Source organism: Gopherus flavomarginatus, chromosome 6, assembly GCF_025201925.1.
Source record: "Gopherus flavomarginatus isolate rGopFla2 chromosome 6, rGopFla2.mat.asm, whole genome shotgun sequence".
NCBI classification, from domain to species: Eukaryota; Metazoa; Chordata; order Testudines; family Testudinidae; genus Gopherus; species Gopherus flavomarginatus.
The window spans coordinates 106,185,741-106,313,863 of record NC_066622.1 but is presented as its reverse complement, the minus strand read 5'-3'; the positions used below and the strand labels follow the sequence as shown (position 1 = coordinate 106,313,863).

The window sequence follows — 128,123 nt, the reverse complement described above, 5'->3', positions numbered from 1 at the left end:
TGTCTCCCCAGGAGGGGATAACCTGGCTCTTAGCTACATTGTAGCTCAGTATATAAATATCTTGTGGCCCTAGAATCCTTTTCCGAAACAAAGTTGAAACAGAAGACCGGGTGTTTGGCTCCTTGTTTGCTGGAGAGAACAGCACTGTAGCCACTAGGTGGAGCAGCTATATTAAACTGAATGATTACACTGGTCTACAGTTTTTGAGAAGTCCTCTGCTTCAGAGATAAAATGTGATATTTATTATGTATTTTGATGTGCTGAATTCAAATATGACACTTAAAACTACTGATTGGCTACTGTTTCTAAGATATTTAAGTTTTTACATTTTATGTCTATGTATATTGTGTAGATAGTAGAGTTTTTATCATAAATTGTAAACCTAGGTCTTTTCATGTGTTTATGGTTGCTTTACATGATAATATTTCACCTGTCCTGTTTATGTAACACTTTAAAAATCAGCAAAAGGGTTATATAAATAAAATTTATTATGAAAGAAAAGGCAAAAAACTATTATGTACATAGTTTAGTCCTATTCAGTGTCTACTTGGCGCTTCTTGGCTTGTCTCTTGTATTCATTAAATGGAGCATCTCTTGTCACTGTCTAGCAATAATCTGCAAGCATTGATGGGCTCGGGCTCCATTTGCCCTGATATCCTGCCAGGAGATTCCACTGCTGTAGTCTGGAGCCCAACAGCTCTGCCTTACGCTTGGGTAGTTCCAAATCCCTGACAAGGTCATTCAGTTCACCTTGTGTTATGAGGTGTGGTTTAGAGGAGGACGATGGGAGAAAATGTGGGTCCTGTGACATTGATGGTTCAGGACCAGAAGTTTCATCCTCTTCCTCGTCTGACTCAAGTGAGAATGATTCTGGTGCATCAGGAACCGGCAGTCCTTCTCCGTGGGGTACTGGGCATGTAGCTGATGGAATGTTTGGATAATGCACAGTCCACTTTTTCTTCTTTGACACACCTTTCCCAACTGGAGGCACCATGCAGAAGTAACAATTGCTGGTATGATCTGTTGGCTCTCTCCAAATCATTGGCACTGCAAAAGGCATAGATTTCCTTTTCCTGTTCAACCACTGGCGAAGATTTGTTGCACAAGTGTTGCAGCATATGTGTGGGGCCCACCTCTTGTCCTGATCTCCAATTTTGCAGCCAAAAGAAAGGTGATAGGCTTTCTTAACCACAGTGGTTATACTGCGCTTTTGTGATGCAAAAGTCACTTCACCACAAACATAGCAGAAGTTATCTGCACTGTTCACACAAGTACGAGGCATCTCTGCTCACTTTGGCTAAACAGAAATGTGTCCCTTTGCAAAATCAAACACTGACAAATAAGAGAGCACGACACTGTATGATTTCTAGAGCTGATATAGGGCAATTTGTTCAGCAGAGTGATGTAAGCTTCGTTATGATTGCATCATCCATGACTTCTAGGAATAACATGATGCGATTCATATCATGTATGATGCAATACCAGCTTCAGATTGCATCATTCATTGTTTTGCCTAAAAAGCAAGTACTGTCCAAACCCAGTCACAGATTTATTCATAGATCCAGTCAAAGATGTATTTTAGTCATTTCTGGTTTAAATTGAGATCCCTTCTCTTTATAACATACTTATCCTCCGCCATTCCCAAGTCAAGGGTCGTATATACTGACCCAATGGCATATCTTGAAAACTAGAGCCAATCAACAATTTTAAGCATCATTTTCGTTCTCAGTGACCCAGAATTAGTAAAGTTGGACTACATTTATTTCAGACGCATTTTGGCTGTAGAGCAGTGTTACCAATGAAATTATTTAAGGCACCAATGGAGCACTGACAATGACAAGAAAAGGGGAAAATGGGGTTTTAAGACTCCTCATTTTCTGATAGATTACATTTGAAATGTAATCGGTGTTGTTTATAAATAACTATATATTTGGCTTACATACACTATTAATGCATTTTAATCACTGTTAGTGAACCTCACCTTCAAACTAGGATTCGCATTCAGTGAAAATATCAGAAAAGTTCTAGTGGTTGAACATTTAAAGAAAGTAGGGGGGACCTAGATGGTCATGTAGGTATCTAGATTAATAGGCAACTACTTAACTACATATTTTCAACACAAAAGAGTCAGGGTTGCATTTAGTTTTAAGTTTTGGGTGAAATAATTATTTTATTTGTACCAGTTATTGCATCCCTAATTATAACTGCCTAGATATACTGCTCTTTCTAACACCAATGCTTTAGTTCTCTTATTTCTTAATCTTAAAGGCTCCTTCCTGGGTTATCCTAAATGCATCTGTTGCAATTATCACTCATTCAGTAGAACCTATCACTATTGTAACTATGCACTCAACATCAATTATACAAACAATGGGAGAGAGTGAGTGAGCCAGCGACCTTAGAGTGAGCCAGCATTTCTTCTTCTCAGGGTCTTTGGGGGCTGCTATGGTGAAAATATGCATCTTACAGCTGGAATGGAAAACATCAATGCTGGGACTCTTTTTTTACTTCCTTTATGAGAAAATACCAGAGCCTAGGGATGGCTGTAGAGAAGTCTTTATTTCCTGCTCCCGCAGGCTTATATCTGGACTTAAGATGGATGGAATTTGGTATTTGGGTGTCACGAGTCAGTTATGAGTCTAGCATGACCCAAAAGCTGCAGTTTCTTAACTGCTAGGGGAAAATGATGGTGTCAATCAAGGAGAAGGTGAAGTGATCTCCAGCCCTTGAAGAATTAATTCCCTCAACTAGCACCTCTTAGGTCTTTCCTTGGTTCAGGTTGAGCCAGCTATCCTTTTTCCAGGTGCCAATCTCTTTGATACACTGGAATAAATAGCACTGTTGCACTGAATGAAAAAGAAACCGAGTTATGTGTCATTGGCAATATTTCTTGCACTGCAGCCTGTGTCAGTTTTACAATGTCCTGTAATTGTAATACACAGGTGTTAAATAGGAGCAGCAATAACAGAAGGAATTCATGCATCACAACTGTTGGAGAGGGGAAGCAGCTGCCCATCATGACTCTAAAAGTATAAGAATAGCCAGCTTAGTGCCATTTTGTTGACTCCTGCCACAAGAAATAACTGAATCAACATTACTTTGTGTCTGACAATTTTGAAGGTGGATGACAGATGAGAAAGTATCAATATCATAGTTTGCTTCTGTATATTGCCATTAGATGTCTGTCCAACAGTACAGCCAGTGCTATTGCGGTGACAGTCTGATGCAGTCCTGAAAGATGTTTTAAGGAATTTCCTTTGACATAGCTGAACATGGAAGAGCTGTAGGTATTATTTCAGGTTTTCTTGAGCTCAGTTTAGGGCTGAATTTAGTTTATTTTTTCTTCTTGCATTTTTGAAAAAATCAAGACTTGTTTTTTAATTATTGAGTATTTATATTGTGCTAAATCCCAGAGGCCCATCAGGATCTGGGCCCTATTGTGCTAGGTGTTATACCATGCATAAAGACAGTCCTTGCCCTGAGACACTTACATGCAATGTAAAGCCCATATCAGGTAAACTGATCAGTATTTTAGCCCCACTGACTTTAACGGGGCTCTGCTCTCTGGAGCAACTTGCAGGGTCAGGACTATAAACCATGGCCCAGATCTTCAGAGGTATTTAGGTGCCTAACTTCTATTGATTTTAACTGGCTCTGTGTGGGAAAACCTATGTCTCTGGATGGAGCCTCATTTTGTATGTTGCTTAGGCCTTGATCCTACAACTGCTTTTGTTTGGAAAAAGACCCCAGTCTCTATTAAGACACTTGTGTTCCAGCACTGTTAGCCAAAAACCTCTAATGCAGGGGTAGGCAACCTATGGCATGCATGCTGAAGGCGGCATGCGAGCTGATTTTCAGTGGCACTCACACTGCCCGAGTCCTGGCCGCTGGTCCGGGGGAGCTCTGCATTTTAATTTAAATGAAGCTTTTTAAACATTTAAAAAACCTTATTTACTTTACATATGTGATGCAGTAGGTACTGTCTGTGTGGGGAGTGGGAGAGCAGGGGAGGACTTCAGGAGATGGACGATGCCAGGGCCTGTAACCTGAGCTAGGTAAGGGAGGGAAAAGGTCAACACCTTTCCCCGTGAAGGGGACAAAGGAAGGGAGCGGCAGGAGGGAAGCAGTTTGAGTTTGGGCTTGGGTCTGTGTGGGCGGAATTCAGGGTATCCTAGCTAGGATCCAAGCACCCTGAAAGCCCAGAAGGACTCGGTGGAGGGGTCCTGACTGTGCCTGCAAGCTCTGCTGTAACCTGTGTTCCTGTTGTCCAATAAACCTTCTGTTTTACTGGCTGGCTAAGAGTCACTGTGGGTCCCAGGAAGAGGGAGGCAGGGCCGGACTCCCCCACCCTCCGTGACAACTGGTGGCAGCGGCGGGAGATACTGCACCCCGTGGACGGCGCTTCCTGCAGTAAGTGACTGGGGAGCAGTAAAACGAAGGGGTGGTTAACCCCTGGGAGTGTGTGCCCAATGAGAAGGACTTTGCAGTAACAGGGTCCCCCGGGGGATTGCAGCGAGCGGTCCCAGGGGCGGAGGAGTCTGCAGCTCGACCCTGGCAGAGAGGTGGTGACCTCAAGAAGGGCTGGTGAACTAGGGGTCCCCCTGGAAACCATAGGGAGCGGCGAGCACCCCGGCCTGTGAGTGGTCAGCACGCTGAGATCAGAGGGGTGCTGCATCTATACCGACAGCTTTTTTCCAACCAGCCTGGACGCACTAATTTGACTGTCCACCAGGTGGAGATCGGGTCACATCCCCCTATAAGATGCTCCCCTTTTCGGGTCACTGGTAAAACTGCCCAGGATCTTGAAAGAGAGGTCAGGGACATACTGGCTTTGGGGGTGATCCAGCCGTCTTCCAGCCCTTGGGCCTCGCCAGTGGTGCTGGTTCCCAAGAAGGATGGGTCAATATGGTTCTGTGTGGACTATCGAAAGCTCAATGCCATCACCGTATCTGATGCCTACCCTATGCCCAGGCCTGACGAGCTCCTAGACAAGCTGGGAGGTGCTCGGTACCTCACCACTATGGATCTTACCAAAGGCTACTGGCAAGTGCCGCTGGACGCAGATGCCAGGCTGAAATCGGCCTTTATCACCCCTCTGGGGCTCTATGAGTTTCTGACCCTGCCCTTCGGCCTCAAGGGAGCACCGGCCACATTCCAGCGCCTGGTGGATCAGCTACTGAGGGGGATGGAGAGTTTTGCCGTGGCGTATATTGACGACATCTGCGTCTTCAGCCAGACCTGGGAGGACCACATGTCCCAGGTTAAACAAGTCCTGGACTGACTCCGAAAGGCTGGGTTAACAGTAAAGGCTGAGAAGTGCAAGGTGGGGATGGCTGAAGTATCTTACCTGGGCCATCGGGTGGGGAGCGGCTGCCTGAAGCCGGAACCAGCCAAGGTGGAGGTAATCAGAGACTGGCCTGCCCCCCAAACCAAAAAGCAGGTCCAGGCCTTTATTGGGATGGCGGGGTACTATCGAAGGTTCGTGCCCCACTTCAGTGCCATAGCCGGCCCCATCACTGAACTGTGCAAAAAGGGGAAGCCAGACAAGGTGATCTGGACTGAGCAGTGCCAGGAGGCTTTCCGGGCGCTGAAGGAGGCTCTGGTTAGTGGCCCAGTTCTGGCAAACCCAGATTTTGACAAACCCTTTATGGTGTTCACCGATGCCTCAGACACGGGACTGGGGGCGGTGTTAATGCAGGAGGATGAAAAGGGGGAGAGACACCCCATCGTGTACCTGAGTAAGAAGCTGCTACCCCGGGAACAAAGCTACGCGGCCATCGAGAAGGAATGCCTGGCCATGGTGTGGGCCCTTAAGAAGCTAGAGCCATATCTCTTTGGGCGACACTTCACCGTGTATACCGACCACTCTCCCCTGACCTGGCTGCACCAGATGAAAGGAGCCAACGCCAAGCTCCTGAGGTGGAGCCTGCTCCTGCAGGACTATGACATGGACGTGGTCCATGTGAAGGGAAGTGCCAACCTGACAGCGGATGCGTTGTCCCGGAGAGGGGACCCTGAACTTCCCCAGGTCACTGGGCAGAGTGACCCCGCTCAGTTCAGTCTCGAAGGAGGGAGAGATGTGATGCAGTAGGTACTGTCTGTGTGGGGAGTGGGAGAGCAGGGGAGGACTTTAGGGGATGGACGATGCCAGGGCCTGTAACCTGAGCTAGGTAAGGGAGGGGAAAGGTCAACACCTTTGCCTGGGAAGGGGACAAAGGAAGGGAGCAGCAGGAGGGAAGCAGTTTGAGTTTGGGCTTGGGTCTGTGTGGGTGGAATTCAGGGTATCCTAGCTAGGATCCAAGCACCCTGAAAGCCCAGAAGGACTCGGTGGAGGGGTCCTGACTGTGCCTGCAAGCTCTGCTGTAACCTGTGTTCCTGTTGTCCAATAAACCTTCTGTTTTACTGGCTGGCTAAGAGTCACTGTGGGTCCCAGGAAGAGGGGTGCAGGGCCGGACTTCCCCACACTCCGTGACAACATACAACAATAGTTTAGTTATATATTACAGAAAGAGACCTGCTAAAAATGTTAAAATGTATTACTGGCACACGAAACCTTAAATTAGAGTGAATAAATGAAGACTCGGCACCCCACTTCTGAAAGGTTGCCGACCCCTGCTCTAGCGTGTCCTGCTTCCACCCTTACCAACTCTAAATCCCTCCTGGTGAAGCCACATTTCCCTTCAGCTAAATTAGTTTTTCTGATCTCAATATTGAGCATAGTTTGGGCCAGGTGGTGCATTTGGCTGGGACTCTCCATGCAGATTCCGAGGGTGCTCATATCCAGCCATGTACCCTGAATTGAGCTGGTGCACATTCAACAGACAGCTCATGGCAGCTAATGTGAGACTCTTTTGCCATAGCTCTGAGTTTAACCCTTCTGACAGATCATTTCTTATTAAGTACTCTTATCTCACTAATTCACTAATTTCATGCTCCTGTTCACCATAGCAGTGCCCTTGCTTGTTTTTGTTGGTGCAGGATGAATTTTTCGTGGTGGTAGAACTTGTCTCCCAGAGACATAGCACCTTCACCATAAGTTTTGCCTTCTCTTGTTTTCAGGTGAGATGCCTCCATGACAGTTTCCAGCTAACTGCACCTGTGTTCTCCCATCCTCACTCAGTAGTTTCCTTCAGGGGTTCCCAGTCAAGTCTCAGGTCTCCAGCTCTCATTTGTCCCTGAGCAGGAACCCTAGATCCACTGTCTTCTGACCAGATGGTTTTAAGGCTGCACTAATGGGGTTCCAGGGGCTTCTGAATAGATTATTTAGGTTAATATTTTCTATCTACCCAATGGAACTCAGTGCTCAGTCCAGAACAGACGTGCCAAAGGCAGCATGCAAGATGATTCTGAGTGGCACTCACACTACCCAGGTCCCAGCCACCAGTCCCGGGGGCTCTGCTGCCATTCTGGTGTCCTGGACACCGGCCTCCTGCCACCCAGGGTCCCATCTGTTGGCCCCACTCAGCCCGCTGCCAGCCCCAGGTCCTGGCCACCGGTCTCAGAAGCTCTGCTGATGGTCTGGGGTCCTACTGCTAGCCCTCTGCCACCCGGAGTCCTGTCCACTGGCCCCACTCAGCCTGCTGCCGGGCCTAGGTCCTGGCCACTGGTCCTGGGGGCTCTGCTGCCATCCTGGGGTCCCAGCCGCGGCCTGGGGCTCTGCTTCTGGCCTCAGCCTGGGGCTCTGCAGCTGCCCCCAGCTGCCTGGGGCAGTGAAGGGTGCAGACAGGGGCAAGAGGGGGCTCAGCTTAGCACCCTACCTTAAAAATTGTTCCAGTGCCACTGTACTGGGCTATTTTTAAGTCCTGATTTGCTACTTACATCACTACCACGTCACAGTGCACTGCATTTGACGTATGTGCAGTCTGTCACATTTTTTTCCACTGTAAGTTGAGAGGTACATTTGACAAAAGCAAAGTTAGATGTCTGTTCATTTCAGCCTTCTTGGACAGACACATTTGGATTTATTCAAAAAAGGACTGTGCTGTTTGTGCTTACTGTTGTGAAAATGTTGTTTGTCGCACATCAAGTGTTCGACATTTTCAAACGAAGCATGAGAAAACCTTTCCTGATGAAGCAGACAAGACTGAATCAATCAAAAAGGAAGTAGCAAGATAAGAGAAGCAAAGCAGTGATTTTAAATGCTTAAGTATAAGTAAAAATCAAGCCACAGAAGGAAGTCACAAGATTTCACAGTGCAGTGCAAAAAACTGAAAGCCGTTTACAGATGGGGAATATATAAAAGAAATTTTTCTCAAAAATTCAGAGGTTTTTTTCAATGATTTGCAAATAAAGATGCGTATCTAAAATAAAAGAACTTCCTGTAAATAAAAGTGCTTCCAATGAAATCCAAGAGGAACTTTGTTGCTTAAAACCCCTGGATGGCACAACAAAGGAGGAAGATATAGCGGAAACTTTTGTAAACCATTTTTAAAAATGAGGAGTTGACATCAGAAAAATATTTTGTATGACAACAGATGATGCTTCCGCCACGGTTGGAAAACAGAAAGGAGTATAAAATTACTTGAAGATCAGATTGGCCTCCCAACAGTCAAATTTCACTGTATCATCCATCAAGAAAACCTGTATGCTAAAATTCTAATTCAGAGCTTAATAATGTGATGAATACAGTGGTGCAAATTGTAAATGTCCTTGTTGCTTGATCTGCTTTGACTCACAGACAGTTTCAAGCACTGCTGGAAGAGATGGACAGTGCTTATAATTCCACTTCACAGCAATATTTGGTGGCTAAGTCGTGGCAAGGTTTTGGTGCGCTTTGTAAACTGTTTTGATACAATCAAGGCCTTTTTGTCGGAAAAAGGACAAAACTACCCCAAACTGGATGATGATAAATGGCTATGTAAGCTCATGTTTCTAACATGAAACAAACTCAACCTTCATCTCCAGGGTGCAGGACAATTGGTTCTGGAACCTTATGAAGCCTGGAAGGCATTTGTTGTAAAACTAGCAGTTTTTTCGAACTTCAACTTTCCGCTACTTCCAGCACGTAAAACAACTATCGACATGTCAATGTCGATGATTGGAATGTACATGCAAGAACTGGAATCAGAATTTTCTGACAGATTTCAAGATTTCCAGCGATTTGGCCCAATGCTTTCTTTTCTAATTAAACCTGAAAAGTTCAACGGAAATGACTTGGATTTGTCTGTATTTCAGTGGATGGGTGTTGAAGATTTCAAAATGCAGCTCATTCCGTTAAAAAGCTCAGAATCGTGGGCATCAAAGTTTGGAAACCTGCTGAGTGCACTTGAAGCTACCGAGAGAGATCATGGGCCCTCTGTTCTGACCCTCTGGACATCCCTGCCAGAGAAATTTAACTGCTTGAAGAAAATTGCATCTGCAATGCTTTCAGCATTTGGATCCACATACCTGTGTGAACAGGTATTTTCACACATGAAATCCATCCTCTGTCCTTCTTGGAGCCGGTTAACAATTGATCACTCAGAAATCTGTGTGCAGCTTAAAGTATCCAAATACTTGCCAGACATTGGAAAACTCAGCAAGGAAAAGCAAGGGCAAGGATCACACTAAACTGATAAGATCTGCATTTTAATTTAATTTTAAATGAAACTTCTTAAACATTTTAAAAACCTTATTTACTTTACATACAACAATAGTTTAATTATATATTATAGAGAAAGACCTTCTAAAAAGGTTAAAATGTATTACTGGCATGCAAAACCTTAAATTAGAGTGAAGAAATGAAGACTTGGCACACCACTTCTGAAAGGTTGCCAGCCCCTGGTCTGGAAGATACCATCACAGATGCTTAGTTTTGCAGTTCTCAAACTGTGGATTTGTCGCCAGAGATAACATGCTTGTTAACAGCAAAAATGTTTTAAAATAAATAAATAATATATAGAAGTGAGAAATAACGGACCTCAACCCTATTGTCCCTCTGCAAATTTGTGTACACAGAGTCAATCCCTTATCTCTAAAAGTTTAAAGTTTCAAAAAGTTCAATGAATAGAAGATTGTTGGGGGCAGAATTGATTGATCTGGACAAGGAGAAGAAGTCTGGAGATAAATGTGAGAAGGGAGGGACAGGCAGCAGAAACAAAAGTGAAACTGTTTGAGCAGCATATTTCAGAAATCTTGAGGTCTTTTTGAGTGTAGCCTTCACTGATTTGAGATCTACCATACCATTCTCTCACTAAAAGGGAAAACCTATAATGGCAGCAGGCCATAAAAGAGACCCAGTTTGAGAATATTTTAATGACGATCCTCTCTACCTGTGGGTTAGACAGGCATGTGTGCAAAATGCAAACAGTGCAATAGAGAAATGCAAAGCCTGGTTGCCCAAGTGAATCAACATAATGAGAAGTGTTCCTTCTCAGGAGGAAGCTGCATTGAAGATGATGAAAGGAACATGTTTGAACATGCAGGATCTTCAGGTTGGCAAACTTTTTTATTTCATATGTCTTTCTTAAGGACTGCCTGTCTTCCTTCTGGACTATTCATGAATTCTCATGTTTGAGCAAAAAATATAGTTGTTACTCTATGGTACGATCTTTTTAGATGCAGTTGTAATAAAAAATAAATAGCTGAAATAGGCAGATCTTTTTACAATTTCACCTTTAAAGTAGTACTGAGTGTCAGTGAATGCAATGAATAGTACTAAATGAGCAGTATGGAAATAATAATTAAATAACTGCACTGAATTATTTTGTTTAGGAGAATCCATCCTCAATATACAGGATTCTGAAGACTATTCACCTTTAAGATCACCATCATTTTCTACAGTTTGAGTTATCTGTCAATAATAGTTTCAGTCACATCATGTCTGTCACATAGCCATAATATATCACCTGTAGCAAAAAAAAAAAAAAAATCTCCATCATCCAGAAACAACTATAGATAAGTTTTTGATAAGAACCAGCAGATTACAAAAAGAGGTAATTGATGAAAAAATTGCCCAGCTTGTTTATGCAACGAACTCTCCTTTCCATATGTTTGAGAACCCACACTTAATTAACATGGTTCAGTCATTAAGACCAGGATACAGTCCACCCAACAGAGCAGATGTCGCAGGCAAATTGCTGGATAAAGTATATGAAAGAGAAATTGAGCCATGTGCAAAATGTCTAGAGGGTGAAATTGTTAACTTGAGTCTTGATGGGTGGAGTAATGTCCACAATGATCCCGTTGAATGTGCTCGTGTGACAACAGAAGAAGGGCATGTCTTCCTTACAGAAACAATTGATACCTCAGGAAATGCACACACAGCAGAATACTTACAAGCAGCAGCAGTAAAAGCAATAAAAAAACTGTGAAAAAAAATTCAAATGTCTAGTATGCAGCTTGGTCACAGACAATTCTGCAAATGTATGCAAGATGAGAAGAAATTTAGAAGAGTCCCATGTGGCTGAAGTGCTCATTTGATGCACCTCCTAGCCAAATACTTCAGAGTTCCAGAAATAAAGGCTAATGTTGTTGAAATTGCAAAATACTTCTGTAACAATCACTTTGCAGCAGCTGCTCTGAAAAAAGTGGGAGGAACCAAGCTAACTCTCCCACAAGACATGTGATGGAACCAGGGCCACCCAGAGGATTCAGGGGGCCTGGGGCAAAGCAATTTTGGGGGCCTCTTCCATAATAAAAATTGCAGTACTATACAATACTATATTCTCGTGGGGGCCCCTGCGGGGCCCGGCACAAATTGCCCCACTTGCTCCCTCCCCCCCAGGAAAAATAAACCTTCTACATCTTGGCACAAACCCAGTTTTGAGAAAACTTCTTTACAAGGTGTCACTGGTTCTCAGAATCAGCTAGTGTTAAAAGGCACTAAAGCTCATTAAAAGGGTTGGACAAATATTTTCCGTCAAAACTTTTTCTGGTTTGAAAACTAAGGGTTTTTAAAAAGCAGAAAAAAAATCACGGACAATGTCTGTGGGTTTGTCTTTAGTATAGCTTATGTACATAGTCCACAAACTGAGCATTTGAGCTTGTTCCAGAATCTGGGATGAGCCTATGTTATGAAAACTGAAATGCTCAAAATAGCACATGCATGTGAATGGACACAGGGTGCTAAAATTAAATTAACCCAGGGTTCTCAAACTGGAGGTCAGGACCCCTCAGGAGGTCACGACGTTATTACTGGAGGTCGCGAGCTGTCAGCCTCCACCTCAAACCCCGTTTTGCCTCCAGCATTTATAATAGTGATAAATATATTAAAAAGTTTTTTAATTTATAAGGGGGGGTTGCACTCAGAGGTTTGCTATGTGAAAGGGGTCACCAGTATAAAAGTTTGAGAACCACTGAATTAACCCCTCTGGAGCCTCAGGAAATGTAGGGGGGGATCTCCCTTGGTAGGGTTGGGAAGGAGGTAGGTGGTGTAGAATATTGCTCTTCTCATATGATCCCTCCCCCAGTGGCTATTTTTAAATGAAGCTACCCTCCCCTGACATGAATCTCCCTATGGCACTGACATTAAATATAGACTATAATTTGGCATTTGAGAAGTGAAAGGGATGGTAGCCCTAATGGAAAAGCTAACAGCTTGGCTCTTCTGCAAGCCTCAAACTGCTGAATGAGCTTTAGGGTAGGGAAGGCTATGCCTCCCAAACAGCCTGCCCCTGCCCCCTATCCGACTCCCACCCACTTCCTGCCCCCCAACTGCCCACCCCCCTCAGAAACTCTGACCCAGCCTGCTCCTTGTCCCCTCATCATCCCCCAGAGACCTCACCCTGAAACCCCACCCCTGCTCCCTGTCCCCTGACCTCTATCTACCCGCCCCCGCTGAGTCCTGACAGACACCCAGAACGCACACAATCCAAGCCCCCCAATTCCCTGTGCCCTGACTGCCTCCCCCAACCTCTGCCCCCTCCCTGTCCCCGGGACTCCCTGCCCCTTAGCCAACCCCCCTGGCCCTGGTCCCTTACCCCCAGCTCCTCCCTCACCCGGAGCCTCAGCCCATCCAGGAGCATCACTGGACAGCTGCAGTGTGGCTCCAGCAGGGCCTGAGCCCCTCCCTGCTCAGAGCCGCATGGTAAGGGGGTAGGACTGCGAGCTCCAATCTGAGCGGAGGGAACTCAGGCCCCACTGGAGCTCGCAGCTCTGCTCCCTTACCACGTGGCTCTGAGCGGGGAGGAGCTCAGGCCCCGCCGGAGCCACGCTGCAGCTGTCCGGGGACGCTGCTGGATGCGCTGAGGCTCCGGGAGAGGTGCGGAGACGAGGTCGGGTGGGGCCGGGGAGGGAGCCTCAGCCATTCTTGTGGGGGCCTGTGTGGAGCCCGAGGCAAATTGCCCCACTTCCTCCTTCCTGTGGGTGGCCCTGGATGGAACTCAGTAGTGGACTGTTTTGAGCACTATATCAAGAACTGACTTAACCTGATGACAGCAGCAAAGAGTCCTGTGGCACCTTATAGACTAACAGACGGAGCATGAGCTTTTGTGGGTGAATACCCACTTCATGCATCCGACGAAGTGGGTATTCACCCACGAAAGCTAATGCTCCAATACGTCTGTTAGTCTATAAGGTGCCACAGGACTCTTTGCTGCTTTTACAGATCCAGACTAACAGGGCTACCCCTCTGAAATCTGATGACAGTTTGTGAACAAAATCGTGAAAAAATAGATGGCACTGTCAAAGCCAAAGTTCTCAACATTGGGCTTAAGAGAAATGTTGAACACATGCTGAGTACCCTGAACCTTATTTCTGTAGCCTTAAACAAAATGCCTGGAAATAGCTGTTTTATTTGTGACACTGCTGAAATTTAGAAGGAACTGAGTGAGATGTTAAAAAGAGAAATATGCAATGACAGAGTTAAATTACAAGCATTAAAAAAAACAAATGGGACAAGCACTATCTCCAGCTCATTTTCTTGCAAATATTCTCAATACTCAGTACCAGGGTCAAACTTTAACTGTTGAAGAAGAGGAGTTGGCTATGACATGGACATCCAGCAATCATCCCTCAATAATGCCAACTATAATAAACTTCAGAGCTAAGTGTGAACCATTCAAGAAATATGTTTGCTGATGATGGTTTTAAAGAAAGTCACACGAGTGAACTGTGGAAGTCAGTTAAGCACTTGGCTTCAGAGACTGTTGAAGTGATAATCTCACTTTTAACAGCAGTAGCTTCTTCAGCCGGAATAGAAAGAATATTTTCTTCCTTTGGACGAATTCATTCTAAATTGAGAAATCGTTTGGGACCTGAAAAAGTAGGAAAGCTTGTTTTTCTTTTCCAGATTATGAACATACAGGAAAATGAAGGCAAAGACCACTGAGTTAGCTGCAGAATCCAATATTTTAAGTTTCTCATGTTGACCTGGCTGACACAGTCAATTTAATGTTTGTGGATTTTTTTAAAATTTCATTTAACTATTTTAACAACTTTAACAAAAACAAACCTGATTTTTAAAATCTTTAATGTTTAACTACATTCAAAAATTCATATGCTTGTTTTGTTAAAATATTATATGTCTGCTGTTGAAGAAAAAAATCCAGAATACATAACGTTGTTGTTTTAGTTGAATAAAACAATTTAAATGTCTGTCTGGTGATGTTCTCCTCCCAATACAGCAAAAGAAAATCCTCCAAATATTAATGATTAACCTGTTGAATTGGAGATAGTTCACCTCCCGCTGACTTCATAAATATCAGCTTCAGTTACCTTTCGTAAATGGAATAATCAAACAATCATTCATTTTCTGATATAGCTGTAAAACTAATCTGAAAAGTTTTCAAAATAAATCACAAAAAAAGTATACGTGTACCTTCTAAAAATGAAACCTACATCTATCTCTGAGTTGTGAAGAATATGTATTAATGTTATAACAACCAACAAGAATGGACTTTTATGTAGAAATCCATGATTAAATCGAGTCTTCCTGACTAGTGATTTAAATCAAATCCATCCTGAAGCAAGCCCGTTTATTCTTAAGGTAAAAGTATGACAGAGAAAACATCTGAAAACAATAAACAGATTTAAACATACATTAAAGATACCAGGAGTCACCTATCATTCTTAGTGGTTCCTAGTAGGCCAAAGACTTTCCAACCCTTCCACAATGGGTGGGGATCCTCTAGGACAGAAGGTCCTGTCCATTTGCTGGAGTAGAAAAGATATTGTGACAATTCATACTAATCCTTTTATGCCAAAAGACCTTTCTTTATCTCCTAGTCTCTAGAAAACCCAGTTTGAACCAACTGTTTAGTTTGTGATTGACTTTAATAACCTCCCTGCCCGACACACACATTATTTTTAGTTCCTGCAGGACCCGTGGTTACCCTCTTCCTGGAGAAAAACACAATCATACTCGTATATAAAACGTTCATAAATTAAATACAATGGCCTCCAAAAATACTGCATGGGGATGCAATATCTGTCACAGCTGCGCTGCCTGCTGCAGTCAGTATATGGAATGTAGTCATCAAAAAAGTGAAACATTCATTTCACATTTGTTTAAGTTGTGCAGATGCTAACGTTTATTTTAAGAAGAAAAGAAACACCAAAGAAATGAATGTTTACCACTCTGTTTTACTGCCACAAAGTGGTGATGATTTATTTTCACAAAGCGAAAGAAAGGCAGTAAAGAAAATTGCACTGCAACATCTCGGCTTCAAGTCAAACAGAAACATGATGTGCTAAATACCACATGCTGGGAATAGAAATCCAGGTTCAAATAATAGTTAGCTTCAGATGGTAGTAAAATATGTTCAACATGTTGACAACATATCCTCCACAGGCTGGAGGGACATTTACCTATATCTTACTTATTATTCCCAGCATGCAAATGCTCAGAGCAGCAATAACTTACCAGACCTTTATGGGCACCAATGAAAAGGAGCTGCTGATTTTGAAAGGAGAAAGAGTTGAAAGGAAAGAATAAAGAAAGAGAAAAGAACAGGTAAACAAGCATGATATGAAGATGGACAGAATGGATCAGACATGGAAGGGAAGGAAAAAAAGGATAAAGAAATAGAGAGGAAAAAGCAAGAAAAAATTTCTGTTAATTGTACTTCTTTATTTTTTTGTACATTCCTGACACTATCCTGTATTTAAGTTTAGGGGGAAAGGAGGGGATGGTGGTTATTTTGTGCATTTTTGTCAATTTGATTGCCCCTTTGCTTCAAGTGGTTAGCCAGTATTCAAGGCGTTATTGGGTTGTTTCCATTAGAAGGAGAAATTGATGATACGCATCAAATATTTCTTTGGTGCAAATCTGTTTATTTACAAAGAACATCTGTTAGGTTCCTTGCTCACTAATTTCAAACCTGCCTTTTCAGCCAGTCCTGTGCCCCAAGGACCTCTGCTCGCTGTCAGGGCCACTCATACCCTGTGTCTCTAGCTTTCTGCCTCTCAGATATCATCACTTGCAGCAGCAATTAGTCATTCCCTCAGCCTCTGCATTGCAATCATTCCCAGGAAACTTCTTGGATGATGTGGCTTCACTATGCTTAGGTTTTTCCACATGGCCCAGTGCCTTGGGTGATAGCATCCTATTGTTTCTAGTTATCTCACTCCGTAAAGGGGTTTAATTGCTTCTTCCACTTAGCCTGAAAAAAGGGTGGTTAGCCTACCCATCAACTTTAATTAGGTATGTGATTGTCTCTTGATTAAAGAGTCTCTTGTTGGCAGCCATTAACATCTTCCATCATAGCAATATTAATCCTGCCGGCTCCTCTGTATTCTTTAGTTGTCAAGTAAATGCAGAAAAAGACAACAGCTTTGATTTTCATTGGATGGAGTGGAGAGTAGGGGGCCACAGGGAGCCAGGGTTGGCTGCCTGATTCATAGATGCCCAGCCCTGGCACAAGACAGGGCAGCAACATACATTGTTGGTGTAAGATCCTCAGGGACCTTACACCAGTGGAGGATCAACTGTGGCAGAACTCTGTCCCACCATGCCCCTTTCCACCTATCTCCTGCACCTGACATACCCCTTCCTTCTCTTTACACTGGGAGTCAGGGCAGCTAGTGCAGAGGCAATGGAATCTCATCTAGTGACTTTCCACTGGCAGAGTGTTCCTGTTTCCTCCACATTTTATTGTCTTTAACTTCTTTTATTCCTTCAGATCTTGGTATCATAATCATCTAGTTGAGTCAGACCTGGCATTACTGAGGGGGAAAGAGGACATTGCCCTTCCCCCCCCCACATATGATCTTCAAGGGGCCCCACAGGTATTGTCAGAAAGGCCAAAATATGTGCAAAGGTATCCAGTGTTAAGCAGCAGAACAGCAGCAGATTGGAGAGGTTTCGTCCTTTACATATAAGCCCCTTTGTTTTCAGTTTAAACCAATTTTTACTGAAAAAATCCTGGTTTTTACAAAAAATATTCATTTTTTCTGATTTTCACCCTACCGTTGTATCAGTCAAATATATAAAAAATTACTTGTTTTGTTAGGAAAATACAATACATTGCATGAGGTAAATGTATTACAATAAAACATTAGTCTGTGTGTATATGCAAAGCTGCCCCTTGAAGTAAGGCTTAGCCTATTAGTCTAGTGTATTAGTCTAGAAGATACACACAAACGGGCACATATGCAAGCTCTGAAGTGCATGCACATCTGAATGTACAGATGAATCTCACGGCCATCACGTACACATTTCAAGTGGTTAGCAGATAATGGTTTAAAGATATGACACACTAAAATGGGAAGAAAACAAAAAGCTGTACCAGAATACATTTCAGAACACAAGGAAGTCTTCAAAAGTTCTAAAAAGACCCCAAAGTGGAAGAAAAGAATGAAGTTGAGTAAATGCGCTGCAAATGGTGTTGCCCAATTATTAAATGTAAATATTTATAGGCTAATAGTTCTAAGTCTACAACAGTAAATGTTTATTCAAATGAAAAGTTTTATTTGGGGATTAGAGAGAGATTGTTTTCTTAAACTCAGAAGTAGCATTGTGTTTGGAGTTGTTTTAATTCTGCAGTAAGCCACATTGAATTCCATTAATAAAAGCATTAATCTTCTGAATACTTCCCCTCATCCCATCTTTCTGCCCACCAAAATAAACACTGATATTTACCCAGAAAAATTATAAATACTTTTTCCCACTGATTTTCACTTGTTTTTGTTGTAGCAATAAATACCGATACATTTCTGGGAAAAATTAAATAAAATAAAAACCCCAAACCAAAGGCCCTATTTATATACTGCAAATCACACTAAAATACTGATACCATAGCCAAATTTTACTTTTTAAACCCAAGATTTTCCAGGTGTGAAACTAGTCCCTGGACTCCTGGAAGGTCAGTTGTTTTTTAAATAGTGACATCCAAGGCCTCGACATACCCAGTTGCACCTCCCAATAATGGGACCCTAGAACTGGCCCTGAGGTCAGTCAAAACAGTGAGAAACTTCCTTTTACAATGTAGAAACACACCATCGACTACTAAACTCTTGCTGGATAAGCAGCCTGCAAGAACTTAACTCTTCCTTGGGTGCAGTTGACCCCTGTACAGAGGGCCACCACAGCTGGGGTGCACAGAATCCCTGCTGCTGCCTTGTGTAAGCCAGGGAACGGTCCCGCTATTGTGGGGAACTTTCCTGGCTTCTGCGCTACCCCGATGAAGTGGGCTAGCGAAAGGATCTGAGTCCTCGCTCCCACTTCCTTTACTCAGAGGTCTTCCTGCCCTTGAGGACGCCCCTTCCACTTTCCTGTCTAGCAGAGTTCTCGTAACCCCAACAAGGCTGGGCCCAGGATTCCTGGGGGGCTCAACCCCCAACCCTGCTGTGGTCACCTAGGACAAGGGCTAGGGTGTCCACACTCCGGGGTACCCTCTCTGCACTGGGCACCTCTCTGACCCACTGATTATTCCATACAGTTTAAAGCAAATACAAGTTGTTTAATTAACAATTAATTTTAAAAAAGAATAAGAAGAAATGAGAAAGGTTACAGGAAAACACATCACCCCGCTCCGTGGCAGGGAACATTACAAAGAGTGTCTCTGGACATCAAGGCAGTTCACAGTCTGTTCCTTGTAGGTCCCAGGCCTCTGTCTCAGGCCCTGGCTGTGCTGCAGCGATGCTGTGGGTTGGACTCTTGCAATGGTGGTGGCCACACACCTCCGGGCTTTGGGTGGTGGGACGCTTCTTCCCAGCACCAGCCCCCCGTTGGGTTAAGAACCCCCTCCCAGTCTGGCCTGCGAGGACTGGCTGGGGGTGTCTTTCGGCACTGGGCCCTTTGCCTAAGGTCCCCTCCTTGGCTGGCCTCAGTTGCTCACCACACCTGGCTCTATGGCTGCATCTCTGCTCCCAACACAGGATCTGCTCTCCCTGGGCTGTGCCTCTGGGTCTATGGCTGCAGCTCCGTTCCCAGCACAGGAGCTGCGCTCCCTGGGCTGTGTCTCTGGCTCTGTTGCTGCAGCTCTGGCCCCTCTGGATCTGGCATGGCTCTGCTCTCCAGCTCAGCTTGGGCCCCTGCTTTCTCCTTAGCATGGCCCCACCCTGTCTGACCCAGGCAATTCCAGCTCACGCGGAGGATGGGACCCACCCTGGCCTTCTGTCTCCTTGATTAGCCTGCCTGCCCTGTCAATCAGGCTGACCTGGAGCATTGGCCTCTCACCATTATTCCTGGGGACTGTCAGTCTCCGGGTCCTGATTTGCCATTGACCCCTCCTCTTTTAGTGCTGAGAGCTAGCAACCAAAACACCCCCACTGAATGTTAGTAAGGGGGCAACAGTCCTCTTATACTTGCATTTGAATGGCTCCATCACTAGGCTGGGCCCATCCACAGCCCACATTTCAGGAGAGAAAGGAACAGCTCTGACAGTGGTTTTAACCCCTAGAGGGTCCACAGACTATGGCCTTGGCTACACTGGTGCTTTACAGCGCTGCAACTTTCTCACTCAGTGGTGTGAAAAAACACCCCCCTGAGCGCAGCAACTTACAGTGCTGTAAAGCGCCAGTGTAAACAGTGCTCCAGCACTGGCAGCGCAGCTCCCAGCTCTGTAAGCTAATCCCCATGGGGAGGTGGAGTACCTGCAGCGCTGGGAGAGCTCTCTCCCAGCACAGGGGGTCATTCAAAATTCTTAGGGGTCTGCAAATGCACTACTGCAGGAGGCCACCCCCAGCTGTTTAGTGAAGATGAATGGAACAGGAATTAATTCAGACTCTGGGTAAATGAATCAGCCTTCAAGCAAATTAGGAAAGAAAGGCTAGCAATGGACAGGATTCCTTATGAGGCTTACGCACTGGCAAGCTCAAAATCAGAGGTAAAACAGCAAGAGACGTTGCTAATGATATTTCTTGTTAGCTTCTCAGGAAAGCTTTGCTCTTCTTCACCCCCACAAGGCGCATCCCATAGGTATCTCAGCCCTCAGCGTGCAGGACATCTGCCTTGCCAACACGCCTGTGTCCTGCTCTTTCAAACAGATGAGCTCCTTAAAAGTCTTCTTCCTTCCGCGAAACTACGTGGGAGGGCAAAGCCTGGCTCCACATCCCCACGTCCTCCCGGGACTGTGATTTCAGAGGTCCCCTGGTCCCACACGGAGCATAGCAGAGTCTGCGGCCACAGCTAGGATGCTGCTGGCAGCTACTGATCCCAGCCTACAGTCCTAAGGGCCCCTCCTTCTTCTCCCACCCTCCCCTCCTACCCCCTTTCCTCGCCTTCCCCAAGCAAGGGTGGCGGGGGACGGCGCAGAGAGGGGCATGCCCAGGACGGGTCCGTAGCTGCCGGGGTGGCGGGCAGAGCTGTGAGCAGACCCCTGTGTGACTCTGCTCCCGCCCCCCGCAGCCTGGGCGCCCCCACTGCCGATCGGCTCCCCGCCCCCACAGCCCCAGTTCAGCGGGGCAGGCTACTGAAGCCCACAGGCAGCGGCGAGCGGCTGCAGGCGGGCGAGGGGCGGAGCAGCCGGGGAGACTCGAACTTCCCTCCCCGCCGCTCCCGCACCAGGTAGTCGGGGTGGGCGGGGTCGCGGGCCGGCGCGGCGGTGGAGGCGGCAGCTGCGGGGAAGAGCAGGCAGCCTCCCGGGTCAGGAGGGAGCAGCGGGCGCTGGGGGGCGCGGCCCCCCCCACGGGCAGCGCTCGGGCACGCTGACCCCATGGCGAGATGCCCACCCCCGCGGAGCGCGGCCAGTGGCGCGGAGCCGGCGAGCCCAGCGGGGCAGGGGGAAGCTGAGGCACCCGCCCCAGCTCTGGTGGCAATGATCAGCTAACCGGGCTGAGGCGCTTCTCCCGCGGACTGTCGAGCCCCGGAGAGCTGGGGGCTGAGCGGGCCCGGGGACCCTCCCCAGGACCCAGCGTGTTGGGAGCCGGCGGCTTCATGGGCAGCCCCCATCAAGATGGTTATGGACATCAACAGCAGTCACGTGTCCGGCCACCTCCGCGCCTTCGCCCTGGCGGCTCCGCGCGAGCTGAGCAGCAGTGGGATGGTGGCTGGCTCCCTGCCCCCCCGCTGGCTGAAGATCATCCAGGATGTCACCGCCAGCCCCAGCCCCGCTTCCAGCCTGGCGGCCGAAAATGACACTCGCTGCGGGGAGCAGATCCTCAGCTACGGCAACATGGAGAAAGTTGTTATCGGGGCCATTCTCTGCCTCATCACTCTGCTGACCATCGCGGGCAATTGCCTGGTGGTGATCTCCGTGTGCTTTGTCAAGAAACTCCGGCAGCCCTCCAACTATCTCATTGTCTCCCTGGCTTTGGCCGATCTCTCGGTAGCGGTGGCCGTCATGCCCTTTGTCAGCGTAACGGACCTCATTGGAGGAGAGTGGATCTTTGGCCACGTTTTCTGTAATGTCTTCATTGCTATGGATGTGATGTGTTGCACTGCTTCCATTATGACTTTGTGTGTGATAAGTATTGACAGGTGAGTGCAAAAGCGGAGATGCCAACGTCTCGTGTGTACTTGTGCCGTGTGTCTCTTTCTCTCTTTGACTGGAGCTGAGAAAAGCAAACCGAGTGAATGCCCCTGTTTGAACACTACAGTGGCTAGGAGAAAAATACAGAGTAGAAACAACCCAATCTTGCAAAATGACTCAAAGTTACAGTATTTAGTTTGATAAGTTAGCAGAGAAGAATCTTGGATGCTGACTGCAGCTGGCAAATATATTGTATTGCAATTCCACCAGGGGTCTCTTTTGCTTGCTTATTTTTCCTTGGGAAATAACAGATATTCTCAGAGGAAAAATTGATGGCATTTTAACAAAAGAAAAAATCAATTAGATCATAGACTAACCTATTTTACACCTGCAGCCTATTGTTGCTAATCTACACACAGGCAAATACATGTAAAAAATGTGGACACTAAAACGGGGAGAGGGTGTGTACTGACTGCAGGACAGCTTACTAGTAGTTTGTTTCCAATGTTTAAATCAAGTTTATGGGTTTGATTCACCCTGAAGCTGAGGGAGAGGAAGCTTCAGGGAGCCTGCTGTGACTCCCTGATTCTGCACTGGGCCAGCCCTGACATAAGTTACAGCAGCTATAGGCTGTTGAAATTTATGCCTCTGGAGGATGGCCACAGTAGGGCCAGTGCTCTGCCTCACCCCCACCAAACTCCCTCCCTCAGTACGCTGCCTATGTGGGGCAGCTGGCTCCATCAACTTTACACCAGCTGTGATTTTCTCTTCACCCAGTGGTTTTGCTAATGGCCATTACGGCCCGTGTGCTACCTGAGTAGTGCAAAGAGGTTAGAGCAAAGGAGAGGATCTGGCCCGAAGATATTTCATAATTTTATGTAAACTTTTGGGAATTTTGCTTCTATTGTCAACAAAAACATAGCAATCTGAAACCTTGAATTAAAAGCAAGTGGATTTTATTAATCAATATATATCAGTAATAATTGCTAGCGTGGATAGAGCCATAGGAACTGCCTTTTTGGAACAGAGAAGCGGTCCATTTATTTCTGTGTCCTGTCCAGGCCCACCGACGGGGTGGCAAAGGGGGCAATTGCCAAGAGACCTGAGTGATTTAAAAGGGCCCAGGAGCCCTTTTAAAATTGCCTTGGCGGGCCGCAGGACTCCTAGGTGCGCACGACCACTCTGGGGCCGGGCCCCGGTGTGGGGTCAGTTCCGGAGGTGACGAATTCATCACTTCCAGACCCTGCCGCCCCCAAGGACGGTCCTGGCCCTGGGGCCCAGAATTTCTGTCTGCGGGCTTGGTCCTGTCTGACAGTGTACCAGCTGTTTCAGAGGAAAGTGCAAGAATTCTGCAATAGATATGTATGGACAACCTGCCCTCGGGAAAGTTTTCCTCTTGACCTCCAGCAATCAGAGATTGTCTTATGACCTGAAGCATGAAGGTTTATATCCCATTCAAAACTCCTGTTTATTAATATTTGCTGTTACAATTGTGTATATTCTTGCTAACACTGTATTGACCAACCCTTAGTAGAATCCTCCTAAGCTCTTGAATTCAATTATATCTTGTAGAAATGAGTTCCACATACTAATTTAATGTTGAATTTCCTTTCATCATTTTTAAATTTGCCACCTTTAAATTTAATTCTTGTGTTATGAGAATCGATGAACAGCAGTGGCTGACTTCCCCCTCCCCCTTTTTTAAACTATTCATTGGTTTGTACACCCTTTTATCCATTTATGTGGCAAAGATTCTCAATTTTTAAGTTTTTTCATGACTCTAATAATTCTTGTTGCCCGTCTCTGAACCTCACATGCCAAGTAAGGCTGTACTACTGATGTACATAACTGCATTGCAATATATTCAGTAATATTCTTTATCCTGTTTCTTATACATCCTAACATTTTAGTTTGCTATTTTTGGCCAGTGCTGGGCATTGGGCAGAGGTCTTCATTGAGCTGTCCACAAAGATACTCAGGTCTTTGTCCTGAGTTGTTATCGTTACCCTAGTGATAGTGTTATAGTTAAACCAATGACAGAAGTTATACACATGTATCAAGGAGATAATATATCCTTTTAAGACAGAATCTGGAACTAGAATTACAAAGTGACTGATTTTTAATGGAGAAAAACAATGAAAATAGTCTCATTTTTACTTTGCTTATTCCTTGTTTTGTATATTACTGAACAAGTACTTGTATTAAAGCAGGATCTGTTGATTCTTAAAGAGTTCATACTCTCCTGCTGCTTATTTCAAACTTAAAATTATAATTCTCTGTGAAGACGGATGCCTTAACCTCTGTTTACTTCAAATCTGTTATACAACCATGAGTTGTGATGCTGTAAACTGAGGTTGATGTCAAGTAAGGAACAGCTGCAGATAAATCCTTAGTGAAATCTTACTAAATATTTAGTAACAACTGAAAAAAGAGAAATAAAGAGATGAGCTAGAACAGTAGTTATTTTTAATGGAGTTACACTGGCATAGAATTGGATTAACGATGGTGAATCAGGTAGAGGTTTTTTCAAGGTAATCATGAGATATTAGTGACTTTTTGGAGATGTGAAGATGCATAGAATATTTTCAGCAACTAGTAATGACCAAAATTTTAATTTGAACAGCAAACCATCCCCAGATAGCACTGATCTCATGTTGTCTCACTTACTACTTTTTGTAAGTAGAAAGCACTTCATTTTGGGGTGAGAGGTGCATATCACTGAGTAAAACTCTATGTGTAAGGTAGCAACTTGCAAATTACATGGTATGCATTATTTAAGTGAGACCTTTCACAAAGAACAATGGATTTGATGTAAGTGCCTGTATATTTGTTCTTGCTTCAGAGGAAAATAGCCTTCTATCCTACCCCAAAAATCTGCTCTGTGGAACAGTGTAGGGAGCATAATACACAGTAATCCAATTAGCACCCTCTTGTGGGAAAAGCAAGACGGGCTTGTAGACAAAACTAACGTTGGACATATCATTTTTCCTTTTCTTTGTTAGAACTCTAAGCAGAAATAGCTCTTCCTGCAGCAAGTCATCTTTCCAAGAGATGAGAATCACTATCAGTCCAAGGAAAATCTTGAAAGAACTTAAATATTTAATGAAACTAAAAATCACAGTTTCAAACAAGCCGTTCTTTTCAGTCAGACCCAGGGGACAAGGTGTGCAGTCTCTGTGTGAAATTCACTCCACACACAGAGTCAGCACAATCTTCTGTACCACTTAAATCTCACTGAAAGCCCTTGTGTGCTTGGGCCAAATTTTCAATCATGTTAAGCAAAAGCCATGTGAGATGCAGTCTAACACTTTTAAAGTCCTGTTGTACCCTAGTGTGGAGCCTACACCATGGCCAGCTAACATGGCTTCAAACTGGTTAGCCTGCATTGTAATGCTTCTTTTCAATCTGTTAAGCTAATTCAGTTGAAACACACACCCTTTTTGCCTATCAAGACATACCCTCTGCGTGTGGTGTTCCATAGCACCATTCAAAATCCTGAAGTGTTTATTCCACAGGACCACAATGCCTTTCAAGTGATGGCATTTTGTAATACATAAAATATGTGCAGTGTGTACCTGAGAGAGCGGAACAGCTCAATGTATTTGCATAATACTTTACTGACATTCAGAGACAGTTTGTGGAAGGAGAGTTTTGATGCATATCAAATGGAAGGCTAAAAGGAAATATAACTGAAAAGGTGATGGAATAATAGACCTATATACACTTCAGTGATAGGCAATTTGCCTGTCTTACTAAAGATATGCAAGGACTGTATCCAATACAAGATATAGTATGCAATTTGTTTTTTTCATCCTCTGGGCCCACTTTTCAAATATAAGTTTCTGAATAAGATGTCCATACTCACCTTGGCTACTCAGATTGACACATGAGCACATAAAATGGGTATTTATTTCCCTAAGTGCTGCTTTTAGAATTCAGATACAGGATTTAATGATGCGCCATGTGGTTATTGAGCATTTAAAATGAAACCCAGACTTTGTCTGAAGTACCTGAATAAAACAGTTGGTAAATGTTTGTGCTTTAGGTTGTATTAATGAATGCTATATTAAGACTGTGCAAAGCACTTATTAAAATGTTTGTATAGTGATCACTGACACTTTACAGGCTCCACAGGGACTCAGCCAGATTAGGAAAAGCACACTCCAGTGAGTATCTATACAGGACTGAACTTAATAGAGAATCTAAGGTAATATCCTTGACAATATCAAACATTGGAATTTTAGGCTTTTTGCAGGCCGTATCATCTCTTCTACCTTCACAGGGCGAAAACCCCACAGATCCTCATCAGGTAGTGCAAAAGTGGGCAGTGCCACCTCTGTGGCATCCACCCTATATCTTGTGGAAGCTCTTCTGTGGGAATAGGTATCTGCCTATAGGAGGGGTGGGCTGGGTCAGAGGTGGTGTAGGGTGGAACTGGGGAAGTCAAGCATCATTCTTCCACCACTAGCCCCATGGAGATTCCAGAGCTAACTTAATATACTCACAGAGTCAGTGTTAACTTTGCTAAGCACCACATCTGTGCTGTAGGAACCTGTCTGAGGAGGAGTTTTGGGGAAAGGTATAGGCTGCAGAGACTTGGCAGCATGGTTGTCCTGCAGTAAGAGGTAACCTTCCTTAAATAACACCTCTTATTAGTTGCTTTCCCCCTAAAGTCTTCTCTTCTGGATCTTTAGCATATAGATTACACAAATTTATATTCCCTTAGATTCAAAAGTGAGCAAAATTCAGATGTGATGTGTAAGAGGGTATAGGCTACACCTCATTAACTGGTATGCGTCTAAGGGGAGTGTAAATTGGTGTGGCTCATACTGAGGTGCCCAGTGAATTCTGCCCAAAATAGCTGCACAAACCTAATTTGGAAGACAGTTAACTAAATATCTACATAAGAAGCAGCAACTTTTAGTTCAATTGAAAACCCACTCGGTTCCTTTCTAGAACTACTCTGGCTTCATGATTCTTTAGATGTTAGTAGAATAAATACCGTAATACAAGAAGAATTGTAATATTTTAACCAAACCTGCTTGAGTCATGCATGCTCTCTGTAAAAGCAGCAAAGAGTCCTGTGGCACCTTATAGACTAATAGACGTATTGGAGCATGAGCTTTTGTGGGTGAATACCCACTTCGTCGGATGCATGCTTTCTGGAAGACCTTTCCAATCTTTATGCTTCATCCATCATGCCATGAGTATTCCAAACTTCCTTTAAGTCACTGGGAATTTGTGGTATGCCAGTAATGCAGAATTGGGTTTTATATTGTCACCACTATATTTATACTTGAATAGAAAAATCTCTCCTTTCTAAAAGAATTCTGTTCCTTCCTGATTCATTCATTAACACTATAAACAGATATATGTGATTTTGCAGTTACTAAGGCCAGGTCTATACTAAAAAATTAGATCGACTCAGCTACATCGCTCTGGGGTATGAAAAATCCACATCCTTGAGCGATGTAGTTAAGCCAACCTAAGACCCAGAAGAATGCTTCCATCAACCTCACTACTGCCTGTCCAGGAGATGGATTAACTACAGCAATGGGAGAACCCCTCCCGTCGTTGTACTAAGTGTCTACACTGAAGCACTACAGTGGCACAGATGCAGCTGTGCCGCTGTAGTGTTTTAAGTGTAGACATAATCTTAGGTCTCAGTCCTCCAAGGTGCTGAGTGTCCTCAGCTCCCACTGCAATCAAGTTGCCTCAGAGAAGAATGTGGATTTGAGGACACTCAGCATGTCCCAGGAACCCCATAATGCCTGGCAGGATCAGGCACAAGTATTGGAAGAGCAATATCTCTGAAGGCTTGATGAGGAAAGATGAAGCCTCCATTTACACCAAAATTCCTGAGAGATCAATAACAATGTGAATGGAATTATAGAAAAAGTATGTGATAGAGTAATTGCAATTATGGTATATATTTCAGCAGAATCAACTCAAAGAATTAGCTTAATCCTAAACATTACTACCATCATAAGGGCTATTCTTTCCATTTCTAAACGCTTTAAGGAACTTACTGTTTCTGAGTCTGTAAATAATTTATTATCTAGCTGATTAAATATACAGCAGTGATGCCATGCCTTAAATGGAAAAGCAGCTAGACATTTCCTCTTTACTTTTGCCTTGTAGTTTACTTTTTTTTTCTAATGTAGTCAATTTAAACAGAGCCACCATCATTCTTTCTCTTCCAAGTTGTTTTATTTCTTTTTAAGCAGAATTGGAAGGGTACTGTTTAGAAACAATCTTTGCCTGTTCCTATTGTTTCTGCTGAAAAGACAGAGCTCTCGTCATGTTCTGTGCAACACCTGGGAACTATTGAGATGAAGAAACTAAATTTGAGTCTGAGAGATGTGATTACTTAGACTGTAAGCTCTTTGTGGCAGCATCTGTCTTTTGTGGCAGCATCTGTTTGTACAGTGCCATTGTGATTCATGAGTTGGGTTCCTAGGTGCCACTGGACAACATATTAATAATAATGTGAAGTAGATAAACTGGTAAACAAATGCTCAGTTTCGTGAGTGATGCCTTTCATACTTCTGGGGTAACTGCACCACCTCACAGAATGGTGCCAGTATATGCAATTCACCCCAGTGGGTGGTACTTGTCTGGATTTGTTTACTGGTCCCAAGGTCTGCAATAAATTCTCCCACCTCACTGATTTGAGTTCCTGAATGGGGTTTAGTAACAATCCCATGCCAACCATCATACAGTCCCTCACAAATATGCAGATAGCCTTATTCTCAAAGATATGCCTGTGTTTGTCAGATATGTTACAATGACACTTCAGGAATGAGGCTGAAATCCTACTCCTCCTGAAGCTGCCGAAGTTTAGTCAATGACTCCATTGGGAGCAGCATTGGGCCCTAAAGCATAATCTGTGTTTTGTGATTGCACAGGGGAAGATGAGAAAAAAAGTTAGGGATTAGGGATGTTTGGATGTTTAGCTATTCTTGTCACCTGTCAGCTACATATAAGTACATTAGTTACTGTAAAGAAAACAGACTACTCAGAATGTGGAAAGCTGCAATTTTCCTGCAGTTAGAGTCAAAAGATAATTGGGAAGGCTTAAATGCTGCAAAGTAGGTAGGATTATTGGATCAATCGCTAATGGACATTTTCAACTACATATATTTTGCATCTCTGCTTTTCGTTGAAATCAGCTTGTTGCATTTCCCATCTGAAAGTAACTACTGATGCTTGCTCCAACATGGATATATATTGTGGCTCAAATTTTAACAAGTGATTAGTGATATAAGATGCCCAATTTTGGGGTGTCCACTTCAGAAAGGGCCTGGTGTTCAGCACTGTCGGCGCTGTGCATTTCTGACAATCAGGCTCCTTTTAAAGTGGCCGAAGCTGAGCCCACAAAATTACCTTGTCATTTTTTAAAATTTAAGCTTATGCATAAAAAAAAAAGTTTGTTCCCCAGGTCTTTTACCAGTCAGAGAAGGGAAGATTCCAACTGTTGCTCAGTGCCCAGAAATTACTTTGATGTTAAAAAGAATATATTTCCAAATAATAATAAAAAAAAGAAAATTGCACAATTTATTTCAAACTTGTCAGTCAATTTAAAGGATATGTGTAATTCCCGGAGACATTGGAAATGGACTCCCATCTTGGTGGTCATAGTAAAGGTTTCCATGAGGACAGACTGAACCTTTTCCAACTTGACCAAAAGGCTGTGACTCTATAGAAAACTTTTGGGTTTTATTCCTTTTAAAATATTTTAAAAGTGTAGCACAGACACTTCTTTTGGAGCCTAAGCATCAGATGGAGACTTCCATAAATACAGGCACTGAAAATGCAGGAAATATTCGGATGTGTATAATGAAATTAATCAGTACATTTGCATTGATCTGTATTTTCTTACAGTCCAGTAAGCGTTTCTTTAACTGAATCAAGCCATTTTGTACTCATTTCTGTATTTGTCAGCTTATGAATGGCAAAATGTTAACCTTCTATGAGGTTTGTCTAGGATGGGAAAAAATTGCTACAGTTACCAATGGTGAACTGCTCTATCACAGTGTCTTACACAGAAACAGAAGTATTTCCACAAGGAAATAGTTAAGCTTTTATTGAATAATTTTCTACAAAGATATGACTAGTATTCATGTGGAATTTGGAAGTTAGGTATGGTGATAAATGTTTTAGCCCTTTAAAGGAGTTCACTGGTATTGTTAGGATTATTCTTGCAGATGCCACATTGTACCATGGAACTTTGTTGTGGTAACTTCAGTGAGATCCAAGTAATAGAAAATCCAGTATAAATATCATCTTGGTATTGTATATGTGAATGTGTTCTTCAGATACAATTTGTTAAAATCCCAAATCTTGCATTCTTATGTACCTGCAAATTCTCAAACTGTGCAAGGAGTACAAGATCAGGGTGTTAATGATAATAGATATTATTGGGACTCCAGACATATTTAAAAAGGAACAGTTTCCTTATGCAGTGTACAGAGAGGTTTCTAACAGCAGTTACTGACAGTATCGTATTGCATGCTTGACGTTACTATGGGTCAGATTTTGCCACCTTAGTCCATGACTAATTGTAGTACTACTTATTAATTAATGCTCAACCTTATTACACAGGAGGGCCACATAAACCTAAGCACAACCTTTTGTAGGCCAAACAGATTCTGCATATTTTAGTAAGACTTAAAGTCACCTGTATTGATTTATATTTTAAGTTCATCTTGTTTCCTATGTATTTAGATAGACATGCTGTACATAGAAACAACCTGTTTACACATTGTGTAAACATGACAACAAAATGCTAATGAATCAGCCGTTAGAACAGTATATTGTGTTGAAGCAGGCCGTGGGTCTTATGAAATACTCTGGTGGGCCATGTACAGCCTGTGGGGCATAGGTTGAGCACCCCGATAATCTGTTAGCCTAAGGCTCCAGTGGGAGGAATTCTAGGAGTTCTACCTAGAGGCAGTAACTAGGTAGATGGAAGAATTCTTCCATCGACCTACCACTGGCTATATGGGGGTGTGTGTGGGGGCGGGGGGAGGGAAGGGTGGTTAGGTCAACTGAAAGTATGGATTTTTCACACCCCTGAGTTACACAGCTGGGTCAACCTAACTTTTTAGTGTAGTCCTGGCCTAAATACCACAAGCCGATTGGGTCCCACTGAGCTAAGCGTTGTACAAATACATAATAAATGACAATCCCTGCCACAGAGAGCAATTAAAAAATGCATGCAGTAAGATACTACCCATCGTAAATAAGGAGGCACATTCTGTCTCTGTATATTTGTTACATCACCTGTGACATCTTTTCTGATGGATGACATTTATTTTGTCATAAGCAGCTATTTGAACAGTTCTAAACTGATGGAAATCAGTAAGCAACAATGAGCCTGACTACATCTGCTTGGAGCTGCTGAGCAGTGGAAAGCTGCACGAAAGGGGCAACCAAAGATTCACAATTTGCACTTAAATACTGTTTTAGCTGATTACTAGCTCTACCCTTCTCGTAATGTGCTGGAGCTGATGAGCTGCAAACAGATTTCTGTTTCACATGTTACAGACATGGTCCTTTTAGAAATGCTTAGAGATTGATAGGTAACTGAACAGGCTGGTGCTTGAATAGGGCAAATAAGAATTCTGATATATATACCCCACAGTCACAATTAGCAGACCAATTAACCATCTCTCAGCGCAAAGATTAAACCTTCCCTATGATTTAAAGCTGACACACTAACTTTTGACCCACATTTGGACAGATTACAGAAACTAGACACAGCTACATTGGGGTAATAGTATCTTGACTCCATTTTGACGGGAGTGTGTGTATTTAGATATCATACCACATGTGGGAATTACTTATAATGAACTTGACTCACCAAAACTAAACACAATGAAAGTTCAGCCAGAGGAATGAGTGTACCCAAACCCATCTCTGTTTTGGAGCTGCTGAGATTTCACGGGAATATAGGCCACACCACGTATTTGAGGAGGGTGGCTGATGTAGACTGGTTCAATTCAACTCACCTTTCCCTTCAGTCCATTTTCTCCTTTGTCCTTTTGAGACAAAGATTTTGGAGCTGGCTGTCGAGGCCATAGGAACTGTCCATTTCATTGCATCTCCTCAGAGGAGGGAAAATGGGGACTTTTCTTCCCAGAAGAGAAAGAATTAAATCAAGATTCTTATTCACTCTCCTCTTCCATAAACGTCTCAGGCCACTAAGCAGTCAGCAGACTAAATAGTAATTCTGATCATTCTAGTTGCCAATCCACAGTTGGCACATCCAAGAGAATGGCTGCCTATTTGGCAAGTTCTCAGTGTCCCAGTCCAGGCCTGTGTGATCCCATGGTAATGTTCAATCCTTTATAGCAATGTTGCAAATCTGAATAGACAAGAGGCTGCTGGCTGTGCATTTAGCCCAGCACAAGTACAAATTGTGCTCATGGGAAGGAGGCAGAGAGGGAGTGGAGCCAGATTTGGACCAGAGACAGAGGGGGAAGGAAAAGTCTGACATATTTCTAATGGCGCTCAAACATCAGGTCAACAAGAAGTGCCAATAGGGCATGTTGGCTATACCAGTTTAATTCAATCCCTGAGACTTGGAGCTAGATCGCAAACCTCATGTGAATATTTGCTCTCCAGGACAACAACAGAGATAATGCAGAACATCTAATTTTCCTTCTGTGTGCTGCAGGGAAAGCTAGATTTTAGTAAAAGAAGAAAATTTCAGCCACCAGAGATGGGCAGAAAGGATTAGGCACCTATGTTTTACTTTGTCTCTGTAATTCTGAGGACTCCTGTGAAAGCAGTCTATAGGCTTTCTGATACATACTGCTAATAAGTCAACTTTTGAGTTTTGAAACTGAATAGTTTTTCATTTTCTACAACCATTTGAAATGATTTTGCCAAAATTAAGTCTCTCTTTGTACATAAAACTAGTATCATCATAAAGCCCTGAGTGAAAAATTAAATAGCTAGAGTGGTAAAGTTACAAAATCACTTACAGCTGATTATCACTAACAATTAAATAAGGAGTCAAATTTCACCTTAACACACACGACTCCTATTGACTTCAGTGGGAGCTGCAGGCACATATCGGAGGGAAGAATTTGGCTCTGTTCGGTTAAAATATGCTAATAGCTTTGGTTGTTTTGTCAGAAAATTTCACACAGGACATCAGTTGTCTGGTACCCTTTGTATCTGTACATGCAAAGATAATTAATCATGTCCACCACTAAAAAATTCCCTTTGTGAGGAATCCGTAGAGATAAAATTACAAGCAGTTGCAGAAATATTAAAATAGAAAGATAAACCAGAAAGTGAGTCATATCTTAGCAATAACCCACATTTCTTGGCTGGTGTACAAGCAAGATTGGAAGTGCTAATAGCTGCAATAGTGCTAATATACAGAACTGACATCTTAAGAGCATTTTAAGGAAAGATAAATCAGTGGATGTAATCACAAGGAACTGCTGCATGTAGACAATCAAACTGCCTTGCAGCAGAGGGATAAGATTCATGAAACTATTACAGTTATGCATTGATATATTGCAATTTAACTGAATACAACAGTTTTACTAACTGAAGAGATGAGTACTCAAACAATAATAGTTACTAGCATTTGACTTAGAAAAATTTGCAAATAACTATCTTTGGGCTGAATAATGAACTATAAGCCACAAGCAAGGGGTAGTGGGTCGTTCTGTTCTCTCTGGAGCAGACTGGGAGGCAGACTGTTCTTGAGCCACATTCTACCACTTCCTACTGATCTCCCCTGCTCCAAGGGGAGAATGCCCAGCCTAGGCCTAAACCTAGCACAGCCTACTTCCCCTAGAGCACTAGTGTAACTCTGCAAGCCGGCACATTGTGTGAGGCAACGCCAAGGCTCTGCCCTGTCCCTAACCACTCCCGCCCACGAGCTGGGGAATGTGGCAGGTCTGTAGAGCCTACTCTCCTCTTTTTGTACCTGTGGAATCACAAGGGAGTCAGGAGGTGACATACACCCAGTGCTTAATTTGTGCCAGGACTTGCCAGGGCTGAACCCCGGCACTTCAAGGCTTGGCAATTCACAGCCCCAGCATCTCTGGGCTTGCTGTGTCAGTTCTGAAAGTAGAAAATTGCTTGAGCTCTGGCCTCTCTTTTATTACAAATTAAGCACTGCTTTCACCCATTTACTCCATTGTATAAGCCAGGCCACAATTTAGCCCACTATGTCAAAAAAAAGACCGTGGCTAGAGCTATGACATGGAAGAAATCTGTACCCAAGCTTTCTTCATTACAACAGTTGGGTTAAGGCAAATTAAGCACTGGTCATGGCAGTAGTTAAAGTGGATCAAGAGAAGAAGGAGTGCTCACCTCCCACCGATGGGACATCATCTGAGAGCCCAAAAGCTCCCTAGGGAGGCCCCAGCTGCTCTCACTTCAGATTCTTCCATCTGCTTAATCCTCATTTCACCAGCCAGTGAAGACACAGAAGAGAGGTAACTGAACTTCAGAAGCCTGCTGTGATCTACATCAGCCTGGGCTTAAGGCGTACAACTGACCCAAGAACCAGGGAACCGCACTCAGCTCTGTAGCTGTCCCCTTTGTGAGCCACACCCAGCGATCACTGGGCATTGCTTTCAAGATAGGCCCCAGTGTTACATAGTCTGAGGAGAGAACAGTGTCCCAGCTTTTAATGGGATATTTTAAGATTAAAAACTTATCGTTAAAGCACAGGATATTTTGGTGAAACCTTTTGTTATTCTGTGCCATGAAAATGCTCATAAGAGTCAACCTGGGAGCTACACCATTGTTTTCTTGAGGTGATTTCTTTGCTGCCAGAAGCCTTAGCATTGAAGCTGTTTAAATATATGAAGCATAAGCTACGGTATAACTTTGAACCCAATTCTACCACTCTTCTTCCCACTGAGTAGTACTTGCATCTGGGGGCTTCTTGAGGCAAAGAATGGCAGGGCTTTGCAGAATGAGAAAATATTTTCTTTAACATGTTTTGTGAACGGCATCTATTTAAGTAGCTGCATTCTGTGGTATGGCTGTTTGAAAACTGCAAGACTGAGGATCAGTCCAAAAAGTGCAGCTTTCTTTAATGGAAAAACAGATCCTCAAAACTATTTACCTACAAAAGTTTTATTGGCCTTTTGATTTCCAGGGGATTTACTTTAGTAACTGCAGTTTACACAAAAAGGTGTTATGCATGACAATCATCTACACATCAATGGAAGAAACTCCCCCTAAAATAATCTTTGTCCTCATTTTTCAACTGATTTTAAAAGCTATTGAAAGTACACTATACGGTATATTCCTTTAAGATAGCTGAAATTCATATAATTAATTGTCTAATGCCATGTGCTTGAAAAAGATGTTTGCACAATGAACAGAAGTGCATGTGGTTATATTTCAGTTTATAATGAAACTTGCAACATGCTGTCACCACATTAAAAATGTAAACCTTCAAATCATGGTGTGACTGTTGCTAAATACTGTGTATCTGGCAGCAACATATGCCAGCAGGATTCTCCAAAAACAACAGTCCTCCTTTAATTGGGTTTCTAAGTAATTTTTAATGGCTTGTTTGTTTGTAGTAGAACTAGACAATTAAATGGGTTGAGAAATGGAGAATAGTGCAGAGAAAATAGATGATCCATGATCAGTTATTCATCTGTGCAGGGAATTACATGGGAATACATATGCCTGAACTAGGAACAGCTGATGGTGTTATTTTGATGCAAAGTGCTTCTTTAGTAGCCTATTAAGGTGTTGTTTTAATATTACAAACTATATGGCCCCTGCAGTTGTAAACATACACTTTTTGGGCCTTTAAAAAATGTCTTTGCAGTTGGAGAAATCCATTTTTAGCACAAGTTGCTTTAGCAACAAGACTAATTGCAAAAGGCCATTGTCCTGAGTAGAACAGCTTTATTATTTGCTACATTAATTTGGTCACTAGCACAAAACAAGCTTCATTTCTTCAGAGATTATGTAATTTTCTAAGCAAATTAAGATGACATCAGAATATTCATCTACAAATAAGAAAATGTAAGAACTAGGGTCAACATTTCCAAACTTGGGTACTTAATGTTAGGCTCCCAAGCTCATAGTTAGACACCTAAATAAAAGTGGCTTAGTTGTCAAAAGATGTTGAGCACCAGCAGCTCCCATTGAATGCATTTAGATTTGTGAGTGCTCAGCTGTTATGAATGTCAGGCCACATGAATGCCTAAATATGAATTTAGGAGCATAACTTGTGATACCCAGGTTTTGAACTTCTGTCCTAAAACTATGAGGGGAACTATTGAGAACTGAAAATACAGTTGCCTTTTACTTCTGCGAAGCCAGTACCATCAAGGACCAACAGCTCCTGAAGGCTGCCAGCCCAGAACAGGGAGAGGACCCACACCCACGGCTTATCAGTGTGATATGTAACCACCTGTGGTGGGGGGAAGATGGACAGCTTTCTGCTGATCCTCTATCCATCTCTATTGCACCCATGAAGGTTGCTGCAGCAGTAGCCCTCACAAGGCAGGTAAGAAAAGAGATGGGAGAACTGGGATTCTGGGTCCTTAAAATCCCAGCTATCTTTGAGGACATTGTAGGACAGGCTCTCTATCATCAGCTGTCCACACAACTACCTTGCAAGTATCATTGCCTCAAAAGGCCTTTCATCTTGCAACTGACAGCTCAATTTTAGAAAAGTTAGCTTGCTGTGTCACTTGTGCAACCCATCCTACCTTCTCTTCCTGGTGATCACTTAATTAGTGGAAACCTTTCCATAACCCTTCTCATATGGATGTCATTCCTCAGGGCCCTCAGCTAGGGTAGGGAAGATTCCAAGTGGCTATATAGCACTCCTGCTCACACTCAGGCTATGACTAGTGTTTGTGGGCACAGAGCATGGATGGCCTGGAGCCCAGCTATCTCTGTCCCATGGAGCTGGCCAACATACTGTTCAGTAGTAGTCTAAATTATCATTTTAGACAACTGGAGTCACAACATGGAGCCAAAACCTGTCCTCCCACGTGCAAGCCCCAGACCTAGCGAGCGAGGGGGAAGTCAGCTCTGGTAAGCTTCATGTACATACTATGATTTCACCTCTGTGCAGTTCTGTATAGTGCCATGTTGTATTATGGCATCTGGGAAGTGTAAATATATGTAGGAAAGGGAGGAGAAACAGCCTGGGGAAAGGAGTTCACCCTGAGCTGTCAGGTAGTGGACTCTAACTGTCCAAATTCAACAAGAGAAGCAGAGACTTTATCAGAGACCAGAGACTGCTGGAGAGAGCAGAGACCGTGGACCAGCGTTTTGCTTTTCCTTTGGGTTTCTTTCCCAGATTTGCAGCTTGTGTGGAGCTGACTTTGTAGAACTTGACCTGGCAGTGGCAGGCCTAGTGGTGCGTACTTCCCTTGCCTGCAGCAGACAGGCTAAGAAGAGCTGTCTCAAGGTGCTCACTTGGCCATTTTGAATCTAAATGGATTTGTGATGAGATGTAGGTGGGTAGGGGGATTGTTTTGTGAGTAAGCATTCTGGGCTGTAACAATCTGGGCAATTAATAACTGGAACTGTGGGGTTGGCTGTAACCCCAAACACAGTGCTTGGGGTTTGCTTGTGTCATTAGATGTTTATCTTGTTCCCTCAAATAAAAGGAGTTGTCTAAGGATTCCTGGAAAGAAACAGCTGTAAAGGTGACCAGGCAGGACCAAATGTGAAGTTCCTAAAAGCTGGGAGCAGAAAAGGTTTCACATGGGAACTTGATCCAGTCATTTCATTTATTTTAAATGGAACTCCTAGGGTATGTCTATATGTACAGTGTTGCAGTGGCACAGCTGTACTGATACAACTCATGTGGGGAAGCCGCTCTGTGCTGAGGGGAGAGAGCTCTCCTGTTGGCATAAAAAAATCAACCCCATGAGCAGCATAAGCTATATCAGTGGGAGAAGCTCTCCTGCCACCATAGCACTGTGCACACGAATGCATGTGCCAGTGTAACTTATGTCGCTCAGTGGGGTAGAATATTCACACCCCTGAGTGACATAAGTTTTGCCGACTGGCTGTAGTGATGGGCTTTGTCTACACGACAGCCTTAGACTACATTGAATGTGGCCCTTCCTACTATTAACAGTACCCAGGAGAAGGGCTACACACTGAAGTCATTTAGGTTATATAGGTGTAAGTGAAGGGAGAACTATGTGTAAGCATATTGCAAGTGAACAGCTGTGTAAAAGTAATAAGTGCTAGGGAAATAAAGTGAGGTTTGTTTCAGAGATGCCATGGAGGTGGTAGGTACATGCTTATATTGGTACTGAAAAATATCTGATTAAGTATGACCTTACCTTTGCAGCATTCTGCACCACATCTGTAGCATGAAAGAGGGCCTCCCTGCCTCCTCCCCTACCATCATCAGAATATCAGTGGGAGAATAAATAAAATAAGATCTGTAAATGGAAAAAAAAAGTTGCTTAACTGAGCTACAGAGGAGGAGGAGATGGCTTATAATCTTCTCATCAGTTCCCAGTAAAGGATTTTACAACTGAAAGTACTGTAGATAAATAGTGGTTGGAAGGTCTTAAAATTGCTGCTGCACAGGCAGCCTACCATCTTAAAACTGTCACTTTTCCTCCCTCAGTGCATCTCTTCCCTCCCCCGTATTGCTCTTTGTTATTTCTTCCTCGGATTAATACTCCCCCACTCCACTGGTTTATTATAACATGTAGGGATTTGTAATTGCTGTTGTAATTCAGTGATTGGCCCTGGTTGGGTTGGGAGCTGACTCACAGTTGTAACAGTCATAGAATCCCAGGGTTGGAAGGGACCTCAGGAGGTCATCTAGTCCAACCCCCTACTCAGAGGAGGACCAATCCCCAGACAGATTTTTGCTCCAGATCCCTAAATGGCCCCCTCAGGATTGAACTCAGAACCCTGGGTTTAGCAGGCCAATGCTCAAACCACTGAGCTATCCCACCCAAGAAAGCTTAGAGCTGATCAGAGAAACTTCAGCTGAACCACATTCCACTTGGACATGTTTTGACATTTTAAGAATGAAATATTTCAACTTCTTGTTTTGAAAAGACAATGTAATCTTTTTTGTTTTAATATAACAAGTCAAAATTGAAATGAAACATCTAAATCAACCTGAAGCAAAAGTTTGTTTGAATTTTCTATGGGAAATTTTCAGGTTTTGCTCATATTCGGAACAAAGCCAATTTTTAAAAATCCATCATGAACCAGAGATTCTGTCCTCTTCACTCTGACAAACCCAATCAGAATATGGCTTTGGTCAAAGTATACATCCACACTTCAAGCTGGAGGTGTAATTTCCAGCTCCAGGAGACATATAGAGCTAGTGCACTTTCTTGAATGGGGCCCACAGCTGTGGCTATGAGCTAGGCATATGATTCCCAGTTTGCATAGGCAAACTCTCCTTGAGCTAGCACACTAACAATAGTAGTGTAGCTGCAGTAGCATGGACACAGTGAGCACCAGCACAGGATAGCTGCCCCAAGTACATACCTGCCTGGACCTTATGGATATGTACTTGGGGCGACCAGCCTGTATTGCTGCTTGCTGCTGTCTCTGCTACCACAGCTGTATAGTGGGGCTTCAGGCTCGGTGCTTCTACCTGCTACAAACATTCAGTTAATAACAACACCTTTAAAACAAAGGTATGGAAACAGTTATACCCTATCACTGCTGCCGTCTTCCCCTCCTTCCCACAGCCGGGGAGGGGCCGTCGTTCACTTTTGAAAGAAGAGAGATTTTCTCATTTTGAAAGTGAGGCTGTGACTCATATCCCAGCTCCCCTCTCTGCAGCCCAGGAACAACTACTTCTTTTGTGTGCCAAGGGAGATGATTAGCAATGTTTGAAGAACCAAGTCCAGATTAGTGAGCCAGTGGGTAACTTCAGGAGTGATTTGGAGATGCCATTGGCAAAAGACTGAAGCGGACATGAATTTGTAACATGGTCCATAGTTTGCAACTAACGTCCACATTGACAAGATGCATTGTCTCATCTTCTAAAGGTGTAAGAAATGACAGCACCTGTCAGGCAGTGTTCTAAAATGATTCAGTGTGTATGCTGTTGTTTCTGGGGTAGGTTGAAGCCTGGAAGTTCATTGATCAGGTGTTTGTTTGGAATGTTTGCATTATCCCAGAGTATTTTTTCAGCTTGCCCCAAGATTGAATGAGGACAATTTAAGAGCCTTAGCCTGATCCCGAAGAGACTTGTGAGATTTCAGATATGTCTTTAGAACCTTCTGGAAGTCCTTATGAATTGGTAAGTTCAGGTTGGCCATGGTTTGGTTGTACGCATGAGCTGTGTGTCTCTCTGGATCGTGAGAGTGGGGCTGGGGGTGGGGAGAGTCTACGTACCAGAGTGGACAACCTTTGAACAAGAACCACCAGTGGGAATGAGGCTCTCAAAGGCTTTGTCTCTCTTATAGGGAAGGAGCCTCAACCATGCTCCTCCTGTTCAGGTGGACATTTTACAGTTGTAACTCTCACACACTACTCATTAGTAATACTATTGCCTGCCTCTCCCCCAGAGCAGGAGAGGGAACACACACACACAGAGCTGCCTGATGCCATTGATACCCCTGTTTTCTTGTACTCACCCTATTTAGTATTATTGTTACTATTATAATTATTTTCATTGTTATGCCACAATGCTTCCAGAACATCCATGACTACAGGAACAGACTAGTCCAGCTCTGTCCATTCCTGGGACTCAGCTAGGTCATATTATCAAAAGGGGTCCAACAGATACGTCTTGCTCATGGAATCTGGCGAACCAGATAACCTTTCCTCTATTCAGAGCATCCCATGACACAACACACTACTTCACCTATCACAGTTCAAATAGGGAGGAACTGTCCAAGAAGACAGCAGAGTAGACATAAGATACTGGCTACCAGACATCTACTACCTATCCACTACACAGGACCATTATCTAGGTAAGGACCCAAAAAAGGCACCACAAAGTTACCTGAACTAAAACAGATGCTGATCAAGAAAGACCTGCTGCCATCAAACAATACATGACGTTCTCAGTGATGAGTCTGATGCAGTTTGTATCACAGAAATCTACTTGATGACAGCACAAGTCCTGTGCCAGGCCCACCTTGTCCACCCAGGATACTCTGCTCATCCTAGACCTCGTTTTGTCCCCTAGATGACTGTTTTAGGCTGCCATGTGGCATAAAGCAGCTGCAGTGAAAAGGAGAATCAAGCCCCTTGTTTCTGTTTCTGTTTCTGAAACAGAAACTTTGCCTCTTTCTTCATGACTATGTAGTTTTCTGAATAGTCTCTTAGGAGGGACTTTGTCAACGTGGGCTTGCAAAAAGCCTTTGTCAGCTGGTTTCCCTGTATCTGCTGTTTTGATGACATGGCCAAATCTTTTTAATAGGTTAGTGAGGCGTCCCCCCCGCCCGCCCCCGCAACAGGGACACAGCAGCAGCAGGAACCAGCTCCAACCAGCTCTTCATACCACCAGCCCTACCAGAATTGACAGGGGACACTAAGCACCCTAGAAGGGGGCAGGTCTTTGCTCCTCAAGCTATCCTGTCCCTCCTCCCAACAGGGACAGAGCAGCAGCAGCAGGAGCCAGTTTCAACCAGCTGCATCAGCCTTTAGGAAATTCCAACTAGTCCAGACAGCTGCAGCTCATCTTAGCAACATCTCAGGAGCACATCAGACTTGTCCTCTGCTCCCTACACTGGCTTCCCATTGCATATCGAGTCAAGATCTTCATCCTTATCTTTAAGTTGCTCAGTGGCCTTGGCCTCACATATCTAAAAGATCACTAAAGCTCTGGGACAAAGACCATGGCTGACAACTGTGCATCTCAGGCATGATGGATCTCTACCATCAGGGTAAAGGTCATCTGTGCAGGAGACAGAATTTTTGTGGGGGTTCAGTCAAACTGTGCAATGAACTCCCCCAGGGTCCTGAAGTGTTGTGTCTGGAGGCTAAGAATTGAGCACGGAGGGGTGACAGGCAAATTGGGCTGACAGAAAAAGGGAAAATCAAGGCAAAAGTGAGCTGGACTGGGAAAGCACATCTGCCAAGATTGGGGTAAAAATGAATGAGATTTCAGAAATTATGTGTGAGATAAAATCAAATGGAAACTCACTGCAAGTACCTTTATTCCCAGGAGATTATAAATTGCCTTAGAATGAAAGCAGAATGAATGTCTCTAAAGGAAGTGGAACGGTAGGTCTGCAGACAGAAATGAAGAGGGAAACATACAGAGATAAAAAAAAGAAGAAATATCAATAGAAATACAGGACCAGCAAGACACTGAAATGAAAATGAAATGAAAGAGATAAAGGAAAAATGAAAAACGAGTTAAAGTGAAGTATATACAGAGCATACAATGCAAAAAATATATAGCAGTAACTGCTTTCAGAAAAGAGTAGAAGGAGGGCTAGAAAAAATGAATAGAAACAAAGAAAGAATAACACAGAAAAACTGGGAAATGGAAGAGAGGGAAAGAACCATAAGGAAGCTGTAAATAAGTGAAGAGAAATTTTATTTAGTATTAACATAAAACATTATTGATTTATTTAAAAAAGTTTCTATCAGTAAAGGTTTATATTTCTTTGGATTCTGTCAGAACTAACCAGAACCTCAAGATTGGATGTTGGGAATAAAGAGTAGGAACTTTGTTAGTCTTTCTTACTTTTGGTGTTTGCATATTAGTAACAAATCTACCCCACTTCTGGCACTGGAAGTGAGCAATTTTTCTGGGAATAAACTCCCCTTTCAAAAAGAAAGATGCTTAGGCTCCATTTGCAATCTAGAAGAATAAATGAAAATGTTCATCTTGGTGTACAGAGAATCACAGTTGTTCACAAATATTTAATTTTCTCCATGCTTCACAATGAAAAATTATCACTTAATATTTTAGCATGAGACTAGTAAAGACTTGTACATAAAGTGCACAATATATAAAGCCTAAACTGTTATACATGGTTAATAATGAGCTATAGCACTTTTTGTAGTAATACTAAGCACTTTCATGACACCTGACATTTAACAGGAAGAAAAATTAAAGGATTAGGTTAAGTAATGTAGTTAGGGTACAGAATTAGGCCTGTACTGTAGAGTTTGGGATTTTCACAGACTACCTCTAATTCACTACATAAAAAAGATTGTTTAACTACAGGGAATATGAAATCAGAAAGTTTTAGCTTTAGCAATGAGTACAGGACTCTGATTTTGGCTAAAGAACCAACCATACTAGCCTGACATTGCAAACCTTTACCAATATTTAGTCTGAGTTTTTAAAGTCATGCAGTACCTACAGCAGAGTCCTGTGGCACCTTATAGACTAACAGACGTATTGGAGCATGAGCTTTCATGGGTGAATACCCACTTCACATGCATCCGATGAAGTGGGTATTCACCCATGAAAGCTCATGCTCCAATACGTCTGTTAGTCTATAAGGTGCCACAGGACTCTTTGCTGCTTTTACAGATCCAGTCTAACACGGTTACCCCTCTGATTCACAGTACCTACTGTTTAACCAGCAAAATGGCCCCCTTCTAGGGAGGAGAGTAGAATTTCATTCTTTACTTCCTTTGGTTCCACATTATTCTCTTCCTCTTCCACCATGAGTGGATAGGGTAGTTATGTGGTTTGCTAGGCTACAGCCAGACTGGCCTCAAGATTCAGCCAGTGCGTGTTGCAAGGAGACTTATGAATCAATACTGTAATACTAGAAATCAGGGCAATTTCTTTCCACATCCCATCATCCTATTTATCCCCCTCCCTTAAGCTCATTCTAATTTATGTACATTGGTCAGCATTGAATGTGGTAAAAATGCCTGTGTAGTACATGGGTACTGCTATTACTGTTAATGAACCTATGTGGCTAATTGAATTCAAATCAAGGATGCAGTGTTATCCTGTGGTTTACGCATGGGTACAGAGATCTAAAGACCTAAGTTCATTACCAAGTTCTGTCACTGACTTCAAGAAGCTTCAGCAAGTAACACATCTGTGCCTCAGTTTCCTTTTCTGAAAAAAAATCGGTAAAGTAATGCTCACCCACCTTCTGTAAAGCTTTTGGGATCTCTGCATGAAAGGCACAATGAAAGTATACAATACTATTATTTTTTAAATAAGAAGTTTGAAGACACCAGCATTTAATAGATAAAGGGTGGTCTTGTAGGATACAGCAGATGTGGGTTCAGTTCTTGGTTTAGCTACAGACTTCCTGTGTGACCTTGAGTAAGTCATGTTTGCTCTCTTTCTGCCTCAGTTCCTCCTCTATAAAATGGGGGTAATACTTCCTTGCTCCCCTGCTTTCTCTCTCACATCTACCTAAACATAAGGTCTTTGGGGCAGGGCGTTCTCTGTTACTATGTGCATGTACAGCAACTAGTACAGGGATGGGCAAACAATGGCCCAGGGGCTGCATCCGGCTCTCCAGACATTTTAATCTGGCCCTCGAGCTCCCGATGGGGAGCAGGATTAGGGGCTTGCCCCACTTTGGCACTCCAGCCAGGGAGCGGGGTCAGGGCTTGCCCCACTCCACATGGCTCCCAGAAGCAGCTGCATGTCCCGCCTCTGGCTGTGCCTGCACATAGGAGCCAGAGGGGGGACATACTGCTGCTGCTTCTGGGAACTGCTTGAGGTAAGTGCCTGCATCCCTGACCCCCTCCCATGCCCCAACCCCCTGCCCTGTTCCCCCTCCCACCCTCCAAACCCCTCGGTCCCAGCCTGGAGCACCTTCCCGCACCCCCAACCCCGAATTCCCAGCCCAGAGCTCCCTCTTGCACCTTGAACTCCTCATTTCTGGCCCCAACCCAGATCCTACACCCCAACCCCCAATTTCGTGAGCATTCATGGCCTGCCATACAATTTCCATACCCAGCTGTGGCCCTCGGGCCCAAAGGTTTGCCCACCCCTGATCTAGTATAACAGGCCTCAGTTTTGATTGAGGCCCTTAGTTGCTACTGTAATAGAAATACTAAATACTAAATAGATTTTATGCATTATTAATTATGTGTTATTTAAGTAGTGGAGCATTACAATTAAATAAAATATATTAATGAAGAGGCAAAAATAGTTGTTCTAGACATCAAATATAGGTCATGTAGTAGGGAGAAGGTTTGTAAATGCTCGACAACTTCTAAGAATCTCTGTTAAGTTTTGTTATGTCCTAGGCCTATACTTGTCTTAATACTGCATTGAATTCAATAGAAAATTAATGATGGATTATTAAGAGATTATGGCAGCTCCGCAGATGGGGTGGACGAGCCGCAACACAACGTTAAAGACAACCAAGCCCTTAAGTTAGCATCATTCTTTAAAATAACTTATTCTGGTCTGTGAACAGATTTGAAAGGCCCAAATATGGTGAGAGAGATTTCTAAGTCCTGACACATTACAAAAGGGAGCATATCAGGTTTTGTTGTTCTTAGAGAAGATTAAAAATAAATAAAGGCAAACGTTTATATTAATCTTTTAAAATATAAAAAAAGCTGAGGTCTTGGAACTAAAAACAAGGGCAAGCAGGGCTGGCCTTACCATGAGGCGAACTGAGGTGCCAGACTGTGGGGGGCGCCACTAGGAGCCAGAGTGTAGAAAATTGTGTTTGCTGCTGGTGCATAGGTATTCTCTCCGCTCTAGATGCACAGAGATGGTGGAGTGCTGTGCTGGAGGAAGGAGGGCACAAGAAACATAACAGGCAGGCGGAAGAAAAGGTGAGAGGGAATAACAGAAAGCAGGAGTTGCAGGAGAGATAGGAGGAGGAGCCTCTTATGTACCTTTCTAGCACCCCCAGGAGCCTGGGCTGATTAACACCAGCTTCTCAGGGAGCTTCCTGTTTCCTGCTGCTTCCCTGAACCCACTTGAGGAGAACAGGCAGTCAATTGAAGTAGTAGGAGCCGGTTAGGTCCTTAAGACGCTGATATCTTCCCTCACTCAGGCCCTGCTACCAGCCTGCTTATTTGTCCCCTCCAACTGAGTGCTGAGAGCCGCTATAGCTAGAACAGAACAGCAGTCATGAGTGAAAGAAGAAAATGCCCCTTTGGGGCAGCATTCAGAAAAAGAAAGCAAAGGAAGCTTTTCTATCTAAGCAGGAAGGAGCTCTCCTGAGACACATAGACACAAATGTTCACCATGAGCTTTCTGGCCCCAGTGAGGATGTGAGTGATGAGGAGATGCCTGATCTTTCAGTTAGTCAGAGTGCAGGTGACCTGGCAGCTACTGCAGCATCCATATCTTCCTCTCAAATAGATGTAACATGCACATTCCTGAAGAAAAGTGTAGATCAGAGAAGAGTGTGGTGGAGGCGCAAGAAACAGCTGCTGCTGAGTTTAGTTCCTTAAGTCTAGATGATCCAGGACTGTGGACCCACTTGAGCAGTAACCTGAGGGACTTCCTTGTTCTGCATCGGCCACAGCAAGTGAAAAACTTCATGTTTCCCAAAGACAATGAAAATAGAAGTTTCCATCCAACACATTACTGGCATGAAATCCCCAATGGGGACAAAGTGGACAGGCCGTGGCTTATGTACTCAAAAACCCAGAATGCTACATACGGTTTTTGTTGCAAACTCTTCCAGTCTAATGTTCCAGTCACATTGGGTTGTACAGGAACAAAGGACTAGAAAAATCTGTCTAGAAATCTGGCATGCTGTGAGAAGGCAGCAAATCACCAGAGAGCATTCCATAGGTGGAAAGAGCTTGAGATAAGACTAAGGTTAAAGGCCACCATAGCTGATCAGCATCAAGAGAAGATTGCATCAGAGTGTCTTTATTGGCAAAATGTTCTGAAAAGGCTTATTGCTTTTGTGAGAATGCTTGCTACCCAAAACCTAGCACATGGTACTTCAGATCAGCTGTATGTGCCAAACAGTGGAAACGTCCTTAAAATTGTGGAGCTGATAACTGAGTTTGATGCTGTATTCCAAGAGCATCTAAGAAGAGTCACCACCCAAGAAATGTACACATACCACTACCTTGGAAAAACAATTCAAAATGAGATCATACAGTTACTGGCAACAAAAGTCAAACAGAAGATTGTGGCAGATCTGAAGTCAGCAAGATATTACTCTGTTATTCTGGACTGCACACCTGACATCAGCCATATGGAACAAATGACTTTAATGGTGCGTTTTGTAACAACAGAACCTAGTGAAAATGTCCCTGCAGTGGTGACTGTCAGAAAGCATTTTCTAGAATTTATTGACATTGATGATACTACAGGAGCTGGTATGACAAATGTGCTTCTTAAAAAGCTGGAAGATATGGGAATTGTGATAGCTGACTTGAGAGGTCAGGGCTACAATAATGGTGCAACATGAGAGGAAAGAACAGAGGAGTGCAGACACGGATGTGAGAGTTAAACCCTTGAGTTTTTTTGTCCCATGCAGTTCTCATTCATTGAACTTGATGGTCAGTGATGCAGCATCAGCTTCTAGTGAGGCTGTTGAATTTTTTAATGTAATTCAAAGCATCTATGTATTTTTCTCTGCATCAACTCATCGATAGCAAATTTTGAAGCAACATCTGGGAACATTCTCTCTGACACTGAAACCACTGAGTGCCACACAATGGGAAAGTCGAGTGGAGGCAATAATGCCTATCAAACACCAAATTGGGAAGATAGATGATGCCATAATTGCCATTATGGAGGATAATGCTATAACAGGAACTGTTCATGGGAGAACAGTGGCATAGGAAAATGGAATCACCAGAAACATACATAACTTCAAATTTCTGTGTGGCTTAGTGTTAGAAGTAAATGTTGTACTCCAAGGTGTTAACCTTGATATATCTAGAGCAATGGAACAACTGGACAAAGCAAAGTCATACCTACAGTCTTATTGGTCAGATGAGGGATTTCAAAATGTTCTGAAGAGTGCACAGAAGTTGCCAGAGACCCGAAACAACCATTCAAAGTTGAATTCTTTAACCAGGTGCTAGATTGTGCAATATAGTCAGTTGAAGAACGTTTCATGCAGCTCGAGGAACACAGCAGTATATTTGGGATGTTGTCTGATATTCCAAAACTCCTCACTATACCTGAAGAAGACTTACACCAGCAATGCAGAACACTAGAGACAGTGTTGACACATGATGACATGCACAATATTGATGTGAGTGATTTAGGTGATGAACTGTAAGCCCTTTCAAGATACATTTCAGCAGGCTCAACTCCAAAGGCTGTTCTGGAATATATGTGCACAAATAAGATGACCACCCTCTTTCCAAATGCTTTTGTTGCTGTGCACATACTTCTAACGCTTCCTGTAACAGTTGCTAGTGGAGAACGCAGCTTTTCCAAACTGAAGTTAATAAAAACACATCTACGCTCCATGATGAAACAGGAAAGGCTGGTCGGCCTTGCAAGATCTCAACAGAGCATGAGCTGGCACAGACTGTGGTCCTTCAGGAAGCAGTTCAAATCTTTGCAACCAAGAAGGCACGGAAAGCACCACTTTGATTATTCAAACTGATAAAAATGCCAGTGTTTACTATGCAGACAAGAAAAGTAACATTTGCTGTTCAGGCATTTGAAAGTTAAGTGTTACTTAAAATTTTTTAACAAGGCATTTTAAGTTGTTATTGGGGTAGGGAGCAGAGCAGTACCATGAGAGGAGTAAAACAGGAAGAAGGCAGAATTGAGACCTTTCAAAGTTTTGGCCCAAGCAAGGAGACATGGGGGCATCATTTGAGCTCCTTGCCTCAGGTGCCAAAATGTGAACCGGCCCTGATGGCAAGGCAAGCCAAGCCAAGCCAAACCCTATTCAAGATTTAAGTAGTAACTAAACAAAATATGTGGATTCCAAGTAGATTTGTCTTCTGCAGTTTTTCCATTTTTACTCCATACTTATCCAAGAAAAGCCTTGGCAACTGTGGTTGGAGGTTCAGTCAGCGGCTTCTGTTACACACATCGAACTGTCATATGCTTCAAGCACAAATGCAGGAACATTCAGAGAGATGTGATGAGAAAGTTCTGAATAGCCTGCCACATCTGTGATAGATGAGTATCTACAGGCACTCACTCCTGTACTGCTGGAGATGAAATAGCTTCCGCACCATTTTATGGTTTCAAGGACTCAAAGGTCTCCATACTGACCATAAATACTACATAGTTTATTATTTGTATTATAGAAGCACCTAGAGACCCCAATTGAAATCAAGGCCCTGTTGCACTAGTTGCTGAACAAGCACATAGTGAGAGAGACAGTCCTTGGCCCAAACAACTTGCAATGTAAATAGACAAAAACCAACAAAGGGTTGGAGGGGAAAAAGAGGCACAGAGAAGTAAAGTGGCTTGCCCAAGTTTACATTCCAGGTCAGGTCCAGAACTCTGCTTTTGGGAGTGCCTGTCCAGTGCCCTATCCTCTAGAGCATGCTGCTTTCTCTGTGCATGTTATAATCCAAAGCACTTGCTATAGCTTTCTGTATAGTTTAACACACTGTAGTAAGTGAGGTGATTGTGTGATCTGTAATTAATATGAAAGTGCAGGGAATATATTAGCACTGTTGGATATACACCATTTTCTATAGTCATTGTAGTGCATCAATAGTATATAAAAGAACCCAAAATGTAAAAAAGAATGTTCCCCAGGAGCTGTAACCCACAGTGAAAATAAAGATCCTTAACAATATGGTAAATATTACGAAAGAATATTAGGTCACACTGAGCTGGAGTTTTACTAATAGTATTGAGTAAAGTCTCTTTTCTTTGTAAGTATCTTCTCTATTATTGTTATTCAGTAGAGACCTGATGTTTATTAGTGGGAAATGTGAAAAGTGGTGACCGAATGTTCAAGTTCACTAGTTATATTTGCTGAAAGCAGTAACATTTGAAACAGTTTTACTGTCAGCTCCAAGTTTGTCATTTATTTGTAGGAGTAAAACATCCATAAATGGAAGAAACAGTGAATGTTTATAATATTGCTATAGAGAATCAGAGTCAGAAGGTACATTCTTCTGCTGCTGCTGGTATTGTGGCTTGACACTATGTGGTATTTAAATCTCTAGGTCAAGAGCCTTGGGAAAATAACTATCTAGAGCAGTCAGCTTCTACAATTGTGACTGTCACTCTTCTCCTCATGGAGAAGCAGGCCTGACAACAGGGCCGGGGCAAAGAGGGCAGTTGTTCAGGGGCCTAGGTGATTTAAAAGGGCCCGGGGGGCCCTGGCTGCTGCTGGCAATGCAGCAGGGCTAAGGCAGGCTTCCTGCCCGACCTCGCTCCATTTGAGTCCAGATTCCAGAAGTGGCTAATGTCCCTGCAGCCCCTGGGAGGGATGCAGGTGGTTTCCACGCGCTACCCCCACCCTGAGCATCTACTCCACAAATCTCATTGGCTGGGAACTGCGGCCAATGGGAACTGCAGGGGCGGTGCCTGTGGGCAGTGATGTGCGGAGTCCCTCTGGGCCCCCCACCTAGGAGCCACTGCCAAAGGGGTGTGCTGGTCACTTTTGGGAGCCACCCGAGGTAAGCACCAACCCCCTGGTGCCCTCCTGCACCCCAGCTCCCTCCCAGAGCCTGCACCCCTCACTTCCTCTTGCACCCAAAACCCTGCCCTAGCCCAGAGCCTGCACCCAGCACCCAAACTTCCTCCTAGAGCCCAACCCTGCACCCCCTCCCGCACTCAAATTCCCTCCTAGAGCCTTGCCCCGTACCCTGTCCTGCACCCCAACCCCCTGCTCTAGCCCAGAGCTCGCACCCAGCACCCAGACTTCCTCGAGCCCAACTCCACACCCCCTACTGAACCCAACTCCCTCCTAGAGCCCGAGCTGACAATGGCCAATGTCAAGTGCCCCAGAGGGAGTGAACCTAACAGGTAATGATCAAGTGATCTCTCCTCTGCCATCCATCTCCACCCTCTGACAAACAGAGGCTAGGGACACCATTTGTTACCCATGCATTTATCTGTTTCCTAGAGACTGGTTTCATGGGGTCCCTCACAAACTGGAGATGGTTACTGTGGGTTTGTCTTTAGAATAGCTCAGGGTTTGGCAACCTTTCAGAAGTGGTGTGCCAAATCTTCATTTATTCACTCTAATTTTAAGGTTTCGTGTGCCAGTAATAAGTTAACATTTTTAGATGGTCTCTTTCTATAAGTCTATAATATATAACTAAACTATTGTTGTACGTAAAGTAAATAAGGTTTTTAAAATGTTTAAGAAGCTTCATTTAAAATTAAATTAAAATGCAGAGCGCCCCGGACCGGTGGCCAGGACCCGGGCAGTGTGAGTGCCACTGAAAATCAGCTCGCGTGCCGCCTTCGGCACACGTGCCATAGGTTGCCTACCCCTGGTATAGATTATGTACATACTCCACAAACTGAGCATTTGAGCTTGTTCCAGAATCTGGGATGAGCCTATGTTGTGAAAACTGACATGCTCAAAATAGCACATGCATGTCAATGGAGACAGGGTGCTAAAATTAAATTAACCCAGGGGTTCTCAAACTGGGGGTCAGGACCCCTCAGGAGGTCACAAGGTTATTACTGGGGGTCGCAAACTGTCAGCCTCCACCTCAAACCCCGCTTTGCCTCCAGCATTTATGATAATGTTAAATATATAAAAAAGCATTTTCAATTTATAAGGGGGGGGCACACTCAGAGGTTTGCTATGTGAAAGGGGTTAGCATGACAAAAGTTTGAGAACCACTGAATTAACCCCTCTGGAGCCTCAGGGAATGCAGGGATTGGGGGTCTTCCTTGGTAGGGCTGGGAAGGAGGTAGGTGGTGTAGAATATTGCTCTTCTCATATGATCCCTCCCCCAGTGGCTAATTTTAAATGAAGCTACCCTCCCCTGACATGAATCGCCCTATGGCACCGAAATTAAATATAGACTATAATTTGGCATTTGAGAAGTGAAAGGGATGGTAGCCCTAATGGAAAAGCTAACAGCCTGGCTCTTCTGCAAGCCTCAAACTGCTGAATGAGCTTTAGGGTAGGGAAGGCTGTGCCTCCCAAACAGCCTGGACCTGCCCCCTAGCCGACCCGCACCCACTTCCTGCCCCCCAACTGCCTGCCTCTTTCAGAATCCCCGACCCATCCTGCTCCTTGCCCCCTCACCATCCCGCAGAGGCCCCACCATCACCACCACCCCAGGACCCCACCCCGGCTCTCTGTACCCTGACTGCCCCAACCCCTATCCATCCCCCACTGAGTCCTGACAGACCCCCAGAATCCAACCCCGCCGTTCCCTGTCCCATGACCCCTTCCCTGTCCCCTGACTGCTCTGACCCCTATCCACCCCCCTGCTGAGTCCTGACAGACCCCGGAATGCCCAGAATCCTACTCCCCCATTCCTCGTCCCCTGACCACCCCCCAACCTCTGCCCCCTCCCTGTCCCGACTGTCCCTGGGACTCCCTGCCCCTTAGCTAACCCCACCTGGCCCCAGCCTCTTACCCTCGGCTCCCCCCTCACCCGGAGCCTCAGTGCGTCGTATCCGGGACCGTCCCTGGACAGCGTGACTCCGTTGGGGCCTGAGCTCCTCCCCACTCAGAGCCATGTGGTAAGGGGGCGGGGCTGCGAGCACCAGTGGGGCCTGAGCTCCCTCTGCTTGGCATGGAGCTCACAGCCCCGCCCCCTTACCATGCGGCTCTGAGCAGGGTGGGGCTCAGGCCCCGCTGGAGCCATGCTGCAGCGCTGTCCAGGGATGGTCCTGGATGCGCTGAGGCTCTGGGAGAGGGGCGGGGCCGAGGCAGGAGCCTCACCAGTTCTCATGGGGGGTCCTGGGGAGCCCGGGGCCTGGGTCAAATTGCCCCACTTGCCCCCCCCGGGCAACCCTGCTCTGGGCACCAGAAGTACAGCCAGCAGCTTTCTGGGCACCAGCCAACACAGGCGCAGCACCGCCCAAATGTCAGGTGGATCGTGACGGTGGCTTGTGCGTGCGTGGGGGCCCATTGACTATTCTGCCCTGGGGCCCAGAATTGCTGTCGGCAGACCTGTGGAGAAGGGAACTGTCTTATTTAAAGTCTGGTGCCATATTGTAGGGTCTAGCTCACTACGGATTCTAATCCCCATCACACTTTTGGGGGCTGTATACATCATAATAAATTACTGGGATTATTTGTTTTCATAGCCACCCTGCAGGGTGGTTGTCAATTCCAGCCTGTCTCACTTTTCTATGTATCTCAAGAGCCCTTATCGGTTTTGGAAAAGAAAGAGAATACTGTTTATTTGATATGTTCCATTGCTAGTAGTGTGAATATATTCAACAGGGGGAGGGATAGCTCAGTGGTTTGAGCATTAGCCTGCTAAACCCAGGGTTTCAATCTTTGAGGAGGCCATTTAGGGATCTGGGGCAAAAATCTGTCTGGGGATTGGTCCTGCTTTGAGCAGGGGGTTGGACTAGATAACCTCCTGAGGTCCCTTCCAACCCTGATATTTTATGATTCTATGAACAGTATGTAAATAGGCCAAATTCAATGTGGGTTTATGCCTGCTGGGACTCTGTGATTAGTGGGCTTGCATAGGGTGTTAATTTCAAACTTGATCCACTGGGACCAGTAACTAAGATAATGGTATGAGCTCAATACTTTATATACATATAAGAACACAAAATCATAAGACACTGCTTAGAGGCCCCAGTTTAGGTTGAAACTCCATTGTGCTTGGCACTGCATGTATGCATAGCAACAGACAGATTGTAAGCCCCTTCCCTGAAGAGCTAAGTAGACAAGACAAAGAGTGTGGAAAAGGAAATATTATTAGTCTCATTTTTCAGGTTGGAACTCAGACTCAGAGATTTCCCCAAGATAACATAGGATGTCTTTGGTAGAGCCAAAAAGTGAATCACAATCTCCTGAGTCCCAGCCCAGTACCTTAAAGATCATCCTTCCTCTTCTTTGTAGTAAGGATTCTAAAAACCAATAACCAGACAGGAAGTTTTGGACAATGCAACCTCTTTCCTTCCATGTCAGCAAGGCCTGAATAGGTTACAGACTCCTTGGATGCTGCTTTTGTCAAACAGTATCTGAAAACAATTGCTTCCTACCAGGAGCACCATGTCAGACTGGGGAGGTACAACTCCTGACTGGTGAGGGAAGAGGAGCCAGCAACAGGGGGAGGGGTTGCTCCCAGCCTGTGGTACGAAACTCCGGGAGAGGCAGGGGGCTCGTGCCCCCGCCCTCTCTAAATAGCACTGCTGCTTCCTACTCAGTAACTTTTGGAAGGTAATAATAATAATACTGACAGTATTAAAAAACCTACTTTCTGCTACTCAATAGTGACACAATAGTTCAGAAAGGCATGAGTTTTTGTTAAACCATTCCGTAATCTCCAGTATATTATACAGTGGCAATGATTAATGTTATTTTAAGATTGTATCTAAATTTTCAAGGTTAATGCAATTTATGCACTAAGATAAGAGATGTGAAGGTTACTTGATTTATGCCTGTTTAGTTTTTCAGCCCATTACATTTAGCAGAAGTAGGTAGGGTAGAAAGGAAACCAGTATGTTTTTATGTAAATTAGTTCATTTTAATTTCTAATAGAAAATATACTGTGGGACTCAGCTTTACACTGACACCACATTTTACTAATGCATTTTAATTCGTATGGATATATATTTGCTTACATTAACTTTTTTGGTTACATTTGAATGCATTAAATTGCAGCACTGGGCATTCCTAAAACCAACATGTACAATGCACAAATTTGTCTTTCACTGAAACTTAATTTAATCCCTCAAGCTATATATCCTTGGCCCCCATCATCATAGCCTGATTGTTTTCCATGATAAAGTATGAAATAGTTGGACATATATAGTACTATGCATCCCAGTAACACGTGTCTGCAGCTATTGCTTATGCCCTCCAGGTACGAAGCTCTCAAAGGACCATATCCTGTGTTGATTTCTGTAAAGCTATGTCTGACTGACAATATACTGTAATGTCCTGAATGAACTTTATTGAATTAAGTTAAACCTTGCTGAAGTAGTTTTAATACCTTTGGGATCCATTATATTAAAAATGCAGTTCTGTGTATGTTATTGTGGAATTGCATATGTATATCTTCTACAAGAGATTAATACAATCGCTGGAAGGTATTAGGAACTTCAAAGGGCTTCTTCTTTTTTTTTTTTTTTTTAAACAATACCCATGAAGTGGATTTCCTAGGAAAGTGCCTGGGAGCAAGGGGAATGCAAATGACCCTATTTGAATCCACACTTTTGAAGCTAGGTCCTTCCTGGGGAAGAAAAACCCATTGTCTTCTAATTACTTGCTCCTGGAAACTCCATATCAAAGACCCCTGAACTGTATAAAGGGTGGACAATGTGTTCTGACCATGCTTGTTCTGAACTGAAACTGTTATGAGCTTGTCATCACGTTGTAAATATTTCTTAAATCATCACATTGAAGGGCTGCTCCTTCCAAAGCCCATGCTAGAGTTGGGTTAATCTCTGGCAAGCTTATTAGCATGCAGGCAGCTTCTTAATATGCTTTCTCTGTAATGGTTTTTAGTTTAAGAAAAAATAGGCCTGCCTAGAAAGAACTGTATGGGAACTTAAAACTGTAGACAATCACTCTGTTAACCATCTCTGAAGAGAAAGCAAGCAGGTATTCCCTATCTCTGCTGGGAATAAGATAGTGAAGGCAGGGAACTGTCCAGCCTGGAAATACCCTAGTCCTTGGGTCAGCAACCTTCCGGAAGTGGTGTGCCGAGTCTTCATTTATTCACTCTAATTTAAGGTTTAGCGTGCCAGTAATGTTAACGTTTTTAGAAGGTCTCTTTCTCTAAGCCCTTGCTTTTCCTTGCTGAGTTTTCCAACGTCTGGCAAGTATTTGGAGCTGCACACAGACTTCTGAGTGATCAGTTGTTAACAGGCTCCAAGAAGGACGGAGGACAGATTTCATGTGTGAAAATACCTGTTCACGTGGGTATGTGGGTCCAAATGCTGAAAGCATTGCAAACACAATTTTCTTCAAACAGTTAAATTTCACTAGCAGCGATGTCCAGTGGGTCAGAATAGAGGCCCCATGATCTCTCTCGGTAGCTTCAAGTGCACTCAGCAGATCTCCAAACTTTGATGCCCACAATTCTGAGCTTTTTAACGGAATGAGCTGCATTTTGAAATCTTCAACACCCATCCACTGAAATACAGACAAATCCAAGTCGCTTCCGTTGAACTTTTCAGGTTTAATTAGAACAGAAAGCATTGGACCAAATCGCTGGAAATCTTGAAATCTGTCAGAAAATTCTGATTCCAGTTCTTGCATGTACATTCCAATCAATCATCGACATTGACACTACAATGTGTCGATAGCTTTTTTATGTGCTGGAAGTAGCAGAAAGTCAAGGTTCGAATACCCTGAGAAAAAACTGCTGGTTTTACAACAAATACCTTCCAGGCTTCATAAAGATCCAGAATCATTTGCCCTGCACCCTGGAGACAGAGGTTGAGTTCGTTTAGGTGAGTGGTGATGTCTGTTAGAAACATGAGCTTACACAGCCATTTGTCATCCAGTTCGGGGTAGTTTTGTCCTTTTTCCAAAAAAAAGGCCTTGATTGCATCAAAACAGTTTACAAAGCGCACCAAAATGTTGCTACGACTTAGCCACCAAGTGTTGCTGTGAAGTGGAATGTCGTTATAAGCACTGTCCATCTCTTCTAGCAGTGCTTGAAACTGTCTGTGAGCCAAAGCAGATTGAGCGACAAGGAAGTTCACAAATCGCACCACTGTATTCATCACATTATTAAGCTCTGAATTAGAAATTTTTCTTGATGGATGATACAGTGAAATTTGACTGTCGGGCAGCCAATTTGATCTTCAAGTAACTTTAAAAATCCCTTCTGTTTTCTAACCATGGCAGAGAACCATCTGTTGTGTCACAAAATATTTTTCTGTTGTCAACTCCTCGTTCTTCAAAATGGTTTACAAAACTTTCCACTCTATCTTCCCCCTTTGTTGTGCCATCCAGGGGTTTTAGGCAACAAAATTCCTCTTGGATTTCACCGGAAGCAATATCTTGCAACAACTGCCAAACATGGAACGTCATTTATATCCATGCTCTCATCAACTGCAACACTAAACACTGCTGTGTCTTTTAATGCAGTTGTCTGCTTTTCATTAAGGTTTTCTGCTATTTTGCTTCTGTGCCTCTCAACTGTTCTGGCAGAGACAGGCAGTTCTTTTATTCTAGATATGATCATGTCTTTATTTGGCTAATCATTGAACAAAACCTCTGAATTTCTGAGAAAAACTTCTTTTATATATTCCCCACCTTAGGGTGACCAGATGTTAAGGGGAAAATATTGGGACCGCTGCAGGGGGGTCGTTTTTTTTACACTCACCCATCTGGGAATTCAGTGGCAATTTGGCAAAGAGCCCTTCAGTCATGGACAGTCTTCAGTGGTATTTCAGCGATGAGTAAAAACCTCGCCACCAAAGACAGAAGCACCCGCCACTGAAATACCGCCGAAGACCGTCTGCAACTGAAGGACTCTCCGCTGAATTGCCGCTGAAGACCAGGAAACAAAATATTGGGACAAATGGCGTCCCGACTGTACTCTGATCAGGATGCGGGACAAACTCCTCAAAATCGGGACAGTCCCGATTTTATCGGGACATTTGGTCACCCTACCCCACTTGTAAATGGCTTTCTGTTTTTTGCAATGCACTGTGCAGTCTTGTAACTTCCTTCTGTGGCTTGATTTTTACTTACACTTAAGGATTTAAAAATATTGCTTTGCTTCTCATAACCTGCTGCTGCAGGATATCTACTACAGCATGGTCGTTCTTTTGAATGAATCCAAATGTCTGTCCAAGAAGGCTGAAATGAATGGACATCTAACTTTGCTTTCTTAGGAGCTGACATTTTGTCAAATGTAGCCCTCAACTCACAGTGGAAAAAAAAATCATGACAGACGGGACTTGCAACATCAAATGCAGTGCACTGTTCCACGTGCCATGATAGTGATGTAAGCAGCAAATCAGGACTCAAAAATATCCTGGTGGTGCCGGAACAATTTTTAAGGTGGGGATGCTGAGCTGTGCCCCCTCTTGCCCCTGTCTGCACCCCTCACTGCCCCAGGCTGGGGTCAGTGGGTCACAGCTGGGGGTGGCTGCAGAGCACCGGGTCGAGACCAGGAGCAGAGTCCCAGGCCAGCAATGGAGCCACCTGGACTGGTGGCTGGGACCCGGGCCGGCAGAGGGAACCCTGGCTGGCAGGGGGCCAGCAGATGGAACCCCAAGCTGGCAGCAGAGCCCTGAAGCTGGTGGCCAGGACCTGGGCAGTGTGAGTGCCACTGAAAATCAACTCTCATGCCGCCTTTGGCACGTGTGCCATAGGATGCTGACTCTTGCCCTAGTCAGCTCTCCATCCAAGAAAGGTAACAGCTAGAAGCCTGAGTGTGGGTGCCACTGCTGAACCACTGAATGGAAATACAGGTTCAGTTGCCCTGAACTGTGAAGCTGCATTACAAGTGACTTTTGATTAATGTATCAGAGGGGTAGCTGTGTTAGTCTGGATCTGTAAAAGCAGCAAAGAGTCCTGTGGCACCTTATAGCCTAACAGACGTTTGGGAGCATGAGCTTTCATGGGTGAATACCCACTTGGTCAGATGCATGCATCTGACCAAGTGGGTATTCACCCATGAAAGCTCATGCTCCCAAACGTCTGTTAATCTATAAGGTGCCACAGGACTCTTTGCTGCTTTTTTGATTAATGCTCAGTCATGCTAGTAATTTAACTCAGTTGAGGCTAGCAGAATTTAAACCCCAAAAAGTAGTCCCATTGGCTTCATTGTGAGTGTGAGCTGTTGTACCTCACCCATTTATAGTGCCAACACAAACCTTAAATGTTTCAGCTAATAAATAGCCATTTTGAAAGTTCCTCGGTCAGGCACTTTCTGTCCCGTAACAATTGAACTCCAGACCCTTTCAGTATGAACTCTAATTTTTACATCTTGGAATGCCTTGGGGAACTTTCTGTTCATCATGGTGGCACAATCTCCAGCCAGTGATTTCACAGAATAGAATTCTCAATGACATCTACGGCTTGTCTATAGGACTCCAAGACCTAGCAGGAGATAATATTCTAATGCAAAAGGTGAGAGAGAACGAAAACAACAAAAATACTATAACTTTTACTAGTATCTATGTTACAATATGCGATCACTGATCATGGAGGTGCAATTCCAGCCAACCACAATAACCATTCTCAGCCCACTCCTGATCCAGACTTCAGAAGTACGGAATGATTTGACTAGAAGCTCACTGTAACTGGCCAGACCAGGGTGTGAAGGATATGATACAGTTACCAAAGTCTACCTTTCACACTCCTGTCATGCCAGTGATGCTTAACGTCAGTGATGTTGCTGAGTGACTGTTGCCACCGGATTCTTACTTAAAGAAGTAGCATTAGCCATAATTTGCTACCTTGCAATTACGGCACCAGTGTGGCACTTTACAGTAGTCTCACCATCTAAATGGAACTTGAGTCATAAAAGTTTCTTAGAATAAAATATTTGTATTCTAAGTTCAACAACTAACATTTAAGAAATATTTACAACATGGAAACCTGACAGTAGACTGCATTTTATTCATAAGCTCTGTGACAAACCCTACTGTTTCTATAGCATGTATGTAATTTCTTTTCTTAGTCTTTTATAATCCTAAATGTAATAACTTTTATCAGTTATAGGTAGATGCCTTTGTTCTCAAGCATTGTTGAATTGAAAGTTGTAATGTATTTTTATTTTGTTTAATTAATAAACAGTTGATGTGAGTGTTGAAGAAATGGCATTTCTTTCTAATTATATAATCATAAAATGTATTATTATGTACTACTAAAATGATCAAATCATGGAATACAATGGCAAAGTCTGTTGTTTCTCTTGGAAGCACAAAGGTAAGAGTAAAACAGTGTATCCTATCCAGTTTAGTGGCATGGATCTATACACTTTATTTAAAGAATACCTCTTGTAAAATCACTTATATTGCTCTAAGCACAGTTATAAGTCAAAATGTAAAAGAGTAATTGCTTCTTTGGGTGAATTGTAGACTATGTACCAAGGGTTAAATTCCAGAAGTTAAATAAGTAAAAACCCAACTTTCAGACTCTTTTATAAAAAAACTTTTGTAAGCAAAAAATGATTTCTGTCTTTACATAATTAGAAAGATTCTACATCTGGGGTGAAATCCTGGCCCCACTGAAGTGAACAGGAGTTTTGGCATTGACTTCAGTGGCACCAGGATTTTACCCTAGGAGAATAACTGTCTCTACAGGAAAGCAGGTTCCGCCTGTCCTAAAGGTGATTAAGTTGACATGAATTAACTGCAAGTTTGAAAAATTGCAGAAGATAGGAATAGAGAATGTAAAATAAAATCTAAAATATTTATTCAATCACTTTATGGCAGGCCACATGAAATAGTTTACCCATAAATCAATGAACCATGTAGTAACTCTACCTTATTGTTCTAGGTACCTTGGAATAACAAGACCACTTACATATCCTGTGAGGCAGAATGGAAAATGTATGGCTAAAATGATCCTGTGTGTATGGCTCCTCTCTGCCTCCATCACCATACCACCGCTTTTCGGTTGGGCCCAAAATGTGAATGATGAAAAAGTTTGTTTAATCAGTCAAGACTTTGGTTACACAATTTACTCCACTGCGGTTGCATTTTATATCCCGATGTCAGTGATGCTCTTCATGTACTATCAGATTTACAAGGCTGCTAAGAGGAGTGCTGCTAAACACAAGTTTGCTGGTTTCCCACGGCCAGAAGAAAATGAAGGCATGGTTTCTGTGAATGGAGTTATAAAGCTACACAAGGAATCAGAAGAATGTACAAATTTTTCACGACTCCTTAAACATGATAGGAAAAACATTTCCATCTTTAAGAGAGAACAAAAAGCTGCGACGACCCTGGGAATTATTGTTGGGGCCTTTACTGTGTGCTGGTTGCCATTTTTCATCCTTTCAACTGCTAGACCCTTTATCTGTGGTACAGCATGCAGCTGCATCCCATTTTGGGTTGAAAGAACATTTCTATGGTTGGGTTATGCAAACTCTCTCATTAACCCTTTTATATATGCCTTCTTCAATCGGGACCTGAGGACAACCTATCGCAATCTACTACAATGCAGATATAGGAATATCAACCGGAAACTATCAGCTGCAGGGATGCACGAGGCTCTGAAGCTTGCGGAAAAGCCAGAATTTGTGCTGTAAGGTCACTTATCCCTTTTTACAATAATTCACTGTTTTATACACATTTTCTTTTAATTATGAAGAGACAGCTAATCAGAGAAACTGCCCTGATGAAATCATTAACTATCTGTAAGACACAGCTACTAAACTTAGTCCTAAGCGCCACAGTTTTTTGCTGTAGAAAGGACTAGGCCCTAGAGTATTTGGGATTTTAGCATAAACCAACCCTTTCCACTTTATATTATTATAAAAGGAAACAATGTAAGACAAAATTGGACTGGGGAAACTGTATTATTTGGGATCATTATTATTTATATGTTTCAGATTGGTAGCCATGTTAGTCTGTATCAGCAAATACAATGAGTCGTCCTTGTGGCACCTTAGAGACTAACAAATTTATTTTGGCATAAGCGTCTGTGGGCTAAAATCCACTTCATCGGATTCATAGAGTGGACCGTACAGTAGGGAGGTATAAATATACATTGACTAAACCGGATAGTCTCTACGCAAAAGAATAAATGGACACAAATCTGACATCAGGAATTATAACATTCAAAAACCTGTAGAACACTTCAATCTCCCGGTCACTCAATAATGATTCAAAGTGGCAATTCTTCAACAAAAAACCTTAAAAACAGACTCCAATGAGAAACTGCAGAACTAAAATTAATTTGCAAACTGGACACCATCAAATTAGGCCTGAATAAAGACTAGGTATGGATAGGTCACTACAAAAACTAAATAAATTAGTTAGTCTCTAAGGTGCCACAAGTACTCCTTGTTGTTTTTATAAAAACTAATTTCCCCTTGCTAAATACTCACATGTTCTTGTCAACTGTTTGAAATGGGCCACCTTGTTTACACTGGCCTCACTAGCACTACAAAAGTGATTTCCACTCCTCCTTATCAACTGTTGAGAAATCCACTTCCAACTTAATTGAATTGGCTTGTTAGCACTGACCCCTCACTTGGTAAGGCAACTCCCATCTTTTCATATGTTGTGTATTTATACCTGTCTATTGTATGTTCCATTCTATGCATCAGATGAAGTGGGTTTTAGCCCACGAAAGCTTATGCCCAAATACATTTGTTAGTCTCTAAGGTGCGACAAGGACTCCTCGTTGTTTTTATTATTTATATATAATAATTTTATTCACTTGATTACCTGTGAATGAACATCAGTGAAGGTTACTATCACTTTTGTACACCTTCCAATGAAACAGTATTTATCACTGTGAAAAAATACACATTGATTATATGGATCAGATCATCTGCTGGTATAATTTGGTGAAGGTTCAATGATGTTATGTTGATTTATGCCAGCTGAGGATCTTGCCCCCACATCTCTAACTTAACATGTGAAACTGGTATATAACCTATTTTAAGACCAGGAAAAGGAAATCTGGCCCTTCCCTGACCCTGCTTAATCTAACTCTTCTGATTTTATCAGCTGAGTCCATCTTCTCTAATTTACACTTAAACTCAAATCTAGGCTTCTATTGGCCTGACAGTCTTTGCTCAACAACAGTAGTGAATTGTCTGAGTTTATCACAGTTTTCTACTTTCTAGAGCTCATCTGCTAGTTTGTGAACCACTCTTCTGTATCAAATATAAATCATATTTTGGTCACTACTCATATGATTACCTATTTTTTCCCTCAAAAATTATTAAGTTTTGTCAGAATCTCTTTTTCAGTAATGCATTCAACTTTGCCTAAAAACTTGGACATTTGTTCTATTTGTTGCCCTGTGCAGCAGCCTCTCGAAGGGCTTGATCCTGCTCTTATCAAAATCAATGGCAAAATTCCAACTGACCTGCATGGAGCAGGATCAAGCCTTTTATCAATAATATACTTTCTGTGGAATGATGATCAGTACTGTGCACAATATTCCAGGTAATACTCAACAAGTCACAGTACAGTAATGGTCTCAGGGTGTCAGATTGTTCATTTTGCTTTCTGTCCCTTGCTAACACACACATAGTTTGCTCTATTTATTAGAGCTGTGCACTTAGACTATAGATGTTCAGTTTTACCCAAGATAACTCCCAAATCCTTTCCTTATCATTGTGTTGGATGACGGTTCCATTTGGCACCTATTTCTTATCTTGATCTCTTCTTCCAGGTTAACTATTTTAAAGTTGTCTACAGTGGTCACGTTTGCCATCTGCTGACCCAGTCACCCAACACTGGAGTATTCTCTTCTTCTTACTGATCTCTTTGTGTTCACATGAATGAATATTAGAAACCACTACATCAACTGTGTGTTTCTACATTTTGCAAATTTTAAGCTTAAGAAAGGAAAACTTGGAGCTTTTGTAAAAGAAATCTCAGGAATAGCTAATATTGTATCATTGCCAATTAAACTCTTTCTATTATTTCACAGTTTTAATACTCCCAATATTTTTTAGAAAAAGAATTTCTGAGGAGAAAGCACACTCATTACAAAGTAGTTTCCATCACTACAAGTTAGCAATCAGGTCATCTCATACATTCTATTATCTTATAATGCCGAAATGTATTCTGGGCTAAATTCTGCTCTAACATTCACCACATTAAACTAACTTTAAATGAATTCAGTGGTGTTAATTGAGACATAAACCAATGCAGAATTTGTCCCAGTCTTTTTGTATAGAGTTTGTAAAGTCACTGGAAGTGCACAAGCTTGCAGGCAATAGCTGATGTTTACCAGATACATAGGTGTGCACCAATATTCCCTCACTACCTTGCTCACATGCATGGCTGTGCACCCTGCTGGCAGGCTTCATGCACAGTTACGTTTGAGCCATTCAAGAGACCTTTATTTGCCAGGAGGCATCCGCTTCCTGCTGGAAGAAGGGGCTTAAGGGCTCCCACTCCACCTGCTGTCTTCTGTCTGAAGTAAAGGCTTCCCCATCCTCCCCATCCTCCCATGGAAAGAGTGAAAGTAGTGAATGATAGTGGTATGTGTGTGAGTGAGAGAGAGAGAGATGTCTCTACTGTGGTGATAAGTATTGATACAAAACCCTAAAACAGATCACATCTCTCTCAGACAGACAGACAGAAAGTTCAGGGAGGTTATACAGATGGAGAGAGGAAAAGGAAATGAAAGGGGACAAGGAGCGTACAAGGAATGTAAGTTATAAGAGAAATAGATGAGGAAAGACAGCTAGTAAATGGACAGGAAGGAAGATGAAAAAAATATGTGAATAACAAATAAGATGGATAGAAAGGGAAGCAGCATAGCCTGGCGGAGAAAATGGGGGTGGGAGAGATTGGACTCCTGGGTTTTAAATTTAAGCTCTAGTAGTTTTTGTTCCGCGCAGAGGGAAAAAAAGTTAGAGGCAACCTGGGCACTCCCATGAATCTGAGGGCAGAGACATGAACTGATCTAATTTGCATCCCAGGTTAAATGACTGGAGCTGCACAGGTGCTGAGAACAGAATTTGACCCAGAATGTCGAGATGTTATGTACAAATGGTACTGGGGCTGATGTTGCCATAAATAAATTTTCATATATAACATTAAATGAATGATTTTGACCTCAGACGTCACCTATCTGCCTAGACATATGTTTTAACTAAGATTAACACAATTTAAGGCCAGTTTATTTTTAACTGGGGAGTGCCTAAAGGTAAGTACCTAAATCAATATACTGAAGTCAATGGGAGCTGCAGGTACCTTTAGTATCCAGCTTTATGTCCCCACATCTGAGAATTACGGCTTAAGTTTTTTCAGCAATCTGATCCTCAGGTGTGGGGATTCTTGCTGCATCTGGGAGGTGTTTAGAAAGCTCCTTGTTAAGCAGAAAGGCCGAAAGACTTCTGAAATACCAAGTAAAAAGCTAATTTTGTTGGTATTTTGGAATCTTTACAAAATATTTTTGTATTTGATACTAAAGGTTCAATCTGGTCCTCTGGACCACAGGGCAGCATAGGCTGGAGAGGAGAAAAGCACAGAAGGAGCCCTTTCACCCATGTAAACACTCCGTCAGTATCTCTACAGAGGGCTGTGGCCACTTTATAAAGCAGGCCTATGCATTCCATCTCAAAAGGGTTGAGGTCTGCCATTAGAAGTTGCATCTAGCCCTTGCTCCACAGCTGACTAGTATATATATTGTGTGATACAGCATGGCCAGAGGGCAGCAGGAGAGTGTTAGCAGGGAGCCTTATTCCCTGCAAGGGGAGGAAGGTTTGTTATAGATTAACTAGAGCACCTGAAGCCAATTAGAGCACCTGAAGCCAATTAGAGCACCAGCAGTCAGTCATGTGATAAAACCCCCTGCTTCAGCCAGACAGTGTGGGAGTTGGAGCAGGAAGGTTTGGTTGGAGCAGAGAGCAGTTTGAAGGAGTTGGAGAAGAGAACAGTATTGAAGAGAGACAAAAGAAATGTTTGGAGGAGTGCTGCGGTGGGCTGAGAAATCCAAAAGAAACTCTAGGTAAGGGGCACCTGGCTTGTGTAAAAGGAGGGCAAGAAGCCCCTTCCCAAGCTGAAGGGCAGGAGAGGGAAGTAGCCCAGGAGAGGGAAGTTCAAGTGGTTCACCACAAACCTCAGGGCCCCTGGGTTGGGACCTGGAGAAGAGGGTGGGCCCAGGTCCCTCCCTCTCCACTCCCCTCCTCAAGGACACTAGTGGGGTAATTAAAATACCGATTCAGAGGCAAGCAATGGCACCCTGAACCTTCCCCAAAGAAGAGAAAGCACGAGACCCAGCATAACAGTACTGGCAATTTGCCACACGTGGTGTCAGGAGTGGGATTTGCGTGTTGGGGACTTAGTCCAGGGTTAGGCAAAACCCTCCCATCCTTAAGATGGACAACGTGGTCAAGGCCCTTCTACAAGCCACCGTGGCCCAGCAGGAGGCTACCCAGGTCCAAGCAACAGCTCAACAGGAGGTGACTAGAATGCAGCAGGAGACCGATCATCTGTTGATGAGTCAGGCTGCTCAGGACCGAGCCCTGCTGAAAGACCTGGTGAACAGATGAAGGCCCTTATGGAGCAGAATCGCAACTGTGAAGGGACCTGGACCATACGGGCTAGCCATTGCTTACAGAAAATGACACGGGAGGATGATGTGGAGGCATACCTCCTGGCTTTTGAAAGCGCAGCCCTGCGGGAGGCCTGGCCCTGAGATCAATGGTCTGGTATCCTTGCCCCACTCCTGTGTGGGGAAACCCAGAAGGTCTACTACGATATGGCTGCAGCAGATTATTCCCAGCTAAAGGCAGAGATCCTGGCCAGGTTCGGAGTAACGACGGCACTGCGAGCCCAGAGGTTCCATGAGTGGAAATATACAGAGGACAAGACACCCCGATCACAATCGTTTGACCTGATCCACCTGACCCAGAAATGGCTGTGCCCTGAGGCCCTTAGCTCTGAGAAGATGATGGAGGTACTGGTATTGGACCGGTATATGAGGGGGCTACCACCAGGTCTCAGGTCTTGGGTTGGCCAGAATGATCCCTCTACCTATGATGAATTGGTCTCCCTCGTGGAAAGACAGCTGGCAGCCCGCGAACTGTTCCAGACCCCAGGCGGGGAGACATGGCAATCCAGGAAGCCAACCCCAAACCCAAGGCCCCGAGATGTCGAGAACTATAGGAGAACTGTAACCAGGAGGAAAGACACTGAGGAATGGCTCGAGGCCAGGAAGGGACCTGGGGGTTTGGGAAGAGAGGTGGGGGGCCAGCCAAATAGCCCCAGGCAGAGGGTGACAACTGGAATAAGGGGGCGGTGTTATGAGTGTGGGGAATTGGGGCATTTAGCAGCCCAATGCCCCAACAAGGAAGAACCTATGCAGTGCAATCTGGGGGATTACGGGGAGCAATGTGGCCTAATCGGCCTGTAGGGGTCACAATGACCTTACATGGATATACCACACCAGTAAAACTGAATGGTATAAAGACCATAGCATTAATAGATTCCGGGAGTGCTGTCACGCTGGTCTCGGGGAAATTGGTAGGAACAGACCAACTAACCCGGGCCAAAAACACAGGGGTAGCGTGCGTACATGGCACTGTGAACTTTTACCCTACAATTCCGGTACAGATTGAGATCCAGGGAAATACTACCAGGGTTTCTGCAGGGGTGGTCCCCAAGCTCCCCTACCCTGTTTTGATTGAGAGAGACTTCCCCGGGTTTGAAAGCTTACTTACCCCAGTAGATCCAGGGGAGGGTAGCAACCTCCAGGCTGAGATGGAGGCAACTACAGATAGCCTCACCCCAGTGTTTGCTGAATTTGCTCCAGAGTTATTCTCATCCCCTGGAAAACCCCGAAGATCTAGGCGAGAACGAAGGGCAGATAAAAGGTTAGGGACCAGGATTCTAGCAGCGAATCAAAAAACTTCCCTTGTGGGTAGGCGATCCCGCTCAGGAGACCAGGAGATAATTCAGGCCAAGGAAGACTCGGAGGCGGTTCCTAGCCCAAGTGGGAGCACCCCAAGGGGAAGAGTAGAAATAGGCCCCCTAGAATTAGGTCAGTTCGGTACTGCACGTGAGACTTTTGGGCAGGACCAGGCCGAAGATCCATTATATGCAAACGTGAGGGAGGAGGTAGTGGAAGTAAATGGTGTGCCTGTGGAAGGAAAAATCAAAGGCCCAAGGCCATATTATGTGCTCAAACGCGATCTTTTGTACAGGATAGAGCAAATACGAAGGGAAGAAGTAGAGCAACTCTTAGTCCCACGGAAACACATAAGGGCAGTACTAGAGTTAGCTCACAGTCATCTATTTGGGGGACATCTAGGGGTAGACAAGACACTGGATAGAATCCTAAGAAGGTTTTATTGGCCAGGGATACGCGCAGAAGTCCAGCATTATTGTGCCTCCTGCCCTGAATGCCAGTTGCATAGCCCCCGACCTCACTTGCGGGCCCCATTAGTACCTTTGCCTATTATTGATGTCCCTTTCGAGAGGATAGCCATGGACATAGTGGGCCCATTAGAAAAATCAGCACGAGGCCACCGAAACGTACTAGTCATCCTTGACTATGCCATGCGGTATCCAGAGGCCATTCCTTTAAGAAACCCCACATCCAAGGCAATAGCAAAAGAACTACTACAGGTTTTTGCCAGAGTGGGCTTCCCTAAGGAGATCCTGACAGACCAGGGAACCCCGTTCATGTCAAAACTAATGAAAGACTTATGTGCCCTGCTCCGCATCCAGGCCATACGGACCTCAGTCTACCATCCACAAACAGATGGACTGGTCGAGCGATTTAATCGTACCCTTAAAAGTATGATCCGGAAGGTGGTAGCGCAGGATGGAAAAGACTGGGATACCCTTCTACCGTATCTAATGTTTGCTATACGGGAAGTCCCCCAGGCATCCACGGGTTTTTCTCCCTTTGAACTATTATATGGACGCCACCCACGCGGGATATTAGATATCGCCAAGGAAGATTGGGAGGAACAACCCAACCCAGGAAAGAATGTCATTGAGCACGTGACACAGATGAGAGAGCGAATAACTCGAGTAACTCCGATAGTACGGGAACATTTGGAAAAAGCACAAGAGGCCCAGCGGACATATTACAACCGTCGGGCGAAAGTATGGAGATTTCAGCCGGGGGAACGGGTGATGGTGTTAGTACCGACAGCAGAAAGCAAACTTCTAGCCAGCTGGCACGGACCATATGAGATAGTGGAAGCCATTGGGGAAGTGAACTATAAGGTTAGACAACCAGACCACCGAAAGCCAGAGCAAATATATTTGGACTTCAACTATCCAGATATATGTTGGGAAAATAACACTGTGGGGCACAGACTATCCAATAACTTCCTGGACTGCATTGCAGACAACTTTTTATTTCAGAAAGTTGAAAAAGCTACTAGGGGGGAAGCTGTTCTAGACTTGATTTTAACAAATAGGGAGGTCCTCGTTGAGAATTTGAAAGTAGAAGGAAGCTTGGGTGAAAGTGATCATGAAATCAGAGAGTTTGCAATTCTAAGGAAGGGTAGAAGGGAGTACAGCAAAATAGAGACAATGGATTTCAGGAAGGCGGATTTTGGTAAGCTCAGAGAGCTGATAGGTAAGGTCCCATGGGAATCAAGACTGAGGGGAAAAACAACTGAGGAGAGTTGGCAGTTTTTCAAAGGGACGCTATTAAGGGCCCAAAAGCAAGCTATTCCTATGGTTAGGAAAGATAGAAAATGTGGCAAAAGACCACCTTGGCTTAACCACGAGATCTTGCGTGACCTACAAAATAAAAAGGCGTCATATAAAAAATGGAAACTAGGTCAGATTACAAAGGACGAATATAGGCAAATAACACAGGAATGCAGAAGCAAGATTAGAAAGGCAAAAGCACAAAATGAGCTCAAACTAGCTATGGGAATAAAGGGAAACAAGAAGACTTTTTATCAATACATTAGAAGCAAGAGGAAGACCAAGGACAGGGTAGGCCCACTGCTCAGTGAGGAGGGAGAAACAGTAACAGGAAACTTGGAAATGGCAGAGATGCTTAATGACTTCTTTGTTTCGGTCTTCACTGAGAAGTCTGAAGGAATGTCTAATATAGTGAATGCTTACGGGAAGAGGGTAGGTTTAGAAGATAAAATAAAAAAAGAGCAAGTAAAAAATCACTTAGAAAAGTTAGATGCCTGCAAGTCACCAGGGCCTGATGAAATGCATCCTAGAATACTCAAGGAGTTAATAGAGGAGGTATCTGAGCCTCTAGCTATTATCTTTGGGAAATCATGGGAGACGGGGGAGATTCCAGAAGACTGGAAGGGGGCAAATATAGTGCCCATCTATAAAAAGGGAAATAAAAACAACCCAGGAAACTACAGACCAGTTAGTTTATCTTCTGTGCCAGGGAAGATAATGGAGCAAGTAATTAAAAAAATCATCTGCAAACACTTGGAAGGTGGTAAGGTGATAGGGAATAGCCAGCATGGATTTGTAAAGAACAAATCATGTCAAACTAATCTGATAGCATTCTTTGATAGGATAATGAGCCTTGTGGATAAGGGAGAAGCGGTGGATGTGATATACCTAGACTTTAGTAAGGCATTAGATACGGTCTCACATGATATTCTTATAGATAAACTAGGAAAGTACAATTTAGATGGGGCTACTATAAGGTGGGTGCATAACTGGCTGGATAACCGTACTCAGAGAGTAGTTATTAATGGCTCCCAATCCTGCTGGAAAGGTATAACAAGTGGGGTTCCGCAGGGGTCTGTTTTGGGACCGGCTCTGTTCAATATCTTCATCAACGATTTAGATGTTGGCATAGAAAGTACACTTATTAAGTTTGCAGACGATACCAAACTGGGAGGGATTGCAACTGCTTTGGAGGACAGGGTCAAAATTCAAAATGATCTGGACAAATTGGAGAAATGGTCTGAGGTAAACAGGATGAAATTCAATAAAGATAAATGCAAAGTGCTCCACTTAGAAAGGAACAATCAGTTTCACACATACAGAATGGGAAGAGACTGTTTAGGAAGGAGTATGGCAGAAAGAGATCTAGGGGTCATAGTAGACCACAAGCTTAATATGAGTCAACAGTGTGATACTGTTGCAAAAAAAGCGAACGTGATTCTGGGATGCATTAACAGGTGTGTTGTAAACAAGACACAAGAAGTCATTCTTCCGCTTTACTCTGCACTGGTTAGGCCTCAACTGGAGTATTGTGTCCAGTTCTGGGCACCGCATTTCAAGAAAGATGTGGAGAAATTGGAGAGGGTCCAGAGAAGAGCAACAAGAATGATTGAAGGTCTTGGGAACATGACCTATGAAGGAAGGCTGAAGGAATTGGGTTTGTTTAGTTTGGAAAAGAGAAGACTGAGAGGGGACATGATAGCAGTTTTCAGGTATCTAAAAGGGTGTCATCAGGAGGAGGGAGAAAACTTGTTCACCTTAGCCTCCAATGATAGAACAAGAAGCAATGGGCTTAAACTGCAGCAAGGGAGATTTAGGTTGGACATTAGGAAAAAGTTCCTAACTGTCAGGGTAGTTAAACACTGGAATAGATTGCCTAGGGAAGTTGTGGAATCTCCATCTCTGGAGATATTTAAGAGTAGGTTAGATAAATGTCTATTAGGGATGGTCTAGACAGTATTTGGTCCTGCCATGAGGGGAGGGGACTGGACTCGATGACCTCTCGAGGTCCCTTCCAGTCCTAGAGTCTATGAGTCTAAATCTACCACATCAACTTACTGAAGCCCTGGCATGACATAGAGACGTATCTGGTCATTCGAGGAGCTCTATCTCAGACAGATGACCCACAGAGACAGGTAAAGATATCTCCTGAATTAACCCCAGAACAACGAACAGAGGTCATTGAAATGATCCACCGGAACCAGGACGTATTCTGTACACAACCGGGCCAAACAACACTAGCCCACATCATATTGTCACCAGCCCTGGAGTAAGGGTGACGATAAGACCATACTGAATACTGGAAGCTAAAAGGGAAGAAATTAGGATGGAAGTGAAGAAGATGCTGGGGGTCATTGAAGAATCCCACAGCCAGTGGTCCAGTCCGATCGTCCTAGTCCCCAGGCCTGATGGCACCCTGAGGTTTTGTAATGACTTCCGGAAATTGAATGAAGTGTCTCACTTTGATGCCTACCCGATACCACGCATTGACGAGCTAGTTGATCAGTTAGGCAAGGCCCGATACCTTACCACTCTGGATCTGACCAAAGGATATTGGCAAATTCCCCTGGCCAAGGATGCCAAAGAAAAAACTGCCTTCTCTACACCCGATGGCCTATTTCAATACACTGTCCTCCCTTTCGGACTCCATGGGGCCCCTGCAACATTCCAAAGACTTATGGATAAGTTATTATGACCCCATGCCAAGTATGCCGCCGCCTATTTAGACAACATAGTCATACATAGCCCTGACTGGGAAACGCACCTAGAAAAAGTAGAAGCAGTGCTGGACTCCCTGCGAAAGGCCGGTCTCACTGCTAACCCTCTCAAGTGCGCGATAGGACTAGCTGAGGCCAGATACCTTGGGCATGTAGTAGGGAGAGGTTTGGTAAAACCCCAGTGGAACAAAGTGGAGGCAATACAAGGTTGGCCTCGACCAAACCGCAAAAAGCAGGTCAGAGCATTTTTAGGAATAGTAGGATACTATCGGAGATTCATCCCTCATTTCCCCACAAGAGCAGGGCCATTGACAGATCTGATAAAAGCTCGGGGCCCCGAAATAGTGAAGTGGACTGATGCGACAGAAGAAGCATTTGCAGATTTACAGACAGTCCTATGCTGCCATCCAGTACTCATAGCCCCAGACTTCGAGAAGGAATTCATCCTAGAAACGGACGCCTCAGAGGTGGAGCTCGGTGCCGTCCTTTCCCAGATGGTAGGGGAGGAGGAGCACACCATCTTGTACCTCAGCCGGAAGCTCCTCCCCAGGGAACAAAAGTATGCGGTTGTCGAAAAGGAATGTCTGGCGATAAAATGGGCTATGGAGACTCTCCGCTACTATCTCCTGGGGCGGCGGTTTACCCTCTTGACAGACCACGCCCCGCTCCAGTGGATGCACAGGAACAAGGAGAAGAACGCCAGAGTGACGACGTGGTTCCTCTCTCTGCAGCCTTTCCATTTTTGGGTCCAGCATAGAGTTGGAAGCCAACATGGCAACGCTGATTGCCTATCGCGATGGCACTGCCTCTCGTCCCAAGTAGCCCAACCCTTTGGTGTTGAGCGGGGGTAGGGGGGGAAGTGTGATACAGCATGGCCAGAGGGCAGCAGGAGAGTGTTAGCAGGGAGCCTTATTCCCTGCAAGGGGAGGAAGGTTTGTTATAGATTAACTAGAGCACCTGAAGCCAATTAGAGCACCTGAAGCCAATTAGAGCACCAGCAGTCAGTCATGTGATAAAACCCCCTGCTTCAGCCAGACAGTGTGGGAGTTGGAGCAGGAAGGTTTGGTTGGAGCAGAGAGCAGTTTGAAGGAGTTGGAGAAGAGAACAGTATTGAAGAGAGATGAAAGTTTGGAGGAGTGCTGCGGTGGGCTGAGAAATCCAAAAGAAACCCTAGGTAAGGGGCACCTGGCTTGTGTAAAAGGAGGGCAAGAAGCCCCTTCCCAAGCTGAAGGGCAGGAGAGGGAAGTAGCCCAGGGGAGGGAACCGCTAGTTCAAGTGGTTCACCACAAACCTCAGGGCCCCTGGGTTGGGACCTGGAGAAAAGGGCGGGCCCAGGTCCCTCCCTCTCCACTCCCATCCTCAAGGACACTAGTGGGGTAATTAAAATACCGGTTCAGAGGCAAGCAATGGTGCCCTGAACCTTCCCCAAAGAAGAGAAAGCGCGAGACCCAGCATAACAGTACCAGCAATTTGCCACAATTGCCACTGACAGCATATTTTAGCTGAACAAATGGTAGATGTGTACATCTGCAACTTGGAAGACCAAAAGTATAACCTACAATGGGGGTGTTCCCATTAGGTAGGAAAGATTTTAAAATGTTCCTAATGTTAAACATTCCCACTATAGGATAGACTTGTCTCTTACCAATATGCATATTATTGAACCAGCTATGGAAAGTCCAAACAGCATCCATTTACTCCTTGTGGTACCAAGATCAAATACTTCTTCTTAGAAAGCTCATTCACTTTCCTGTATTTCCTGGAATATTCTCTTTCCCAAATTTATATTTACACTCCTAGGGCTCCAGAATTCCTTCCTAGTTAAAATTATATAATCTCTGACTGTAAGGAAAAGTGGGGCCAAATTCTGCCCTCTTTTAAACCAGAGGTATCTGGTGTAACAGAGCAGAATGTGGTCCATGGCTTTGGAATTTGGCTAAGATTATGGCTGAAACAAAGACATGCTTTCCTTCTCCCGAGAATGCTCTCTCACTATCTTTACTGCTTTTAACTAACTAGCTGTGTGAAAAAGCCAAAGATGTCTAGTAAAACACAAGGTTCCAAAAATCCCAGAGGAAATGATATCCTTAATTAACAACTTAGATATCTCTTCAGTGCCTGTTGAGGCAACATATTAGCCTAGTTTCTGTTTAGTTAACACTAAAGTTGTGTAAATAATGGGAATCATTATCCACAAATATTTACTTACATTTGAAAGTGAAAATGCTTTGTTTGTAAACCACTCTTGTGTTTACTTTCCATGTGCATTCCACCAAATGAGTTTTACTTGCAAGAATGTGTGCAGGAACTACATTTTAAGCTCAAAAGCTGGAGTATGTAGATACTTGATATGGAATTCTGTTTGAGGTTCAGGTTTTCCAGGTCCCATTACCAGAGCCCAGGTACATAGGCAATTAATGTATTCTTGTATCCAGCAACAAATTCTGAATTGCTTGCTCCCAGAACTGTTCAGTCTCCTTCATTCTCCATGGCTCCTGCCTACTGGACAGGGGCTTGTACATCCTGATTTGAAAAGCAGGGGAGTCACTGTAGGTTGCATCTCTATGATTAGGGCTGCTCTGTGCAGGATCTCTATGGTTAGACTTTCTCAGGACTCACAGGGTATGTCTACACTGCAATATAAGCCCAAGGTTCAAACTCAGGCTCAAGCCTAACCCCCCTTCCATCTACACACAAATTGCGCTAACTCTGGCTTGGGCCCAGGATCCCATGGGGTGGAGGGTCTGAGCCTCAGTCAAGCCAGGTACCAGGGATCAAGCACTATGGCTTTGTTCTGTGGATGCAGCCCCACTGGATTCGTGCTCTGGGAGTCTCCACATGTGCCCTACACGTCTGCAGGCTGATTTTCTCTGTCTTCTGGACAAGCAAGTTTGGTGGACCATCAAGTTTTCCCACACTGCACTGCAAACAGGGCTACAGCAGCCACATTTTGGGAGGGTGCTAGGAAGTCTGGGATATGGCTGGTTGGAGTCGGGCCCACATAATGCAGTGTAGACAATGGAGCTCAGGATGGGACCCAGGATTCAACAATTCCTAACCCAGGGTTACAAGTGTGCATAGACACTCAAGCCCTAGGTTTACAAACGCAGACTCTGCTAACTCAAGTTTTACTAACCCTGGGCTTACATTGCAGTGTAGCTCTAGCCCCAGAAACCCAGCCAGACATTGAGCCTAGGGCACAGTCCCTTGTAGCCAAAGACTTGGAACAACAACTAGAGTGCTCTAGCAATAACTAGGGATCATTAAGTAGCCAGGACCACCCCCACCTGAGCCAGGGCCAATTGGGAAGCACCAAGATCCTACTTGTTTGGATTTTCTCCCACCTCCAGCAGCCCACCAGAACCTGGGTTTGGTGAGTGTCAGAGCACAATATAAGACCTATTTGTTTAACCACTCTTCTGGTTAACTGATAGATTCAATAAATAGCAGAAAGTGGAGATCTGTTGTTGAACCTTTGAAACAGGGGTAGGCAACCTGTGGCTGGCATGCATGCCAAAGGCAGCACGCAAGCTGATTTTCAATGGCACTCACACTGCCCGGGTCCTGGCCACCAGTCCAGGGGGCTCTGCATTTTAATTTAATTTTAAATGAAGCTTCTTAAACATTTTAAAAACCTTATTTACTTTACATACAACAATAGTTTAGTTATATATTATAGACTTATAGGAAGAGATCTTCAAAAATGTTAAAATGTATTACTGGCACACGAAACCTTAAATGAGAGTGAATAAATGAAGACTCGGCACACCAGTTCTGAAAAGTTGCCAACCCCTGCTTTGAAATGAAATAATTATAATCTGTTTTTTTCCAAGTTATTTTTAAAAGTTTAAAGCCAGATATCTATCATTTTATAGTCATTTGATCAAAATAAAAATAATTTCTCACTTTCTCTTCCTATCCAGATATTATTTTATTATCCAATACCACACAGAAGCATAGATGTGCCAAATAATCTGAAATAAATGTACTGCAGTTATTGAGTTAAGGGTGTTTATGAGTAAATTTATACTGCAAAGTTTTATCATTTTTCTCCCTTTTCATGTTCTAGCTTTGTGGTATATAACAAGCATCCAGTATATATAAAAGAACATTGTACTATTTTTACTATTCAACATAGCATCTCTAGAGTACTGTTGAGGTAAATTTAGGGATAGTTCAACTAAGACTCTAAAATGCAGGACACAAGAATACCAAGGAATCTTGAAAATGATGCCAATTATTTTGTGCATAGCTACTACCTTAACTTTCTATTTGATTTTTCTTGTCTTTCAGGAAAAACTGCTCAAGAGATAAACTTCTCTCAGGGAAAGCACAGAAAAAAATTATCAGCAGATCCTGTTCATAGCTCACCATAGATCTTAGGTTCTTTTCTTGTTCTTTAAAAAGAAAATCTTTCTTTGTCTATTGGTCTTTGTACAAGAAGTACATGCTAATAGTATCATTATTGCTGTTATCTTGATTTTTTTCTCTAAATAATCATTGCCACACATGAGTTTGGTACAAACACAGTATTGAATCTTATATTTTTTTTCAGTGTTCATTTTCTATATATCTTAATAATGGTAGACCAGTAGCTGTTAACCTTTTTCAAACCAGCACCTCCTTCAGCCACTCTCCCAAATAACCAGGACCTTTTCACATTGAGCAGTATGGGAAGTACAGAGTGTTTGCAATCCCATGACACATGTTCACAAACCCTAGACTGACATCCCTTGCTGTAGACAAAAGGCAGTCTGATCATTTGCTTTCTTGTGGATGCTGATGTGTGTATATATATATATATATATATATATATATATATATATATATATATATATATATATATATATATATATATATATAGACAATGTAGGAAACATTTTAAGACTTAGTGAAGCTCTGACTTTTTTCATTAGTATTATCTTTGTCTATCATTTATGATAGTTTTATATATAGTTCTAATTGAATGAATAGTCCCAGAATCAGAAATACATATTGAAATACCCAAGTTTCGAGAAGAAAGAAAGCCCACTGAGAGGAAACCTGCTACACCTCTACCCCGATATAACGCAACCTGATATAACACGAATTCGGATATAATGCGGTAAAGCAGTGCTCCGGGGGGTTGGGGCTGCGTACTCCAGTGGATCAAAGCAAGTTCAATATAATGCGGTTTCACCTATGAGATTTTTTGGCTCCCGAGGACAGCGTTATATCGAGGTAGAGGTGTATATTGTTATAAACTATTGACATACCAGACTGGATAAATATTTTGCTCTTAGTTTTAGATCTACTCAGTCAATAAAAGATAAACAATTCTCTCTTTTTAATACAGCAGATGTGTGGACTTTCCTTATGTGTGGTCTTGTTCGTTCCAGAAAATTGTGTTTTACAGTATGTTTAACTTTTTCTTTCTACATAAGAGAGAGCTACTCTAACAAACTTGTTCTCTTATTTCTAAGAGTGCAAGTATTAAAGTCTATCATGAATTAACAGAATGCAAATGACTAGACTCAGTAACTTAAAACACACAATAATTTAACCTCGTCTGTAAAATGGGGATAATGGTACTGATCCCCTTTGTAAAGAGCTTTGGGATCTGCAGATGAAAAGTGCTCTTTAAGAGCTAGGTATCAGTAGTAGTATAATGGAGCCAAGCAGCATTTTAAAAGAGGACACTCATACAGTAATAGGGATCATTCAGTCACAAGAAAAATACATACAAAAGGAGAACAAACATATGCTTCATACACATACTATGGAAAAAAGTTATTTTCAGCCTTATAGAACATGGCAAGGAAATAGAGATCATAGGGACCTCGATAGATCATCTAGTCCTGCACTGAGGCAGGACTAAGTATTATCTAGACCACTCCTGACAAGTATTTGTCTAAAAATCTCTAATGATGGAGATTCCACAACCTCCCTAACTAACTTATTCCACTGTTTAACTACCCTTGTTGTTAGGAAGTTTTTCCTAATATCTAATCTAAGTCTCCTTTGTTGCAATTTAAGCCCATTATAACTTGTCCTGTCCTCAGTGGTTAATAACAATTTATCACCCTCCTGTTTATGTCCCCCAATTAGTCTTCTCTTCTCCAAACTAAAATCACCCATTTTTTCAGTCTTTCCTCTTAGGTCAGGTGTTCTAGACCTTTAATTAGGGTGACCAGACAGCAAATGTGAAAAATCGGGATAGAGGATGGAGGCTAATAGGAACCTATGTAAGAAAAAGACCCAAAAATTGGGACTGTCCCTATAGAATCGGGACATCTGGTCACCCTACCTTTAATCATTTTTATTGCTGTCCTCTGGACTTTCTCCAATTTGTCCATATCTTTCCTGACATGTGGTACCAATACTCCAGTGGTGCCCTTATCAGTGCTGAGAAGAGTGGAAGAATTACTTCTTGTGTCTTGCTTACTATACTCCGAATACACCCCAGAATGAGGTTTGGGTTTTTTGCAACAGTATTACATTGCTGACTCTTATTTAGTTTGTGATCCACTAGCACTCCTAGATCCTTTTCTGCAGTAATGCTTCCTAGGCAGTTATTTCCCATTCGTGCAACTGATGATTCCTTCCTAAGTGCAGTAATTTGTATTTGTCCTTATTGAATTTCAAACTATTTCATAGAATTTCTCCAGACAATTTCTCCAGTTTGTCAAAATAATTTTGAATTCTAATCCTGTCCTTCAACTGCTCCCAGCATGATATTGTCCAAGAACTGTATTAGTGTACTCTCTAAGCCATTATCTAATAATTTACAAAGACATTAAATACACCCAGGACAGATCTTTGCAGGACCCCAGTCAATATGCCCTTCCAACTTGACTGTGAACCACAGTTTTCCAACCAGTTGTGCACCCACTTTAGAGTAGGTATGTTTAGACCAGTGCTTCTCAAAAACTAGTCTGTGGGCCAGCACCATTCCCTGAGATCTCCCTAACACAATTTAGAAAGGCAGCAAGCTAGTCCCTGGTATCAAAAAGGTTGAGAAACACTGGTCTAGGCTATATTTCCCTAGTTTGTTTATGAGAAGGTCACATGAGACATTATCCAAAGCCTTACTAAAGTCAATATATCACACCTGCTTCCCCCTTAACCACAAGGCTTGTTACCCTGTAAAGAAGGATATTCATTTGGTTTGACATGATTTGTTCTTGACTAATCCATGTTCACTGTTACTTGTCACCTTATTATCTTCTAGGTGCTTACAAATTGATTGAATATTTGCTCCATTATCTTTCTGGGTATCAAAGTTAATTATACTGATCTGTAAGTCCCTGCGTTATCCTATTCCCCTTTTTTTGATAGGCCCTTTTCCAGTCCACTGGGATCTCTCATGTCCTCCATGACTTCTCAAAGATAATTGCTAATAGCTCAGAGAGCTCTTCAGCCAATTCCTTAAGTATTCTAGGATATATTTTGTCAGGCCCTGTTGACTTGAAGACATCTAACTTGTCTAAGTAATTCTTACCTTGTTCTTTTCCTATTTTAGCCTCAGATCCTACCCCATTTACACTTATGTTCCCTATGTTAGTTATCTGATCACTACTAACCTTTTTGGCAAAAAATGAAACAAAAAAAGGCATTTAAAACCTCTGACATTGCAGCATTTTCTGTTATTGTCTTTCCCACATCATTGAGTAATGGGCCTACCTTGTCCTTGGTCTTCCTCTTGCATCTAATGTATTTGTCAAATGTTTTCTTGTTACCTTTATGCCTCTAGCTAGTTTAATCTCATGTTGTTCCTTGGCCTAATTTTGTCCCTATATGCTTATGTTTGTTGTTTTAAAATATATTCATCCTTCCTAATTTGACCTAGTTTCCACTTTTTGTAGAACTTTTTTTGTTTCACATCATTGAAGATCTCCTGGATAAGCCATGGCAGTCTCTAACCATTCTTCCTATCTTTCCTCTGCACTGGGGTAGTTTGCTCTTGTGTCCTTAATAATGTCTCTTTAAAAAACTGCCAACTCTCCTGACCTCTTTTTTCCCTTAAACTTGCTTCCCGAAGATCTTCCCTACCAGTTCTCTGAGTTTTTTAAAGTTTACCTTCTTGAAGTCCATTGTCTTTTTTCTGCTGTTTTCCCTCCTACCATTCCTTAGAATTATGAACTCTTATCTTTCATGATCACTTTCATGTAAGCTGCCTTCCATTTTCAAATTCTCAACCAGGTCCTCCCTATCTGTCAGAATCAAATGTAGAACAGCCTTTCCTCTTGGTTCTTTCTCCACCTTCTTCAATAAAAAGTTATCTTGAATGCATTCCAAGAACTTGTTGGATAATCTCTTCTCTGCTGTATTATCTTTTCAACAGATGTCTGGGTAGTGGAAATCCCCCATCACCACCAAGTCCTGTGCTTTGGATGGGTACGTCTACACTATAGTATTATTCTGATTTTACAAAAACCGATTTTTGGAAACAGATTGTATAAAGTCGAGTGCATGCGGCCACACTAAGCACATTAATTCGGTGGTCTGCGTCCTTGTTCCGAGGCTAGCATTGATTTCCGGAGTGTTGCACTGTGGGTAGCTATACCATAGCTATCTCATAGTCCCCGCAGTCTCCCCTGCCTATTGGAATTCTGGGTTGAGATACCAATGCATGGTGGGGCAAAAACAGTGTCGCGGGTGATTCTGGGTAAATGTCGTCAGACAATCCTCCCTCTGTGAAAGCAATGGCAGTCAATCATTTTGTGCCCTTTTCCCTGGATTTCCTGGGCAGACACCATAGCATGGCAATCATGGAGCCCGTTCAGCCTTTTTTCACTGTCACCGTATGTCTGCTGGATGTTGCTAACAGACGTGGTACTGCAGTGCTACACAGCAGCATCCCCTTGCCTTTGCAAGTTAGCAAAGACGGTTACTCTTTGCTCTGCTGAACCATCTACTGCTTTGCAAGTTGACAATGATGGTTGCCAGTCGTGCTGTACCGTCTGCTGCTGTCATGGGTGCTCCTGGCCAGCCTCAGTGAGGTCAGCTGGGGGCATGTGGACAAAAATGGGAATGACTCCCCAGGTCATTCTCTTCTTTAAGTTCTGTCTAAAGGGAGAGTCAGTCCTGCCTAGAATATCAGGCAAGCCTACTAAAGAACCAGAGAGGCAAACGGCCTTTCCGGGTCAGAGCCCCAGACATCCCGCAGAAATGATGAGCTGCATGCTATTCTAGGGGGTGCCCCTGCAACAACGCCACCCATTGCTTCCCTCCTCCCCCACCCCTCCTGGGCTACCATGGCAGTTATCCCCCAATTTGTGTGATGAAGTAATAAAGAATGCATGAATAAGAAACAGTGTTGCCTTTATTGCCTCTGCAAGCAGAGATCAAAGAGGGGAGGGGAGGGCAGCCTCCAGCTGCTATGATATTCCAGGCAGGAGTGAATCTCTAGGAGACAAAACTTAAAGAAGAGAATGACCGGGAGTCATTCCCATTTTTGCCCAGGCACCCCCGGCTGACCTCACCAAGGCCAGCCAGGAGCACTCACGGGACGACGATGACGAATATCAGTCAAACTGCACCGTCTGCCATCTGCAAGGCAAGGGAAGGAAAGAGGATGCTGCTGTGTAGCGCTGCAGCACCGCATCTGCCAGCAGCATCCAGTAGACATATGGTGACATTGAAAAAAGGCGAGAAACAATTTTTTCCCCTTTGTTTTCAATGGGGGGGCTGATGACATATACCCTGAACCACCTGCGACAATGTTTTTGACCCTTCAGGCTTTGGGAGCTCAGCCAAGAATTCAAATGGTTTTCAGAGAGTGCAGGAACTGTGGGATAGCTACAGTCGTCAGTTGCCCCTCCCTCTGTGAGCGTCCATTTCATTCTTTGGCTTTATGGTACTCTTGTCTCAGCTTCTTAAGGTTCATGCAGCACTGTGTTGAGTCCCTGTTGTGGCTTCTGTCCCTCATAGCCTTGGAGATTTTTTCAAATGTTTTGGCATTTCATCTGTTGGAACAGAGTTCTGATAGAACAGATTCATCTCCCTATACAGAGATCAGATTCAGTATCTCCCGTACGGTCCATGCTGGAGCTCTTTTTTTGATTCTGGGACTGCATGGCCACCCGTGCTGATCAGAGCTCCATGCTGGGCAAACAGAAAATAAAATTCAAAAGTTCGTGGGGCTTTTCCTGTCTACCTGGCGAGTGCATCTGAGTTCAGATTGCTGTCCGGAGTGGTCACAATGGTGCACTGTGGGATAGCTCCTGGAGGCCAATACCATCGAATTGCGGCCACACTAACCCTAATCCGAAATGGCAATACCGATTTCAGCATTACTCCCCTCATCGGGGAGGAGTACAGATATTGGTATTGAGAGGCCTTTATATTGAAATAAAGGGCTTCGTTGTGTGGACGGGTGCAGCATTAATTTGGTTTAACGCTGCTAAATGTGAAATAAAGTTGTAGTGTAGACCAGGCCAATGATTTTGTTTTAGTTGTTAAAAAAAATAAAAGCCTTATCCACCTCTTCTTCCTGGCTAGATGATCTATAGTAGACCCCTACCTTGGCTTCAATCTTGTTTTTATGCGTTTTATCCTTACCCAGACACTTTCAAAAGGTCTGCCTCCCACTTTTGTTTCAGTGCAGGTTTCTATGTCTTTGATATACAAGCCAACACTTCCTCCTTTTTTTTCCTGCCTGTCCTTCCTGAACAAGCAGAACCCTTCTATAACAATATTCCAATCATGTGAATTATTCCAAATCTCTACAGTGATTGGACACTATGTAGAAATATAGAGCTGGATACATACAAGCGAACAATTGTTCTTTCCTAGAAAACATGTAAATACTACAGTGATAATAACTACACATCTCCCTATGATAAATAGATTGATTTGCCTCCACTAGAGACAAGATTTTGTTAGTGAAGACTGATTAGTTAAAGCATGCTTAATGGAAGCCTGGCAGAGTCACTATGGTTTAGTAGTCTATTAAGAGATTTGAGAATTTTCTGTAGAATCTTACCTTAGCATGAATTTACCCTGATGATTTGATTTGTCTTGTATGGTTGGGATTGATTCTCTAAGGTCTACACAAGCTCTTTGTGGCCCCTCTTAAGGAATGTACCTGGGAGGCCCTGATATCTGCACTGATAGTTTAGGATTTTAAACATGTCGTGGAAGTCAAACAGCATGAGAGAGAACTTAAGGATCACTGATTGTATACATAGAACTGACAGATCCTATTATTCAATAACCATTGGAGTTCTTTTCAGCAATGCATGGATTGCAGGAATGTTTCATATGCAGACTTTGATTTAGATTTCTCTTTGCTATATTAAATGCTATAAACAGTCATTTAATATAGCAAACGCTATGAAAGTACCGATAAGGGTGTCTAACTTTTAACTATAAAATCAAATTTAGAATTAGGAGAGTTAATCTACAGTATCTGTTATTCCAGATTTTCTGTTTCACACAGAGTATATATAACTTGCTCCAAATTTTTTCTCTCTCTCTCCCTCACTCTTACCCACCACATCCACAAATAAAGATCAACAGAACCAGCAATGTCTGAAGTCACTCTTATTGACTTCAGTGAGTGTGCATCTCTGAGGGCAAATATTTGGTCCTACAAGTTGAATTCATTTCAGATGTATGCAATATATAAGCAGAAAACAAACAGAAAACTTCCTTAGGCATGTGAATTCAACTAAAGCAGACCCTGAATATTATTTTTATTTAAATATATATATATAGATATATAAATAAATGAAACAACCTATTTTTGATTATTTCATTCCTCCATATCTAGTTTTGACCTTGGATATGATTATCTGGTTAGTTTTTACAATTAATTGCTTATGTCTTCTCATTTTAACTAACAATGGAAATAAACTTGTTTGAAATCTATTTCTGCATTATATCCCACTGTAAAATTGCTTTTCTTGTGTTATCCTTTGTTGGTCTTCAGGAATTGCCTCCTTTTGTTCAATTTATTTCCTGTTTGCTAGGATGGGTTCATGTGCTGAAATACTTGAGAGTTAATGAAATGATTGACTGTTAAAGGCCTGCTCCTGCAGCCTGTGCTGATGTGAATAATCCCATTGATTTCAGTAGGAGTAGTCACATGAAAAAGGGCTGTGCTCAAGCCCAAAGGTACCACTATGCCTATGGCATGCTGAGAGAGTTGAGTTTAGGCTGTTATGCAAACCAAACTCAGAAATACTCAGCTGTTTCAGTTTTTAATTTTCAGCCTTACTGTTGCACTCATGTTTTTTATTTATTTTTTTATTTTATTTTATTTTTTATTAGTGCCAAATCCTGGATCTCAACACAATGTCCAAGTGGCTGAGGAAAGACACTTCCTGTGGGACAGAATGATTGGTGGATCTATGTAGTCACAGATCCTCTACCATTCTCCAAAAAGCACTTGATTCTGAATTCAGTGAAATTACTTATCTGATTAAGTGCTTTCCTGGATCAAGGCCAGAGAGCTCAGCATCTTGCAGGGTCAAGCCCCCAAATCCCTGCTGGCTGGGGTGCAGGAAGCCCCCATGGAACAGAACTCTGATATGTGCAGAGACTGATGACCCCCTGCTTCCTTTTCCATAGCAGAACATTACTAGTTCCACTGGGTTGAGTTTCTCTACATCATCAGAGGAGGGAGCAGGATTTGGCTCCATTGATCATTAATGGGACAATGTTGCAGCTAAGATAAAATGTGACATTATTTTGTCGACAAATATTGGGTGTGAAGTTATTTTTGCAGAAGTTATGTAGATAAAGGTCACTTTGCAAAATCAAGAAAAGGATTCTCCATCTTGCTATGGCCCCTTTACTCAGCTTTTGTGCCCAGGAAATTCTCCTGTCATAAGAACTGAGCGGGACAACCACAGGTTGTCTTATGAGGCCCCCTCCAGAAGTCCTGACATAGGCTGTGTATGGCCAGAGAGTAGAAGGGCAGGCCAGGGGAGGGCTTTAGCAGATGCTGCTTCATTAGTTTTTGGACTGCTGTACCTTAGGGTTGTCCAAATTATGCTAAGGGCCTTTTTAGCCCTCATAGAAGCCCGGAATTGGGCAAGCACAAAGGTGACCTTAGCCACCCACTTCCTTGGGCCTCAAGTTTTGTGCTGAACTTCTGGGAAAGAGCTCTAATTCTTTAAAAGCCTAATCCAGTTCCCATCAAGGTCAACAGGAGGCTTTCAGTTTATTTAAATAGGAGTTAGATCAAGCCCTGTAGGGGATGCTGTTACATTTTCCGATCTAATTCATTGTGGGTTGTGTATTTTTTTCTTAAAACAGGAGAAACTCTGATTACTCAAGAAAAAAGAGTCATGACTTATGACCAAATGCACAGCGAAGTAATCAGATATGGCCAAGGCACGACTGGGGAAGCAAAAGTAATGAAGATTTAGCCTGAGAAGAAATGGAGGGGTTATGAAATGCACTTAATCTTCTTTGAATGGGAATGCTTAAAAAATAAAATAAAAATCAATGAGCTTGATGCATTGTATTAAATGTATTTCTCATGAAAGTGGTGACATCTCTCATTTATTAGTGGGACAATTGCTATTGTGTACAAATGAAAATAGTTTTCTGTTTGAGAAAGCCAAATCATTTTAGCAATAAGCAGTTTGACGCTTGAGGGAGAGAAATTAACTGAAATCCAGAAAGACAAGACATTGTACAGATCTGCACCTTTATCAATGAATGTAAACAGAAGAGAGCATTCATTTATGTTTCTCATGTTTGTGGGTTACAACATTGCTATTAATATTCAGGGATCACCGGTGATACAGAATGTATTTTGTTTTACTACAAAATGACATTTTTCAAGCAAACGGTGGCAATGTAGATGCTTTCAAGCCTTGTGTTGAAAATGTTCTGTGTGTCTGAGCTAAAATCCAGAAAGGCAACAATAAAAGGCTGATTTTTTTAAAAAGTGGCCCTTTGGTACTAAATGGCAAAAGCCTTGTCTAGTTATATACCATTGACACAGGTGGTTGGTCTTTAAGATAAAAGTGGAGCATAATTTGTTGGTTATCTCAGACCTTTCAGTAAAAATGCTTCTCATGGATTTTATTATGATTAAGTCCAAGAGACAAGAGCAGGATGTATATATTTTACACAACAAAAGGTTAATTTATGTCCTTTCTAAGTGGTGATTTTTGATGTATCACAATATATAGAGAAACTAGGATGTCTCTTTGTTCAAGTAACTGCATAAAAGATGGGAGGATTTCAACAGTCCCTGCTTGCTGTTTCCGAATAATATCTATAAAAGCACCCTTTTTACTTTGAATCGCATCTGTTCAGTTGAATTTCATGAGGGTATATGCTGTTGTACTGATGATAATTAAGTACTAGAGTAGCCATTGTCACTGTATTAAAAGTCACCAGGACTCCATTCAGTACCTCATCAATAGGATTAGTCACTGTGAACCCCACATTTTAAATAAAATAAGTGCCTTTGGTAATTCACTTGGATTTCCCAAGAGGTACATAGTGAGAACAAATAGATCTGTACAAAATTCAAGCATGTCAGTGATAAAAGTTTTGTTAATCCTTAAATATTTAATGTGAGAAAGTTTATTGTAAGTATTCAGTGGACCAAATTCTGATCAGTTACAATGGTATCGATTTCAGTGAAATTACTCTGAATAAAGTCAGATCAGAACAAGGTGCAACAGATAAAACTAAGGATAGAAGATTTAAGGGAGAAGAGGGACTCACATAAGTGACAGTAAAAGCAAATGCCTGAAGATTATTTCTTCTTCCGTAAATGCAAAACAGAATGAAAAAGGATATCTGTAATATTCTAAAGCTTAGCTACTTCACAGACACTGAAGCACCTGTATTCAGAACAAAGTGGAATGTCACGCTTTCCTTTTAGATAAAGTTGTACCAAAACCTTAACTTCAGATTTAATAGAGTAATTGTACATTATTAGATTCATTATTTAAATGAATTTTTGTAATATGTACTAGTATTACAATTTTCTGTGAAATTCACTGTAAATATTGTGACATTAAATTTAATCAAAATATATTCTATTTGTAAATGTTGTAAGAGAAATGTTATCTGAGGGGTAAGAAGCAAGGAATGCTTCAACAAACTGGTGGATGGGGAGCTACAATGAGGAAATAGGTGCTAAATGCTTTTGGACCAACATTGCTTGTGAAAACACAAGCAGTAGCAAATCTGTAATATAATTGTGTTGCTTCAGCCAATGATTTTGTTTTCATTTTGTCTAACAGATTTTAAGAGACTGAAATGGCACCTGCCTAACAGCCATTAGTGCCTTTAAAAATCCAGCCTGAATTTCCATCTCTTTGTTAAATTAGAACAATGATCCCTTAGAATAAACACCAGTAGCATGACCTGCATTATTTTTCTAAGAAGAAGAATATCAAATAGAGTATGTACTGTGAGCCAAGTTTGGTATTTCCCTATCCCCAGCATGGGAGAGCTGGTGGAGAGTATTGCTTCATAGTAGGTTACAATTCCACACCTTATTATCACTGCCATCCGACAACAGTCAATCAACTAAACAATACATCTGGGTTACAAAGAATACTGGAAATCATAATATACTGATATTTTATCATGCAATGCAGAGCTCATTATTCCAGGTGTGGCCTTCCTACAATCTCATCTCCTGCCATACTGAGCAGTAGATGGCAGAGCTTACTTTGCTAATGAGCGATCAAGGCTTCCCTTAAATACCTACACACCTAGAATACATTAATTAAATCATGTGCCCAACATACCACAGGGTAAGAAAAGGAGTGTACAAAAAATGCCAATGGGTAACTTAACATCTGCATAAAATGACACTTGGCACTTCTCTGATGCCTTCCATCTGCAGATCTCCAAGTGCTTTACAAACATTAAATCAAGCCTCACGTAAGGTGGGCTGGTATTATCCTCATTTGCCCCAGGAGTAGAGTAAGGGTTTAAGTGATCTGTCCAAGGCTGTAGCAAAGCCAGAAACAGAACTCAGGGTTTCTGGCTCCAACATCTGTGCCTTAACAAAAAAGAAGACTTCGCTGCTTTTCCTTTCTCATATTAGTATTTCACCAGCTCTAGATAGGGTGACCAGACAGAAAATGTGAAAAACCGGGATGGGGGTGGGGGGTAATAGGAGCCTATATAAGAAAAAGACCCCAAAATCAGGACATCTGGTCACCCTAGCTCTACATAACTTGTAAAATGGCTGAAATTTATTGTAGAGTATAATTATTCTGTTAGTTTTTGTGGAGTAATGGTCTGAATTTGAATTCTGAGGGGTTACACTGATATGTGGGTGAATTTAAGACACCTTAAAGGGGCCTGATTTTCAAAAATGCTGAGCACTTGTGCTATGAAAATTAGGTTCCTTTCAGATGTCTGAAGTTGGCTGCAGACACAAAAATGGGAGGGACTCATGGTCAGTAGTCACTTTTAGATATGCCAAAAATACAAATGAACCAACAAATAAGGTTGGAGTTTTCAAAGGCATCTAGGGGAGTTAGGTAACCAAATCCCCTTAAATATTAATTTGATTAGAGTGCCTAACTTCCTTAGGTTCCTGGGAGAACCCAGTTTAAGTACATACAGAAGATTCATCTGATGAAGTGGGTATTCCCCCATGAAAGCTTATGCTCCAATACATCTGTTAGTCTATAAGGTGCCACAGGACTCTGTCACTTTTTACAAAAAATATAAGATGTTAAGATGCAATGTTAGGCTCATGCCTCTTTCAATTTCTTTCCCATCTTAAAAAAAAAACCCTTTATACTTTCACTCACAACTATTTCACATTTGGGGACAATGTATACCTTCAAGTCAGCAGCACTGCTATGGGTACCCGCATGGCCCCACAGTATGCCAACATCTTTATGGCTGACCTAGAACAACGCTCCCTCAGCTCTCGTCCCCTAACGCTCCTACTCTACTTGTGCTACATTGATGACATCTTCATCATCTGGACCCATGGAAAAGAAGCCCTTGAGGAATTCCACCATGATTTCAACAATTTCCATCCCACCATCAACCTCAGCCTGGACCAGTCCACACAAGTGATCCACTTCCTGGACACTACAGTGCTAATAAGCAATGGTCACATAAACGCCATCCTATACCAGAAACCTGCACATCTACCAATGTGATATATGCCATCATGTGCCAGCAATGCCCCTCTACCATGTACATTGTTTAAAACCAGACAGTCTACGCAAAAGAATAAATGGACACAAATCAGACATCAAGAATTATAACATTCAAAAACCAGTTGGAGAACACTTCAACCTCCCTGGTCACTCAATTACAGATCTCAAAGTCGCAATACTCCAACAAAAAAACTTCAAAAACAGACTCCAACGAGAAACTGCAGAATTGGAATTAATTTGCAAATTAGACACCATTAAATTAGGCTTGAATAAAGACTGGGAGTGGATGGGTGATTACCCAAACTAAAAACTGTTTCCCCATGCTAATTTTTTTCCCTACTGTTACTCACACCTTGCCAACTGTTGGAAATGGGCCATCCTGATTATCAATACAAAAGTTTTTTTCTCCTGCTGATAATAGCTCACCTAATAGCTCACCTTAATTAATTACTTTCATTACAGTTAGTATGGCAACACCCATTTTTCATGTTCTCTGTGTATATATATATATCTTCCAACTGTATTTTCCACTGCATGCATCTGATGAAGTGGGTTTTAGCCCACAAAAGCTTATGCTCAAATAAATTTGTTAATCTCTAAGGTGCCACAAGTACTCCTCATTCCCTTTACACTTATATCTGTTCTCCATTTTGCTTGAATAAGTGATATACTGAACCCATATTTCCTCAGACTACAATTTGTGCTATACTTTCTTTTCTGTTGCTAAATTAGATGAGCATCATGTCCATTTTGCAGTAGAGAATTCCAGATTTTTAAACACCTTTGGTTTTTTACAAGTCTACGGAGACCGACCAACATCATGCTTCCTGAACCTCCACACCTGTGTTTGAGTTTACAGGATATTTTTCACCATGCTATTTTACATTTAACTTCCTTTTCCCCCCCGTCCCCCAGACAAGAGAGTATGACTTTCTTTCATCTTTCTACCTAGATAATTATATTGCACTCTTCACTGATGCATCTAAGCACTTTTCAAAATTACATAAATCCAGACAAGTGGTGTACAAACAGACCTAGTAGTACTCACTCTCATTTTCTTCTGTCAAAAAAAAAGGGAAAAAAAAGGTTTTTAATATTTAGTAATATAATTATCATGTTTTTAATATTAGGATGGAAAATCTATGGCAAAGAGGAGAGTCTTGCATTTTGTCTTGAAAACCGTCAGGTTTGTGGTCATTCTTGTGGAAGGCACTGGTGGAAAGGAGTTTAACAGAAGTTGGCTAGCTACTAAGACGTATCTGTCACGAAGTGCCTTCTAGTTACCGTTGCCATTAAGGGTTCCATTGTTCCTGAAGATCACTGCTGCCCAGGATGCTGCCCAGTGATCTTCAGGAACAATATATATACAGTTCATCAGATGCATGCAGTGGAAAATAGAGGGAGAGGTAACCTTTGAGATGTCCCAGGACCAGCCCATTGAGCACACCGAAGATCAAAGCCAGGGCTTTAATCTTGAGCCAGCATTCAATAGATAGCATTCAAAGTGATTGGAATGAATAAACCAGTACTGTTATTGACCTGAATGTGTCAGAAGGCAGGATGCTGCATCCCCCACTAGTTGAGGTTTCTGTAATGAATGCAGAGCATTGCAGTAATCTAATCTAGTTTGAAGGTTATAAATGCATAGATTACAGTGGCCAGGACTGTAACTGATAGGATGTGGCATGATCTGCTGGCCAGTCAAATGTGGAAGGCATCATTTGTTCCCTGTTCTATTTGGGTAGCAGCTGTGAATAAGCAATCTGATTTTTAAGATCCATTTGAAGGCCCTTTTACTCTATCAGAGGGGTATATGGGAGTGTGATGGGGCTTAACCACATCACCTCCAATTAGTCATGCTCTGCACCTGGAGAGGTGAGTAGCTCACTGGCTCCCAGCCAGAGGGGGCAGATCTAGGCCATACTAAATAGACTAAAGGAGCTTAGTTGAGGGAGATGCTGTAAAGGAGACAGGCCTCTCTGGCTGAGAGAAGCCCAGGGTTATGGGGTTAGCATATGCTCCTGTGAGGGAATTGCTGAGATAGGGTTTGTGCCAGTAGAAGGGAAGGATTTTAGTAGCCCCAGGGGCTAGGAATTATCCAGGTTCATTAGGTCTTGTTTGGGATACTCTGAAGGTAGTTTGAACGTTGTGACTTGGCCGAATGGCTGAGCCACAGAAGATTGGGAGCCAGAGGCTGAGCCAACAGGAGGCACTGAAGTCAAAGACAGCAGCAACATCTCACACTGATGCAAGAGCATGCTCCAAGGATGGGTGAGAACTATCACAGGGTGGCTTAGTGTAACTCGGTATCAGGCCCAAAGTGTTCAGGAGGACATGCAAGCTGCTTTGGTGATGGTGCTTACTGGCTGGATCACGTTGCTGCTGACACCAGCTGTAAATATAAGAATACTCTTCACCGAAGCACCCCGATACTAATACATCACTAAAGTTCTGCTGAAGTCAATGCGGTTTGCCAAATGAAAAGTAACTGATAGTAATGACACATTCTGATCTCCAGAAATAGAGAGGAAGTTTGATAGTTTCTTTTTGTTTTCAATCATCCAATAAAACCATTAGAAGGAAGGAAATAAATAGAAATACTGTTTGAATTGATAAATACATCTTGGTGGCTATTTTTTCTAGAAATCTAATTAATTTATTCTACACACGACTGAGCCAAAGAAGTGGTGTTCCACTGAGTTAATCCTACCTTTTGAGTAACATTTTGTCCTGTTAATCTGTGACATGTCAAGTGATTAACCCTAGTTGTACTGACACACAGACCAAGGGAGAATTCAGAAGTGGTGTTTAGAATTTAATGATAGGAGAAAAACAGGATGCATGTGTCAGAAATGAAGACAAATATCAAGCAGATATAAAGCAATAAGACAGCTGTGAAAATATTTAAGATGAAATGGGATAGTATTGATTGGAAAGCAAATTCTAGATGAAACTAAGCTCATAAGCAAAAAAGACATGACAGTTTGGAAACCAAAATCTTGCTTATAATTACTCTGGCCACATTTTATTTAGAGAATTATGAGGAGAACTGTCTTTCCTGTATAAGAGAGAATGGAAAGAATAGGAGGAATACCTAAAAATATGAAATTATCTTGGCAAAAACAGGGAGTTCTGGCCGGCTTCTTAGTTGCAGGAGGCAACCAAACCAAGGAGTTCTTTCTCATGGCCTTGTTTGTGTACATGATCTGGGTTATCACAATCATTTCAAATAGTTATTCATTCCCAGTGTCAGCCCAGCAATACCATCTAACTGAACGAAGATTATGGCCTATGATAAATCAAAGTTAGTTAATTATATTGGCACGCACCTCTGAAGTGGTCCAAGAGTTTCAAATGGATCAGATGTGAAAGGGTAAAGAAAATCTATCCCTGTCCAAAGAGAAGTTTAGCTCAGCTAGAATGTAAATTGGCTTACGTATGAGATGAAATCCTACCCTTACTAAAAACAGTGAGAGATTTGTTATTAACGGCAGTGGAACTAGGATTTTTCCTATGAATTTTGCTAATCCTGAGTTCTAGTCTTCCTCCCTATATTAATGTACTTTCATTTGTTAAAACCATGTTGAAATAAAAAATATTTAAAGGCAATTTATAAAAATATTTAAAAACCAAAGTATACTGAACTAGAAAAGCAGCAATGTCTGAAACACACTATATTTTTTAAAAAGGTTATTTATAAGTATGTAGCTGCTTGTGGGAGAAGAAGACAGGCAATTGAGCTGGCATCCCTGGCAGAGAAGGCAAGGGTTGATGGCTTGATAAGCTCGTAGATCTGATAAGTAGGGGAGGGATAAATAATGAAGGGCCTTAAAAGTAAAGACAAAGAGTTTGTATTTGAATGGGGAAGCCGGGCAGGGAAGAGAGATGCAAAGAAAGAGAGATGATGTGATTGGAGTGACAAACCAGGAAAATGTTTCCAGCAGCAGCATTTTGAATGAACTTGAGGGAGGCCATATGGCAGGCATTGAGGCCGGAGAGAAGGAGATTACAGTAGTCAAGGCATAAGATGATGAGGGCCTCAACAACAGTCTTGGTAGTTAGGGCAGAAGGGGAGACAAGAATTTTAAAATTTTCTTTTGATAGAGCAGTAAGACTTTGACACTGTATGACATAACTAACTGAAACTGCATAACACTAAACTAGCTGCCATGCACCACTATAATTTAGTGCTGTCAAATCCACAATTAGTTATCAAAATTAGACATTTTTCAGTATTGTAGCATTAGAAAGAAGTGATCCTTGCAATGCTTTAATACTACAGAGGAAGACATCAGATGAGGACTAAGATGTAATGTCCAGCCATGTTTTTAACAAATCTTGGAATACTGGGGAACATAAGAATGGCCTGCTGGGTTAGACTAATGGTCCATGTAGCCCTGTATCCTGTCTTCTGACAGTGGTTGCTGCCAGATGCTTCAGGACAATTATTGAGTGATCCATCCCCTATCATCCAGTCCCAGCTTCTGGTAGTTTGAAGTTCCAAAAGACTGGTACAACATTAGCTTTTCCCCCAGTATTTAAAAGGGTTAAATAGGATGGCCTGGTTGATTATATGTTGGTTAGTCTGACATTGAGATCCAGGGTAAAATCATGGGATGGAATCAGTAAAGAATTAAAGGCTGGTTCCAAAATTAATGCCAGTCACATAATGACATGGAAGATAGGTCCTGTCAAACAAACTTGATATATATCTCGGAGATTGTGAGTTTGACTGATGAAGATAACTGTGTTGACATAATACACTTAGGCTGCTACAAGGCATTTGACTTAGTCCTGCATGAACTTCTCATAAAATAGTCAGCACTATGCAAAAATCAGTGTAGCTCATATTAAATTAATTTAAAAATTAACTGATCTCAAAGTCCTCATCCTCTTAAGGGGTGCTTTTAGTGGGGTCCTGCGGCGGTCTGTTCTTGGCCCAATGCTATTGAATATTTTTATCGATTTATGTAGGAGAAAATATAAAATTGCTTGTAAAACTTGCAGATGACACATAAAATGATGGAGAAGTAAATAATGGTGACAGGTCAGTTATATAGACCTATCTGGATTACTTGGTAAGGTGGGATCATTTGAATAATTTATATTTTAATACAGTCAAATGCAGGGTCATATATCTAGGAACAAAGGTCACTGCAGCAGGGTATTTCTGGATCTGGCATGAGAACTTCATATTCCCTTTCTTGGGAACTGCACCAAAGTTCTCATGTTTGTCAAATAATATCCCTTCTCGTGATGTGGTTTATTAAAACAGCATCACAGTTCAAACGTCAGCTTAAATCAGAATAGGGGTGTGTGTGTGTATGGATATATGTAGTGAATTATATATACTTTATATAATTATAAAGGTTCCTTCCCCAAAAAAACAGTTGCTGCTGCTCTGTATTTCCTCTGGCCAATTTTTCTTAAGGATTCTACTCCTGCCCTTCCTTGAAGGTAACTCCAGCCTGGCCTTTGCATCTGCATAGGGTGGAGAACTGCCACCCCAGTCCTCTCTGAGTCTACATCTCAAGCTGGTCTCCCTTCACTGATGAAGAAGGTTCCCTCTTATAAGTCTCACACCAGGTTAACTGGTTACATTGATCCTCTGGCTCAAGTGAAATGCTGGCTCAGGCCCATCACCTGGGGACAGATAACTAGACACAGACAAGGCTGAGCTCAACTCCCTAAAAGAGTCAGGCCACCCTGTGACAATCACATTAACAAGATGGGGGACTGTATCCTGCAATGTAGTGACACTGAAAAAGACTTAGCTGCTGATCCATCACAGACCCCTGAGCATGACCTTCAGTATAATACTGTAGATAAGAGGTTGAATGTGATCCTTAGATGTATAACCAGAGGAACAGTAAGTAGGAGGAGAGGGGTGGTTTTGCCTCTGCATATGGCATTGGTGAGACCATTATTGGAATATTGTGTCCAGTTCTGATCTACACACTTTTAAAAGGATATTGAAAATTTGGAAAGGATTCAGACAAGAGCTATGAAAATGATTTAAGGTCTGGAAAACCCGCATTAGTGAGCCACTTAAGAAACTCAATCTATTTAGTTTATCCAAGAGAAGGTTAAGACATGACTTGATCATGGTCTAAAAGGATTTCTTTCAGTACACACCTCTTAAATCTTGCAGAAGGCAAGTTGGAAGCTGATGCTGAACAAATTTGGACTACAAATAAGTCACAATTTTTTAAACAGTAAGCATAATTAATCACAGGAACAACTTACCTCAGGCAATGATGGATTCTTTATCACCCAAACTTTTTAAGTTGAAAAGAACATTACGGGCTTTATGCAGAAATTAAGGGGGGAAGTTCTATGGCAGGAGATCAGACTAGATGATAACGATCCCTTCTGCCCTTGAAAAAAATCTATCAACCAACATCAAATGACATGCTGAATAAATCTCCTGTGGAGTATAATCCTGTTAAAGTTTGCTATTTTTCTGAAAGAACAGAATCTAATCTTTGATGTTTGAGTGTGTGTATGTATATAAATAAATGATGTGCATACTTGATAGTATAGAGGTTTATTCCTAGGAATGTGGGATTGCTTCATAATTCAGAGAAGTGAAAGCCACGTTCAAGGTAACCTCTATGCCAATAAAACCTGTTCCAGAAAATATTAAAGCACTGTCATGTTTGTTAAGCCATTTTATAGTGTAAGGTTTATGGCTTTTTTTATTGGGATTATTTTTGTATCTATCCTCTGTAATGCTGGCTTCTCTTAGTACTATGGATCATACTGTAGAAGTTGTGGGAGAGAGAGAACAATCAATTCTATTTTTAAAACTTCGAATATACTTTTTCTATTAAATAGGTGGCCACAATATAAAGGCACACACATTTTGCAGTGCTCTAAAACTACAGCCAAATGCTTTATACCACTGAGAAGGGGAGAGTCCCAATTCTTTAATGGGATAAAGGATCTGTTGCTAGTTGAGATGTTTCTATACTGAATCATAGAAATATAGAGCAGGCAGGAACCTCGAGAAGTCATCGAGTCCAGCCCCCTGCACTGTGACAAGACCAAGTAAACCTAGACCATCCCTGACTTGTTTTTAAAACACTTCCAATGATGGGGACTCAATGACCTCCCATAGAATTTCAAAGCTTAACTACCCTTATAGTTAGAAAGCTTTTCCTAATATTTAATGTAAATCTCCCTTGCTGCAGCCTAAGCTCATTACTGCAGTGGACATGGAGAAAAATTGATCACCATCCTCTTTATAACAGCTTTTAACATACTGGAAGACTGTTATAAGTCACCCCTCAATCTTCTTTTCAAAGGACTAAACATGCCCAATTTTTTCAACCTTTCCTTATAGGGTTGGCACACATAGTGACTTAGAAAACAGCCTGGAGTAACACAAGAAATACATATTGATGCTGTTTAGAATAACAGTCTAACTGATAAAGTGTGCCAAAACACAGGCCGGAGGAACTAGCTGTTATGTGTGATGTGGGGATGGCTATGGGACGCAGGCAGAGAGAGATTTATCCCATAAGCACTTTAAGGGAGGCTTTTTTCCTGTTCTTTCTGCCTCTTCCACCTCCCTTTCCCCAAACCTAATAACAAGATGTCATCTCACTGTGCTCCTAATTTCATAAGGAGTCAGACCAGCTGTGAGGAAAGTAAAAGAGGAAAGTTGCAGAAAGTGTAAGACAGCACAGCTGGTCTTCTCACACATTCCACAGCAACTCACTCAGCAGTCACCACAGCACCTATGGTAGCCATCTAATGTGTACGCTTCATTTTAATGAGAACTAGTGACATATGTGAGCTGCATTGTGCCACATACTCAACATACCTGGAGATACTATATCAACATCTACCCATAGGACATTCTGATTGATTTACTTCAGATCTGAGCATGAAAAAAAAACTATACTGCTAAAGTAAAAAAGAAGTCTCTTTTGATTTTCACAAGACACATTGATTCAAGTTGCACAAAATAGTTGCATCAAAGCATGAAAAGCCATATCCATGTGTGATGTAACACAAGTCAATCAGATATAATGTGACAAGAATAAGATACTCTGGATTGTTTTAATAGATGAGATATTTTATTCATCATTTCAGTGAACTGAGTGTTCAATATGCAAATAATTCAAATAGAATTCAACTGGCACTCTGTATATTTTTGAAATTCATAAAACATTTTCCTTGATGAGACCAAAACAAACCTTTAGACTGTTAACATAATTAGAGAACCTATTTGTCAAAAATAGCTTAAAGAAAAACAGGTATGCAAGGAAATTAATTCCCAAACCCTTCCAATTTTGAATGCCTGTGACAAAAATGTTAAATACCTGTGGCTATAAAATATGAATCTTCATTATAACCAAAAATGATGATTGCCACATCTGTAACAAATGATACACATTGTGGAGGAAACAAGATTAGTAGGAAGGAGAAATGGATTTCTGATGTACTTGGTACTAAGTTGTATTCTGCCCTTACTTACAATATTCAGACTTATAGAGAGATTAAATGTTAATGTAGGTAGCATTTAAAAGAAAATTACTTTTATACAATGCACTACAAAACTCCCTGAATGGAAACCTCTTTGCCATGTGGCCTCTTTGAACTTACATACTTTAAAGAATAGTGAATACATTGGCTGAGGCGATTTTAATTTAGATTAATAAAAGACAAGTAACTCTGATTTGGTTAAACTTCACTCATTTGATTAAAATTCTCACTATAGTAAAACCCAAGATACAGAAAGCTATTTAAATTGACTGGATAGTGTTGAATAACTCTGAAAGAATAAGAATTAGGAAGTTTTAATGAATTCCTTGAAGGATAGCTCCTACGTTCCTTTGGCACACAAAAGTAGTACTGACTCTGTGTGGATACAAAGAAATGCAGATTCAGGGCCCAAGGGCTCAGTATAGTGCTTATCATGAAGAGTGCTGACAATATGATTCACACTCCAAAGCTGCAGGTACTCGGAACCTCTAATCATCAGGCCTTAAATGAGGAAGACTAAGGAAGTGAAATTCTTTCCTGTCCTACTTACCAGTTCCCTTCCCTGCCACATTCCCGCTAGTTCACACCCTGCTTCCACTTTGGAGCAATTTTTTCCAACTCTAACCCATCCTTCACCACCAACCACATAATATAAAAGTATTGTATATCTCCATGATTTTACACATTGATCTGAAAACTGTCTGACAATCTGGATGCATAATCCCACTTGTAAGTCATGAGTTTTCTTGTTATAACATTGGATACTCTATGCATGTTGGTCACTAGTTTTATAGTATTGCATCAAGCACTACAAATGAAGAACCCTAGTGGTACAATTTTCTTTCTTGGTCCTATAGCTATGTAAACATTGTTATTAATTGGGCACTACGTTTAATAGAGAATCAAGGATAACGAAAAGTAAGGAAATAAAAATAAAGACAAATTAATGACCATGGCAAATCCCACAGTTCCTCCTGCAATCATTTGTAGATGTTTAGTGACATCAATCAAAGCTCAGTTAGTGACAGAAGACATTGGCTACGTCTTCACTACTGGCCATATCGGCGGGTAGCAATCGATTTCTCGGGGATCAATATATCGCGTCTCATCTAGATGTGATATATAGATCCCCGAACGAGCTCCTGTCAACTCCGGAACTTCACCAATGTGAACGGCAGTAGCGGAATTGACGGGGAGCCACGGACATCAATCCCACACAGTGAGGACGGTAGGTAACTCGATCTAAGATACTTCGACTTCAGCTATGCTATTCACGTAGCTGAAGTTGCGTATCTTAGATCGATTTCCCCCTCTAGTGTAGACCAGCCCATTGTTACTACTTCCTTTTGCTGGTTCCATTTCTATGGATCTGTCCAGCAAACAACTCCTCCTGAAGCACATGGTATCAGTGCTAAATGCCTGCCCATGAAAATTAGTAACATTACAGAACAGAAAGGCTACTGTCCTCCCTTTTCTGCCCTTCATCAGCTTGGCGGTAAGTGAAGAGTTTTCGGCTGATATTACAAAAGTTCAAGAGTTCTACAGTAGTATTTACCCATCTAATTCCAGACATAAAACTTTTTTAAATCTTCTTGCCAAGTTATAGCAAAGAAGAATTTGATAGTGACCTTGAGAAGCGTGTGTATGTGGGCTGGGAATGAAAGGAGGAGCTAGTCTGGCTGAAACTCAAAACTTTTTATTTCTTCCAACTGTTTGTATCATCTAGATTATTGGTACCCAAATCTGGCTGTTGATGCCACCTAATAAAATAAAATAAAATAAAATAAAATAAAATAAAATAAAATAAAAACAACGCCCCCTACTGGATGTGGTAAAAACATTTGGTATATTATCTTAGATGACCCATTTGATTTATATCAGTCACTTGACTTTAGGAGAGATGAAGTGGGGAATTCATTAGAGTAAAAGCCTCTAATACACAATTAAAAATTGACAGTATTTTTATACTCACTGCCCCACTCTTATTTTTCTTCTTCTAGATTCCTATTTTTCTTGCTGCCGTTACATATTTTTACCTTTAATTCCCAACAAAAGTATAAGGGATCTTTTAGGGCACAACCAAATAGAAAAGGACACATTTATATGCCACTTCACATACTGACAGGTTTCAGAGTGGTAGCCATGTTAGTCTGTATCAGCAAAAAGAACAGGAGGAGAACAAAATTTATTTGAGCATAAGCTTTCGTGGATGCATGCAGTGGAAAATACAGTAGAAAGATATATATATATATATATACACAGAGAACATGAAAAAATGGGTGTTGCCATACACACTGTGCCATACACACTCATGTATAATATAATTTAAATTATTAAATATAATATAATTTAAAGGAAGGAGACAAAAAGCTTAGATTGCAAATTTTTCCATTTGTATCTTTGAAGGCATAATCTGTATTATAGTGCTAGTTAATCTCTTGTGATATATTTTGGAGATACACTTAAGGACAAAAATTCCCAAAGCTAAAGATATGTGCATATAGATAGCAAACTTCTTTAAGGTGGTAAATAAGAACAGCAGATTCTTGTTCTTGTTTTATTCATTTGCCTTAAAGTAATTAAATCTATGTTCATCTCTTATATTTCAATATTTCCTTCATCTCTAAGCTTCCTAGAAATGCTACAATTCTATTAGGTACACATATATAGAGTAGAACCTGTTGGACCCAAGAGTTGTAATTCATTAGACATATTGAATATATAAAGCTGAAAACTGAGAAAGCAAACGTACCTTTCTATGCAACTGCAGTTACTGCAGCGATGAGATTACGTTTACTTGGTATATTTCTTACCCACTACTCTCTTCCAGGCCACATAGCATCACTGTTTGCCTATGCCACTTTCAAGGCATTGGCGCCTATGAACTGTGACCTCTCCCACTGTCACTGCAGTTCCACTACTATTTGTCCTACTTCTCTTTGGTCAACAGTTTATGTTTGTCAGGCTATATAGGGGCAACACGGAAAAAGTCACACAAATGTTCTTCTCTCTGTCAATCTGAAATGGAGAACATTAGGTTACATATATTATATCAGGATCAGCACCTGGTCAAGGAAAGTGTGGGCCCCTTACTGAATGAGGGAGGCAACCTAGTGACAGAGGATGTGGAAAAAGCTAATGGACTCAATGCTTTTTTTGCCTCTGTCTTCACAAACAAGGTCAGCTTCCCAGGCTACTGCACTGGGCAGCACCGCATGGGGAGGAGGTAACCAGCCCTCCGTGGAGAAAGTAGTAGTTCAGGACTATTTAGAAAAGCTGGATGACCACAAGTCCATGGGACCAGCTGTGCTGCATCCGAGGGTGCTAAAGGAGTTGGCGGATGTGATTGCAGAGCCATTGGCCATTATCTTTGAAAACTCATGGCAATCGAGGGAGGTCCCAGATGACTGAAAAAAGGCTAATGTAGTGCTCATCTTTAAAAAAGGGAAGGAGGAAGATCCGGAGAACTACAGGCCAGTCAGTCTCACCTCAGTCCCTTGAAAAATCATGGAGCATGTCCTCAAGGAATCAATTCTGAAGCACTTAGAGGAGAGGAAAGTGATCAGGAACAGTCAGCATGGATTCACCAAGGGAAAGTCATGCCTGACTAACGTAATTGCCTTCTATGATGAGATAACTGGCTCTGTGGATGAGGGGAAAGCAGTGGACGTGTTATTCCTTGACTTTAGCAAAGTTTGATACGGTCTCCCACAGCATTCTTGCCGGCAAGTTAAAGAAGTATGGGCTGGATGAATAGACTATAAGGTGGATAGAAAGCTGGCTAGATTGTTGGGCTCAACAGATAGTGATCAATGGCTCCATGTCTAGTTGGCAACTGGTATCAAGCGGAGTGCCCCGAGGGTTGGTCCTGGGGCTGGTTTTGCTCAATATCTTCATTAATGATCTGGAGAATGGTGTGGACTGCACCCTCAGCAAGTTTGCAGATGACACTAAACTGGGAGGAGTGATAGATATGCTGGAGGGTAGGGATAGGATACAGAAGGACCTAGACAAATTAGAGGATTGGGCCAAGAGAAATCTGATGAGGTTCAACAAGGACAAGTGCAGAGTCATGCACTTAGGACGGAAGAATCCCATGCACTGCTACAGAATAGGGAATGAATGACTAGGCAGCAGTTCTGCAGAAAAGGACCTAGGGGTTACAGTGGATGAGAAGCTGGATATGAGGGGACAGTGTGCCCGTGTTGCCAAGAAGGCTAATGGCATTTTGGGCTGTATAAGTAGGATCATTGCCAGCAGATCGAGGGAAGTGATCGTTCCCCTCTATTTGACATTGGTGAGGCCTCACCTGGAGTACTTTGTCCAGTTTTGGGCCCCACATTACAAGAAGGATGTGGAAAAATTGGAAAGAGTCCAGCAGAGGGCAACAAAAATGATTATGGGGCTGGAGCGCATGACTTATGAGGAGATGCTGAGGGAACTGGGATTGTTTAGTCTGCAGAAGAGGAGAATGAGGAGGGATTTGACAGCTGCTTTCAACTACCTGAACAGGGGTTCCAAAAAGGATGGATCTAGACTGTTCTCAGTGGTACCAGATGACAGAACAAGAAATAATGGTCTCAAGTTGCAGTCGGGGAGGTTTAGGTTGGATATTGGGAAAAACTTTTTCACTAGGAGGATGGTGAAGCACTGGAATGGGTTATCTAGGGAGATGATGGAATCTCCTTCCTTAGAGGTTTTTAAGGTCAGGCTTGACAAAGCCCTGGCTGGGATGATTTAGTTGGGGACTGGTCCTGTTTTGAGCAGGGGGTTGGACTAGATGACCTCCTGAGGTCCCTTCCAACTCTGATATTCTATGATTCTATAAGCTGTGCACTGTACTAAAATACAGGAACACCTATTCCATACTCACAGAGAAGGAAGCAGTGAACATAGGTGTTGGAACTAGGAGTGCTAGGGGTGCTGGGCTTTGTTTCCATTATATCCAGGGTTTGCGGTTTGGTGGAATGGCTCTCAGCATCCCCACTATACAAATTGTTCCAGCACTCCTGCCAGTGAATTTGCACCAAAAGTGTGGTCAGCAAGGAAGAAGAAGAACCAGATAAACACTAACAGGAAACTCAGAAAAAAGATGATCTAGATCTAGACCGGGGGGGGGGGGGTAATATTCTGAGCAACATAGAATACAAAGTCATTTTCTAGTATACAAATGCTGCCTGCAAACACAAAAATGAGTAGAATTGACCAGAAGATGACAATTCCATTTTGTGGCAACTTTGAGATTTTGAAATTTGCTTTTCCTTTCTCATTGGAATGAAAATAAAATCTTTCAAACTTTTTTGTGAAAATGGAATTGTGTTGGGGAGTGTACATGTTCATCCATCACACTCTGCATCCTGCTGGTTAGGGATATGGGAGACTCAGGGTGTAGGGTGGGAGGTAGCTCAGGGTGCAGGGAGGGGGTAGCTGGGGACTGTGTGCAGGTAGGGGGTTGCTCAGGGTGCAGGGTGGGCATAGCTGGGGGCTGTGTGGGCAGGGGGTAGCTCAGGGTGCAGGGAGAGGGTAGCTAGCGGCTCTGTGCAGGCATGAGGTAGTTCAGGGTGCAGGGAGAAGTCTCTGTTCCCTGAGGGCTCTGACAGCCCGACCCCTAGGGCTCTTACACTCTGTGTGAGAAAAGGGGGCTGGGAGCTGAGGAGCAGCCAGCAGGAGAGGAGGGAACACCCTGGCTGCCTGCTCCATGGCTCCAGCTAAGGGGGAGCAGTTGCTTCGCACTGCCCAGCTCCATTTTCCTGCTTCCAAAGTGGCCAGAGGGCAGAGAGAGAAGGAGGTGTGGGGGGTGTGGAACTGCTATCGGGATACCCATTCACGTGCACTGCACTTTGGGATGCCAACATTCCCAGTGCCCCCCAACTCTGCTCATGGGCTCAGGGGGCTTCTGCTCCATGGAGAGCACCAGGAATCCAAGATTCAGCCCTGCGGCTCCTGCCTTCAGCCTCACAGTGGTTGCCAGGGCTCAGGCATTCAGCCACACGGCTCCGGCTTCAGCCCTGCGGCGGGCGCTGGGAATCAGGGCTTCAGCCCCCCCACAGCTCTGACAGTGAACAAAAAGGGGCATGAACATGATTGAGCCAAATACAAGCAAACAATTGCAACAGATATTCAAAAACACTCCCCAACTACAGCTAACCAGCTTCAGAAATCACATCTAATTTCTCCATTGAGGTGTGTTATCCTTCTGTATATTTCCTGCCTATAACTTTCCTTAGAGTACATAGCTGTTTACTATGATACGTTTTCCTATACTGAGATAACTTGTTTTCTGATTTGCTAGTCATTGGAATCACTCATGTGAGTAAATATTGGAGAATTGGCTATGAAGGGCCCAATCCTGGATTTTTGGTCACCCAAGTCTCCCATTAACTTTAAATCTCAACAAGAGCTTTAGATGAATGAGTGAGGCAGAATCTGACCCAGATTCTCAGATAGCAATCCTAACACTCATGTATTTTAATAAGAGTTGTGCTTGTAAGCTTGGGTTCATTTTACAGAATACCAGAATGTGGTATCAAAAACTTGGCAGTTATCGGTTAGTAGCAGGGATTTTGACTCAGGGTCATCGTTGTACAAGTGTTCTACAAGACTGGAGTTTTTGATTTTCCACATCCAAAAGACTGTGAACTTATATCACAAGAGCTTTTATATAAAAGCAGATTTGCTAATATCTCTTCAAAATTGTTATATTACCATTAAGTAACACTATGCCCTTTAAAAGAGAGACAGTCGATCCATGGTTCCCTCTGGAACTCTATCAGGTCATTGGCAGGATGCACAAATATTGTTTAGCTGCTTAAATTATCATAACAAAGAGACAGTAAAGAGATTGAATTGTCTCTTGCTACCATGACTCAGCCTATTTAATCAGCTGATTAATATTTACATAGCAGATTGCCTATCTGGAGGAACTGCCTAAATAAGCCCACAGAACAGATTTTTCTTTATGGACTTTTGTTACATAAATTGCATAACACAGATATATCTTTTCCTGTTAAACGTCAAGCTCTTATCTGCAACTTACAGCATGTAGTGCCTGAATTCTATGGTATTGAACAAAATGCCAGAGAAGACTGACTAGTTTTGATAAAATACAGAAAAAGATTAAACCTTTATTGAGAAAATGGTCGTAGGATCATTTGGGAGACAAATTCCCATGGGCGTCTCCTTGTTCCTGCTGAAATATGTTCAACGTGCAGTTCTTTTTAATTTGCAATACAGAGTGTTGCTACTCAGTTGGGAACTGCTCTGAAAGAAATTGGAGTTCATCAACCCTCTGTGGATACAGAAACAAAGTGCAGTGCCACTGTAACTATCTCCCTACAAACACTGCTGATGCTAATTAATTTTAATTGAGAAGGGGTTAGTCTTATCCAAGGCCCTTGAAGGACTCAGATTCCATTTGTAATTATATGGAGAAGAATCCACTTCTGCCTCTTATTGGTATACATGAAATGCTTATTTTATTATGGATGTTTTTCATTGGAAAAAATGGCTTGATATAATGGGCCTGATCCATAGAGTGCATGGCAGGCTGCATGCATGAAAGAGTGGTTTAAAATTCATCTTCATACTCACTTGATCCTGGCCCAGCCTCTGTACCACATTAGAGCGGCCACATTAGTCTGCTCCAATTTATACTGGCTGCAAAGGGCCACAAGGGACTAAAACTACAGCCAAGAATAGGTTTGCATAGGGGGATTCCCAGCTATGCTTCTTTTTACCTCTTGTACTGGCAATTGGGATGAATAAAGGTGTAAGGAACTTTATGCTTCCAGTGGTTCATCCTTACACTGGGGTGATCCTGCCTAGGCCAATCAAACCAGTTTCTACTGGTGGTGCAACACAAGGTAGCTACCCTACACAGGTGATTCTGCCCTAATACTTTGGATTTCATACAATAGGCTTAATAACCACTCTTTTTCCTTTCCCTCTAGCATTGTCTATAATTTAGCATAATTAGTTTAATCTCTCTAAACACAAACTGGCAGCGGAATGGATTTAATGATCTAATGGATTTCTTCCATATCGCTAATATAATCCAACATTTCTGTGTGTCCATCTCATATGTTGTATTACTCAGTAAGGCAGTGCTCTGTAAAAGAGAACTATATTTTAAAACTAAACAGATTTTCCATAAAAAATTCTCCAAAGAAAATGGAATAGAAAAAACTCTAGAAAGTACATGGAATTCACACCGTACCGTGTTTAAATCAACAAAACCCAGAAACTCCCTCACTACTACGCCCCATTATGCAAAACAGAGAACAGTACAATATGTAACACATACAATAATACACTTCTCAGAAGACTTTCCAACACTGGAACAAAACAAAGTTGAATATGGCTGGATTTGGGGCTTCATCTTTGAGTTTCTCAACATTTGTTGGTATAAGCCAAAAATATTTAATTTTTTGAAAAAATCAACAACGTATTCTAGTTCTGATGTTGAAGACACCACCTGAGATATTTCTAAGGGCTTCTTTAACTATTTCCTATGGGCAAATTAGCGATATTTGGGAAAAATGACTTTTTAAATACCCAGCTAATTTGCTAATACATATTTTCATTTTTCTGCCTTAAATCCAGTGTGTTTTGTGTTGCATTATGGACCTGTATTTTTCATTAAAAAAGTAATTATGTGAGATTTGCTACCATGTGTACAGGAAATAACATTGCTAATAGGCACTTCAGTTCCCTGTCATTATAGATAATTTAACATTTGAGCACAATTATTGATGTGTTTGGGTCTTCTAGCATATTTGTTAAGTCTTTTTTCTTACAGTCATAATCTTTTTTTTTAATGACTCTCTTGTATCAAAATGGTGATATCTCCAAATACTTTTATGGCACAGTGCTTCTGCCAAAAAAATTCCTACTCAGTCCCTTCTGCATTCAACTGGCTTTGGCTCCATTCCTTAGTCCTTTAGTTTAAGTTGTAGGCTCCTGCTTGTAGTGGTGGAGGTAGATTCAGACCCAGTAGTGAACCCAAATGAGATGGGTTACACCTGGCTAAATGGGTACAAATAAACAGGAAAGGGAATACAGATAAAACTACCAGTACATGTATAAAGTGTGTGCAGTGAACGAGAGTGAAAGGTGTTTGTTTCTTCCTTTGGATAGCTAGCAGACTGGTTTTATGTTTTAGGTATATTTTGGACCCTTTCTAAAGCAAATGACTGGGAATACTGCCTTGATTCATCAAAGCATTAAAACATCTGCTTAAATCTGTCATTATTCATCGAAACTCCTAAGCATGTATTTAACCTCAGTCATGTGTTTCAGTCCCATTGAAGCTAATAATATTTAAGAGATATGCACTAGGAATTATTCTGGGGAAGTTCTGTGGCCTGTGTTATACAGGGGGTCAGATTAAATGAGCACAATGGTCCCTTCTGGCCTTGAAATTATGAATCTATGTGCTTAAGTGCTTTGCTGAAGCAGGGCCTCCATTAGGTAAAATGGAGGAAGGAATTGCTCTGTATCTGAGGCTTTGTCTACACTACTGGGGTAAGGTGACCTACGTAACTGGAGTTGATATAGCTTAGGTCAACTTACTGTAATGTCTACACCATGCTGCGTCAATGGGATACTGTCTCGCATCGGTTCACCTTAATTTTCTCATTCTGGTGGAATACTGGAGTTGATGGGAGAGTGATCTGTGATTGATTTAGTGGGTCTGCACTAGATCTGCTAAATTGACACCCGGTGCATCGATTGCAGCAGCATTGATCCCCAGTAAGTGTAGATGTGCCCTAAGATAACTTTTGTGAGCTTAGAAGGAGTACATATGGTTTTAAGAAGAGTAAATAAGTTATGAGAATGTTTGTGTGTGTCCAAAACAAAGGACTTATTTTGCAATACGGCTAATGTAGTAGGAAGCTAATTCTTACCCTGGGAATGTTTTCATTACAGCTTAAAGATACAGGTAATGGAGGCATGTGTGTGCAGGGGGGGCAGTCTTATACTTGGGAGGGTACTATGAACGTTGACCCATGGACAATAGATTTTGGGGAAATAGTTTAGAAACTGGGTGGTAATGGTTTAGAAACTTTGCAGGTATTGTTGGTTGTGATTAGTTTAATTAAATATTTGTATAATGGAAATTTTGTATTAAAAGGTGGTAAAAGGTCTTTGCAGCATGTGGGAGTTAACTGGGGCAGGGATTTTCCCTGTGCAGTTTGAACTAGATATGAACTAAAGAACCTATCTTAAACTACTGTGTAACATTTCTGTGCATTGTTTAACAGCTAATCAATTTTTTTTCCTAAAAATTATTTTGGCTGTTAATAAAAACAAAACAAAACAAACATTAAAGCAAAGAGACAAATGTCAGCAGTAACCAAGTAACTATATCGAGAACTCGAGCAGCATGATAATGTTGAGCTAGTTGTCTTAACTTTTGGTTTCACAGGTCACAGAATTAAAAAAATATCCTAGAGGAGAACAATAAACAGCAAAAATATAAACAAATAATTAAATTAAGAAAAGGCAGAATGAATTGGTTTTGAAAATAGGAAGGACTAAATCACAAACCGGATATATCCCATCATTTCACAATGTACTGCATATGCAAAGTTTCTACAAATTCTTCACTATTAATCTGTATACTCTCTTACAAAACAGAAATGAAAAGATCTCACTTTCCTGTGTTTAGAAAATGTCACATTCATTGTATGTGAGCTCTTCAAAAGTGAGAAAAAACAAACTAAAAACTGTCTTTCGAGGTTAGTGGCAATCGATATTTTGTCACATCCAAAAAGCTGAACACATCTTGTAATACTACTGAGGGGGCTGAGAAAAGGAGGTATAATGCAGGAGTTGACAAAATGATTCTTATGCACAGTTTGAAGATCAGGTTCAGTTTGTAAAGTGATGGAAGATCATTTGGGATGAACGGCAATAAAAAAGTGTAAGTGCTTTTATTGTTTTGTTATGGAAGCTGCATATTAGCATTTGCACACATACAAGTTATGCCATTATAAGTGTAAATCTTCAGTTTTCTATGAGGGTCAAGCTATTGGGACTGATTCCAATGTTATATCAAATTTAATTTACTTGAATGGAGTTATACGAAAATTACACTGGTGCAAGTGAGAGCAGGATCAGTTCCACTGTGTCTGTTATGATTCATATCTTTGTGATAACCTACAGTAGCATGCCTCTCATTTACCATGCATTGCTAATAACGGATAAAGTATTGTGATTTAACTTCTTTTGTGGCGATAGAACTAGCTGCCAGGATGAGATAATAGGGTTTCATACCAAGTATGACTGAGAAACTGACTTTTATGTTATATTACATAAGCACTCCACTGGTTTGTTTTTGGAAAAGCACTTTTAGGACAAGGTGACAGTGATATAAATTTCTGTAAGATCAAAAATGTATTTTATGATTGCTTACTTTTAAAGATAACTTGCTTGTCCCATAACTGAATATAAATTGGCTCAAAACCCTTTAATATCCTTCAATAAAAATTATATTTCAGAAAAGTCTGTTTGAAAAATACAGCTATAGTCTCCTCTTCTCCAAACAGTCTGACTACTGACCCACTGATGATCTGTACAACTAAAATAGCCCTTATGACCACTGTAGTAAATGCATCTGCAGATGTCACAGATGAAGATCTATATAAAATTCTTCTGAAAATGAGATTATGTTTAGTGAATAATAAACTATGAGGATTTCATGAGCCAGCTCAACCAATTTAGACTAGCAAAAACATGTTAGCCATAAAGATTTTATTAGAACATTTGTTTTAGAAGAGACACTATTCCTGGAAGATTCTAAATTATTTTCCATTTAATTCATAATTTATGTCCATCCACATTATGTTCCAAGTTACTCAACCCCATAATCTCTGTGCCATCGTTCATTCAGTCCTCTCACTGGACCCTGCTATCCAGGCCATTTCTAAATACCACTGCTTTTTTCTTGACACAACTCATCTAAATGCTGGCCTTTCCTCTCTGTTCACACAGCCAGAACTCTTGTGCAAGCCCTTGACATTTCATTTTAACCTCCTTTCTTTTGCCCTTGACTACATCAACTTTGCTCTCTTCAAGTCTGTTCAGAATGCTGCTGCTAAAAATCATTTTTGGATCACTGCTCTGAGCCCACTAGTTTTGCACTAGTGCCTCTTTTACCTCCCCATCAAATATAAGTGTCTTCTCTTTACTTTTAAGGCCCTTCATAATCTTGCCTCAGCCAATTGAGCTAATAACCTATTGTGACATTGACCTCTGCCTATATTTTCAGCCTTTACTGCCCACCAGTTAACTTCCCTGAACATATCCATGCCTTCTCCCACGCAGCCCTATCTGCATGAGGAAAACTCCCTGATAAAATCCAAATGCCACTACTTTCTCTTCCTTTGAATCCGCTTCACTGGTATAAAGCCTGAACATTTGGGCTTTCTGTGGATGAAATGTAGAGCATTTGGGAAGGTAAAATCCACTTAAAAATTATGAGAATTTTAAAAAATGACGGGTTCTTTCTCTTCTTGTTTCTGTGCCATCAGGGTACACACATTTTCAAGCTTCGCAGCCATGATGGTTATAAAGGTACTTTAAAAAAAATGAAAGTTGAGATTCTCATGTTAGCACTTGTCTTCAGGAGGTGAGGCTTTCGGAAAACCATGCGAATTGGAAACACTGGGAGTATTCCAGGAGGGTAGGTCTGGTGCATGCTTAGGACTTAGATTTTCAGAACTGCTCAGAAACCCTTCTCTTGTGAGTCAGATGCTTCTGATTAGTCATGTGTTAGCCGCATGATTAAGGCAGCAGGTGCAGCTCAGTCTGCTCACGGTTGCTCTGCACACCGCATAGGAACCCCACTTCTAGTTGATTAAGAAGACCCCAAGGACATACGAGACCATGGGTGAGAGAGTTTGCACATGTGATTCTGATTGTCTAAGAGAAAGTAGTTACTAAGGGCTTTGGAATAAGGGTAGGGCCAGTGGAGAGGCGAGAGATACAACAGGTAGGAATAAGGGAGGTGCATCATAGTGGGTGCCACATCAGCCATTGACTAAACACCCAACCATCTTAGGGTGAAGTATCTAGAGAGAAAGGAGGAGTGGGGGAAGAATTCCTTTGGCTCAGACATGTGGGAGGCACCAATACTCTGGAAAGAGCCTTTCTGGGCCCAGGAGGACAGTCCTTGACATATGAGGCACAGGTGGTCTGGCAGTACCAGCTCACTTTAGAGACCTTATTGTACCCACATGAGGAGCTCAGGGATGACCTTGGTAGGATGAGAACTATAGTCACTACCAACTGGTGTCTACTTGCCTGAGTCTCTCAGGCACTAGGCAAACTGCTATCTCCCATTGTTTGGAAGAATTTCTACATTCCATGGTTACAAGGGTAACCAATCAAATATGCTTTCCTCTGGACAAAAACAAACAGGCAATTGCCACATTCCATCAGTGCTAGCCATTATGAATGGGACTCAAACCCGTAAGAGCTCCAGGGTAGACAAAGGTACCTGTGGAAACAGAAACATATGTAGACCATAAATGTGATGTGGGTTTGTGACCACCAATTGCTGTTACAGTTGTGGCTACATTTCCTGGATCCTGACATGACCATTATGTACTGACAGTATGGGCTTCGGACACCAGACAGACAGTGGAGTTGTCAATGGAGATAGAAACAGGAGAGAAAGGGGAGAGATTAGGGAGAGAAAGGACAAATTTGGTTTTGGAAAGAGAGTTAGAGAGGACAGCAGGACATACAAGAAAAAGGGTCAGAAAAGGAGTTACAGTCCTGAGACTGGGTGGAAAGAGAAAGTTTAGGAATAGTGAGGATAGAGATTTTGGAAACACTGGGTGAGCGGATGGTAGTTGAAGCCAAGGAATAGAAAGGAAGATGGGGCTGGGAAAAGTATTTAAGTTGGGAACTGAAGAAATAGAAGAGGCAATAGGGGCTGGCACTCTGGATTTTCCATCAGAATACAGGATACACTTCATAATTACTTGGATGAAAAAAATACCAATTTATATCCAACACTTGAAATAGAGAAATGTTATTAAACACAGCTAAGCTCTCTTCTGCTGTGTATGCTTCTACATAATACCATTAAGGGCAACGCGCATTACATGTATCAAGAAAAGAAAATACAAGTCGGAAAGAATTACTGAAGGATTGCCTTGAAATACTTACTGTTTTTAGAAAACCTTGATTTTTCTATTGTTAGTGCTACTACTGGTAATAAATAGCTTCATTTTCATGTTCAGTGACACTTGAGATCAGATGAGAGAGTGGCACATTATGTACAACTGTAAGATGAAGGACATTACTGTAGCTGAGAAGGATATTTAGGTAGGAGTGGAGGAAGATTCTTCACTGCATACCCATTGTCAGGGAGTATCATGGTGAGAACCGTAGTAATCAAGTTGATTGTGAGGTCAAACTACACTTTTTTTTTGGACTACTTATGTCTTTGTTCTTGTTTGTCTGAAAGTGTGCTGTGTAATGAAGACAAACACCCTGTTGTCTTCCCTTCATGGCTAAAATTCACCCTACAAGGTTACTTACGTAATAGCAAGTGCTTCTAAAAGGAACTTTAAATAACTTGACAAATAGTCACTTGGAGAAAGGCTTCTCTTTCTTCCATATTGTTCATCTTGGACCACACCGCTAGAGGAGAATAACTGGCTTCAGTTACAGATCGTTCTCTGTATGCAAGCCTACTACAAGAAGAAAATCACTGAAGTCTAATACAATTTAGCATTTACAGAAGTTAGTATAAAAATCCACATCTCTAGTTTTAATTAACATTAAACCAACAACGGCAAATTAATTAAAACTGAAGAACACAAGGAAAAAGAGAGACACAAAACAAAGTTTTAATATAGTATGAAGACCCATGTTGCAGACAGGGGTGGCTCCAGGCCCCAGCACGCCAAGAGTGTGCTTGGGGCGGCATGCTGTGGGGGGCACTCTGCCAGTCGCCGGGAGGGAGGCAGGCAGGCCACCTTTGGCAGCCTGCCTGCGGAGGGTCCGCTGGTCCTACGGCTCCGGTCCCTATGGGAGGTCCACCGAAGCTGTGGGACCAGTGGACCCTCTGCAGGCCCACCGGAGCCGCAGGACTGGCGACTGGCAGAGCGCCCCCTGCGGCATGCCACCGTGCTTGGGGCGGCGAAATGTCTAAAGCCGCCCCTGGTTGCAGATAATATCCTGTATTTATGCAAGAAGCAACAGTTCTGTCCATCCTTCCCTGCAATACTGGGAAAGATTTTTTTCTTTTAATAAGCTTACTTGAAGCCATGTTTGGAAACAGTCATAAATTAAGCAGCTATCAAATTTTACTCCCTGTCTAAATTGGCAATTTTAAGCTGGCTCTTGAGTCAGTGCATTGAGGCATCTGTAATACCTCTAATTGAGAGTTTTAATTTGTAGGTCTTTTGCACCTGTTCAGATATTTTGTTCCTTACCCTCTCATTTGTGAGAATTTCTTAATGATTTATAAATATAGTCTAGTTCATGTCCTTAAACAATCCCTGCTACAAAAAGACTCCATTTTCTTAGGAATGTATTGTTGCAGCCTTAAGCATCTGAGTGTTTTAGCTCTAAGTATTGGACCAGATTCAGATACCCTTACTCATAATTTGAAATCAGAGAGTCATTGAACAAAACTGTAAACCTGGTATATAATGGAAGTACCCCTAGCAACCTTAGTTCCAGCACCTAGTCCTTACTCCCACACTCCCCTGCCCTATTCCACCCTCTCCCCTCTGCCCCCCTTTCCATCATTTCCGCCATCCCTCCTTACCCAGCCCCACCAAGGGCACTCACTCTCTCGCAGAAAACAGGAAGGCTCCCAGAACACAGAAGCTTGACTGGCACTGGGATCCAAGAGGCAGCATTCAGTTGCAGAGTCAGGGGAACCCAGAAGCAGCCTCCTTCAGCTGGTCAGCTCTGCACTTGCAGAAATAGGGGGCAGGGACACCTAACTAGAGTGACTAGACAGCAAGTGTGAAAAATTGGGACGGGGCTGGGGGGTAATAGAAGCCTATATAAGAAAAAGACCCCCAAATCGGGACTGTCTCTATAAAATCGGGACATCTTGTCACCCTACACATAACCCTGTGTGCCTCCCCATGCCTCGCCTGTTTGGGGGGGCAATCCCCCTCACAAATTGTGTCCATGGTCATCCCCACTGCCCCCCATGAGTCTTCCCATTGCTTCCCTGTCATTTTCTGCAGGGGAGCACAGGCATTCTATGGGGTTGGGGCATTTTCTGTGGGTGCTGAATCCCGAAGAATTACCCTAGGAGTAATATATATCTGTCTACATACATACAAAATGTGAATTGTTTGTTAAAGAAGAAAAGACATAGGAAAAAAGGCAGAAAAACAAAAGTGAGCAAAATCTTTTGAGAATTAAGCAACTGGCAAAATTTAGATTAGCCCTTGATGCACATTGCTGTAAAGTAAGTCTCTCTCTTATAACACGTGTGACTTAAGTACAAACGGACTGATCTTGGCATCATATTAATACAGTCTACAGATTTGTAGGGAATGCTAATATCCCAAGGCTCTTCTTTTGAGCTAAACATTTAGCCTAGGAGGCAAAATTAATACATTCAAATAAACTAGCACATTGCTAATTAGTGCCTCTTTTGGCAAGACACTCCAATCCCAGAGGTGCAGAGTCCCATTTCGACCTGTTTAGAAATATATTTGAATAAGAATTTGAAATTAAACATATTTAACTTTATAGAACTGCATCAGAAACTTGACATCACATTAAAGGGGAAAAAAAAAGGAATATTTGTCAGTGAAGTTCCTGTTTACTCCATAGGGTTTTTCATAGGCAGGTGCAGCTCTACTTCAGGGTAATTGTGTAGAAGATTTTGTTGTGAGATATTAAAGAAACAGCATTTTCATAATAAAGAAGAGTTCACTTTGCAGAGTACCAGATCTCAGGTGGTTTAATGTCCTATCTTGGCAAATTGATCCCTGTGCTGGTTCTATTCCAGCTGGCACCTCAGTCTCCAAGCTGAAGTCAGGAAAAAAATAATTTTCTGCATGAAAATTCGCCTTCTTACATTCCTCTACCTGAACATTCTAAAAATTAAGGCTACAGGCATATTTTTTCCTTAAGATTTGGTTTGGGGGAGGTGGATGGGATCCTAGCAAGCTAGTTGTCTGTTCTAATGGTAGGTGTGTCATGTTCTTTACCAAATTGATGGTTAAATAAGTTCTGACATATAAAATAGGATTCTTATCATCTTCCTTCTCAGGGACACCAGTGATCCTGATATTAGAACAATGCTTATTATCAAGGTCTTACTTATACAAAGTATCAGCATTGTCCTTCGAGATCAATGGATTCCTTCTCAAACACAGTCTCTCCGAGTTCTAGGTTGCTCGTCATTTGCTCAGCTTCTTTCTTTCTTTCCTTTAATGAGTCCACCTTGATGTTCATGATTCTTGGTGTCCATTCTCATGAGAGTCTTCTGAAGGTGATCTGTGAGAATCTAGGTTTCTTGTTGACAGGCCCAGCCTTCAGGAGTTCCCTTTTTGAAGTCAGGTTCCTCCACATTGCTAGGAGCTGCCACAATGCTACAATTAAAGGCCTCTGATCTATCAGAGCCACTACTCAGGTAAAGTACTTAAGAGTTCTGAGCTTTGCTATGGTGTGGAACTTAAGTTACCCACAAGTTAGATGTCTTTGGTGGAAAGTATATGTTCAAAGAAGGTTGTTTAAATCAGTTAATAAAATCAGTTAAATGATGTGCTGAGACAAAGTATCTCTCCATCACGCAAATTAGTTATTTCTAAGGTACTCATCACAGAAGTATCTAAACTTAGCAAAAAGTGTTTTTCTTAATTAATTCCTTCATCATTCGTCCATCACTTTGCACTATTATGATGTTGTTCTCTAACATTACCATTAAATCAGTGACCAGTGGCTAGGCAGACAGGAAATATTTGGTACATTCAACAGCATAGCAGCTGACACACTGTCTACATTGGGGTCGGCAACCTTTCAGAAGTGGTGTGCCGAGTCTTCATTTATTCACTCTAATTTAAGGTTTCGCGTGCCAGTAATACATTTTAATGTTTTTAGAAGGTCTCTTTCTATAAGTCTATAATATATAACTAAACTATTGTTGTATGTAAAGTAAACAAGGTTTCTGAAATGTTTAAGAAGCTTTATTTAAAATTAAATTAATATGCAGAGCCCCCCCAGACCGGTGGCCAGGACCTGGGCAGTGTGAGTGCCACTGAAAATCAGCTCACATGCTGCCTTCGGCACGTGTGCCATAGGTTGCCTACCCCAGCATTAGAGTAACTTTAGGTAAATCCCAGTCATTTCTGGTACGTAGAAAACTGACTGTCACATCCAACATCTGGTAAGCATCGTTACTAAGTAAGTTTTAGTTCTTTGGGTCACCACTTGTTGTTGATAAACAATTGTAGGGAAAGAAACAGTGAGGTAGGCAACAGAAAAGTGTATTATAGCTGCAGCATACTACTGAGAGTGTTAGGGTGAAATCCTGGGCCCATTAATGTCAATGGCCCAATATCTGACAGATCAATGATGACACTGTTGCACCAATTCAGCATCTTCATTCACAAAAGCAGCTGCTTGCATCCACATGAAGCCAAGTTACAGGATCAGAGCCTTGCTTTGTACCCCGCATAAATAAAATCTGCATTCTGACACATCCTTCAAAAAGAGAGAAAATATGATAAATAAAAACTGAAGCAAACACTAGTTGCATCTCATTACTTCTTCATGTCTGTCTCTGACACAGTGCTGTTTAGAACAGATCTTCCATTTAATGTGTTTCTTCCTCTAAAGCATATATGAATGCCATCGTATCACCTGCAGTTATACCTTAGATGCATTAATTGGCAGGATTGAAAATTGAGGGAAAAGCTCTTTACTCTTTCTCTCTTCTCATTGTTATTCAGCTTGGTGCACTGTTATCTCACAAAGGGGGCCTTAAGTTCCTTTCTGAACTGTTTAATTAGAATTTCAATTTGAAATACGGAGATGAGTGAGCAATCTGCACAGAATGTTGCACTGTATGTTAAATTTAGCTCTTGCTTATACTTTTTATATGCGACATTGAAGACCATGAAGGCATTGGCGAAGTGCAGACCTTGGCCATCTGCTATGTGATGGCTTAAATGGTAGAGCAAGTGGTGCAATTCCCATCGAACCCCTCTATATTGCAGTTTATCTAACTGAAAATGGGCTTATTATTTACCTGTCTTTCAAAGGCTTTATCAAGCTTACTTAATGTTTGTAAAGCCCCTTGAAACCTTCAGATGCAAGGTGCTATAGATGCACAAGTATGATTGCAGTGACTCTATTCTCTGGTAGTGTCATACAAGAATCTATATCCCCTTCCACATGGGAATGAGATAGAGGATCCCCTCTTTGCATAGATCCGGTCCCCTACATAAAGTTAAATTGTACCATATATTAAAATTTCAATGTATTCTCTTAGAAAGTGATATTTGAGTAGTATGTCAGTTTCTCATCTTGAGTAAAAGATCCCCTCTGGCTCCTCTCCCATCTTTCAATGCTTTGGGGATTTTTCTTTATATTCCCCACCCTCAGTCAATCAATAAAAACAAGGTTGATTTTCAAAAACGACTAGAAAAAAGTGAGAAAAAAATTATGGTAAAAGGAAAACAGAAAGAGTTAAAGAAAAAATTTAAAATATAAAATGAGAGAAATCATCAATTTTAAGAAAAGGCCATTTTTTAAATAAAGCTTTTCCATTTGGAAAATTCCAACCAGCTCTACTTTTAAGCTATTAGTGACAGCTACCCAACACCTTTTTTAAACAGAAAAGAAACAAACTATTGTTTTCTTTTTTAAAAAATAATTTTGACTTTTGCATTTATTTGTAGTGACAAAGCAATGACTTACCCACTTCAGCCCTCCTTTCCATAACTGTGCTATTCAGTGACCTAAGGACTTACTCATTGCCTGCCAATGTAATCAGTAACTGATCCCAGGTTATTATTCATATGTGCAGTAATGCTAAAACAGATTAGGTCACCTGGTAAGAGACAGCACTTATTTAATGGCTCTGTCATATTACAAGATAGTATACATCTATCACCTGACTGGGATCATTTTACATTGCCTCTCATGGCTACTGTTGCAATAGTCACTAAAAAGTATTTGTGTATAAAGAATCACAGTTACGACATTACTAATGTTTGCATTTCGAGTAATGGTTAGATGGTGTATTAAAGATAAATTGTTGTTCAAGTTATGAGGTGTAGAAGTGTGATACAATTAATTTATGAGTTAGCTAACTGCAGTGCATGATTGATGCATCACTGTAAATAAAAGCAACAAGTACCATTTGATAGACATCGTAGCTGAGTCAGCCTGGTTCACTAACAATGTTTGCGTTATTTTGTTGCCCGTCTAATTCTTAGCAGTTGCTAAATTTAGAACAGTGTCTGTGCTTTTAAGATGCCTGTCTCCTTAATATTTGGTTCTCAACCTTCTTTTTTGACAGTTTTCCTAGAGTAACAAAGCCTACCAGAATTTCCCACACTAGCAAAAACTTACTTCTAAGAGCATTTGAGATAGAACATCTTTTTAAAAATCCAGTCCAGAATTTTGATCAAACTAAACTTCAACAGCACTTTCTCAAAGTTCATTTGCATATTGGGTCATGCAATTCCCAGCAGAACCATCTACTGTGGTACACACTACAACAGCAAGAAAACCAGGGGAAAGTTTTTTGTTTTGTGAATTGTCCATACCTGGCATGTATGAAGTTCCACTAGCTGCAAATAAGTACACACAGTGGTCAGACTGAATTGGGACACCAGATTGGTAATTACTCTGATGGCTCCATCAGCTTCAACAGAATAAAGGGTCTCATTTTTAAAAAAATCTGTTTGAACCCTTATGATTAGGAAGGTCTTTTTCCAAGTGCGTGCTGACCCATTACGGCATGATTGCAATGGAGAAGTAGACAGGATATTTCAGTCTCCTATAAAAAGACTAAAGCTCACTGAGGACTTCACTAGTGCTCTATACTCATGTCAAAGTCTCATCTATGTTACACCTTGAAACTGTTGCAATTAGGAGAAGGGATAACTGTGTTTTATCTCTGTCCCTTGAGTCACTGGTAGCACCCTAAAGCTAGGAACAGAAACAACTGCTAAAAGGTCAGATTTTGGGTGAGATGATGCTAACCCTGCTCCAGAATGTTAAAAATGTCAACAACCAGGGAAGCCTTGTCTGCATGATCATTACCAAGGTAGGAGAAAATTTGCACAATCCCTCTCATATAGTCAAGAGCTCCAAAGAATGACTCTCAGGAGAAGAAAATGGCAGCAAGGGAAATTTTCACCTTTCAGCATTTGTTCCATATGAAAGAACAATGCAGATTATACAAAAGAAAAAGAATCATGCTAGTTACTATCGTTCTCACCTTCTTAAAAGAGCACAAATGTTCTAAGTTACCTTTTAAAATACTAAGTTCAGTTTAGACACAAGGTCAGGATCTCTGTTGCACCTGGGATCTGCTCAGTGTAGCAGTGAGGCAATAGACGTGATGGAGTTGGTTACAATTTCCCAATTCTCTGCCCTAACCTGGTGGCTGTTCTTCATAGGCCAACTACCAATGTTCCCCAAGGAAGTAAATGACAGCCCAGCAAATGCTCCAGCTGTGCCTCCTCTTTCTCCCTGTGCTAGGGCTACAGGGAAGGAAGGCCGACAGCATAAGTGTATCATAGAATATCAGGGTTGGAAGGGACCTCAGGAGGTCATCTAGTCCAACCCCCAGCTCAAAGCAGGACCAATTCCCTACTAAATCATCCCAGCCAGGGTTTTGTCAAGCCTGACCTTAAAAACCTCCAAGGAAGGAGAGTCCACCTCCTCCCTAAGTAACTCATTCCAGTGCTTCACCACCCTCCTAGTGAAAAAGTTTTTCCTAATATCCAACCTTAACCTCCCCCACTGCAACTTGAAACCATTACTCCTTGTTCTGTCATCTGGTACCACTGAGAACAGTCTAGATCAGGTGTCAGCAACCTTTCAGAAGTGCCACCCGTGCCATAGGTTGCCTACCCCCGGTCTAGATCCATCCTCTTTGGGACCCCCTTTCTAGTAGTTGAAAGCAGCTATCAAAACCCCCCTCATTCTTCTCTTCTGCAGACTGGAAAAGGAACTTGTTTCCTTCAGAAAATTTCAATTCCGAATGTCTGCCTTGGTACCTCGCAGGAATTGTAGTTTGGGTGCCTCATGTTTGCACTGTCCCTTATCGGCTGGGCTCCTTGGTTAAACTGGTGGAGATCGGCATAACAAAAACCAATGACTGGAAGCTGAAATTCAAACTAGAGTTTAGGTATAGTTTCTTCTTTTTCTTTTCCTTTTTTTAAGGACAGTGATAGTGACAGTTATTATCCTGGAACAAGTTACCAAGGGAAGTGGTGAGTTCTCCATCTCTTGCTGTCTTCAGATCAAGTCTGGATGCCTTTCTGGAAGTCATTTTTCAGTCAGACAAGTTATTTGACTCAGTACAGGGGTATCTGGATGAAATATAATGGCCTGTGATATACAGGAAGTCAGACTAGATGCTCCCCTGGCAGGGACAGCTCTAGGCATTTTGCCGCCCCAAGCATGGCAGGCAGGCTGCCTTCGCAGCTTGCCTGCAGGAGGTCCCCGGTCCCACAGATTTGGCAGCACATCTGCGGGAGGTCCGCCGAAGCCGCAGGACAGGCAGACCCTCTGCAGTCATGCCGCTGAAGGCAACCTGCCTGCCGCCCTCGTGGTGACCGGCAGAGTGCCCCCCGTGGCTTGCCACCCCAAGCACACGCTTGGTATGCTGGTGCCTGGAGCTGCCCCTGTCCACTGGCCCCTGCTGGCCTTAAACTCTACAAATACTGTATGATGGCCTAAAGTCTTATCATGGTGAGGGCAGACAATTGCATCACACCCCTAGTGGAGGTGTATCATTGTCATAACCTTAGTCCCAGATTTGGACCTTAGCGTCCAAAATATGGGGGTTAGCATGAAAACCTCCAAGCTTAGTTACCAGCTTGGACCTGGTACCTGCTGCCACCACCCAAAAAATTAGAGTGTTTTGGGGCACTCTGGTCCCCCTGAAAAACCTTCCCTGGGGACCCCAAGACCCAAATCCCTTGAGTCTCACAACAAAGGGAATGCCTTTTTCCCTTCCCCCCTCCAGGTGCTCCTGGAGAGATACACAGACACAAGCTCTGTGAAACTACACAGAGTGACTCCCCCTCTCTGTTCCCAGTCCTGGAAACAAAAAGTATTTTCCTCTTCCCCCAGAGGGAATGCAAAATCAGGCTAGCAAATCCAACACACAGATCGCCCCCTGATTTCTTCCTCCCACCAATTCCCTGGTGAGTACAGACTCAATTTCCCTGAAGTAAAGAAAAAACTCCAACAGGTCTTAAAAGAAAGCTTTATATAAAAAGAAAGAAAAATACATACAAATGGTCTCTCTGTATTCAGGTGATAAAATACAGGGTCGATTGCTTAAAAGAATATTGAATAAACAGCCTTATTCAAAAAGAATACAAATCAAAGCACTCCAGCACTTATATTCATGCAAATACCAAAGAAAAGAAACCATATAACTTACTATCTGATCTCTTTGTCCTTACACTTAGAAACAGAAGACTAGAAAGTAGAAACTACTTCTCCAAAGCTCAGAGAAAGCAGGCAGACAGACAAAGACCTCAGACACAAAATTCCCTCCACCCAAAGTTGAAAAAATCCGGTTTCCTGATTGGTCCTCTGGTCAGGTGCTTCAGGTGAAAGAGACATTAACCCTTAGCTATCTGTTTATGACACGCCCCCCAAATTGCAGACAGTGGGGAAGCTCACTGGCGGCGATTTCCTTCTAGAACTTTAAAATAAACAGATTACTACAACACATGCACCTTTACATATACTACTAAGTATATAACTAACAGACTTCTACATTTTAAGAACACTTTTTAACTACTGGATTCTGGGAAACTCTCACGGGAGAGAGCATCAGCAACTTTGTTAGAAGCTCCTGTGATGTGTTGAATTTCAACATCAAAATCTTGGAGAGCTAAACTCCAACGAAGAAGTTCCTTGTTGTTCCCCTTGGCAGTATGAAGCCACTTTAGTGCAGCATAGTCAGTTTGTAGTTGGAACCGCCGTCCCCAAACATATGGGCGTAGCTTTTCCAGGGCGTACACAATGGCACAGCATTCCTTTTCACTGACTGACCAGTGACTTTCCCTCTCAGACAGTTTCTTGCTGAGAAACACGACAGGATGGAAGTTGTGATCTGTTGCTTCCTGCATGAGCACTGCTCCTATACCACGCTCAGATGCATCTGTGGTTACTAGGAATGGCTTGTCAAAGTCCGGGGCCCTGAGCACAGGGTCAGACATGAGCATCGCCTTAAGCTGGGTAAAGGCCTTTTGACACTCATCAGTCCACTTAACTGCATTTGGCTGGGTCTTTTTGGTCAGGTCGGTCAGTGGGGCAGCGATTTGGCTGTAGTGTGGTACAAATCGCCTGTAGTATCCGGCCAAGCCTAAGAAGAATTGGACCTGCTTCTTGGACCGTGGGACAGGCCACTTTTGGATAGCATCCACCTTGGCCTGTAGGGGGTTTATGGTTCCTCGACCCACCTGGTGCCCCAGGTAAGTCACTCTGTTTTGGCCTATTTGACACTTTTTGGCCTTAACAGTTAGTCCTGCCTGCCTGATGCGCTCAAAGACCTTTTCCAGGTGTAGTAGGTGTTCGGGCCAGGAGTCTGAAAAAATGGCCACATCATCGAGGTAGGCAACTGCAAATTCTCCCAGTCCAGCTAGTAGACCATCTACCAGCCTCTGGAAGGTGGCGGGTGCATTTCGAAGGCCGAAAGGAAGGACATTGAATTCATACACCCCCGCATGGGTGACGAACGCTGACCTCTCCTTGGCAGGTTCATCTAGCGGTACTTGCCAGTACCCCTTGGTTAAGTCTATTGTAGAGATGAACTGGGCACGTCCCAACTTCTCCAATAGCTCATCGGTACGTGGCATTGGATAGTTGTCCGGACGAGTTACAGCATTTAGCTTACGGTAGTCCACGCAAAAGCGTATTTCCCCATCTGGTTTGGGTACCAGAACCACTGGAGATGCCCATGCACTGGTAGATGAGCGGATTATACCCATCTGTAGCATGTTCTGGATCTCCCGTTCTATAGCAGCTTGGGCATGAGGAGACACCCGGTAGGGTGGAGTTCTGATTGGGTGAGCATTACCTGTATCAATGGAGTGGTATGCCCTTTCAGTCCGTCCTGGGGTGGCTGAGAACAATGGGGCGAAGCTAGTGCACAGCTCCTTGATTTGTCGCCGCTGCAGACATTCCAGGGTGGTTGAGAGGTTCACCTCTTCCACGCCACCGTCTTTTTTCCCGTCGTAGTAGACACCGTCAGGCCACTCAGCATCATCTCCCTGGACTGTAAACTGACAAACCTGTAAGTCTCTGGAATAGAAAGGCTTGAGAGAATTAACATGGTACACTTTAGGCTTTAGTGAGGAATTGGGAAATGCTATGAGGTAGTTTACAGCTCCCAGGCGCTCTTGGACCATGAATGGCCCTTCCCATGATGCTTCCATCTTATGGGCCTGTTGCGCCTTCAAGACCATAACCTGGTCTCCTACCTTGAAGGAACGTTCTCTGGCATGTCTGTCATACCAGGCCTTTTGCTCTTCTTGAGCATCCTTTAGGTTCTCTCTAGCAAGGGCTAAAGAGTGTCGGAGGGTGCTTTGTAGGTTGCTTACAAAGTCCAGAATGTTAGTTCCTGGAGAAGGCGTAAACCCCTCCCATTGCTGCTTCACCAACTGTAATGGTCCCTTAACCTCGTGACCATACACAAGTTCAAATGGTGAAAACCCTAAACTGGGATGTGGTACAGCCCTGTAGGCAAACAGCAACTGCTGCAACACTAGGTCCCAATTATTGGAGAATTCGTTGATGAATTTTCGTATCATGGCCCCCAAAGTTCCATTGAACCTTTCCACCAGGCCATTGGTTTGATGGTGGTACGGGGTGGCAACCAAGTGATTCACCCCATGAGTTTCCCATAGTTTTTCCATGGTCCCTGCCAGGAAATTAGACCCAGAATCTGTAAGGATGTCGGAGGGCCAACCTACCCTGGCAAAGATGTCTGTTAGGGCCAGGCACACAGTGTTAGCCCTGGTGTTGCCTAGAGCTACTGCTTCTGGCCATCGGGTAGCAAAGTCCACTAAAGTCAGTACGTACTGCTTTCCTCTGGGCGTCTTTTTTGGGAAAGGGCCCAGAATATCCACAGCTACTCGCTGAAATGGGACCTCAATTATGGGGAGTGGCTGGAGAGGGGCCTTGACCTGGTCTTGAGGCTTTCCCACTCTTTGGCATACCTCACAAGACCGGACATACTTGGCAACATCCTTGCCCATCCCCTCCCAGTGGAAGGACTTCCCCAACCGGTCCTTGGTTCTGTTCACCCCAGCATGGCCACTGGGATGATCATGGGCTAAGCTTAAGAGCTTCCCCCGGTACTTAGTTGGAACCACCAACTGTTTTTGCGGCTGCCATTCTTCCCGGTGTCCACCAGAAAGAATTTCCTTGTATAAAAGTCCTTGGTCTATAACAAACCGGGATCGATTAGAAGAGCTGAGAGGCGGTGGGGTGCTCCGTGCCGCCGCCCAAGCTTTCTGAAGGCTGTCATCTGCTTCCTGCTCAGTCTGGAACTGTTCCCTTGAGGCTGGGGTCACCAGTTCTTCCTCAGACTGTGGACTTGGGCTTGGTCCCTCTGGAAGCAATGTAGGTGATGGGGTTGTTTCCGTTGCTGGTGAACCGCTCTCCGCTGGTGCACCTGAGGGTATTTCAGGCTCTGGCTGAGCCTTTTGGGTATGGCTGTCTGTTGCTTCTGCCAGTTGTGGCTCGCTGGCGCCCACTGGCGTTGAGTTTGAAGATGGGGTTGCAATCGCTGGTGCTGGTTGCTGTTCCAGTTCCGGGCCTGGGACTGGAGGTGCTGTGGCTGTTTCAGTGGTTGGCATGGAATCTGGATCCACTACCTCTGTCTGGGTCTCTGGTAACACAGACGGGACCTCTGTGGACGGCTCAGGAGCAGGAATGGGTCTGGAAGCTTGCCTGGTTTGGCTACGTGTAACCATTCCCACTCTCTTGGCCCGCCTCACCTGGTTGACCAAGTCTTCCCCCAGTAGCATGGGGATAGGATAATTGTCATAGACTGCAAAAGTCCACATTCCTGACCAGCCTTTGTACTGGACAGGCAGTTGAGCTGTAGGCAAGTCTACAGCTTGTGACATGAAGGGGTAAATTGTAACTTTGGCCTTTGGGTTGATGAATTTGAGGTCAACGAAGGATTGGTGGATAGCTGACACTTGTGCCCCCGTGTCTCTCCACGCAGTAACCTTCTTTCCGCCCACTCTCAAATTTTCCCTTCGCTCCAAGGGTATTTGAGAGGCATCTGGGCCTGGGGATCTTTGGTGTGATGGTGGTGTAATGAATTGCACTCGCATGGTGTTCTTGGGACAGTTGGTCTTGATATGTCCCAGTTCATTACACTTAAAGCATCTTCCATCTGATGGGTCACTGGGCCGAGGTGAGTTACTGGAGACTGGTGAGGTGGAAGAGTAGGGTGTCTGTGGCTTTACTTGGGTGGTATGTGGGGTCTTTGGCTGTCCTCGGTTGTAGGGTTTATGGTCTGTGTGCCCCCTGGGGTAATCATTCCCCTTGACAGTAGCTTTCTTGCTTTCTGCCAGTTCCATCCATTTGGCTCCAATCTCCCCCGCCTCAGCGAGATCTTTGGGTTTTCCATCTTGTATGTACCGTGTGATGTCTTCAGGAACACCATCCAAGAACTGCTCCATTTGTATGAGGAGGTGCAGTTCTTCCAAGGTTTGAACGTTGTTTCCTGTTATCCAGGCCTCATAGTTTTTTGCAATGTAGTAGGCGTGTTTGGGAAATGACACCTCTGGTTTCCACTTTTGGGTTCTGAAGCGCCGACGGGCATGATCTGGGGTTATCCCCATTCTGTATCTGGCCTTGGTTTGAAAAAGTTTATAGTCATTCATTTGCTGCTTAGGCATTTCAGCTGCCACTTCTGCTAAAGGTCCACTGAGCTGTGACCTTAATTCTACCATGTACTGGTCTTCGGGGATGTTGTACCCAAGACAGGCTCTTTCAAAATTTTCCAAGAAGGCCTCGGTGTCATCCCCTGCCTTGTAGGTGGGAAATTTCCTGTGCTGTGGAGCAATAATTGGCGCCGGGTTGTTAGGGTTGGCTGGCACATGCAGCCCAGCTTTCGCCAAGTCCAGTTCATGTTTTCTCTGTTTTTCCTTCTCTTCATTTTCTTTTTGTTGTTTTTCCATTTCTCGGTGGTGGGCCAACTCTTCTTCTTCTTGTTTCCTTCGGTGGGCGAACTCTTCTTCTTCTAGTTTTCTTTTGTGTGCTGCCTGTTTGATTTGTTCTTCTCTTTCTTTCATCTCCATCTCTTTTTGTTTTATTTCCAGTTCCTGTTTGCGTTTTTCCATCTCTCGCCTGTGTTCAGCTTCTTTGATTTGTTCTTCGGCCTCAATTTTTGCCTTAGAAGTCATGGTTCCTGTTTTCTTGTGTTGGGGTGCCCTCCGGTGTTTATCTTCTGAACTGCAGGTTCTCTGTTGCCTCCTGAAATCTGCCTAGCAACAATGCTTCTTTCCCTTTCTCTCTCTAGCTAATGTTCAATGAAAGGAAACCAGAAAAACCACTTTATTTGCATGCATATAGTGCTGGTAATGACTCTCAATGGGAGTGCTATTGTGTGACAAAAGACCCTTAACAGTCTGGTAATGGCTTCTTGCTTAACATGCAAGCCACAAACTGCCAGAGAGAGCAGAAAAAAAAATTCTCTCTGGTTCCCTTTTAAAACCAAACTGTTTCTCTCTGCTAAAAAGCCCTTAGCAGAGAAAAGAAAAATATAATATTCCTACTGGCTTCTGGATTCTGTCTATATCCCAACCGCTGCTACACCATGTCATAACCTTAGTCCCAGATTTGGACCTTAGCGTCCAAAATATGGGGGTTAGCATGAAAGCCTCCAAGCTTAGTTACCAGCTTGGACCTGGTACCTGCTGCCACCACCCAAAAAATTAGAGTGTTTTGGGGCACTCTGGTCCCCCTGAAAAACCTTCCCTGGGGACCCCAAGACCCAAATCCCTTGAGTCTCACAACAAAGGGAAATACTCCTTTTTCCCTTCCCCCCTCCAGGTGCTCCTGGAGAGATACACAGACACAAGCTCTGTGAAACTACACAGAGTGACTCCCCCTCTCTGTTCCCAGTCCTGGAAACAAAAAGTATTTTCCTCTTCCCCCAGAGGGAATGCAAAATCAGGCTAGCAAATCCAACACACAGATCGCCCCCTGATTTCTTCCTCCCACCAATTCCCTGGTGAGTACAGACTCAATTTCCCTGAAGTAAAGAAAAAACTCCAACAGGTCTTAAAAGAAAGCTTTATATAAAAAGAAAGAAAAATACATACAAATGGTCTCTCTGTATTCAGGTGATAAAATACAGGGTCGATTGCTTAAAAGAATATTGAATAAACAGCCTTATTCAAAAAGAATACAAATCAAAGCACTCCAGCACTTATATTCATGCAAATACCAAAGAAAAGAAACCATATAACTTACTATCTGATCTCTTTGTCCTTACACTTAGAAACAGAAGACTAGAAAGTAGAAACTACTTCTCCAAAGCTCAGAGAAAGCAGGCAGACAGACAAAGACCTCAGACACAAAATTCCCTCCACCCAAAGTTGAAAAAATCCGGTTTCCTGATTGGTCCTCTGGTCAGGTGCTTCAGGTGAAAGAGACATTAACCCTTAGCTATCTGTTTATGACAATCATAGGCAATGTAGTCCAGCTGGGGAGACCAGCCCATAAGAGAGAATGGGGTCATGAGGAAACTGATCTGCAGCTCTTATGAGGCAGGGCAGTGGGGGGCCTGAATTGAAATATTTTTAGTTTCAGGAGTTTAGTGTGTTGATAAGTTCACGCTCTCCTTGGAAAGCAGACACTTTTTGTGAGGTTTCATTTAGTCAAAAATCCAATTAAGAAATATTTTGGCAAGTCCTACATAGGAACAATGCTTCACCTGCTGAAGTCCCCCTACTGGCCGGAAGAAGCCACAGTTAGGGAATTACAGGCAGTTCATCTTCTATTTGAGCCACCTGCACAGTACAGGGCTGAGAATCTGGCTTGTTTCCCCACCACCAACCCCAAAGGAGTAGAGTTTCATTCTGTAAGATTTGCAAGGTAAATACTAAACCTTGGAAGAATGAAGTCAGTGATCAGAGCTGAACTCCACTTCATTACTCGATTTCTGGGAAGTTCAGATAAGCTGTAATCACTTAAGCCCCTGCAGCACTTTCAATTACTTGTAAATCTAATTCCTATAATTTGTTTTATTTCTAATTTTGTTGTAAATAACATAGAAGTTTTTAATATGCATTCCATTTAGTGATATATAATCAATTTTCATTATTAGATTGTAGCATAAAGTAAACAAACTCTGAAATGGCTGCCTTTTATACCACTAGCAAGCTGCATAAAAGAGCAATCTATGGTAAGATCTTTAGGTATTGTACATGCTAATAGAGAGTCTCGCTTGTTTTAGATCTGTTTTTCAGATGCCGTAAACTGCTTTTCTGACAGGACTTAGTCCTTGCAGAAAGGTTGTTATTAAAACATTTCCTGTAAATCATTGACATCTCAGAGCAAAGCCACTTCACCTACTCCACAGTGACTCATACTATCTAGTTAGAGATGTAGGAACAGGAAACTGTTC

At 42.6% G+C, this 128,123-nt stretch overlaps 1 protein-coding gene across 4 annotated transcripts; it reads left to right on the top strand.

Annotated features, from left to right (window-relative positions):
- The first annotated feature begins 21,058 nt into the window (after nucleotides 1-21,058).
- Nucleotides 21,059-86,651, top strand: HTR7 (5-hydroxytryptamine receptor 7). 4 transcript variants are annotated; one of them, XM_050959520.1, is made up of 4 exons: nucleotides 21,059-21,778; nucleotides 60,161-60,910; nucleotides 80,014-80,066; nucleotides 84,936-86,651. In XM_050959520.1, exons 1-4 carry the CDS (start codon nucleotides 21,255-21,257, stop codon nucleotides 85,046-85,048), a joined length of 1,440 nt encoding a protein of 479 aa, XP_050815477.1. In that variant the 5' UTR covers nucleotides 21,059-21,254; the 3' UTR covers nucleotides 85,049-86,651. The 4 variants fall into 4 exon arrangements, with proteins under 4 accessions (XP_050815477.1, XP_050815478.1, XP_050815480.1 ...); XM_050959521.1 differs by lacking the exon at nucleotides 80,014-80,066 and having other exon boundaries at nucleotides 84,936-85,065; XM_050959523.1 differs by lacking the exon at nucleotides 80,014-80,066 and having other exon boundaries at nucleotides 60,161-60,915; nucleotides 84,936-85,018.
- Nucleotides 86,652-128,123: the final 41,472 nt, after the last annotated feature.

Bases quoted from the DNA above. Each gene is read 5' to 3' on its own strand.
- HTR7 (XM_050959520.1), top strand. From the start codon at position 21,255: ATGGTTATGGACATCAACAGCAGTCACGTGTCCGGCCACCTCCGCGCC. The intron at 60,911-80,013 runs GTAAGGTCACTT...TCTTTTCAACAG, and splicing joins GAAAAGCCAGAATTTGTGCT to ATGTCTGGGTAGTGGAAATC. The intron at 80,067-84,935 runs GTACGTCTACAC...TTCTTAAAACAG, and splicing joins AAGTCCTGTGCTTTGGATGG to GAGAAACTCTGATTACTCAA.